Consider the following 144,179-nt stretch of genomic DNA (forward strand, 5'->3'; position numbering starts at 1 on the left):
GTGCTGGCAGATACATTTCAAGGGAATGAACTAGGAGTGTCTCTAACCTTGGGGAATTCTATCCTTAACAGAAAGTGAATCATGTAAATAGATGAATGTGTTGGGGGACAGTCTAAAGGATCAGGACATTGATTTAAAGAAGGTGGAGACAGGGTTTGAAGGAAAGGAAGTAGTAGAGGACAGATATTGGGAGCAGCCCAATTCTGAAGAAAATGAAGATTGAGAAAGGATGAGGAGGAAATATGATGGGGAAAAGGGATATACAGTAGAGTCCTACAGAAGAGAATGGATGAAGTGGAGGAGATGAGGCAGTTTAGCCAAGTGAAAAAAAAAAAGTTTCAGAGGTACATGGGTTTTCCAGATCTCTGAAGAGTTGTTACAGACAGAAGGGAATTTGTGTGGCCCCAGGGAGCAGATGTGAGTTTCGCAGGCAGAGGACACAGAGAAAAAGAGTTCAGATACAAACAGGAAGAAATTTCGAAGTCAGAGCTGTCTAGAAAGGGAACAAGCAATTTTGATAGGTAGTGAGATCCCCATCAGTGGAAAGTTGCAGTCAGAGGCTGCTGAAACCTCTTCCAGAGTGCCGCCCAGTGTTGGGACCTCCTTTGGATGGCTCAGATACTTGGGGCTAAGGGTTGTGAAGGGGATGGGAGAGGAGCAGGGTGGGGCTGGGTGGGGGATGGGCACGCCCCCTTGGGAAGCCCAAGCCCAGTCTGGCCTCCAAGTGGTCGGTGTGTCTGGCTAGGGCGTTGGGCTGGGCGGGGCCAGGCCGGAGGCCGGCAGGGAGGCGGGCGCGAGGGCGGGGAGCAGCACGGAAGCCCGGTCACATAAAGGAGCGGGCGGCACAACGGGGGCGGCTCTTTCCTGGGTGGGGTTTGTGAAGTCGTGGCCCGTTAGCAGGAAGCCGAGCAGTTGCCCCGAGGCTAGCGAGGGACCCAATCCGAGCCCCTGTCCCCGGAGTCCGAGTCCTGTGTACTGCGCGTTCTACGCTGCCCTACAGCTCCCAGCCAAACTTTGCCAACTCAGCCGTCTTTGCCGTCACCATGCCCAAGACGGTGAGTGCAGGGGGTGGGCGCTGCTGGCCCCAGAGGCTCTAGCTGACCCTTGTAGCCCCTTGATGATAGCTGGGGAGCGGGGGGGGGGGGGGGGGGCGGCGGTTGGCCAGCCACCCGCCCGCTCGGGATGCCGCGCCCTCAACCAAGGCCTGGGGTGGCGAGGGGAGGGAATGGAGACCTGGTATGTCGCGCCCTCGTGTGGGGGTGGGGGGGTGAGGTGGTCCCGGACTAGAAGCGTGGACTGGGCGGGGTTGGCCTGTTGTTTAGACTCCAGTTCCCTGCTTCTGGGATGAAATAGTAGGAAAGGCTTCCTGGGGGCCCAAGTTCTCCTTTTGTCCCTGACAGGCCATGGGAGTGGGGGAAAAAGACTGGTCCAGAGAACACGTCCCTCAGTCCAGGAATTGGACCTTCTGGGCGAGGCTGCCACTGTCGAGGAGGGGCCCTGGGAACTGAGAAGCAAGGAGGAGGGAGATGTTTAGGGTGGATCCCCACAATGGGACTCATCTTTCCCATAGACTCCCCCAGGCAGCCTCAGCTGTTTCCCACTAGTAGGGGAGGATAGAGTTGTGGAGGAACTCTTGGAGGCTGCTTGCTTTACGCAGTAGTCATAACACTTCACTAGGCACCAGTCTGAGGGCTGGAGGTCTGCCCTATTCCTAAGGGGAGAAAAAGACTGGGTTTCTTCCTCCTCCCCAAATCCCTGCCCTTCCCATTATTTAATGGCTCTCTATCCCTTCCTTTCCCCTCTGGACTGTTCTGTGTTGATTATTCCCTCCTGTGGGGTCACACCTTTCTAGAGTGGTGGTAGCTTCTAGGATCTGGTCTCCATCCCACTGGCTACTATGAGAAGAACTGAAGCCTCTTGCGAGTGGGGCCTAAGGGGGCCGGATGCCCAGGAGGGAGGGGCAGATGAGGAGTCTGCCTGAATAATGAGCCCTGCTTGCTTTTGTGCAAGTCATGACAAATGGCTGCTGGGGCCCTTCCCTTGCCCAGGAAGGCCTGTTGACCACCCTAGTTTGAGTCCCTTAGGCCAAGCAGCTTGTTGGGCTGGCCTAGGCTATGCAGTTCTCCTGGAACCCTCTTATTAGGACTGCCTGATCTTTGTAGAGCTGAGATAGTGACTAGTAGCCTTGAGAATGGCTGGGGGTCTCTGGATGAGAGGGGCTGGGGGGAGCATAGCTCTTTGGGTGTGTGCTGAGCTTTGGTTGCCATGTTGCTGTATTCCAGACTTACTGCCAAGTCATTCTTGCCCTTACTAAACCCTGTCCTTCAAAAACACTAAGTTTTCAACAAGTATGTGGTTCTGTTGGTGGCAGCAGGAATGGCACCAGGTGTTAGACCAGTGGGGTCAGATCAGACCTGGTTTCAGCAACCTCCTCAGTACTTGAGTTCTGGCTAAGAAAGTATTCAGAGCCAAGACTCAAACTATGAGACCATTTATTTATAAAATCACGGAGGTAGAAGAAGTAATTCATAGAAGACATGGGCTTAGGAAATAAGTTATAGAGGCAAAGGAAGGGCCCTTGGAGCTTAGAAGTGAGGAAGGTAAAGGTGATGCACCTGGGGGATGGGGAGGGGGAAGGCAAAGGCAAAGAAATGCAAAGGCAAAGGTGTGGGTGTGCTCCCCAGAGAGACAGCTACTGGGTCCTCCATCCCACATCCCATGGCGGCGGTGCGGGGGGGGGAGGGAGTTAATTGTAGAGATTTTAGGGGAGGTCTTAGGGGAAGATCTCAATAGAATATTCAGCAGTTTCCAGGTGTGTCCTTTCAGGATCTAGGTCTCCACTGATTGATTGGTCAGCACCAGGGCAGGTCCTGAGGTCAGCCTTGGCTGGTTTTATTGCTTTTCTGGGCCTGGAGCTGAAATACAACTGAGGCCTAGATGTTATCTCTAGGGAGGAAAGGTCAGGGGGTCCAAACCTAATGACCAGAATATATGCTAGGGGAGGAAAGGTCACCCTGGGGACGAGGTCCCACCCTACAGTTGTCTGTTGCTAGGCATCAAGGGCTTTTCACTCTGGTGATTTAATGTACCTAGCCCACCGTCCTTGCTCTGCTCATGTCTGTCTAATTGCCTACCACAGTTCTGCTATTTCTCTCTCTTAAATTGCTTGTGGTTTTATGACATCTGGATTTTTCACACTTGCCCTCCCCACCACACACAAAGTGAGAGAGAATGGTTTTGAAAAGAGAGGGAAAAATATACCATTGTCTCTGCCAAGACAGAAGATTATAAAGAACCTTCCAGGAGCTTCTCCTTAGGTTTATCTCTCTGTGGTTGACTCCTTGAATTCTTTTAAGGTGTGGCTTTGCCTAAATAGGTGGGTGGATCTCTGAGAATAGATTGTCCCCTTACCTCTCTTCTCTAGAGGCATTTCTCATTCTTTTTATAAAAATTATTTTTATTGATTTCAGAGAGGAAGGGACAGGGAGAGATAGAAACATCAGTGATGAGAGAGAAACATTGATCAGCTGTCTCCTGCACATCCCCTACTGGGGATCGAGCCTGCAACCCCAGCACGTGCCCTTGACCGGAATCAAACCTGGGACCCTTCAGTCTGCTCTATCCACTGAGCCAAACCAGCTAGGGCCATTTCTCATTTTTAATTCTACAATATCTTACATTGAAACACAACTTGATGGGTCTAGAAATTGTCTCAAAGTGGCCTTTAACCATTCCATCCTTAGTCAAAAGTGGCAAAGAAAATGGCATGGTTATCCTTTTCCTGGATGTGGAGAAGGATGAATAGGAGCTGTTTGAGGTCAAGCGTATGGTACTGAATGTACCTGAATACTGAAGGCATTTTTATGCAGATTGACTAAAACTTGAATCAGGTTAGAGGAGAGGGCTGAATTTTGATGGACTGGATGATTTGGATAATTTTCCATACTGTTTTGCTCAAGGAATGGTCAACTTCTAGGAGAAACAACTATATCATGCCTGTTAAGACCATAGACTCTTAACTTGAAAGGGATCTCAGCAACTATCTAATATCACGCTCTCTATCTCTCAACTAGTGAGGTTATTTAGGTCTACATGAAAGAACCTACCTTGGGGTCCAGGCTTTGTGATGCTGATCACATTGATCCTCTATTCTGACTCAATGATTAGGTTCTTGAAGTTGAGTCCCCTCTCTTTCCCAAAGAAAATTGCCACCTTTTTTCAGGCCTTCATGGTCCTCAGATAAAAGGAAGTGGATAATTTGGGCAAAGTAACCAATGTTGGCATTTGTGTGGTCTCCTGGTGAGAGTTGGGGGCACCATAAGGTTGCTCCTGTTTTCTCATTCCTCATCTCAATGTTGAGGTGTCCAGGGGCACACCCTAGTTCTCTGTGTACCAGCTAGTAGCTTTAATGTTAAACTGACAAGAACAGATACCTACACTTGATCTTAGCCAAAAGTCTGAGAAGTGATACTAGCGGCTTTAATGAAGGTAGAAAATTCCCCTGTTCTCAGCTCCTTCTTCACTAGTATACTTTAGGCTATTTCTGGAGTATGACAGATAGGGAAGGATGGTGGAAAAACCAATGCATTCATTCATATGAACCATATCTACAGTCTGACCAGAGTTGGTTTAACTTTTGCAGCCAATTGTCTCCTACAGTCAGTCCAGCCTCCCTTAAATCTGTTAAAACATGCCCCTCTGCACCCTCTCCCTGCCAATTCTTGGATTCTGCTTTTAATTGTCAGTTTCCTGGGTCTGCTTTACTAGCCAGAATGGAAAATTTAAAGTGCTTTCAACACTTTCTGGTGATGATAAGAAAGTTGCAAAAAAAAAAAACCCCAAACAAAACAAAAAACAAAACCAAAAACAAACAACCCTTTTTCCCCCTCTTTAACTGTTTTTATATCACCGTCTTTTTTTAAAAGAATATATTTTTATTAATTTGAGAGAGAAAAGGAGAGGGAAGGATAGAAACATCAATGGTGAGAGAGAATCATTGATCAGCTGCCTCCTGCACACCCCCTACTGGGGATCGAGCCCACAACCCCAGGCATGTGCCCTTGACCGGAATTGAACCCAGGACCCTTCAGTCCACAGGCCAATGCTCTATCCATTAAGCCAAAGCAGCTAGGGCTGTTTTTAGATCACAAAGTCTTTAGGATATTCTTGGATTCTCTAAAAAGAGTTTGTTTTGAATTTTCAAGGTGTTCTTGAATTTTTGGTTTTCTAGAGTGGAAAAGGTTCTTTACAACTGTCAAGTCCAATTCTCATTGTATAGATGGGTAAACTGAGACCTTCAGATAGGGAGGGGCTAAGCTAGAATGATGCAGCATGTCAGTAGCAAAGCCAAGACCAACTAATCTATACTCTCGTTAGGCTTGGAGAGGGGAAGATTGCTCTGGGAGTGGGTGGCAGAGGTGGTTTTTACCAGTAGTCTGTTAACTCTCCATTATTCTCTAGCCACCTATAACAATAGCTTGTTTTAAGAGAAAAATTCTTACTTTTCTCTCTCTTCCACTTCTTATTTAGAGGGTCAATCTTGGTAAAACTTCTTCAGTTTGCTGGTTTTTTAGCCCTAGCTAAATAGGTCAGGGTAAAGGTAATCAAGTGGTCATTGATAGGACCATCCATGTCAGCAGACATAAAGCCCAGCTCCTTAAAGTATTTGAAGGCTTCTGAGTCTGCATTCAGCTAAACTTTAACAGGGGCTGTGTGGACTGTTTATTCTCCTGCCATTCCTAGCATTGCTTGAGCCACTCGAGTGGCACTAAAGTGGTACTTGGTGAATACGAGGAAAAATCTCAGTCTTTTAACCCTTGAACTAGCCTTGCCTGCAGACTTTAGGGCTGGGCAACAGATCAGGAATGGAAGTTATGTGAGAGAAGGGTGACTTTTTGGATCCTGCACTATCCACTTCTTTGGTTTTCCAGTTTACTAGGCCCTTTGTGAAAGCATAAGTGATAGAGACAGAGCAGGGACCATCTTGGATATTTCCTTTAGGCTTCTTCTTGATTAGCCCTCTGGGCACAGAGGGGATGTTGGGGCAGGAGAGCTTTTATGGGACCCTTGAAGGCACCAAATAATCTATGCTCTTTCATGTTAGACTTGGAGAGGGGAAGATTGCTTTGTGAGTGGGTGACCATTAGTATGGTAACTTTCCATTATTCTCTAGCTGCCCAACAATAGCTTATTTTAATAGCTTGTTCTTTTTTTTTAAATCCTCATCCAAGGATATGCTTAGGGAGAGGGAGGGAGGGAAGGAGGGAGGGAGGGAGGGAGGGAGAGAGAGAGAGAGAGAGAGAGAGAGAGAGAGAGAGAGAGAGAATCAGTTGCCTTCTGTACATATCCGTGATCAGGATCGAACCCACAACCCTTTGGTGCACAGGATAATGCACAACCAACTGAGCCATTCCAGCTGGGCTTGTGGGTGTCCTTACTATTATCTCTCTTCATCTTCTCAGGAGACTTTACTGAATGTTGGAGCTGGAAGGAACATTTAGAGGTCATCTGGTCTATCTCCCTGACTCCAAATGCAATTTTCTCTGGATGAGATGAGATGACCGGCTACATATATTCTGATCTCTGTTCTAATAGTGTTTCTTGGCAACAGTGTGTTCAGATCCCTTTGTATTTTCCTGAGAGTCCCCCTCACTGGAATTTCTAGCCTCAAGGTCTCCAGAGGGGAGATCTAGTATACCAACACTACTAGGGTTGGGCATTTCATGACTAGAGTTACTGAAAATTGGCATCATAACTGGTTTAGAACAGTCTGTTTCTGATATTTCAAAGATAGAACTGAGTTTATCATTATGTCTTTCCCAACTCACAATCTTTTCTCCCTGCTACTCCACCCTACTGTTGTGCCCCCATAGGAAAAAACAGAATAAAGGGTGGTCTCTTTTGGGGAAATCTATTGGTCAAGTGAAGGGGGTGCTCTTGTCATGATTGACTGGATTTGCTGTTCATCCCTCCTCCCACTTCATGCTTGGTAGAGCTGAAAAATTTTAATTCCAGGTTTTTATTTGTGGTATGGAGCATTAGCTCAGGACTCCATTGATTTGGAAGGTGGGTATTAAGAAATGGCAAGAAACACTGATCTGATAATTTTTTTTTCACGTAAGAACTTCTTCCCTGTCTTCAGTAAACAGCTCCAAATAAGTGGTCCTTTACACAAGCCCCTGCTTTAGGCTCTCAGTCTCTCCAGCTTATCATGAGGGAACTGAACTAGTAATAGATATACTCCAGGGACCCTTTCAGTACTATGTGCTTCAGACATTCTTTCCTCAAAATTTGAGTGTCTTCTATGTACCAGGCAATGTATGCTGGCAATACATAGTTGAACAACACTTGCTAAAATATATGTTCTTATCCCCTTACACTTCCGGAATGCTGTTTCTTCCTGGTACTGAGTTCAGGATGGAGAGTTTCTAGCTAGGGAGTTGGTTTATTTCATTAGTAGTTCTGACAAGAACACTGAGAAACAAGAAAGAAACCAATGAGACAATACTATGAAGGCTATGGGTTGACTGAAGAGCCTCAGACAAATACTGAAAACTTAATGTGTTTCCCTCCCTTTCTTCTTACTGCCTGTAGGTAGCATAGATCCCTGGTAGTTCTGCTGACAGGTCAGGAAACTACTAAGTTATATTTCAAATTTCCTTTTAACCTCCTAAATGTGGTAGCTATATATATTGTTAGACATTAATAAGCTGGTGGGCATAAACTGACCTCCTGAGGTATCTACCACCAGTGAGCTGAGGTCTAGCTTTTCTGGGGTACAGCATTTCAAATGCATCTGTACTTAGGATGACCAAGAACTTTCTCACTGTTAAGCTTTCTTTTACTTTTTATTAAACTTATTGGGGTGACATTGTATGATAACATTATATAAGTTTCAAATATACATTTTTATAATACATGATATGTTTATTGCATTGTGTGCCCACCACCCACAGTCAAATATTCTGTCACCATATATTTGGACTCCTTTACCCTTTACTACCCCCCATCACCTTCCCTCTGGTAACCACCATACTGTTTTATGTGTTTATGGATTTCAGTTTTAAATCCCACATATGAGTGAAATCATATGGTTCTTAGCCTTAAGCTTCCTTTTAGCCATTGTTCTGGATGCTCTGGGTTTTCTCACAGGAGTATTTTGAACCACAGAGCAACTGAGCTGGTATTCAAAATTTTAGTTCAACCTTATGTTTTAGATGGGGACACCAAAGCCCAGAAAAGAGAAGTGATTTGATTGAACTGGTAATAGGGTTGGGACTAATATCCAACTTCTCTGGCACGTGGTATAGGGGAGGAACTTCGAATGTCTGACTTCTACATGGCACTCCCTGCAGGGTGCTTAATGTTTCTTCCTCTGTGCTGAGGGTAACTTGACCATAGTGGTATTATGGTCATGGGAAGAGAAGAACAAATTCTTCTGAGTGTGTAGAACTGACCTCAGGTTACTTTATATGGAAATGGTTCAGGCTCCAACTATGCTGTTGGGACTCTTCATAGCACTTGCCAGAAGGTAAGTGTTCTGCTTTGACTGTGAAGGGTGGTAGAAGGTGGATATGTGCACTGAAGGGAAATAAGGAGAAGAGACTAACCACATTTTCCTGCTTGAGATAGGGCATCACTGTCCTAAGAGTCTTTATAGTGTTCAGTTATTTATATTCCATATTCATATCTAGGGGGGCCACCCAGCTTGCTTGGGATCACATAAAATTGGTAATAGTTTGGGTAGGAGAGGTTGGCTTTCCTGATTCCCAAATCAGTGGTCTCTGACTAGATTTGCCTCTCTTGGAAGAATGATTCTTTTTACCCAGGGGACACAGACTTCCAGAGAATTGGCTCTGTGGCAATTATTTTAACAAGATGATTGCAATGGATTTCCCCTAAATAGCTTCTGCTGCAACAGGTTTTAGTCAGTGGGTGACTCAGTTCTTCTGGGGCCTCAGAATGACTTTTTTTTCTCTTCCTTCCTGCCCCTCACCCAAATTCCCTGCTTTTTCTCTACTATTTAAAATTTTGAGCTCTGACTTCTGTATTCTCATTCAGTACTCCAGCTTGAGCTGTTCTTGGGTTAGGAGGATTTTATGGTACTTTCCTTTCTATTTTGGTGACAATATTTGCTGCTGTAGCAACCATTTGAATACAGACTGCAGTCTCCTGGGTCAACCCTCACTAGTCACCTTTAGGTGTTATAGACTAAGCTTGGGGCAGGTAGCTAGCCAAAAAAGTTTTTTTCAAGCCTTTATAGAAAGGGAGCATAAAGTAGTGGTGAAAAGCACAAACTCTGGAACCAGAGTGCTTGGGCTCAAATCTAAGCTCTGACTAACTAGGTGTGTAGCCTTGAGCAAGTTACTTAACTTCTGTGCCTCATTTTCCTCAACTGTAAAGTGAAGATAATAGTACCTATCCCCGGCTCATTGCAAGGATTAAGTGAGGCAATTCATGTAAAGTGCTTAGAACTGTGCCTAGCATCTAATAAGTGCTATGCAAATGTTAGCTATGATAATTATTTATGAAACTGCTATATGCCCAACCCTTTTCTAGGTAGGATGGGTAAGAAAGAAGGCAGGCAGCTGCCTTCTCACCATTTATTGAGTGGTTACTAGGTACTATTTACTATAAGGAATATGGATAAATGAATGGAGGATACAATTGCTGCCTTTGCAGATCCCCTATTTAATAGGAGATTTAGGGCTCACTCACTTAAAAACAGTTTGAAAAATATATACACATTAAATGTCATTTTCTAGAGATTTTGGGAAGAAGGGGGTTTACTGGGACATGAACAGGACCTTGAACTATGTGTACACTTAGGGGCAGTGGCCATTCTGTGTGGGAGAGTGATGTGATTTTGCTATGTGGGCATAAACCAGGTGGTCCTAGGCCAGTGCTCTCATGAAAGTGAGTTTGTCTGAAATAAAGGAAGGCTTGAGATGCTGATTGTTTCAAGGGAACCACAGAGTACATGTGAGCATAGACCAGATTACTGGATCTGGGGTCAGGTGGAGCGAACAATCCTGTCTCAACTGGCAAATTTTCTAAAGAGTTTTGTTGGGGGATACTGTACCTTGGGTTTCCCAGAATTGGGTGAGTTAAATAAAACAAATTTTGTTATCTTTGTTGCCCCAGTAGGTATGTGAGACTACTTCATGTTTCCATGTGAGCTAAACCAAGGAATAGAGCTTAGTGATTATTCTCTAGGTCCACAGCTTAAAAACAGCTTTCAGTTCTCCTAATGTCTTTGCTATGATATAGATATTTGGGATAGGATAGAAATGAGGGGAGGATTTCTTAGTGTGTGATTGTGATAGGTTAAGAAGTATGGCATTTTCTGGCTAGGGCCTATCTACAGCATGTGGACATTAAACTTGGGTTACTTTCCAGGCACAGTTTGTTGGCTGTGCCTGATGACAGAATTAGATTTGATGCCCTTTTCAATGGACTTCTTGTGGCATAAGGTAAGTGTTGAGATAGCTTCTAGGCCACTGGTATGGTGACCTACCACTGTGCTTGCTTTGTAGTAATGTTTTGTCAGGTAGCTCCTGTGATTGGTGACTTTGAAGGTTGAAGTCTCTTTTCATCTCCAGTGACCTTTCTATTTTGTGGGAATTTGATATATAAGTTGTATGGCTAGGGCCGTGGTCGGCAAACTGTGGCTCACGAGCCACATGTGGCTCTTTGGCCCCTTGAGTGTGGCTCTTCCACAAAATACCACGGCCTGGGCGAGTCTATTTTGAAGAAGTGGCGTTAGAAGAAGTTTAAGTTTAAAAAATTTGGCTCTCAAAAGAAATTTCAATCGTTGTACTGTTGATATTTGGCTCTGTTGACTAATGAGTTTGCCAACCACTGGGCTAGGGTATCTATCAATCAGGGCCTAATGAAAGAAAAATTGAGATGTGGGCATTTGGTGATACAGACAAAGTATAATCCTGAGGAATCCTTTCCGGGATATATATTTGGGAGGTCACAAGGTCCAGGGCCTGGGAGGGGGAGCAAGGAATGCCTATTAGGCTTTGTCAGCATTTCCTTCTCCTTAGTCCTGACCTCCCTTAAATACCTGGGAAGGATTAAGGCTTGTTTTTCTCCAGTGAAGTGTGTTTAAATAAGATCCCTGACCTTACTATCATGGTCTAATTTCCCCAATCCCCCAATCCTTTTTCAGAAATCTCAGCCTGAAGTTTAGATGAAGTACAACCAGAGGTTTTTACCTGTTGTAATCTTTAACTGGGGTTGACTAATCTGTGGTATGGAGTTGGAGGGTGAGGGTCAAGGTAACAGCCAATGTGGGTGTCAGTAGTTAAGTTGTACAAATCTTTGCTATCTTCAAGGGTTTTAAGTGAGCTACATTCCTCTCCAGACGTCCTTGTAGATACTCTTGGGAGACTGACTAACTCATAGCAGTTTCCTTGCTGAGAATAAAAGTCACTTAACCTCTTTGCCTTTGATTTTTTTCTCTACATGAAAATATAAACAGTATCAGAAATATGTACCTATAGTAGAGTAAAGCCCCCTTCTCAAGGTGCTTTAATTCTCTTGGCACCTGGGCCATACATATGCTTGGTGAGAATTTGCCGTTTTGCTTCAGGGTTACAATGCACCTCCCTGTTGGTACTTGGAGAGCGGTTCCAGCAGGGCATGAAGTTGGCCTGGGAAAAATCTAGCCTAGTTACTTTTCTCTGTGCCATAGCCTGGGCCTATTCCTAAGGTTGGGAGTTTGTCTCCTGGCCTTAGGCCATTTGCCAGAGGAAACCAATGACTAAAGGCTTCCTCCCTGCTACGTCAGCTTCTGGAACCTTTCCTGATGATTCCTTACCAGTTAAGTATGCCTTATTTGGCTATTTTCTCCCCCCTCAAATACCCTTCACCATCTCAACTAGTCCTCTGTTCTCCTTTGGTACAGGAAATGCCTTCCTCAAGTTTATAAGGTGTCACTTGCAAACTCTCCTTGTTTAGGGCCTGTTTAGAGCAGGAGGTGAGATTCTGATGGGGCTGGGGGATGAGTGGGAGAAGAGAGAGTAAGATGGGTGAGCTCTGGAATGAGTGATTTCTTTATCCTGGTTTATTTTTAAAAATACATTTATATTGATTTCAGAGAGGAAGGGAGGGGAAGAGAGAGATAGAAACATCAATGATGAGAGAGAATCATTGATCTGGCTGTCTCCTGCACACCACCTACTACAACCCTGAACCTGGGAATCGAACTGTGACCTCCCAGTTCATAAGTCCATGTTCAACCACTGAGCCACACTGGCTGGGCTACCCCAATTTCTTATTTTCCTTGCCCTCTTGACCCTGCCTGGTCACTCCACTCTGGCTTCTTACCTAGATCTCTGATAGCCTAGAATAATCTTGCTTTGCTAGAAAAAGTTCAGAATGTGTGACAGGGCAGGATGGGGCAGAGACTCTTAGCAACTGAAACTATTCCTTTGGAGTAGGTAAAGCCTTTCAGTTGGTAAGTTCTTTGTGTGTGCCTTTTGTACACCTAGGCTTCTCACTTGGCTTTTCTGAGTGGGCTGGATCCAAAGTCCCTCTGCCTCCCATCCCTAGTCCTAAACTGTTTAGCCCTAGGTTGAAAGAGCCGAGTTTAAAAAATATATATATGTTTATTGATTTCATATTTATCTATATATAAAAGCACTAGAGGCCCAATGCATGAAGATTCGTGCAAGAATGGGCCTTCCTTCCCCTGGCTGCCAGCACCGCCTTCGCTCTGACCGGAGCTGCTTTCCCGCCTTCCCACGCTGCCCAGAGGCCCTGAGCGGCTGGGGCAGTGCAGAATGCCTGCGTCCTGCCCCCGGCCGCCTGCATATGCAAATGAACCCGCCCTCTTTGTTGGATTAATTTTCATATTCACTCCTGATGGGCTGGTGGGCATTGCGAAGGTATGGTCAATTTGCATCTTTCTCTTTTATTAGTGTAGATAGTATGCAAATCAACCGGATGGTGGAATGACCAGTTGCTATGACGTGCACTGACCACCAGGGGCCAGACGCACAATGCAGGAGCTGTCCCCAGCCTGCAGGCCCTGATCGCCCAATTGGGGCCTGCCGGCCAACCTCTTGGTCCCTTCCCCGGCCGGTAGGCTCCCATCACCCAATGGGGAATGGGGAACCAGGGATGAGTGGCAGCGGATGTGGGCGGCACCAGGCCAAGATGGGTGTGAGCGAGGGGGGGCCCAATTGCCCCTCCAGTCACCCCACACACAGAGGGTGACCGGCGTTCATGGAGGAGGGCAGGGCCAGCTGCTGGCAGCCGGGGAAGATTGGCCCTGATTGCAGGCCAGGCCTAGGGACCCTATCTGTGCACAAATTTCGTGCACTGGGCCTCTAGTATACACTGAGTGACCAGATTATTACGATCTCTGAACGCATAATAATCTGGCCACTCAGTGTGTGTGTGTGTATGTGTGTGTGTGTGTGTGTGTGTATATATATATATATATATATATATATATATATATATATATATACACATTAGAGGCCCAGTGCATGAATTGGTGCATGGGTGGGGTCTGGCCAGCCTGGCCAGGGGGAGGGGACATGGGTGGTTGGCCGGCCTGCCTGCTGGTCGAACTCCTGGTTGAGGGGACAATTTGCATATTAGCCTTTTATTATATTGGATATACACTGAGTGGCCAGATTATTATGTGTTCAGAGATCATAATCTGGCCACTCAGTGTGTGTGTGTGTGTGTGTGTGTGTGTGTGTGTGTGTGTGTATTTATTGATTTCAGAGAGAGGAAGGGAGAGGGAAACATCAATGATGAGGGAGAATCATTGACTGCCTCCTGAATTCCCCCCAGTGGGGATTGAGCCTGCAACCTGGGCATGCACCCTGACCAGGAATCGAACTAGAGACCTCTTGCTTCATAAGTTGATGCTCAACCACTGAGCAACACTGGCTGTGGTATCTTTATTGATTTTAGAGAGGAAGGGAGAGAGAGATAGAAACATTAATGATGAGAGAGAATCATTGATTGGCTGCCTCCTGCATACCCTCTACTGGGGATTAAGCCCGCAACCTAGGCACATGCCCCAACTGGGAATCAAATTGTGACCTCCTGGTTCATAGGTTGATGTTCAACTACTGAGCCACCATGGATGGGTTGAGCTTTTGACACAGTTTGGGGCACTTGTCTGGACTTTCAAAATGCTGTTTAGTTGAAATGTTATAATTAAAACAATAGTGGACCACTAAATCAGGATATCTGGTTTTTAGTCTCTGCCTGTGTGACCTTGGGCAAGTCACTTTTATGGGCCTTTGCTTTGCTTTCTTTAAAATCATTGGCCTTTTCTGACTTCCTGATTATTTGTGCCCAGTCTTTAAGGAGGTCATAAGGGGTTCTTGGAAAGGGTATAACAGAACAGAGCAGTGAACTTTTAGAGAATTTGCCCTCTTCTCTTTAGAATGGCATTGGGTGTGTGGTTCTCCCCTCTCCTCCCCAGCTATCAATGTGTGAGCATCCCTCTCTATTTCAGTGAGCTCTGCTTAGAGGTATTGGATCCACCTACTAATGAGCTCACAGTGGGAATCCTGGCTTGTAGAGGCAACTGTTGACTGAGTATTTTGGGTGGGGCCTTAGAGTCCAGCCAGCAAACCACAGTTGCTGGCTATTTTGGGTCATTGGTAACTCCAGGAAGAATAGAAGACCCTTGGGTTGGGTTGGTCACTGTTTTAGCAGGGAAGGGGGAGACCAAAAAACAAACCCAAACTGAATGCAAATGATATTTGACTTCCTCTACCTCCTTCCCCCACAACATTCCTCTCCTTAGCGCTATGAAATTGTTTTTGGCTGAGTCTTAAATTGCTAAGCTTCTCTTCTTCCTCTGTCTGAGTCACTGATGTCTATGTTGCTCTTGGATGGGGAGAGCTAGGTGATGTGGGCTTGGGTGGAGCGAAGGGGAGGGATTTCTAGTGAGGGAGATTGCCACATGCCTACTTCAGCCTTCAAATGATCCTATATTTTGTGAATATGACTTCTTTTTTAAAAAATATTTTTTATTGATGTCAGAGAGGAACGGAGAGGGAGAGAGATAAACACATCAATGATGAGAGAGTACCATTGATCAGCTGCCTCCTGCATTCCCCACACTGGGGATCAAGCCTGCCACCCGAGCATGTGTCCCAACTTGGAATCGAACCGTGATCTTCTGGTTCATAGGTCAACGCTCAACCACTGAACCACCACGCTGGCTGGGCTGAATATGACTTCTTTTGAAGTTAGACTTATAGATAAAAGGAGAGAAATTTCCGTGAGGGCCTGATGGTCTCATGGTGCATAAGCACATTCTTGGACATGGTGTACCCTTGGCTGGATCTGTTTTCACCCTTCTTCTTCCTCCTTAGTGACATTTTGTACAGTGCTTGCTTGTGAATCAAGAATCCCAGGCTGTCTCAGCCATCTAATGGTTGGCCAGAAACATGATCTTTATCTCCCCTGAGCCCCCTGGAAGGAGAGCCAAGATACAAGTCTTTTGGCACCTGTCTTCCTTTCTTAGGAAAAAGTTTCCAGGCCAGTATTTAGCGAGAGGGCTTATTTGGGTAGAGCTGGGTAATGTTTTTGAATGGAAGATTCTTCCCTAACATTGAGCTGGAACAGCTTTTGGGCCATGCAGGAGCTTGCTGCTTGGAACAACTACCTTGATGGCATTTCATTTCTAGGGACCTCACATGGGTTAAGGATTCCAGTTGTAGGTGGTAGACTAGAATGATTGTTATAGAGGGAGAGTAGGCAAGCAGGTAGAGGGGAGAATAGGGGAGATGGGAAGAGGAGTCAAATGGAAGAAGAATTCTTTATTTTTATATTTCACCCTTTTGTAAAACCCAACATGGCATATGACAAAATTTATCAAATAGAGTAACTCTTATATAAGCACATAGCAATTATTATTTTTTAAATATATTTTTATTGATTTCAGAGAAAAAGGGAGAGGGAGAGAGAGAAACATCAATGATGAGCGAAAATCATTGACTGGCTGCCTCCTGCACACCCCACACTGGGGACTGAGCCTGCAACCCGGGCTCAACCTGAGGAATTGAACCAGTGACCCCCTGGTTCATAGGTCAATGCTCAACCATTGTGCCACTGCAGCCGACGCAATTACTATTTATGTGTATTTCTTATCATAGCTCATAAATATACCTTAATTTTCCATGGTGCAATCATGGTGTGCATAAAAAAATCCTACCTCTTTATCCCTACTTAATATATCAATAAAAGCTTAGGTAGATGCTATTTAGTTTTCTAAATGAACATTTTAATGGCTTCACAAAATTCCATCCAATGGCTGTCATAATTTACAATTCCCCTTTAGGGGGGAATTTATATTACTCCCAGCATTTGCCAGTATTTATAACCCTGCAGTGAATGTGAAGAAGAGAAAATCTAAAACTCTTAGTATGGTATATAGGAAGAACCTTTTGATACCTGGCTTTAGCCTAGCTCCTTATTCAGACTCAGTTCCTACTTCTCCTCACATGTATGCTATGCTGTAGCTTTATGGGATCAAGTTTCCCCAAGTAAGCCATACCTCTTATACCTTTTGGCTCTAGCATATGCTTTTTCTTTCAGCTTGAAATATCAAGTATCTCTTCTTTATCTTCCCCACTCCATGTCACCTGCATTGGAAGCTTTCTTTAATACTCCCAGATAGTATTAGTTATACCATCATCTGTGTGACTGTTGTATTTTGTTAAATTTTTTAAAAATATATTTTTATTGATTTCAGAGAAATAGAAACATCATGATGAAAGAGAATCATTGATTGGCTGACTCCTGCATGCCCCACATTAGGGATTGAGCCCGCAACCCAGGCATGTGCCCTGACCAGGAATTGAACCTCGACTTCCTGGTTCATAGGTTGACACTCAACAACTGAGCCACGCTGGCCAAGCTGCCTGTGTATTTTGTAAGAATGTCTGTTATCGTACTTAACAAGTGGTATTGCAGCCATCTGGTCTCCCAGGATTTCTCCTTTAGTAAACTTTGGTATTTGTAAGTTTCTACTCCCACCTGCCCCCCACCTCCAGAAGGGATTGTTGTCCAGGTAGAAGTGGTTAGGGATGGGCAGACTTTTGAAGAGTATATAATCAGTGACAGATATGGAAAGAGAGAAGTAGCAGTAATATATATAAGGGATTCAACCGTGTTGGATGAGCACCTGGTAGGGTATACTAGGTACTAGCAATAGAGAAAATACATCTTGGAGAAGGGAAGGGTGCATTAGCATCTAGAGGGAGGAGAGGCCTGAGAGAGTCTTGCTGGCCTTGACCCACCAGAGCAAACTTCTTAAACCATTCAACATATCAGGTTTTCCATCTGTGAAATGAAAAGAGTAATAGCATCCTACTCCTTAGGATTATGGTAAAGATCAAGACATAATGCATCTGAAAGTGCTCCTTTAGGTGTGGGGCACAAGGGAGGAAGGGTAGGCCCAGGATACTCCAGAATTTTTTTTCCAGTTGGCCTCTTAAAGTTCTGTTTTATGTTTGTTTCCTATCAAGCCTCTGAGACCAGAATGCCAAATGCTATGGTTTCCTGGAGAAAGAATTCCTGTAGGTGCCTCACAGCGTGGTGCTTTTAGTGGGAAGTATTCAAGGAAGTCCCATCTCCTCACTCATCTGAGCAGCATGGCTCCAACTGGTCCCAGCACAGCCCGCCTCAAGAATGGCCACAAATACCTGGGGAGGGAGGTGCTCTCAGGTCTTTAGCATCAATTGAATGTTTCCTAACATCCCTTTTGGTGGAGGTGGAAGTATATCTAGAAATTGCAGTGAAACTGGGCACTTTGCAGGCCGTCTGGCCCTAAACCTACTAAGCACTGTAAGAAGGACATGTATCTGTGTCCAGGCCTGCCCATCCCACCTGTGTTGGGCAAACAGCTTATGGGGAACATCCGAGCCATATTCAAGGTCTTAGGATGAAGATTCTCCTTCATCAGAGGTGTTTTTTCTCCACATACTACCCATAGCTTCGTGCTGCTGTCCTACCCATTTGAAAATCTATAGTTCACACAAAGATTTTATCTTTTACTAGAGGCCCGGTGCATGAAATTCATGCATGGGGGGTGTCCCTCAGCCCAGCCTGCACCCTCTCCAATCTGGGACCCCTCGAGGGATGTCCGACTGCCCGCTTAGGCCCGATCCCGGTAGGATTGGGCCTAAACGGGCAGCCGGACATCCCTCTCACAATCCAGGACTGCTGGCTCCCAACTGCTTGCCTGCCTGCCTTCCTGATTGCCCCTAACCACTTCTGCCTGCCAGCTTGATCACCCCCTAAACACTCCCCTGCCACCCTGATTGATGCCTAACTGCTCCCCTGCCAGCCCGATTGCCCCTAACTGCCCTCCCCTGCAGGCCTGTGTTCACCCCTAACTGCCTTCCCCTGCAGGCCTGAGTCCCCCCGCAACTGCCCTTCCCTGCAGGCTCAGTTGCCCCCAACTTCCCTCCTCTGCCGGCCTGGTCACCCCTAACTGCCCTCCCCTGCAGGCTTGATTGACCCCAACTGCCCTCCCTTGCAGGCCTGATCCCTCCCAATTGCCCTCCCCTGCTGGCCATCTTGTGGCGGCCATCTTGTGTCCACATGGGGGCAGCCATCTTTGACCACATGGGGCAGCCATCTTGTGTGTTGGAGTGATGGTTAATTTGCATATTACTCTTTTATTAGATAGGATAGAGGCCTGTTGCACGGGTGGGGGCCAGCTGGTTTGCCCTGAAGGGTGTCCTGGATCAGAGTGGGGGTTCCCTTGGGGCGTGGGGTGTGGGGTGGCCTGGGCGAGGGGCCTGTGGTGGTTTGCATGCCAGCCCCGTCCCCCGGTGACCCAAGCAGAGGCCCTGGGATCTGGGATTTATTTATCTTCTGTAATTGAAACTTTGTAGCCTTGAGCGGAGGCCAGGGCTGGCCAGGAAGTTTGGCTTCCTCCATCACCGGGGAAACTCATGCCTCCTGCTCGCTCCGTGGCCGCAGCCATTTTTGTTGGGATTTATTTATCTTCTATAATTGAAACTTTGTAGTTTTGAGCTGAGGCCTGGGCTGGCCAGGGTGTGCAGGAAGCTTGGCTTCCTCCATTGCCGGGGAAACCCAAGCCTCCTGCTCGCTCTGTGGCCACAGCCATCTTGGTTGGGTTAATTTGCATACTCGCTCCTGATTGGCTGGTGGGTGTGGCTTGTGGGTATAGCAGAGATGCAGTCAATTTGCATATTACTCTTTTATTAGACATGATAAAGGAAACAAATTACCTGAATCTATGGAAGATCTGTTAGTGAACTATAAGACACAACCAGGGGAAGGGACTGGCTCAAGATCACTTAGTGAGTCAGGGGCAGAAGCAAGTCTGGGCTTCAAGACTCTCAAGTGTTTATGCTTTTCATTCTATGAGCCTAGCCCAGGGGTGGGCAAACTTTTTGACTCGAGGGCCACAATGGGTTCTTAAACTGGACCGGAGGGCCGGAACAAAAGCATGGATGGAGTGTTTGTGTGAACTAATATAAATTCAAAGTAAAGGAGCGGAGGGGAGAGCAAGAGAACCGGATAGAACAGCCGGATCCGGCCCGTAAGGCCGTAGTTTGCCCAAGGCTGGCCTAGCCCACTGAGAATGTAAGCTTCCTGAGAATAGGGATGATTTCTTACTACCCATTGTATCCTAACTACTTAGTACAGTGCCTGGTGTAGAAGAGGTGTTCAACAAATATTGGTTGAATAGATACATTAATAGATACTATTGCCAAGTTGGAATTGTCTTTAATAGATTCCTTTGGCTACGTCTTCTAGAAAGCCAAACAACAATTCTAGTGGCCCACTGGAAATTACCTAATGTGGACCCAGCTGGGCCCTGGCAGAATGGAGTTGAGTAGTGCCAAGGAATAGGGAGGAGTTATCTCTCTTATGCACCTTGGAAAGCCTGTTTACCTGTAAGTGTCCAGCTTGTTCACAGACAATTTCCAGTCCCTTTTCCCATGTCTTTACACAATACAGTAGTGTTGAAGCCAAGGAACAATATTGGAATCAAACATTTCAGTGGATTCTAATAGGCAGCTGTGCAAGCATTTCTATCTGCCTTTGTGAAGCAACCTAGAGTTTTGCCCTAGAGTGCATATTTGAAGCATTACCCAGTTTTCAATTTTTTTTGTATGTGCCTTGCTCATTGTGGCATGGCCAGGAGGTAGAGCTGCTTTGTGTAACCTAATCTTGAGAGTTCTGTGCTCCTGAGGTTTAGGGATTGAGTTGGCTACTGTGCTCAGGGATGGACAGGGCCAGGCACAGATCAGGGGAGGACAGCATGTAAGTCTTATAGATCTCAGGTTGGGGCACTCAGCAGCTGTGTTCTCCTGCAGTTGCTATTGCCACCATCACCCAGACTGCCTTAGGACCCAGAGCTGCACATTTTTGCAGATTTGGGCATGTTTTAGTCAAAGTAGGCTAATTTTGGGAGCAATAGGAGGTACTCTTCCTCCCACCCATTTCTGAGAGAGGGGAGTGGCCAACATTTGAGAGGTATAGGTTTCAGGCCCACTAGATGGGTTCTGTGCCCTAAAATAGCAAGGGCCTCTGAAGGTCATTTTGTCTGTATTTATTTTAATTTATTTAAAAATGTTTTATTTTTAAATTACAGTTGACATTCAGCATTATATGAGTTTCAGGTGTACAACATAGTGGTTAGACATTTATATAACTTAAGAAGTAAACTCCCTAGTACCCACCTGGCACCATACATAGTTATTAAAATTTTATTGACTACTAGAGGTCCGGTGCATGAAATTCGTGCACTGGGGTGGGGGGTCCCTCAGCCCAGCCTGCCCCCTCATAGTCCAGGAGCCCTCAGGGAATGTCCTACTGATGGCTTAGGCCCGCTGCCTAAGCTGCACTCTGGCCTCCCTCTGCGGGAGGTGACCGAGCTGATCAGGGGAAGGCATCACCCCCATCACCCCGCTGCTGCTGCCACTGCCAGCTACCGCAGCCGCCAAGGTGTTTTCATCAACATGGACTCCAGTCCCTTCACCACAAAAAAATGACAACTTTCTTTAGGCATTTTCAAGATGTGTCTTTTATAGGATATGACATTTCTTTCTTTCTTTTTTTTTTTTATCCTCACCTGAGGATATGTTTCCATTGATTTTTAGAGAGTGGGGAAGAGAGAGGAAAGACAGAGAGAAACATCAATGTGAAAGGGACACTTCGATTAGTTGCCTCCTGCATGAGCCCTGACCTGGGCCCTGGACAGGGAGGAGCCTGCAACCTAGGTACATGCCCTTGATCAGAATCGAACCTGGACTCTGCAGTCGTCAGGCCAAGGCTGTATCCACTGAGCCAAACCCGCTAGGGCAGGATATGACATTTCTTAGCCCCTCCAGCCGTGGACCTTCGTTTTTTCCTCCAGGAGTGAGGTGGAAAAACCCTAGATCACCTTGGATTCTTATTACCCAGGTTACCAAGAACACTGTGAGTGGTGGCGTACAGGGAGTTTAGCCAATGAGTCGTCATAAAAGGTGTTTCTTCTGCAGCTCACGCACAGAGGTTGCCCTGGTGTTGTGTCCGCTGGGGTGGGGGCATGCTCCAAGCTGCACCGTGGATGCTTGGAGCACGCCCCCAGCCCTGCTGTTGTGTCCGCTGGGGTGGGGGCATGCTCCGAGCCGTGCTGCAGACGTTCGGACCACACCCCCAGCCCTGGTATTGTGTCTCCGCTCCGGCCCACCCCCAGCCCCAGCCTCCCCGTGGCCGCTGGGATTGGGGGCGGCACGCGGTCCCCTCCCGCCCATCTGCATTCACAGCTCCTCCTGAGCCAGTCATGATGCAGCCTCCTCCTGAGCCGGTTGTGATGCCTTAAGGCGTCCTGGCTAATTTGCATATTACCTCTTTATATATATAGATACCATAGCTACTTGCCTAGATAATCAGTTGAATTCTCAGATGTGCCAGCCTCCCAGATAAATGCTCAATAAACATTGTTTCACACACAAAAAGGTGCTCAATAAACATGTTTTACACACAAAAAAGAATATTATTGACTATATTCCCTGTGATGGTCATCTTGTCTTTAAAGGATTTTTTTCCTGTTATTACAGTGCTGAGCTAGACACCATACAAGGAATGTTAGTAGGTAGTCTGTGCTGTTTGGTAGGGCAGACTTAAATACAGGCAGACTTTATTTTACAATTTTTGATTTGTAATTTTCTTTCATGGTGGAACAAATACATATTTGCTGTAAGAAATAAAACAGCACTGGAAAATATAAAATCCCTTGTCTTCTGCCTGTGACTCTATTCTCCAGGGAGAATCATCATTATTAACCAGTTATGTAAACTTTTTATTTTTAAATGAAATTGAATTTAAATTTCCCCCCATCATCATGTATCCCCTCTATGGTGAACTTCTTTTTTTATTTTTATTTTTTTATTGATTTCAGAGAGGAAGGGAGAAGGGGAGAGAGATGGAAACATCAGTGATGAGAGAGAATCATTGATCAGTTGCCTCCTGCATGCCCTCTATTGGAGATTGAGCCTACAATCCAGGCATGTGCCCTGACCAGGAATCGAACCTCAGCCTCCTGGTTCATAGACTGAGCCACACTGGCTGGATTGAACTTCTTTTTAAATGCATTTATATACATACTAGAGGCCCGGTGCATGGATTCGTGCACCGGTGTGGTCTCTCGGCCTGGCCTGTGGGGATCAGTGGACCTCTGTGCCACCACAGCCTGGCCTTACCTGCCAGCTTGTTGGGCTCCAGCCCGCTGTCCACGTTGATCCCACACAGCACAAAGTAGTGTGGGAAGTGGCAGGCGGCCAGGTAGGAGCTTGAGCCCATGCTGGGCTCAGCGCTGCTCTCGCTCATCCTAGCCCCATTGCGCCTGCTGGCCCTGCTGCACCTGCTGCTGCCAGGACACATGGGGGAGTGTCCCTGGGAGAGGCTTGTACCACCACAGCTACGCTCGCGGTGAGCCCAGCATCTGGTGCCTGTCTGTCAGCTGAACAGTGCTCCCGCTCTGGGAGCGCACTGACTACCATGGGCACTGACTACCATGGGGCAGCTCCTTCATTGAGTGTCTGCCCCCTGGTGGTCAGTGCATGTCATAGCTACCATCCAGTAATCTGGTCACTTAGGCTTTTATATATATAGAATATATATATATAGATAACTTTAAACACACATAAAAGACAAATCCATACTGTTCTGAAACTGTGGATTTTTTTCTACTGTGTGGTGGTCATCTTTTCATGTCAAATCATATTTTAATGTCTAAATGGAATAATAAGCAAATTATCAAATGCATGGAACACTTAATGAAAAGGGCCCATATTCTTCATCGAGTGGAAAATAAAGAAGATGTTATAGGTGCTTGCCTGCCTGAAAGAGAAGCCTTTCTGGAGAAGATGGGAGTCGTGACCCTTCTGTTGGGATAAAGCATGGTAGGATGAAAGCTGCCCCCTTTCTAAGCTCAGTAGGCCCCACATCTAGTGATTGCTTTTATTTCACTGTGCCTAAAATATCTTAGTGGAGTGATTGGCAGTAGGGTATACCACTTTTTTGTGCTTAACATGCCTTCCTCCCTCTTCTGTGGTTTTGCCAGTTTGGGGTAGTTTGATTCCAAACAGTACCTGACTGAGATCTCAAAAGATCTCTGGCTGTCATAGCTATCTGAGGTTAGAGAAAGAAGCTTTCCAGTCTTCCCCAAAGAAGAGTATTGGAGCTGTATTATATTCCATCCCCTACCATACTCACCAGGGATCTAGTCCAGGTGGCAGGAAAGTAGAATATTGCAAAACACTCAGCTATAGCTGAGCCATCCAGTCGAACAGTTGAGGAAGATAGAAACTTGTGATGTACAAATAACCGTACAATATAATATGAAGACAAAAATCTAGCCTAGTGGCTGCTCCTTAGACGCTTGATAGCTTGAGGATATTGATTGTGTTGAAAGAGCCAGGCCAGGCAAGGAGAAGCAGAATTACCAGTAATGCAGGCTCTCTTCTGCTCACTCATGGCATGCCCCACCCTTCTTTTGTCTTTTTAGTTCTCAGATTTTCACAGTGGGTGGAGCAGAGCTTTTGCTTGCCCAGCCTTTAATCCTGGAGCCTCCCACCATCAGAGATTGATCTTGAATCTGCCAGGCCTACTGGCCACTCGGGCATTATTGCCTTCCCCTTTAGACAAACAGGAAGCTTCAGGCAAACAGGTTTTGAGCAATTGGAGCTTTCTGAATCCTTGTGGGTCGGAGAGAGAAAGGCTCTGAGATCAGACCCCAAAAAGCAAAAGGGAAAGACATTCTTTTTTTTTTTAGAGAGAGAGGAATGAGAGAGAGAGAGAGAGAGAGAGAAGCTTGATGTGAGAGAGAAATATTGATGTGAGAGAAAAATACCAATTGGTTGCCTCTAGCATGCATTCTGACCGGGGATTGAACCCACAACCTGGTCATGTGCCCTGACTGGGAATTGAACCCGTGACCCTTTGGCACATGGGATGATGCTCCAACTAACTGAGCCACACTGTCCAGGTTGACATTCGTTTTGGAAAATAATTTTTATTTTCAATTACAGTTGGCATACAATATTATATTAGTTTTAGGATGTACACCCTAGTGCAGCCGTGGGCAAACTACGGCCTGCGGGCCGGATGCGGCCCGTTTGGCTGTTCTATCTGGCCCACGGAGCCGAAAGAGTGGAGGGTTCTCTTGCTCTCCCCTCCGCTCCTTCACCAGCAGCAGTGTTAACATGGCAACGTGGGGAAACACGGCCGCAGCTACTTCTGAGTGGGTGGATTTATATCCGCCCATTCAGTAGAAGGAACAACCTCTCAATCTTCCAGAGGCTCCTTGTAATGCCCGCGGACGCGTCCCCCGACATCACCCTGGCAATGTGTAGACACGTTATCGTTGTGATGTAGGGAGACACGCCCCTGGAGAGCGTAGTATCAGAGCATTAGCTAAAAAGGAGACCAACAACACTGTTCCCACTGAAGTTGATGTTTTAAAGACCAAAAACCTTTCAACCCAGTCTACATTGCCATCTACATCTACGTCCCGGGCATAATTTGGAAGTTGCACTAAAGAAAATGTTTAATTTACTGTTTACACATTTGTTCTTTTCTATTTGTTTTAGTTTTAAATTATTTTATTATATTTAAGTTTAATTTGAAAGGCTTTTGTACCTTTCCTTTGTTAGGCAATTTTATTTTGCCTTTGCCATCTTCAGTATAAGGTATGTTATTGTGCTATGATTCCTCCATTTTTTGAAGTTTCAAATTATAATAATTAGTGTTTACATTCTTCTTGTTAAAATGTTTGAAATGAATAAAACTATTGAAATAAATAAAAAAAAAGACTGTACCCTTTTATGTAATGATGTTTACTTTGAATTTATATTAGTTCACACAAACACTCCATCCATGCTTTTGTTCCGGCCCTCTGGTCCAGTTTAAGAACCCATTGTGGCCCTCGAGTCAAAAAGTTTGCCCACCCCTGCCCTAGTGAGTAGCCATTATGTTATTAAGTGATCATCCCAATAAATCTCATACCCATCTGACACCATACATAGTTATTAGAATATTGTTGACTATATTCCCTATGCTGTGACTTTACATCCCCATGACTATTCTGTAACAACTAATTTGTACTTTAAAAAAATGTGTGCTTTTTAAAAAATTGATTTCAGAGAAGAAGGGAGAGGGAGTGAGAGATAGAAACATCAATGATGAGAGAGAATCATCAATCCGCTGGGGATCGAGCTTGCAACCGGGTATGTGCCCTGACTGGAAATCGAACCATGACTTCCTGGTTCATGGGTCAAAGCTCAACCACTGAGCCACACCAGCTGGGCCAATTTGTACTTCTTAATCCCTTCACCTTTTTCACCCAGCCCCCAAACCCTCCTCCCATCTGGCTACCAATAGTCTGTTCTCTGTATCTATGAGTCTGTTTCTATTCTGTTCGTTCATTTATTTTTTTTTAGATTTAATTGTTGATAGATATGTATTTATTGCTATTTTATTATTCATAGTTTTAATCTTTTTTTGTCTTCTTAAAGAAGACCCTTTAACATTTCATGTAATACTGGTTATTGTCTGGGAAGCTCTTTATCTGTCCTTTGATTCTAAATGACAGCTTTGCTGGGTAGAGTAATCTTGATTGTAGGTCCATGCTTTACATCAGGCTACTTCAGAAGGCTTGTATCCAAAGTATCTCCAGATTTATTTTAGACCAGGTTTGTAAGAAGTTCTGTGTTTTAATGCTGATGGGCTCTGTGACATTAGAGAAGTCCCTTAACCTTTCTGAGCCTCCTATTCTTCATTGGTAAAGGAGGGATGATAATGCTGGCTTCAGAGTTGGTGAGAAACTTGGATGAGAGAGCATTGGAAAGCCCTCAAATGTTAGTTCTGTAGAAAATTAAACATATAGTATTCAGGTGCTCAGAGAAGCTTAAATCATGATTTAATAGCCTCTGTTGGTGAAGCCAGTAGAGTGTGTCAGTGGATGAAAGACTTACACCTCAACATTAAGGATAGATATGATTCTTAAAAAGAGTAAGACTTAGTTATCAGGAAAAGTTCACTTCTGTGTAATAGCTCATTTATAGACAACTAGGGGCCCAGTGCATGAATTCATATACCTTGAAAGGAACTGTGGGCTGTGAGGCTGCGGTGGGCACAGGGGTGGGTCTCAGCCCCATCCTCTGTGCCCCTGCCCATTCTGTCCCACTACGGCCCCTGGTCCCCTGTCTTCTGGCAGCCCCACTCCCACTCCCACACACTGACAGCACCACCCTGCCTACACCCGCTAATGGCACGGAGCGATTGGGGCTGGTGCCAGCAGTGGGTGTAAGTGGGGCCGGCACCGAAAGCGGATGTGCGAGGTGGCTGCTGCCCTGATTGCCATCAGGAGCAGGGGGAGGTGGAGAAGCCCTCAGGGGCAAGTGGGCCAGCACTGAGCAATAGGGACTGGCATCAGGCACTGGTAGCGGGTGGGAGCGGGGCCAGCGCTGGCAGCAGGTGCGAGCACCAGGTAGGACTGCAGCACACAGGAGCAAAGAATTTTCAATAAACACCAGAGGCTCACCCTGATGACAGCAACCAGAGCCCAGCCTTGGTCTGGCGCCCCTGCTCACCTGCTCCACCATCCCACCGTGGCTGATGCCCGCCTGCCATGTTCTGCGTGCACTCCCTGGTGGTCAGTGCACATCATTGCGATCAGTTGTTCGGCTGTTCTGCTATTTGGTTTGTTTGCATATTAGCCTTTTATTATATAGGATTTGAGATCAATTATGCATTGTTATATTAGCATCTTTCAACTATCTATAACAAAATTTTCTTTACTCTCAACTACCTGTGGACAGCCTGTTCTATGCCATGTGAGTCCAGGGAATGCAAATTTCCTTTGTATTCTCATAGTCCAAATAATACTTAATTAGTTATATAAATATTTCTAAATGTTTGCAAAATAAAGTGGGTATATTGCTACAGCTGAGTTATCAGTAAGTGATGCGGATAATTGACCTTAACCAGAAGGAAAATGATGAACTTTGGCCTCTGGAGCAAAGAAAGTGATGGCTTCTTTATACCCCCACTGATCATCCCTCTACGTGTAAACTCAGGCAGGGGTAACAAATTTATGAGACTGGGAGTGGGAGGGAGTCAACCCTTCAAAGAGTGGAGGCAGAAAAGCCCATGTATGAGATTGCTCTATATGGACTACTATTCCAGGGAGGCTTTGAACAGTTTTCTCTTCCCCTGACTCCACTGGGATTCAGCTTTTGTCAGGAAGAGCCAAGACTGAATAAATATTGAAAGAGCTATTAGATACCTCTCTGGACAAGTTCTTCTGTTGAACAGCCCAGAAAATGGGATGCTAAGGTTAGGAAGCTAGGATGGAGGTATAAGTTTAGGGGATGGCTTTCTGCTTTCCAAGTAGTTCTCTATTTAAAACAGCCCTGTTCGATGTGAATTGAAGGAATCACTTTGCAGGTTGGCTGACATTGCAATGATTTTCCATTGTTTCTAGCTTTTCTCACCCTATGTCAGGACAAAAAAAAAAAATCCCCCAAACAGATAATTCTCTACATTTGTGATATTCATTATAGTTGTCAAAGTCCTTTTACCCCTACTATTATGTCATTTGATATTAATTAACTCCAGTTGGCAGGTTAGGAATTACTATCCCCATTTTTTTATAATGGGGAAACTGAGACTCAAAGAAGTTAAGTGACTCTGCAAAAATTGCTCAGCTAATGAATAAGGGAGATGGGATTTGAGTGGGAAACAGAATACTTTGGTTTTAGACTCCGCATAAGGTGGGGTTTAGAAAGGAGACGTGTTGTTTCACAAAGGCCTGGACTTAAGGTCTAGACATGTTAGTCCAGGATTCTGAGGCTAGAAGGGATATTTCAGCTTTAAACATTTGTCCTTTCCCATGTTCCAATAGTTTCCCAACCTCCTTTTAGTTTTCTTCAAAAATATCATGAGTCAAGAATAAAGTTTAGGTAGAATTTTAGTAGTTGAGGCTGTGTGTCAATGTCACGTTTGTGTTCTGCCTGTTTGGGGCCTGGTATGACTCTTGTTTTGAAGCTGTCCCTTCTTGCTGGGGTCAGACCATTGCCTTCAAGGCTAGATGAGCTTTCCACCTGGTTGAGCCAATAACTTACTTGGCTTTGCCTTGCTCCTGGACACATAAATGTTGCTTGTTATGAAGTGAGAATTGTTTGGGGATTACTTAGACCTAGCTAATGTAGGGTCTTGTTTGTACCTTGGTGGGAGCATAGGCATTGGTCCAAACTTGTTGAGTGGAGGAGGTATTGGGGGATCATAGGAGAGCACTCTTCTATGTTGAAGAGCTAGAGTTTAGTCTGGGCTCTGTTGCTAGCTTTCCAGGGCAATATTGGCCAATCCCTTGCCACTTCTGTGACCATGGTCTGTTCTATAAGGAATTGGCTTGGCTAATCTCTGAGGGCCATTACTGTTCTGAGAGTCTGTGATTTATTCAGAAATGTTACATTACCCCAACAATGGAGGCTGGTCTGCCCCACCTTGGGTTAGGGGTGGTGGTATACATCTCACAAATGTTCTCATTCTGTGGGGAACTGGGCCAAATGGCAACTCTACCAGCTCTAAGAGATTGGGAGTTGTCAGCTATGTCTGGCTTTTGGAGGGGAGACAGAGCCTTGGAATGTTCAGGAGCATAACTGGGTGGAGGGATATGCAGGTGAGGGTGGCAAGAGTCAGTCCAGGCCTGACTTGGGTGAGGAGGGAAGAAGTGCTCTGGAAAGGCAGTTCTTAGGGAACCCACCAGAAATAGGCAATATGATGACATCATGAGATAGACAGTTTAAGTGTAGTTCCTGGCCAGATAGTCTCTGGTCATAAGTAGTTGCTAAGCCCTCAGGAATGTGACAAAGTCACATGGGAATTTGTCACTAGAGCAGCCAAAGGCTATGGAAGAAGGAAGGTCAGTTTTTCCTTGTCATCATCCTCTCTGTGTGGGGTGTGAGATCTTATAGTTGGGCCATAGAGATCAGATATGGCAAAGGGATAGACACAGTTCAGAATGGCCAATAAGCCTGGTCCTTTAGAAGAGGGAAAAGTCATAAAGCTTGCTTGATGTCAAAGGATTTGAAGCTGAATTTACTAGTGCTGATATATTTTGTTTCTTGTGCATTTGAAGCAATATTGGGAAAAGGAGGAAATTGGAACTTATGACTCTAGTGACCCTGTGGGCCAGAATGAAGGTCGAATTTAACTGTTAGAGCTGCCTTTCTTATAATAGGGGGATGAGTTTTGCATAGATGACAAGACTAGGAGCCTAGCTGTAATTTTGCTACTGTTATGAATCGTAATGTAAATATCTGTGTTTTCCGATGGTCTTAGGCGACCCTGCTAGCGGTTCTCAACCTGTGGGAACCAGGTTGAGAACCGCTAGCAGGGTCGCCTAAGACCATCGGAAAACACAGATATTTACATTACGATTCATTAACAGTAGCAAAATTACAGTTATGAAGTAGCAATGAAAATAATTTTATGGTTGGGGGTCACCACAACATGAGGAACTGTATTAAAGGGTCGCGGCATTAGAAAGGTTGAGAACCACTGCTTTAGAGCATAAATTCATTATCTGGGCATGTGCAGACCAGAGGTGGTGGTGGTGGGGAGAGATAGGACAGGATGGGAAGTGAGTAATGCTGTGGGCAACAAGGCATTCACTTAGTGGAAACATTACAGGAAGTTGGTAAGATCCCAAGGACCTAGTGATGGCATTCCTCAGCTCTATATGAAGTGCTGGGCTGGGATGCTGCTCTGTATTCAAGGCAAGGTGCTTGGGAAATGAAGACTGTTCTCTGCTTCCTGCTTCAGCTGGGTGGCCTTTGCACCTGACTAAGCCCAGCCCCTAGTGCTTCTATACTTTTCACAGTGCACCAAGCTCTCCCACAAGCCCTGGCACATAACACAGTGTGGTCTTTGATTATTTTTCCACTGTTTTATTGCCCCCCACTGTTTTATTTGTGGCACCCCAATTAGAGAATAAGCTCCTTTTATGGTAGGAAAAAAGACTTTGTTCCAAGTTCTCCCAGAGGCACAAGAACGTGCTTAGTGTGGAGAACCAGGCAGCACCAGGGGGACAACTTGGTTTCTTTATATATACATATATATATGTTTATTGACTTCAGAGAGGAAGGGAGAAGGAGAGAGAGAGAAACATCAATGATGAGAGAGAATCATGATCAGCTGCCTCCTGCACGCCCCACACTGGGGATTGAGCCTGCAACCCGGGCATGTGCCCTGATGGGGAATCGAACCATGACCTCTTGTTTCATAGGTTGATGCTCAACCACCGAGCCACGCCGGCACATCTTGGTTTCTTTCTCCCACCAGCCTCCAAAGGAAATTTTTATTTGGGGAGAAAGGTGACTTGGAATTTTAGGGTAGATTTGGCACACAATGCATTCTGTGGGATCCAATAATTACATCTTTTCACTACTAGATGGGGAACCCCTTGAAATAGGGGCTTGTTATAATCTCTGTATTCTCAGTGCCCAATGCCCTGCCCCACAGTGTGAAGGTGCTCAGTAGCTGCTGAATTGGTTTGAAGGCATTTTTCTCCTGTACCCTCCATTGAGTCAGACTAAATTTCCTAGAGGCCATCTATCTCCAGGGGAAAGAATCTAGAAGCTAATAGGGAGGAAAGGGCTGCATGTGAGCACTGGCCATCTGTGTCTTGTATCCAGAAGCCCATACCTCTTAAGTAGTAGTTGACTTTTAGGGTACACATACTTTCACATGTACATGTTTTTCTTTTCTTATTTTTTTCTACTAAAGGGGAAAGTATGAGGAGCAGCAGTCTGGTGTGGAAGGTTAGAAGGTGGGCATTCCTGAATTTTTTTTTTTCTTATCACTTCTTTGTAAGAGAAGTGCTAACTGGACCCTGAGGATCCTAGACCTAGTCCAGAGGAGAGAAAGGCTTGTGTGCAGTTTTGGCTATTAATGGCGGTCTTTAACCTTGGAGCTTTATGATTGGCATTAGTTTCATTCTCCACTCTCCCTACCGCTGAGTTTTGCATCTCCAACTTGATTTCCTTTTATTCTACAAACCCTTTTAAGGGGATAGAGAGGGAAACAAGCCACATCTGTCCATCCCTTTATTTCCTAAATCATTAATAGGCTAGATAGGATGGTTATCTTTTGATTTTTTTTTTTCTTCTTAGTGTGTGCCTCTTGCTCTTCAAGGCCAGAGGTTGGAGCCAGAGGCCTAGAGATCAGACCCTGGCCTGGGGCCTACTATTGAGGGGATCAGCTTGGCACAGGGCCTTCTGGTATGAGAAGGAGTCTTTGGAGAAGATGTCTAGTGGTCTAAGCTTTTCACTTACTTTTCCCACCAATGCCTTTACTTAGGTAGGGACAAGGCTACTGTGTATGATTGTCTGGGCCAGTTATCTGGCTAACTTTCAGGTAAGACCCTTGCTTCTATGGAAAGTAGAATGTCTGGATTTGAGGCCTTGCAGAGAGTGAGTAGAGTTACTAGCCTGCCAGCATTTGGTCTAGCAATTGGCAAACTTGCTTCCTAGACCTGTTTTTGTATGCGTTGTAAGAATAAGTTTCATATTTTTTCAAACGGGCTTAATTCACTTTATTTTTATTGTATAAGATTATGTGGTGGCCACAGCTGGAGTCCTCTGAAGAAACTGGTGTGGGTCTTCATAAGATGGTCAGTGAATTCCTGATAGGGAGACTAGGTGAGCATGGTCTTTTTCCAGAGGTTGGGATGAGAGCTGTAGGTCTTGGAGATGGCACCAAAAGTCTCCTTGGGGAAGTTGCCCAGGATGGCAGTGCAGCCCCCGGATGAGGTGTAGCAGTGGTCAATACCAGCCATCAGCAGCAGCTTCTTGGGCATGGAGGCTGAGATAATGTCAGTGCTCCGGGGGCTGGGATGAGGCACACTGGCATAGAACCACAGCAGCCAGTTACCTTGCAAAGGATGGTGTGAGGTTTGTGGATTTTTCCCCCCAAAATAGCCCTGCTGCACAAAGACAGGGACAATAGAGAGTGTGGCCAGGATGATGGCTCCAAGGATGGCAGTAACTACCTCCTTGGAGCACTTAACACCCAGATAGATGTGTCTATTATAGTCGCCCATGATAACAAATGCCTTGAACTGAGACCTCTGGCCAGTGTGGATTTATGCTGGTATAATTTCAGTGCTCCCAGGAAAAAAGTCAATGATCTCAGATTCTTTGATAAGCAGGGAGGGAGAAGAGATAAGTTTCCTCCAGAGACTTGATATTCATGTCTTTGATAAGGTGGCTCAGCTTAGTGATGGGGATCCACTCCTTGTTTTCTGCCTTGCCTCTGTGAGCTCCACATCCTTGGCCTGGCCCCACCTCTGCCCCAGATGCGGCTTCCGAATCCTCTATGGAAGCCACAGCAGGGCCTATCAGGCTTCTGGGCCCTCTAGCAGCATCAGTGTCATCTACCATTTGGTGTTTTCTTGGAACAGTCACATTTTATTTTTTTATTTTTTAAATATTTATTGTTGAAAGTATTAGAACAGTCAAAATTTAAAAAGCATTTTTTAAAGTAAATAAGAGGAATATGCAACATAGATCATATGTAGCACACAGAAACAGTTTAACCTCTGGTAGTCTTTATATTCCCAACTTATTGTATACCAATTTCTTATAAATTCATGACTCCTTTATAGTCACCTCTTTTCTGAGCCAGGCACATGTTAGGCCTTTGAATTCTAATTTATGATTGAGCTGCTTGTAGCCATTCCCTTCCATGTTGGTTATTAGCTAACCAAACCACTCTTTCTCCTCATGTACATTTGGAGTCCTAGTCACTGGGGATTAGAATTAGAATTGTATTCTTCTTGGAGTGGAAAGAACCTGATGGATGATGCTTTTCTCTAGCTCACTCTTCCTCAGTAAGATTAGCTTTCATCCCCTACAGCCCCAAATCTGATAAGTATGCAGCTGCTATTGATAGTAATTAGGGAGATTTGAAAACAAAAATACAACAGTCCAAAGCTGCATTCACCAGGGGATTCTGGAGCTGAGGCTAGCTCTTCTTGTTCCTTCCCCCACACTTCATCCCTGGATTTGCTGAACCTCCCAAAATCAAACCTGGCTTTTTGAGAAGGTCCCTCCTTTGTGTTCTTGTGAGACCATGCCTGAATAGAAGGAATCCTGGGTACTTTTGGAGCAAGATACTGAGACTGTTTGGAGTTGTGGTGGGTGATACTATACTATACCATAGTTCTAGTGATAAGCTTACCCAGACAGGGAGACATTCCCAGCTCAATATGTAGCCCTTACACCCAGTGTTGGGAAAGGGGGTATCTTAGATGTTGTGTGTTTGTGTGGGTACATGCCTTTTCGGGCACCTATGCCTATTAATGCCAAGTCTTTGGGAATACTGGAATCAAGAGAGTGTCATGCCAAGGCTGAATCACTCTCCTGGAAAGATAGGAATCTAAGAGGAGTTACATGAGATCTGCTCTGGAATGCCTTCTCTTCTTTTTGCAATGCCTACCCTGCCCCAAACATACCTAGGATAGTGGATGGCCACCTAACTTCAGGCTACTAGGTCTGGGAGACTCAACCATTGAGCTCTCTGACCTGGGGTAACCAGGACACAAGGGGGTAAACAGAACTCACCAGGGCTGTTCCTCCTCTTCCCTTCCCTAATGTCCACAAAACCCTGTCCCTCTGACCCCAACCGTGTAGAAGACTTGATGACTTGTTGAATATGCACAAATATTTCTGACCCTTAAGGACTGAAGCATTATTTGTGGATAGTCAGTGAGTAAGATTAGCTTAAATAGTTTTAAGGTGACAATTAATGGTGAGCATTCCAAATAGAGTTGCCTTAGGTTTTCCTGTGACTTTTTGGGGTGGGAATCTGGTCAGCATTGATCAGGATGACTTGAGAGAAAGGATAGTAGTAGCCATGAGATAAATGAAGTAGGCCTGTTATGTACAATTATTTTCAACCATTATTTATAGCTTAATGACCTTGGGTAAAGCATTTAACCTTTTTGAAGCTTAGTTTTCCATCTTTAAAATAGGGATAATAATGGTACTCACTTCTTTGGGATTTATGAGAGAGAAAAGAGCTCATGACTGTGAAAGTACACCTCAAAGGGTACCTGGCATATTGAATGAAGGTGCTTGATAAATTTCTCTTAATTTCTTTCATCATATTTTTCCCCTCTAAGTATTTTAAATCAAAGCACTTTAGGACCATAGTTAGGTTTTGCCTATAATTTGTAAGTGTGCTCCCTATATTGCACCAACTCTGTATGATTTTGTAATAGACGAGGAAACCGATATTCAAAACAGTGATACCAATGACTGGCTTAGTTTGTAATGAACCTCACTGTGCCTTCCGCAGCAGTTAATCGAGGAGAAATAGTCTGAGAATCTCTCTCTCTCTCTCTCTCTCTCTCTCTCTCTCTCTCTCTCTCTCTCTCTTGTTTTGTGAAGAGGAACCCCAGCTCTGGGGAGCCTTGAAAGTCCCAGGATGAGGGAATGGGGAAAAGGAAAAGAGGTATATGAGACCTGGGTTAGACAAAATGGTTATGGTGTGTGAAGAATAGAGGATGTGCAGAGGAGAAAATGATTAGAGGCACTTTTACTCAAGAGGGCAAAACAATTTGTAAAATCGTGCCCCTTTGAAGAAGCCAGGCAGCACTGGCTGAGATCCACCCCAAGCCTTGCTGTGTTAGTAGTTTTCACTTCCTCTTTGTGTGTGTGTGTGTGTGTGTGTGTGTGTGATGGGGTGTGGGTGCAGGGGAGCTCTCTTAGTCTGGTCACTCTTCTAGGTCTATCTGTAGGTAGACAGGTTTTCCATATGGACTGAAAATAGGTTGTGATAGACTTCCCTTGAAATCTGGAGAATGGTTCCTCCAAGCTTTGTGGGAACTAGGGTAGGGAGTGCTCATTAAGTTAAGCTGGTGCCTCAGTGGCTCTGTGTAAAACAACCAGCTTCTTACCTATATCTTGTATATTAGACCACCTTGTCACGTTTGGTCTTCAGGGGTTTCTGTCTCTGTCTGTGACACACCTCTTCCCCATATCTGATCTAGTGCCTAATACGATGGCAGAAATGTCTCAACTTTATTCTCTTCTGATAGACTCTGGGGAAAGGGCTAGGGAGCTGGGAAAGGAGGGTTTTTGCATACAGGCAGTCCTCGGGTTACGTCGGACTCAACGTACATCATTTCGAGGTTATGTCGCCATCTCCCATTTATTTATTTATAAAAAAATGTTCCATCATTTCAACGTATGTACATATGTGCTTTATGTTTTTTATTATTTATTTACCACAGGTAAAGGCCAGGAATTATTATCTTTCTTTTAAATTTTTTTTTTACTGTTTCACTTCATTACTGCTGTGTATGTGCTCCATGTGAGTGACGTAGGTGCTTAGGTAGGTGGGTTTCGACTTACGGTGAAAATCGTGTTACATCGCGCCGTAGGAAAGGATCTTCGATGTAACCTGAGGACCTACTGTATTGTATATTTCCCTATGGCATTTGGAGAGCATGCATTGTGTTTCTTGCCTCTGAGTCATTGTACATGCTATTTCTCTTCCCTGGACACCATGAGTTTCCCTTTCCCTTTAATACCTTTTTCTTGTATAAATCTTATTTATCCTTCAGGACAGGTCGGTTCTTCCTCTAGAAACTTTCTGTCTTTTTCATTATTGCCTGGGACCCCCTTTATGTTTCCAGTTTCCTTTGATTACCTCTATCATGGCCCTTGCTGTATGGAATGGTTAATTCCCCATTCATTTGTCTGCTTTTTGCTCGCTCCAAACAACAAATATTCTCACACACTTACTCGCTTTTACACAGGTGCATGTGTAAGGATTAGAATCACCTCAAGGCCTGTTTTATATTGGGTGTCTGATAACTTGGTGGTATATGAACCAGCATGTGTGTATATTTATATGTGACTGTGTCAGGGATGCAGGTACTTTCTAAAGCACATAAGGTAGATAAGAGGTGGTCCTATTTGCTTTTCTAGGCCTTACTAGAATTGTGTCAGCATTTCTGTTTAAGCAGCATGATTTTCAGGTAAAATTGTAGGGTTTGTTTTAGATTATGGAGCAATATATGTTGCCTGGGCCATTAGGGAGGCTGCTGAGATATGGTGTGCATCTTTCCTGCTGCTATTTGATACGTGTATGTGTTTGGGGGCGTGAGTGGTTTCATGAATGCTCTCCTCAGCATTAGGGGGTGCAAAAATTGTGTTTATGGTGGAAGGGAGAGGAAGAGAGAGATAGAAACATCAATGATGAGAGAGAATCATTGATCTACTGCCTCCTGCATGCTCCACATCAGGGACCGAGGCCGCAACCCCGGACATGTGCTCCGATGGAGAATTGAATTGTGACCTCCTGGTTCATAGGTCATTGCTCAGCCACTAAGCCATGCCGACCAGGCAATTTTTGCCAGTCTTAGTAAATTGGTAACTTAGCTTGTGGCTGGAAAGGCAAGATGTGGCTTCATCAACTCAAAATATGCAAATGTATTTTTTAGAGAAGTTATAGCAATCTACATAGGGACCAAAACTAATAAGCTGAGTATCATGTTCCTGTTCTCTTAGTGTTCTATCCCAGGACTTTTCCAAAACAATCATGGACCCACAGGGCTCACGGGCATTATTTGGGCTCTCTATACCTCTGTTTCTAGGAAAGATGATCATGACAAAAATGAAGACTGAATTAGTAGCTATAAATGGAAATACTTAGGATAGTTATAAGGCCACTCTTTCAGTCTTCAGCATGTCCACCAGAGGCAGTTGCTAATTGTCGGTATTTTGTTAAGGTCTATGTAATAAAGATTGTCATTGATGAGGCCAAGAGTTAGATTGGACTGCAAGATTAGGTGTGGGGGAGCAACAGGCTGAGTGGGACTGGAGTCATCCTGTTTCAGGGTGGTCAGCCAAGGTCCTCTATATAAGACTAGCCAAGTATCATGCTACATTGAAGGTCTGCACTTAGTGAGGCAGCACTGTGGAATGGCATCTGCCTTCTGACTTCTCACCATGGATGACTAAGGAGGCCCTCCCTGAATATTCATGAATGTTCAGCCACATTCAGATGAATGATCAGCTGCTTATAGTTTGGGAAGGGAAGACAAAGGGAAGTCAGAGAGTCAGCTCTTCAAAGAGGAGTGAAGGGAAACTGAACAATGAGTGGGCTCAGGCTGTGATACCACCTCACCATCCCTTCCTCTGATTTTTTTGGGGGAGCTATTCATATGGGATTGACGTCATTTTCTTTTGCCGAGTAGCCAAAGTCACTGTAGGCCCATTAAAACTGAAAATCATGCTGCTTTAACAGAAATGCTGACACTGGCATTTTAAAACTATGGTAGGAACCTTTTTTTTTAGTCCTCATCCAAGGATATTTTTTCCATTGATTTCCAGAGAGATTGGAAGGGAGAGAGCAGGGGGAAAGAGAAACATCAACATCAGAGAGACACATTAATTGGTTGTCTCCTACATGTGTTCCCACTGGGGCTGGGGAAACTGCAACCGAGGTACAGGTACGTGCCCTTGACTCTGGAATCAAACCTGTGACCCTTTGGTCTGCAGGCCAATGCACTAACCACTGAGAAACCAGCCAGGACCTGGGAACCTTTAAAAAAATAAGTTTATTGTATTTTTTGCATCTTCTGCTTCATTAATCAAGGAAGAGCATTGGCATGTTGTCTTCCAGTTTCCAAATGTCAGACAAGTTGCCAATTTGTGTTTTTCCAGAAAATTCATTTTTCCAGAAGTACTTTGGACCATCACCCTCTGTCTCTATGCATGGGTCCTCAGATTGTGAAAGGTGCTCCGAGTGTTAACTGGTTACCCTTCCTGTCCCTGTCTGTGAAACTGGGAGATTTACTGCAGATTATTCAGCCTAAAGAACTCCAGCCCCCTCCTCAGTCAACCAAAGCCTCCTTCAGAGAGGGGAAGTGTGGTAAATGACAATATCTTTCCCTAGGCAGTCATGTGTTCTTTGAGAACAGGATGTGGGGAGGGCTGGGCCCCAGTCACAGGGTATGGGGGCGGGTATGGGGAAAATGGGCTGGTGGTGTGGCCATGTGAATTGATACCTGCCTCCTTGGCTTTGAGAGGCATGAAGAGTCCCTGTATTTTCTAGTGTTCACTCATGTATACACCCAACCCACCCACGGCTTGTCTGTGTTCTTACCCTAAGAAAGAACTGTACGTACCTGTGAATGAGGCTCAGCTCCTCAGACTAGAGAAACTCAGTGCAAAGAGTGAGTGGGCCCAGTACCCAGTGTACCAGCATATGCCTTATGACTCCTGAAGCCATAGCCATTTTGACTAGGTTTTGTCCAGGAAGCTGGGCCCCAGTATAGAATGGGGTTACTTTGTTGCTCTTTCCTAGGGTCCTAGTCATTCCTCTCCCCACAAATGGCTTCCTAGCACACTGAGGTGATTTGCATGTTCAGTTTCCTTTTAGGCCCCATCCTCTTCTTCTCCCTGCCCCCGCTACTTCTTCTGGGGAACTTTGGAGATGTTCTGCCTGGGGTGGGGAAAAGAGGATGTAGCTGGCTTCCTGTGCAAGGGAGGGTGTGGCGCCTGTCTTCCTGCCTGTCTGCCCAGACACCATTTGCCCAGTAGTTGAGTAACTGCCTGAAGAGTTGAGTTCAGTCACCAGAGGCTGTGGGGCTCTCCAGGGCTTAGGGCTGGAGCTTTGCTTGTTTTGGTCTCTCTTCACAGTTCCCCACCTTGGGAATTTCCAAGCTCCTTTTTCCTGGAATCACAATGCTGAAAGGGCCTTTAGAAGCTGATTGGTACAACCATCTCAGATTACAAATGGGGAAACAGAGGCCCTATAAGGAATCAGTGGCAGAGTTAGATAAGTAGAATTCTGGAAATTTAGACTTGGAACTTTCCCCTTCCCCCAAGCTGATTTGCAAACTGTATTTGACAGAACTACCTCAGGAGCTGCAGCCCCTCCTTCAAATAGAACAGTTCTACTTTTATGTACTCCATGTTTTGAAGTGTCTTGCAAGTTGTTTTTTTTTTTTTTTTGGGGGGGGGGTTGTTTTTGTTTTTGTTATTTTGAGAGTGAAGAGGCAAGGAGTTGCTGGAAAAGTAACAAAATTTAAAACCACTGAGCAAGACAATAGTTGGGGACACTTTGAACTAGGTGACTAGGACCAAACCAGAACAAATTTATGGCCTACTGTTTCTTGGCTGGTTGTTCTCAGCTAATGCTATCGCTCCCTTCACCACAAAAAAGATTATTCCCACCCTGTGCTGCCTGATGTCCCATCTCAAGGAGAGACACTCTTATGGTACCCTGAAACAGAGCTAAAAGCCAGAGGCCACTAGATTTCTTGAATAAAATAAATAATAGGTAAGCCTTGGGAAGAACCCTCTTATAACCGTAATAAAGGAACCTGGAAAGGCAAACAACAGTGTACTGGTAGCTGGGGAGACCTGGATTCTAGTCTTGTCTCCTTTATACTTGAGCAATTTGCTGTTTACCTCATTGAGCCTCTATTTAACCTTTTTATAAAATGGTGCTTATCTCTGCCTTGCCTTCCATACAGAGTTGAATTTAGTGAGAGAACGCATGTGGACAAATACCTTTTAAATTACAAAGAATAGTGCACATGAGGCTAGGATTATTTTTGTATAACCACAAGCCAGAGGCTCTATAAGCATCTAAGTTGGATAATGAGGTTGCAGGAGAAAGGAACAAAAATTTATCAAACATCTAATACATGCTAAGTGCCAAGCTAGGTCCTTTCCTATAAGTAAAACTAAGGTTGTCTTCACAACAATCTGGTGAGGTAGGCATTGTTACTCCCATTTACTTTTAGGGAAACTGAGACTTAAAGAGATCTAGGTCATGAAGTGCTCCAGAACTTCCCTCCAGAACCCACAATCTCTGTCACATATTTGTTTTTTGTTTTGTTTTCAATCCTCACCCAATATATTTTTCCATTGATTTTTAGAGAGAGAGGGAAAGACAGAGAAATGTCGATGTGAGAGAAACACATTGATTGGTTGCCTCTTCCACAAGCCTCTGAAGAGTTGAATTCAGTCACCAGAGGCTGTGGGGCTCTCCGGGGTTTAGGGCCGGGGCTTTGCTTGTGTTGGTCTTTCTTCACAGTTCTCCACCATGGGAATTGTCAGGTTCCCTTTTCTTGGAATCGCAATGCTGAAAGGACCTTTAGAAGCTGAGGGGAGGAGCCTGCAACCGAGGTACATGCCCTTGACTGGAATTGAACCCGAGACCCTTCAATCAGCAGGCCGACGCTCTACCCTCTGAGCAAAACTGGCTAGGGCTCTGCCACATATTTGTGAAGAGACCTTAAGGATGTGCTATGGTTTCCATTGAGGCTTTCCAAACCATTCCTTTCCCCACTCCAGTCTCTCTCCTCTAGTGAGGATGTTGCCTTCACGTCCTGTTGCCTTCGTTTCAGGTCAGGGCTCTTTACCTCCAGCTTTCCTTGGTAGTACACCAGGCACACCAGGTGCCCTTGTTTTGCCTTTAGTTGATGGAGAATCCCTTTGGGTCAGCCACTTTTTCCTTGACAAGGGGGGTTTCCTAATCCCCTGGAGAACTGATACAGAGAGCCAGAGATTTCTTGCTAGTAAGACAGACCTAGCTCTTGGCCAAGGTCATGCAACTAGAAGATGGCAGTTGCTTCTCTTTATTGAGACTCAGTTTTTTCATTACAGTGTTTATCTCACATATGTCTCATATGCTGGTAAATATTTAATAATAAACTCTGGTGAAGCCATGGTTTACTGATTCCATGGTGTAAATACTCTCATCGTGGCCAATTTCAAGGTACCAATACATCTTTGAAGGAGGAGTTGTGAAGAGTTGCATGTGATCAGCTCCAGTGTGAGCTAGTTCTAGTGCATCATTATTAATCACATCTATCTTGGACTCCCACCATCATCCCCACTCCAACCTGCTCACATCTGTATGCAAATGCAGGACCCTCTCACCATGTCTCTTACCCAGGTTCCCAAAGCATCCAGGAAAGGGAAAGTGGCATTTAAAATCTGTTCTTTGCCTGAAAGCTTTTCTGTGAAAGAGTGAACGTGAAGTGTTTAATGGGCAGAAAACTCAAAATGGCTTTGGTTGGGGCCCTAAGTAGAACATTTTGATCAATATGTTTGGCTTCTGAGGTATCTATACTGGCTGTTTCCTCCAAATGTCTGATTCTTAACTACATGGGATGATATTGGAAGGCTTTGGACAGTGTCCTGAGGGTTTGACCATTCCTGAAAGCACTTAGCTTTCTGATTGGAATTCCGAAGTCTTCTCCTCCCTCTCTGCTTGCAGAGCCCGCTCCTAATCTCAAGGTCCCTGTAATGAGGATTTGTGGACCAGTAAATATTTTAGAGGACCAGACCTCTGGTCCTACCCCTTATCTCATCTCAGCAACATCTGTGCTAGGTGATGTTTCTTTAAGCTTCCCAGAGGATAAGAATCACCTGGGGCAAAACTACTAGTTCCCAAGCTTCTTTGGAAAACCTGTTTCAGTAAGTTTGGAGGGGGTTTAGGAATCTGGTTTTTTAAATTAGTGCTCCAAATGATTCTTAAGTTTGGGAAACAGTGCATTAGCACTGCACAACATTCTGCCAGGTTGGCATCATTATGCCTATTTTATAGGTGGGAAGGTCGAGAGGTTGTTATTGGTGAAGCTGGACCTCACACCCATGTTTTCAGAATACAAAGTTATGTTTCTCCTACAACAGAGACATTGTTTTAGTGTACAGTAATATCTGTGGTGGTGGGAGTGATGATGCTAGGTAGGGAGGGACAAAGATAATCCTTGCCCCACTTTACAAATAGGGGGACAATATTCCAGAGGGGTTTGGGGAAAGCAGAACTGATTGCATTCCTGAACTTTTGTTGAGATTGATTATGTTCAACTTTGGAGAGCTGTTTTTCCAGGCCCAGCAGCCCAGATGTCTCCATAGCTGCTCTCTACTTTCTGTGTTTCCCTTCCAACAAGAATTTCTTCAGCTATATGAATACCAGCCCAGAAGAGGCTGGTTGGTTCAGGGAGCTATATTCTGTGCCAGAGGTTCCCAAATCTGGCTGGATCTTAGAATTATCTGAGGCTCTTAACTTCTGGTGCCTGGGCCCTGCTTTTTTTCTTGATACCAGCTGAAGGAGACTGGAGGTTCTGGTGGGTTGTGTTGAGAGGGTGGGGACTTTTGTAGGATTGGAGAAAATGCAAGGCTGAGCCAAGAATAAGGAAAGAAGATAAGGCAGCTTTGAAAAAGGACTAAGTAGCCTAGGTGTTCCATTGTGTTATGCCTCCCCTCAGGGCTCTCCTTCTCAGGGGAAATTCCCATCCCTCTCAATTGAGGTCGGGGCAGGCTGGGAGAGGTCAATGGGGGAAAGAAGGGGTATATGTAATACTTTCAACAATAAAGAATTTAAAAAAATTATAAAAAGATTATCTAATAGAAAAAATACTGTAAAGGTATGTGTATGTGTATTTGATGTGCATGGTCTAAGCCAGTGGTCGGCAAACTGTGGCTCGCGAGCCACATACTGCTCGCGAGTCACGGTTTGCCGCTCTGTTGACTAATGAGTTTGCGGACCACTGGTCTAAGCAACTAGAATTCCAACTACATCTTAGAGTTTGCCCTCAAAGAGAATGAGTCCTTTATGCCAGAAGGGCTCTCTGGAGGTCTTCTTGGGCAGCCCTTAGCCCCCTCTGCAGTAGAACAAGTTTTTGCTTAAAATCATTCCTGAGAAGTAGGATATTTATAATAATATGGCTGAAAAATGAAGGGTTAGTAATCATCACATTCTACTTATGATGTGCCAAGTACCTTCATGTCTATTATTATTTTTAAATATATTTTTATTGATTTCAGAGAGGAAGGGAGAGGGAGAGAGAGATAGAAACATCAATGATGAGAGACTGGGGATCGAGCCCACAACCCAGGCATGTGCCCTTGACCAGAATCAAACCCAGGACCCTTCAGTCCACGGGACATTGCTCTATCTACTGAGCCAAACCCGATAGGGCCATGTCTATTATTTTTAACTTAAATTTTGTAATAACCCTATCATAAGGTATTCTTAGACCCATTTTATAGACCAGGAAACAGTGTTTCAGAAAGAAATTCAAAGAGGCTCCAAAGTCTCTTTCTACTATAACATGTTTTGCTCCTCAAAGAGCAGAGATCATTATTTCTGGGATGAGAGCTCCAATTTTGTGGGTTCCTCAGATACTGTGTTTGGCTGTTGGCTGACCAGCAAGGTTTGCAGGAAATTGGCCTTAGCCTAGTTTTGGGACTGAAAACAGAACTTCTTGACTTGGTCTGGAAGCCTCCCCCTGCCCCTGCATACTTGACTGATCATCGCTTCAGCAATTTTAACATTCAGGAACACAGGACAGGGTAGAAGTTCCATGAATAGTGGGTGGAACCCAAGCCGAGGTGTAGATCAACTCAAGTGTGCTTCAGAGCTGTGATGCTGGAGATTGCTGTAGCAGAGAGAATAGAGCCCTCTTCTGGTGCTCTAGGCAGAACTGGCATCTTCAGGCAGTTATAAATGGTCTGTTTCTAGTCTACAGATACTTCCTGTGAAACTTGCAAGCAGGAAGCTGAGTCAAGCAGGAAACTGAGACTGAAGCCCAGCTGGGTGTGGCCCCTGAGAGGTTTCACTCACTTGGGAGACTTACTTTAATGATAGGCCCTCTTCCCTTTTATTTCAGCAGCTTCAAATTTTTATGGGAATTGAAGAATCTGTTGTTCTTGGCTGCCTGCATATAAATCTGTTCCTCAAATTTCCTGCCTCTTTCCCTGCTGTGCCCCCTTTTCTCACCCTGGCCCCACCTTCCCTAACCTCCAACTTAAGTCTTAGCTATGCCTTGGACCTTTCCAATGAGTTGCTACCCAAGTTTTGGCAAAAGAAGCTGTCCTAGAAACAAGAGATCTTTGGGTTTCCTTCTATGTTGTTATAAAAGGTTTAGTCTCCCTAGAATAGATGGTAGTGAATATCTCAGAGCCTGATAGTTAGGCCTGCTTTTTGTTGAAGTCTGGATTTCCAAGCAGTGTTAGTTTAGAGTTTTTCATGGAAGCAAGCTGATCCAGACTTTTCCACATAGTCTTTCCAGATCAACAGTAGTTAGCCTGAAATGTCTACTGTTTTCTAAGTGCCAGGGTGATTCTATGGCTTATTAAATAAGCCAGTCCATCAAGAGCCAAGTTTTTCATCCCTGCTCTCACACTACCTAGGAGCTGTGTTACCTTAGGTTAGTGCCTCTTTCATTGGACCTCAGTTTCTTTTGTAGTATATTGCAGTTTGAATCAAATGATCTAGGAGAGATAACTTCAGATCAGACAGTTTGGGATTCAGGACTGTTTATTTTCTTGGAGAATAGGGATGAAATGTTCAGAAGGGTGTTATCCTGGAGGAGCCAGATGAGAGTCTAGGATGAGTGGATTAAAATCTTGAGGAAATGTAAATAGGAGGAATGGCTGTGCTATGGAGGTGGTGGGACAGCCCCTGTGCCTAGAAAGGAGATATGAGCTTGGTGAGGGGGTAGGGCTGTGGATGCTGTTTGCCCCTGGGGTATGGTTTAGCTGAGCTGATTTTGAAAGTAAGTCCTGGAGTTCAATACAAATGATGAGGAGCTAGTTTCCTCCCTGACCTTCATGTGTTGAAAGGAAGAGTGGGAACCTGCCTCTGTCTGAGATTTAGCAAAAGACTATGCGATTAAGGTTGGTTTAAGGGGGAAGATACGACTTGCTAAGGCAGTGGTCGGCAAACTGCGGCTCGCGAGCCACATGCGGCTCCCGAACCGCAGTTTGCCGCTCTGTTGACTAATGAGTTTGCTGACCACTGGGATAGGGGCTTAATCACAAGGAACAACAACAGCCTGTAATTATTAGAATCGAGAGTCTAGGTCAGTGGTCGGCAAACTCATTAGTCAACAGAACAGCAAAACGCGGCTCGCAAGCCGCATGTGGCTTGCGAGCCGCAGTTTGCTGACCACTGTGCTAAGGTAACCTCGCTGTTTCTGACTTTTACAGCTTTGGCCTCTGCCCTGAGCTCTCCTCCCACAATGACAAAGTAGTTATGATTTCATTTCTAAGAGGGAATAGTTATGTGTGTGATTACGCCTTTAAATATATGGTAATTGGAAGAGTAACACTCAGTCTCCAATATGCCTTTGTCTCCAAGTTGAAATGATTTTTGGAGAGATTTTGGAGGGCAGGACTGGGCTAAAGCAAGTGAAAGGGGGCCCTTGTCTCCCATGCCCTTTACAGCAGTTGGAGTGGTTGAAGATAATTGCTGACCCATTAAGGTATGGGTGTACATGGGTTGGGTGTGGCTCTCTTTTTTAGAAATGACTGGGAAAAGGCACAGGCCTAGGATGAGTTAACCCCAGGCAGATCTTGCTAATTGTAAGGGTCTGGAAATTGTTAGGAAGAGGTCAGAAAAGATAACTTTTGTACCAGGTACCACTTCCAAGTCAAAAGGAAGAGGCTGAATTGTTGGGAAGTGAGTGAGTCAGTGGAGGAGGAGGGGGAGGAGGAGAATGTTTCCTAGGCTAGAAATTCAAAGCAGTCCTTGTTTTCCCCCTTATGGAAAACAGCTGCTTGAAGCAGGGCAGTCATCCCAAGAGGCAAGACAGACCAGGCCCTGCCCTGATCCAGTTCTGGTAGCAGGAAATGGTGACTGCTGGAGTATAAATAATTGGGATAGGCAATTTGGATGACACTGTAGTGTCTACTCTCTGTCCAGTGAAGAGACTGAAGTTTTGGGATTGCCCTGGTAGGGCTTGTCCTGCTCTGCCCCCTCTCATCCACTTACCTTTGCTTTCTGTATACTAGCAGCTCCACTGAAAGATCAGAGCTGGTGGACCCTCAGGGAGAATGAGGAGGTGGCATATGGGGCGGGGGCGGGGCGGGGGCGGGTGTGAGGTCATTGAGCTCAGATCCAACTGGGCTGACTCAGAAGCTCTGCTTTAGAAAGGAGCCTTCCAAGCAGTGCTTCCCAGATGTGCCCAGGCTTCCTATGTTATAGTGTTTGGGCCTTCCTATGTTATAGCTGCCAAGGTGGTATCTGAAGGAAGCAGTGAAATCCACATGATCAGAGAGGTGGGTGGAGTCATGGAAGGAGCTCAGGAATGTTCAGAAGACCCATCTTCGTCTTTACTACTTGCTTGCTGAGTAAATGTGGCTTCAGTAATATTGAGACAGTGGGTAATAGGGCTTAGCATATAGTTGGTATTCATTAAGTATTCATTTCCATCCTTATGTCACCTGCCTCTATATACTTCAGTTTCCTCACCCATGATGACACCAGTAATGCCAATTCTCTCTGGCTCACAGGTCTGTGCTTCAGGCAGGTTACTTGTCATTGTTGAGCTCTCCCTCTCCTTTCTCCTCTGTCTTGCCCAAACTCTTCTCCAGGAAAGAGCCATCCTGATGTTCAGTGACATGGAGCAAGTGAGGGGAAACATTGCCCTGATCTTTTCACTGTGGCCTAGGTACTGCTCATTTGGGTGCTCCTAACTCTAGGGAAAAAAAGGGTCCATTATTTGAAGCTGTTTAGGCCCATGGACCAAAGTACCCCAGCTACTGCAGCCAAGGCAGCGGTAGCATCTGGCCTGATTATTTTTGTTTCTTAGGCCAGCAAACTGGGGACACAAGAGAGATGCCAGTTTGTTGAGAAATTTGGATGGTAAATCACTGAGATGGTCTTGTTAGTCTAGTGAAGGGCTTGGGGTGGGAAGTGTCTTTGTTCAATTGTTTGATAAATAACAGTGGATTTATTGTTCTTGGGCTGGGGGTGAGAGGGCTAAGTGTGTTTGAGAGGGTGACACCACCCACAACCACACCCAGACTTTTTTTTTGTTTGTTTCTTAAACCCTTAATGTTCTCCAGAGACAGTCTTTAACCTCAGTCTGTGGCTAGGTCTTCAGAGACAGGTTTAAGGCAGGGATTAAATTCTCTGCTGGGGACTATCTTGAAATGTTACCCCACCGAGTCCAGTCCCTCCACTCTTAACAAGCTAAAGGGCTGCTAAAAACTTCTGCTGATTTCAGAGGCTTTATTTTCAGGTTTTTGCCTCCCAACTCTCTTCTCCTTGAGATTGATTGCAGAGGCCAGACCCAAAAAGTTAGTAGGTACCCACTAGGGTGAGCATCTAGTGGGCCCTGTGTGGCCTGCAGCTTAGTCTAAGGGAGATTAGTCTAAGGGAGAATAAGGGATCTTCTTTGATCAAAACTTCTGCCCTATCACCTTCAGGCTCCAGTTATGTTATTACCCTCACTCCCCTTACCTCTGACATACAGAAAACCAGGGAGCACAGACCCATGACCCTGTTCTCATGACTCACATTTTCTTTTGAGTTAAGTGGTGGCAATAATAGAAGTCCCTTTATGTTTGCTTTTCTTTCTGTTTTTTTTTTTTTTTTTTCTTTTTTAATGTAAGATTATTTGTCTTCACAGTGAAATTCAGGAAACCTCAGGTTGCTCTCTCTGGAGGAGTAGCCACAGTGGAATGGCAAACACCCTGAGCAGGAATTCTGGGAAAGTAGATTTCAGTTTGGATTCAGCTGGACATCTTCAAATTTAGTTCTCTACTGAGAACTTTAGAAGAGCCCTTGTTCTGAGGGATGACATGTGGACAACACTAGTCTCTCTGACATGCTTATTCCTAACTTAGGCTGAGTTCTATTCTATCAATTGATTTATTTAAGAAACATTCTTTTTATTATTTATTTATTTATTTTTCAACTGGAGGCCTGGTGCATGAAAATTCATGCACTGGAGAGGGAGTCCCTCAGCCCGGCCTGCCCCCTCTCACAGTCTGGGAGCCCTCAGGGGCAGGAGGTGACCCGGTGATCAGAGGAAGGTGATGCCCCCATCACACCTCTGCTGCTGCCACTGCCGGCAGTGTAAGCCTCAGCCGGCCCTGGTTACCTGAGCCTCAGGCAGCCCTGGGTGGCTGGGCAGCTGCCATCCGAGGCTTGCCTGCACCTTGGGCCCACCCTGGGAGGCTGGGCAGCCGACATCTGAGGCTTGCCTGCACCTTGGGCCGGCTCTAGGAAGCTGGGTAGCCACCATCCAAGGCTTGCCTGTGCCTCGGGTCAGCCTGGGCAGCTGGGAGGCAGAGGGGACTGGTGGACTCTGGAGGCAGGTGCGCGGAGTGGCTGGACCTGCCTGGGGGCAGGCCCGGCAGTGCCGTGCACCTGCCGCCCTGGTGGGGCTGAGGGGACTGGGTGCTGCCATCTTGTATGTGGGTGCCGCCATATTTGAGGGTGTGGCAGTCAATTAGCATAGTCCCTCTTTATTAGATAGGTTTACAATTGACCTTCATTATTATATTAGTTTCAGCATAGTGGTTAGACATTAATATAACTTACAGATGAACCTCCCAATAAGTCTAGTACCCACCTGGCACCATACATACAATTATTATAATACAGTTATTACAATATTATTGACTTCATTTTTTAAAAAATTTATTGATGAAAGTATTACAAATGTCCTCTTTTTTCCCCATTGACCCTTTCAACCCTGTACCCGTTCGCCACCCCCAGGCTTTTACCACTCTATTTTCTGTGTCCATGGGTTATGCATATATGCATATAAGTTCTTTGGTTAATCTCTCCCCACCCACCCACCTCTGCCTTCTCTCTGAGATTCATTAGTCTGTTCTATGCTTCTATATCTCTTGATCTATTTGTTCATTGGTTTATTTTGTTCAATAGAGTCCACATATGAGTGAGATCATGTGATAGCTGTCTTTCTCTGACTGACTTATTTCACTTAACATAATACTGTCCAGGTCCCTCCATGCTGTCTCAAAGGATAAGAGAACCTTCTTTTTTTTAATAATAAATCTTTATTGTTCAGATTATTACAATTGTTCCTCTTTTTCCCCTCATAGCTCCCCTCCACCCGGTTCCCACCCCACCCTCTGCCCTTACCTGCCCCCCACTGTCCTCATCCATAGGTGTACGATATTTGTCCAGTCCCTTCCTGCACCACCCACACCCCTTTCCCCCCGAGAATTGTCAGTCCACTCCCTTTCTATGCCCCTGATTCTATTGTATTCACCAGTTTATTCTGTTCATCAGATTTTTTATTCCCTTGATTTTTAGATTCACTTGTTGATAGATAATGTATTTGTTGTTCATAATTTTTATCTTTACCTTTTTCTTCTTCTTCCTCTTCTTAAAGAATACCTTTCAGCATTTCATATAATACTGGTTTGGCGGTGATGAACTCCTTTAGCTTTTTCTTATCTGTGAAGCTCTTTATCTGACCTTCAATTCTGAATGATAGCTTTTCTGGGTAGAGTAATCTTGGTTGTAGGTTCTTGCTACTCATCACTTTGAATATTTCTTGCCACTCCCGTCTGGCCTGCATAGTTTCTGTTGAGAAATCAGCTGACAATCGCATGGGTGCTCCCTTGTAGGTAACTAACTGTTTTTCTCTTGCTGCTTTTAATATTCTCTCTTTGTCTTTTGCCCTTGGCATTTTAATTATGATGTGTCTTGGTGTGGTCATCTTTGGATTCCTTTTGTTTGGGGTTCTCTGCGCTTCCTGGACTTGTAAGTCTATTTCTTTCACCAGGTGGGGGAATTTTTCTGTCATTATTTCTTCAAATAGGTTTTCAGTATCTTGCTTTCTCTCTTTTTCTGGCACCCCCATAATTCGGATGTTGGTACGCTTGAGGTTGTCCCAGAGGCTCCTTACACTGTCTTCATATTTTTGCATTCTTTTTTCTTTTTGCTTTTCCAGTTGGGTATTTTTTGCTTCTTTGTATTTCAAATCTTTGACTTGATTCTTGTGATCCTCTAGTCTGCTGTTGGATCTCTGTATAATATTTTTTATTTCAGTCAGTGTATGCTTAATTTCTATTTGGTCCTTTTTCATATCCTCGAGGGTCTCGCTAAATTTATTGGCCTTTTCTAGAAAATTCTTGAAAAACCTTATAACCGTGGTTTTGAACTCTATATCCAGTCATTTGCTTTCCTCCATTTCTTTCATTTGTGACCTGTTTCTTTGTCTCCGCATTTTGGCTGCTTCCCTGAGTTGATAGAGTGGCTTTGTGGTGTCCTATAGGGCACAGTGGCTCAGTCTCCCCAGTTACCAGAGGTGGACACTCTAGGTGCACTCCTTTGTGGGCTGTGTGCACAGTCTTGTTGTAGTTAAGTCTTGATTGTTGTTGGTATCACTGGGAGGAATTGCCCTCCAGGCCAATTGGCTGTGAGGATCAGCTGTGTCTATGATGGGAGAACTTCTGTGCTGGAGACACCCTTATGGGGCAAGACTTGCTTCAATTGGGCTTTGGTGCTCGCTGAGTCTGCCCCCTGAGTGTGTCCCTTATGGATCTGAGGAGTTGTAATCTGGATGGTCCCACTCTGACCCCTGGGTACACTGGCTCTTGGATCTCCAAGAGATGCTAATTTAGCCTCTGCCTGACAAAAGCACCCAGCAGGAGCTATGGAGAGATCTGCAGATTTCTTTTCTTTGTTTGGGTTTTGGAGGTGCCCAGATGAGGCCCAGCTGTGAAGCAATGCAAACTGCTTCGGGACCTTGGGCCTTCTTTTGGATGTTCTGGGTCTCACTGACTCAGCTGCAGTTTGTTAGGTAAGTTAAGAATTCAAAAGAACAAGGCCATTCATATGCAAAAGTCTCTGGGCTCAGCTTGGATGGGGTGGAGTCTCAGGGTGGATCAATCTGCCATGGCTTCGTGGGGCGGAATCTCAGGGCAGAGCAAACAGCTATGGCTTCCTGTCAGCCCTGCCCTAAGAGGCCCCTGGGTCTCAGTGTCCTGCGGTAATCGCTGCAAGCACCTCTGAGAGAAAGCCACCCTCAAGTTTTGCCTGCTGCCAGACAGTCCAGTTTCTCCCCGTATGAGTCTGAGTCCCCAGAGTCTCACCTGGAACTGGAGTTCAGAGCAGTCAGGAGCTTTTGTCTCCCTCCCAATTGAGAAAGCCAGCTGTGTACTCAGTTGCCAGCCCTCTCCGCGCACACGCCTCCATACCTCTGTTTTCCACAGCTCCTGTGAGTGTCAGTGTGCTTTTCTCTTTCCTTCTAGTTGTAGAATTTCCACTCAGCCAGCCTTCCTGTAGTTCTGGATGATGTCCGTTTTGTCTTTTAGTTGTAGTTTTGAAATTGTTGTGCGAGGCAGCAGTTTAGGTGTTTACCTATGCCACCATCTTGGTTTCTTCCCCCGAGATCCTTCTTTTTTACAGCTGCATAGTATTCCATTGTGTAAATGTACTACAGCGTTTTTCTCCACTCATCTACAGGTGGGTACTTAGGCTCTTCCCAGATTTTAACTATTGCCAATTGTGCTGCTATGTACATAGAGGTGCATATATTCTTTCTGATTGGTGTTTTGGGTTTCTTTGTATATATTCCTAGAAGTGGGATTACTGGGTCAAGTGGAAGGTCCATGTTTAATTTTTTGAGCAAACTCCATACTGTTTTCCATAGTGGCTGTGCCAATCTGCATTCCCAACAACAGTGTACTAGGGTTCCCTTTTCTCCACATTCTCGCCATCACTTGTCCTTTGTTTATGGTAGCCATTCTGACAGGTGTGAGGTGATACCTCATTGTCATTTTAATTTGCATCTCTCTGATGGTTAGTGACTTTGAGCATTTTTTCATGTCTCTTGGCCATCTGTATGTCCACTTTGGAAACGTGTCTATTTAGGTCCTCTGCCCATTTTTTAATTGGATTGTCTTCCTTTGTTAAATTGTATGAGTTCCTTACATATTTTGGATAGTAACCGCTTATCAGATGTATCATTGGCAAATATGTTCTCCCATGCAGTGGGCTTTCTTATTGTTTTATTGATGGTTTCTTTTGCTTTGTAGAATCTTTTTATTTTGATTTAGTCCCATTTGTTTATTTTCTCCTTAGTTTCCCTTGCCCTAGGGAAGTATCAGCAACCATTGCTATGAGAGTTGTCTGAGATGGTTTCTTCTAGGATTTTTATGGTTTCACAACTTACATTTAAGTCTTTTATCCATCTTGAGTTTATTCTTGAGTGTGGTGCCATTGGTGTTCTAGTTTCATTTTTTTTCATGTACCTGTCTAATTTTCCCTACACCATCTTTGAAGAGACTTTATTCCTTTTGTTGTACTTTACATCCCCATGGCTATTTTGTAACTGCCAATTTGTACTTCTTAATCCCTTTTCTTTAACAAATATTTTTGTTCAATATTTGGGCATATAACCTAAGCCTTGAAGATGCTAAATTGACATAACTCCTTATTGACATGATATGCAAGAGACACTGGCTTATTTTCTTTGAAAAAAACCTTCCCAAAAGTGTTTATTAAAGGGAACTCCTAGGCTGTGGAATGTGGCCCTGGAGTCCCATCCCTTTCCTCAGTTTCTTCTCTTGGTGTTTTTTTCCAAGAAATCCTATTCAGATTTGGCCCCACTCTGCTCAGGACCTCCAGACTGCCTGGCCATTGCTAACAGGACTAAGGCCAAGCTTTCTAGTATAGCCTTTAAGGCCCTCCACCTACTTACCTTCCCAGTTTCTTGCCTACTCTTCATTCTGTCGGCCTCATTCACCCTGGAGTAAGCCTGTATGCCTGCTTCTAAGCAGGCTATTGCATCTCTGTCTCCTCTGGGGCATCACACATCTCTACCTAGGACATTTGGGTACTCTTACCCCCATTCCCACAATCTCCCTTTTTCAGAATCCATCTTATCCTTAGAGACCAGTGCAAATACCACTGAACTATGTTATTTTATTTCCACAAAAGTTTTTTTTTTTTCTGTTCTACTACAGCACTTCTCAGAATGTTTTTCTTTCATATAACAGTTTTCTGTTATTCAGTGTGTTGGGGTCAGGAATTGGTCCTACATCTCTACTCTAACCCATAGTTCCTTAAAAATAGTGTTCCATTAATACTGGGTAAACTGAAATTTATAGGAAGCTCTTTAACCTGGGGTCCTTGGGTCTCCATGGGATCCATGGATATAATATGAAGTGTGAAGTATATTAAGCTCTTATCAGATGTATCTGATTTGGAAGAAGGAAAATTACATATTGGTTTTCACTAACTTCTCACTGAAATGTAGCCCTTCTTTCAATTATGAATGTAGGCCAAAAAAAGTAGTAATGGCAATTTCTGTGACTTTGTCACCAATGGAAATCAAAGGTACTTTTATATCACAATTTAGTTATTGTAGATTTCTCAAAATATTATGCTCAACACAAAGTTGAAATTATAGCAGTAATAACTAATAAGGTCAAGTCCTAGGTAATTACTTAAAATTATAATAAAGGACATACTACGTTTTGATAACTATTTTAATATAATTGGCTTCTTTTTATCTACTTTATTTCATATATTTACAAATATTCTGAGAAGGTTTCCATAGAATTCACTATACTGCCCAGAACAGTCCATGTCACAAAAAGGTCAAGATGTAAAATGTTCCCACTTATGAATCTGTATGCTATGCTATATGTGTCTTTTATAGCCCCTTGCTTAGTACTGTTCACTTAGCCAACATCTTATGTGTTAACATAGCCTTGGGTATTGGAGTGGTAACTCTAAGTAAGACAGAAACCTTGAGGTGAGAATTAAGTCCAATGTACTAAAAGACTCACTGTCCCATTTCTGCTTTTTCCTATTCCCTCAGCCATTGGTGTTTGAGGTCTCTCCTGACCCAGCTCAATGGTGATTTGAGGCTAGATGTTGAGGCCAAATTTCAGCACATTGGACCTCATTCCCCCTACCTTATGAGGCCCTCTTCTAAGGAGGTCACTGGATTGGCAAGAAACCTAGGGTAACACTGAGCCTAGGTGGCTAACCTAGCCCATTGCCTCCCACTAGGGTACTTGCCTTACTTGTTCCTGCCTTCAGGGCCTTTCCTGTCCTATTGTCATTCCTGAAATAGATTTCCTCCCTGACTCCCTGGTGAGATTTATTTACAAAGTTGTTCCCCAGACCTGGTCCTCATTGAATTGTTTAGCTAGCAAAATGGCCGTCTGGCCTCCACTTCCCCCACTAACTGACCCCTGTGCTCAGGAAAGGCCTAGAGGTGTCAAGGACTGATAAGGCTTAATGTGTTACCCATTCCATGGGGATTTGCATATCTGACAATTCTACTTTTAGTCTCTAACCCCCCCAATAGTATAAATAGTAAGTCAGCAGCCTAGCAAATGGAGAAGATCGCCACCCCAAAAACAACCCTAACTAACACTTAGACATGATTCCAATCTTCTCTCTATGCATAGTTTTTACAAAATTGAGCTCATGCAATCTTGGTACTTACTCTTCCTCACTTAATATTACTGAGGTATTTACTCTGGGTATGAAATACTCTTCATAAACATTTTATATGATCATATGACAAGCTATCTTGTGGTTGTGCCATATAGATTACTTAAGTAAAATGTCCAACAATTTTTAAAAGATTTTTGATTTCTTTTAGTGGGAGACATTTTACATTTTTATGTAAGAGGTGTTTAGCATATTGGTTTAAATTTGAGGTTTGGACCTCAATCTAAATTCAAACCATGTCTTCCTCAATAGTAATATGACTTTAGACAAATATCTACTTCTTCATCCTCAATGTAGAGATGATACTCTCTACTACACAGGGTGATTGTTGATATTAAATTGGGTGGTGTATATGAAGTGCATAGTGACGAGTAAGTCTCCATACATGAAAGCTGCTACTTATTGTTGCTATTACTATTATTACAACCTGAAAACTACCAAGTTTTCAGCCAAAGGAACAAATCTGTACTGATGAAATTTCAGCTATCATTGACTTGGGCTAAGGGATCTATTCATAAAGGTGGAGGGTACTTTTGCTAGTGCCTATTGAAGGTGGAGTTTGGGGAGTAGATCTCCCCCTTGCAGGTTCTTGCCTCACAAAGTTTGAAGAATAAAATTTGTGGATTAAAAGGACTTGTTAGTAAAAGGGTGGAAATTTATTGGAAGCAAATACAGACTCCCATATAGGGAAAAGTTCCCAAGGGGGTAACCAACTAAGCCCCTTTTTCTAAGGTTTATAATTGCTGTAGTTGTCTCTTCATGCTCCCTTCTAATTGGACCCTTTCCCCATTTTATAACCCTGTGCTTTTCTAATTGGTCACTCTTTTGCAGAATATCAGCTGCAAAGTCCAAAACCCACGTGGTACCCTCCTCTTTCTCTCCCCCTTATCTTGCAGCATTCTTCTATCTCCTGTGAACATGTTTCCCTCTTTCCAGTATTTGTCAATATTTCTCTATTCTCTGTGAAAGTATGTCTTCCTTTCCCCTTATCCTGTGGCACTTTTCTATTCTCTGTGAATGTGTGCCTTTTGGTGGCTCCAAGCCCTCACCTTTGCATTCTTCCCCCATGGACTCTCTTTATTCCTAAGATTCTCTAAACCTGCTTATTTTGTCCCTAGAATTCCTTTCACTATGAAATCCTGCAAATGGCTGCCTCTTTTTGTTTTCCTTTTAAATCTGTGCCTCTCTCTGTTCCTTTTCTGTCTGCTGACTTGGCTTTGGTAGCACCTCTATAATACACCTACCTCTGCTGAGGCTTCTTTCCTGTCTTGCACCTAAGGAGACCAGTGAGACATAAATACAAGAAACATTAACAATGCAAGTTAGTATCAGTACCAAAATGGTCCTTGGATATCACCTAGTGTTTTTGACCGATCTCTATCCCCATTCCTGCCCTAGAACAGATGAGGGGAACTAAAGTCCAGGAAGGGCATAAGATATATCCAAGGTTATAGATTAAGTCAGTTGTAGTGCTAGGCTTGGAACACAGTGTTCTTTATCCTATCCTTAATTTCGTGTTGCAAAGACCAGTGCTTCAGATAATCTAGGCTGTAAATCAGAGGTGTAAAGAGGATGCTGCAAATGAGAGTAGGGGCTGGCTAGAGTAGGTGGGGAAGGCTTCCTGGAAGAAATACAGTCAGCACTTGCTTCCTCTTGATAGTAAGCTGTAAATTTGCCCCTTGGTAAGCATTGCTCTGTTGCTATGTTGTCTTTAGTAGTAAGCTGGTTGGAAGCAGGGACTGTGTTATTGTTTATTTCCTCAAATATTCTCCCTTCCTTGCCACCAATATCTAAATTGCTCAGGTTTTACCCACCTGGTGCTGCTCAATGGTTAAGTATTGACCCAGGAACCAAGAGGTCATTGATTCAATTTCCGGTCAGGGCATATGCTAGGGTTGTGAGCTCAATCCCCAGTAGGGGGCATGCAGGAGGCAGCCGATCAATGATGTTCCTCTCTCATCGATGTTTCTATCTTTCTATTCCTCTTCCTTCCTCTCTCTTTCTAAAAATCAATAAAAACATATTTCAAATAAAATACATTGCTCACCTAGTTCCCTTTTCTGTGGTTGAGCAGAGACACTTGTCCCAGGCTCTGTTGAGCACAGACCCAGACAACTAACTTGCCTCTTTTGATCCATCCTAGATTAATGTACGTGTGACCACCATGGATGCAGAACTGGAGTTTGCCATCCAGCCCAATACCACCGGCAAGCAGTTGTTTGACCAGGTAAGGGATGGATGGACCTGTTGCCCTTAAGTCTCTTTCACTTCTCTTAATTGCTCCCACTACAATGTCTGCTTCTTGGGAATTTCTTTTCCTACTCACTCCTCTAAGATGGGTTAAGACAAAGGCCCAGCCTTAATAACAAAGGAGACAAAGTTTAACTTTGCCAACCTGCACCTTGGATGGCTCCGATTAATTCTATTCTTGATCATGAACATGGCAGAATCGAGAAGCAAATGGGGTATTATTCTGTGCTAGATGCTCTCAAAATGAGGGAAGAGAGTTTGGGGGGGGATACTGGGTGAAAAGGGTGAAGGGATAAATTAGAAATTGGTAGTTACAAAATAGTTACAATGATGTAAAGTACAGCATAGGAAATATAGTCAATAATATTGTAGTAACTATCTGTGGTGCCAGGTAGGTAGATGGGAACTTGAAATATCAAGGGAACATTTTGTAAAGTATATGATTGTCTAACCACTATGTTGTACAACTGAAACTAATGCAAAATAATATCGAATGTAATCCACAATTGAAAAATGAAATTAAGAAAATAAATATGTTAGCACACTCTGAAGAATGTAAGTGACCTCTTCTCCATTTTAATGATGAGGCTAAGAAATTAAATAACTTAATTGCATCCAGCTGGTATCTAGCTGGGATTTAAACCCCACAGTCTTGTTGCTGCACCACATGGCTTCTGTCACATATTTATTATTGTTTCCTTGTACACAGAAACTAATTTATTATCACTGAGGTTGTATGCTCTATGTACATTTCCCTCAAAGGAATATTGGGACTTAAGACACTCTTGAAGATGATGAATGCAATAGGAGGGTGTTTCATCTCCTGTAGTTATGCCATGGAGATGATATTGATGTGGTTATTCCTGTTTCCAATCCAAGTGGTATCCCTTTGCTGCAAATAATCATTATCAGAAGGAATTTACTATATAATAGCCAGGTGGGGGCCACAGAATCTTTCAACATTCAAAGACTCTCCAAGGGCCAAGGGAATGTCTCATCTGTGACCAGACTTTCAAGAGTGAAAATGTAGTTCCCATTTCCAGTGGCTGGGATTCTTCTAGATTCCTTTTCCTCACCAGCCTCTGGTGAGGTGGAGGTCTCACATTGTCCAGGATGTTACCTTGATGCATTTTCCAAGCACTCTTGCTTTCCTTTCTCCTTTGCCCTCAGAGTCCCTCTATAGTCTGAGAACTTCTCTAGAGTTGGGAAGGGAAAGAAAAAAGACAAAATAGGTTATATTTAAATGAGATGATTCTGTTCCTATGAATACCTCTGAGTGGTGAGGGGAAAGACAAGGAGAGGAAGGTGATGGTAAGAGGCTGTTTCTATCAAGCTCTCCTTGTAAAAGGAAGGAAGGGATGGCTGGAAATCTGAGGAAAGCTTGGTTGGGCATGTCCCTCCGAGTCCCTGATGTCACATGGTAGACTGAAAAAATTGTTGTTTATGATGAATACAGATGAGAGATAATGTTTGTTCAGGGCTTACTGTATGCCAGGTACTGTGACAGACATTTTGTATACTATATCATTTGACTATCACAAAGCCCTTGAGTATAGAAATTAGTACTGGCCCCATTTTACAGATGAGGAAACAGAATCTTCATTTTCCTAGCTAAGCCTTGTGGAAATTATTGAACCTCTCCTGGTTGGTATTTTCATCCACCCCCCCCCCCCCCAAAAAAAAAGTTGGTCTAATACCTAACCAAAAGGCTTTCTTTGAGGTTATGAAAAGAGTATATTGTTTATATCTCACTTGTTAGCCAAAAACTTGTTATAGTGGTTTATGATGATACATAAAATTCAAAAGGATAAATTAGAAATAGGTGTGAATAACAATAAGGAAATACAAATAGGGAAGAGAGAGTGAGAGAAGAAGGGAGAGACACATTAATTTGTTGTTCTATTTATTTATGCATTCATTGGTTGATTCTTGTATGTGCCCTGACTGGGGATCAAACTTGCAACCTTGGTGTATCGGGATGATGCTCTAACCAGCTGAGCTAAACCAGCCAGGGTTAGCAGAGATGTAATAAATGATAACTCCCAAATGCCATGAAACTTCTTGTCTTGTTAATCACATAGATTTGGAGCTTGAAGATCCCCAGAGTATATAACTTTGAATTTAGCTGTAATTTGCTTCTTCTATGGAGTTTGTTTTGAACAGTGAAGGTCATCATTAATATTTAATTTGTAAAATTACAAACTAGTCAGAGGAACATTTAAACACACATTTACTACAATTAAAGTAATATGCTGACATTCATGTAGCTCACAAATGATTACAGTGCTAGTCTGGAATTACTGAATGCATTTTGATTATATTAAGGCTTTGCATTCTCCCCTTGTATGAAGTTTTTCTATTGGAGAGCTTTTAAAGGAACAATCTGGTGAAATTGAAAGGGTACTGGATAGGAAGTTAGAAATATTGGGCCCTAAGGCTGGCTCTACTGCTAGTTCTCCTGATACCTTACACAAACCTCTTCCTTCTTTGGGCCTCAGTTTACCCATCTGTACAATGTCTGACTGACCTCTCAAGTCTGGTTATCTTTCAAAAATTTATCTCCAGCATTTGTTTCTGCATTTCATATCTTTCCCATTTCTAACCCACTGTTTGGAGTTCATATGGCCCCTTTCTATAAAAAGGAGGGGAATGCCTCACTTGAGTATGATTAGCAGTTGGCATGTGTGTGGGGGAGGGGAAGCTACCTGGAATGTGGGATATTTCTTCCTGGACAGGCTTCTTAGTGTCTCTGGAACAAAAGGGAGAAAGTGTCCATACGCTAGAAGGCTGTTTGAACCTTTGCTTCAGAAAGCAAAATTATTCTGAGCAGCTGCTATAGAGGGGAGAGTATCAGTCAGTGTGGATTTTATGGTGCAGCTGGGAACCAGAGGCTTCTTCAGACTTTACCCAAACATCTTTCCAGAGCCCTGGTTTTATACCCTACCTCTCTCAAGCCATTGCCTGCCCTCAACACTGGAGGCTTTGTTCATTTGCATTGGAGGGGGATAGATGTGGAGGGTGAGAAAGGCATAATTTAGAGCCTAGGGCAGGAAAATCCTTAAACAAAAAAGTTTATTAATTTCAGAAAGCCACAAGACCAGAAATTCTTTGTTTAGTGTTGATTTGGTTTGTGTACTGTGGGTGTGGTTCTGAGGGAAGCCCAGCTGGTAAGGAGCCCTGGCCAGATTGATATGCTAGTTCTGAAAGCTACTACTTCCCAAAGAAAGCCTTTGAGATACTTGAATCTTTCATACTGGTTGAGGAAATGAAAGGCAGAAAGCCAAGAAGTTCATGACTTCCCATCTGGAAGATCAGTGATGTTTTGAGAAATATCACTTATTGAGCACCTACTATGAAGTAGCCCTGGCTAAGTGCATTAATTCTCACATGATCTTTCCTAAGATAAGTGAAGAACACACCCTATGCCATTTAGTCTGTAAGTTGTGATATGGAGTTCCAAAAATAAAGATATGACCACAATATTTAAGCTTTTCCTCACCGCACTAATCTGCTTAGGGTAAATGAGGCTGTTTGGCTTGGAGAACATTCAAGAGAAGATGTATTCTCTTGTTGGGGTCTCTGAAGAGCTCTTGTAGGAAGGAGGGGGGCAGACATTCTGTGAGATAAAAAGGAAACCCATAGGTAAAACTACAAGGAAACCCTGGCTGGTGTGGCTCAGTTGGTTGGAGTGTTGCCCCGTACTCCAAAATGTGGTTGGTTTGATTCCCTCAGGGTACATACCCAGGTTGCAGTCTCAGTTCCTGGTCAGGGCATGTGTGGGAGGCAACTGATTGATGTTTTCTCTTATTTATCAATTTATCTATCTATCTATCTATCTATCTATCTATCTATCTATCTATCTATCATCTCTTCCTTCCTCTCTCTAAAACCTATTTAAAAAATCTTCCAGGAAAAAGATTTGAATTCAGAGAAGGAATTGAGCATCTGACACTTTGGGGCCAAGACAAGTCTAGGCAGGAATCCACAGAAGTATGTGTTCACAGGCTATTGGGGGTATAATCTCTTCCCACTAAATTGATGATGTATAAGGGAGGAAGTTCATTCTGTCTGGCCTTTGAAACCTATCATTCAAGCAGGTCCACCCTATGGAACTGGGCCTAGGAGGAAGGAGTTGGACTCCTTGGGAGGGTTGACAAAAGCTCTGGGGCCATCCTGAAACCATGCAATTATTTAGCTCAGTGGTTGGCAAACCACGGCTCGCGACCTAGACCCTCGATTCCAGTAATTACAGGCTGTTGTTGTTCCTTGTGATTAATCCCCTATCCCAGTGGTCGGCAAACTCATTAGTCAACAGAGCGGCAAACCGCAGCTCGCGAGCCGCATGTGGCTCGCGAGCCGCAGTTTGCTGACCACTGATCTAGCTGATGACCAGAGAGGAAGCCAACTGGAGAGGAAGCACCTTGTTGGTACCAGCAATAATTAACAGGCAATTATGGGAAGCCATCGCTTGAGGAGGCCCAAGGACTGCTGGGAAATGGAGTTGAGGTTCATAGTTCCTCCACTTTACCTTTGTTTTTTCTTATGAGTGTGCTCACAGGTAAGGAGGGGAGAGAACATGTTTTACAATAGCATTCCGTCACTTACCTCCATGTCTAAAGCTTAGAGTTCTTCAGATGGTTCTTGATTACCTAGGTGACATTAGGGGGCAGTGCTACCACCATGAATTCCACTTTGAGAAACCTATGTTTGGCTCCTTCCCAGCCAGGGGCTCTAGCTCTACCACTAGTCTTTTTTTTTTAAAAGAATGCTATTGATATATATATATATATATATATATATATATATATATATATATATATTATTGGTTTCAGAGAGGAAGGAAAAGGGAGAGAGAGATAGAAACATTAATGATGAGAGAGAATTATTGATCTCACCTTCTGCACGTCCCCCTACCGGGGATCAAGCCTGCAACCTGGGCATGTGCCCTCACCGGGAATCAAACCATGACCTCCTGGTCATAGATTGATGCTCAACCATGGAGCCATACCAGCTGGGCCTCTAGTCTAACTTTACCTGCCCTGCCCCCTTCCCTCAAGATTGTAAGCTCTTGAAAAAAGTTGAAATCTCAGAGCATCCATTCATTCATCTATTCATTGACAGATTCAATACTGACTGAAAGTCACACAGGGGTCCTCAAACTTTTTAAACAGGGGGCCAGTTCACTGTCCCTCAGACCGTTGGAGTGCCGGACTATAGTTTAAAAAAAAAACCTGTGAACAAATTCCTATGCGCACTGCGGGCCTGGGACGAGTCGGTTGCTAAACAGGACAGGCAGCGGCACCCGGCGGGCTGGATAAATGTCCTTGGCAGGCTGCATGTGGCCCGCGGGCCGTAGTTTGAGGACCCCTGGTACTGTGTCTCAGGGAGGATCTCTAGACCCATCAAACACCATCTCTGCCCTTAAGGAAAGTAAATGCAACTCTGCCCCCTCTTAGAATGAAGGAAACATCTTTGAAGCTCAGGTTGTATATATAGAGATGGTGTATAGAGCATGGGATTTGGTGTTGGCCCTGGGTTCAAATTCTGTTCCTTATTTCAGTGATTTCAACCTTTTCATCTCATAGCACACATTAACTCATTACTAAAATTCTGCAGCACAGCAAAACAACAACAACCAAAAAAAACCAAAAAACAAAAACAAAAACAAAACAAAACAAACCACACACTATATTTTTTGCCAATCTGACAAAAATAGGTATAGTTTCTTGTTGTTTTGTTTTTAGATATATTTTTATTGATTTCAGGGAAGGAGAGAGAGAGGGATATAGAATGATGAGAGAGAATCATTGACCAGCTGCCTCCTGCATGACCCCTACTGGGGATTGAGCCCGAAACCCAGGCATGTGCCCTTGACCAGAATCGAACCCGGGATCCTTCAGTCCACAGGCCGATGCTCTATCCACTGAGCCAAACCAGCTAGGGCAAAAATAGGTATAGCTCTGATTCATTCACACAGGATGGCATTGTTGTGTTGGCTGTTGTCATTTTTTTAATTTGACAATCTAAGGGAAAAGTGGTCAGTGCCCCTGACCAAACAGTCAGGTTTGCATATTTAAAAATTTTTTGCAGCACACTGGTTGAAAATTGCTGCTCTATTTAGCTGTATGAACTTGGATGGCTCATTTAACCTCTTAGGAATTTACTTTCTTCAGTAAAATGGTAATCACACTAATCTCAGAGGTTTTTGTGGTTTTAATGTTGGTTATTCTTATTAAGGGCTAAATAAATAGGTGAAAATTGCCCTGGAAGTTCAGATAAGAGAGCCATGAAACCAGGTAGCTTTTATGTCTCAGTAAAGTCCTTAAGATTTGTGGACTCTGCATTGAAGGCAGCAGCCCTTTTTTTTCTTGCATTTTATTTTATAAAATAACGGATATCTATTATTGCAATTATAATGTCTCCATCTTTTATATGAGGAACTGAGGCTTAGAGAGGGGGAAAAAAAGGCCTGTTTAAGGTCAGATAGCTAGGAAGTAGTATAATGCCTTGAATCAAACTACATACCATTTTCAGTTTCCCAGTGTCTTTTGTCAGCTGTGTCCTCTGTGACCTCCCTTTTCTTTGCCTGTTCCCATTGTGAGGGGAGGAAAGTTTGGTTCCTAAACTTAGAACTCTAGCCGAGTGTGTTTTGTGCTATAGAACAGGTGGCCATTTGAGCACAGGCAGTGTGGAGTAGCATAAGTAGTAATGGCAGTAGCCCCTCCTGGAACTTCACAGTTGTGCATTGATTTGCTTTTAGGTGGGTGGCTGATGTAGCCGAGGCCAAGCCTGTAATGGGATCTCAATGGGCTTCAGGTGTTTGGGCATTGACACAGTTTTGCAAATAATTCCTCATACACTTTTCCTCTTGAAGCTTCAGCCTTGCTTTCTTACCCTGTTCTGGGCTTCTGAAGTGGCTGATTCTGTCACTAATTTGTTTAATCAGATAGATGCATTGGGTATATAGCAAGGAGGTGCTCTAGGCTTCAGAATTGACCTTATCTCCCCTTTCCTCCACATACCTCAGATATAGGCAGCCTTCACATAAGAAATAGAGGCAAAAGGGGATTCTTTCTTACATCCAAGTACTTCTGATAATTAGGGAAGATTTTCTCAGAGGCAAATCTCTCCCCCTCACTGGGTCCCAGTTTTCCAGTTTATGCTGCTTGAACCCTATAGTACACCAGAGTCTCTTTGAGGGATTTGTATTGTGGGGCTGAATATAATCCACAACCCATGTCTTACAAACTGAAACCCTACTCCCTATAGTATGTGTCAGAATCTAGGAGGTACACATTGCTGTGGGATGAATAGGATTTAGTATCTGGGAGCACCAATTTTACTTGTAGATGCTATCAATTTCATTTTTAAAACACTATTTAAGTAGTGTAAAATTTACAACAAATGATTAAGACTAAACCTGAGGCTTTAAAGAAATTTTGGCTTGCAGCCATCTACTTGTATCATCCCCTGCTTTGCTCCCTCCTTTTGGTCCCTGGGTATGTGCATCCTTTATTTTAATGCTGCTTAAGGCTTTATTGCATGGCATCTTTGAGAAATACTAGCTCAGGCCAGATGAGCTGGCAGTCTGGGGTCAAAGGGAGCCAAGAAAGAATTTTTTTTTTCCTCAGGGGTGGAGCCACTTCTCAGAGTAGAAGGGTAGGATCCTAGTTACAAATATTATTCCTGGAACCAGGATCTAGATATGCTCTCCCACTAGAAAATGAGGTTTCTCTTTCCTCTGGAGCTGACGTCTCACCTGAAAGCAAGCAAAGCTTGGCCTCATTTCTAAGTCTTGAGATTTCCTATAGCCTGCGGTTTAAGGGTCATCTATTTTATACTTTTGTTATTTTTTTAGCCTCAATTCTGATTTAAGACCATATTTCCTTCCCTTCCTCCCCCCACTACCCCCCGCACACACACACCTTACTACCTCACTTTGGGACTTTAGTAGGCTGAGAGACATTGCTCATCCCTTCAAGCACTGGAGCCTAAAGAAGTAGAGAATGTTTATACATCTCATTTCTCTGTGTTCATAGGAATCTCTAGACCCATAGGGAAGACGCTGCTTATAGAGATTAAAAGTTCTCTACTGATTCTGAAATCTATTTTTATAGCACTTAATTATTACTTTGTCCACCTTTCCTCAGAGATACTGCAGATCCTGGAACTATTTTGGCACCCATAACCTGCTTCTCATCACACTTTTACCCATCTCACTAGTGAAACAGACAACCTGGTGCAAAAAGAGGCTAAAGAGTTCACTCCTGGGACCTCTGGGACTGGTTGTGTAGTCTGTACCTGACGAACTCCCTTTTAATTCCAGGGTCTCTGAGCCTCTACAATGGGGCTATTGATACAGGCAAAGGCCAGTTGCTGCTCTACCAGCTCTGTTGAGTCTTCTTCCCCCTACCCCACACCTAGTATCCTGGCCCTATTTGTTGATCTTCAGCATCTTTGGTAGGTCTCTTTCTCTCCTGGGGCTGAATTGTCCCTTGGAACTTACTTCTCACTGATTGTATCTGGACACACTATTCTTCTGCAACCATGTGGAAAATAATTAGAATTGTTAATTGATCCCTATTATACCTAGGGTGAGATAAGAGGTGCTTTAAACAATCTTTCCTGTCCACACACTATCCCTCTATCCTCTGAAAAAAAAAAAGCCAATGTCACATTTCAACATGAACATTTTGTATTCTCCATCTAAAACCTGGTGGTAATTCTTACTGCTTATTGACTTAGACTCACCTTGCCATTGAATCCTGGAAGTCTTTTGATCTTGCCTTATACCCCTACCCCAACTTATCTTTTCTAAACATGCTCCTAGTTACACAAGTCAGCAAGAGGTAAGTGGGATTGCATTTCTTAGTCATTTATGAAAACCTAATTAATAGAATGATAAAGCTTAAGAGAAGAAAGAGCCCATTTAAGCAGCACAACTTATTGTAGATGGGGAAGCAGGATCGATTGGGAAGCTGAGGCTAGAGAAGGAAATGTGCTGCCTTGAGATCACACAGCAAAGTGGAGACAGAAGTGAGATTTTCAGGTTTTCTGACACCTGATTTAAGATATGAAAGGTAAGACCATCAACTTTCACTGCCCCAGTGAGCAGTGAAGGCTGATGACATGGGAATGTGGCTTCTCTCCAAAGTGGTTGTTGACTGAGCCTGGTGGGAAAACCGGAAACCATATCTATACATAGAGGTGATCAAATTTCATTATCTGGCTGGGATATATGGATTGAAAGAGAGACAACGTAGTTACTCACTTGAGAACCCTAGGGCTCTTAAGTTCCTGTGAGCCTTTGGTATTAAGAGAAAGCATAGTAGAGCCCAGCAGTGTTGGTCAATGGTTGAGTGTCGACCTATGAACCAGGAGGTCAAGGTTCCATTCCCTGTTGGAGCACATGCCCAGATTTCAGGCTTGATCCCCAGTAGGGGGCATGCAGGAGGCAGCTGATCAATGATTCTCTCTCATCATTGATATTTCTATATCTCTCCCCCTCTTCCTTCTTCTCTAAAATCAATAAAAACATATATTTTTTTTAAAAAAAGAGAAAGCATAGTAGAGTAGAATGGGTACAGGTTTTGGAGTCATACACATCAGGATTCTAGTCTAGGCTCTATGGTTTTAGAAAGATTGCCTCTCTAAACCTTAGCTTCCTCATTTATAAAATGGAGATAATAGGTTTTTCAGTGGCATATAATAGGTACTTAATACATATGAGCTACTTTTTCCTTGGGGCCTTTGACACTCTAGATTGTAAGCTCTGAGAGTGACTGGGGGACCTGGCTTTGGAGGCATAGTAGAAACTTTGTGGATACAGTGGAGGTGTATGTGTGTGTTTTGAGGGGAGATAGTGATCTATTCACGGGGAAGGACATCAGCAACACTGTGTCCTTGTTTCCTGTTTCTATCTCCAAGTAAGTTTCTTCATCTCACCCCTCTACCGCCTTCAACCTTCCCTCTGCCCTTGCAGAGAGAGAGAGAGATAGAGAGAGATAAAGGAGACTGCCTGATTCCAGCAAGACCTCATTAGGATGAGGCTAGGCTTCATTACCTTCACCCCCAGTGATAGGCATGCTGTGTGCAGCTGCCTGCCAGAACCATTAACATGCTAATATCAAGGACTTGAAAACATATCCCACCTGTCTTCTCCTGGCTGAATTCCCTTTCCTTCCTGCTGCTCAGCCAAGAGGCCCAGAACATCAGGGGGCTCCTCAGCTACTATACTGAGGTACTCACCCTGTTTCTACCCTCATTCCCACTGTGTGAGTGGTAATGTAAATCATGGCTGGGCTTTAATCAGGGCTGTAAAGAAGTATCTCAGCTCCCAGACACAGCACAGCTTTGAGTGTATAGATATCACAGTCCCTGCTTTGTCTGCTCAAGCATTCTTTCTTAGGGCATTGTAAATGGGACTTAGTCTGAAAGGTATGGGCATTATTCCTAGTTGCTAAGGATAAAAGAGCAACTCAGGGGAACAAGATGCAGGAGTTAAGCCAACAATTTCTACCTTCAGTTTTTAATCCATCATGGGAGTGGAAAGCTGCATGGCGTAATAGAGGGAGGGAAGTAACAGAAAGCACTAGATTTGAATAGGTTTGGAGTCAAACAGACCTGACTCTGCTACTGATTAACTGAACCTTTGCTTTTCTGAACTTTACTTCCACTATTTGTAAAATGGGCCTAATTATAATTATATCAGAGGGCTCTTGGGAAAATTAAAGGAGATAATATATGTAAAGTTATTGGGGTGTGGTAGTGCTTATAATAGATCCATTCCCTACCTCAGAAGTACTTTGGGCAAATAGATGCTAACCTCACTTATTGACTGTTGCTCAAGTGTATTTTCTTGCCAGACCCTGGGTACCTTATATTTTCTAAGGTTAGGGACCAAATGAGCTCCACTTTTGTGTCCTCTGTGTCTGGTACAGGCTAGGCATTCAATCGGTGGTTGTGTTTTCTCTTCCAGGTGGTGAAAACTATTGGCCTGAGGGAAGTTTGGTTCTTTGGTCTGCAATACCAGGACACTAAGGGTTTCTCCACTTGGCTGAAACTCAATAAGAAGGTAACTGCTTACCCCACTCTTGGGTTTGGAATTCATTCCTTTCCAGATCTTGCTCAGGGCGGGTAACATATGCTAGCTGGTAAATCCAGAACACCTAGGTCTGTTTTCCACTGGGAAGTCTGTTGACCAAAGGATCAGAATAAGGGCAGAAGATTCAGCCAATGTAACCTTGTTCTGTTTCCACTATAGTTTCTCATAGCAAGAATGGCCAGGGTCCAAGGAGGAAGGTATCTTTCTCTTCCTACTGGAAGCTCTGTCTTGAATTTTGACTTGTTTTTAGACCTTAATCATTAGTGGTTCTTCAGGAGGAGATTGGTATCTTTTTTGTTTTTGTTTTCAAAGTCAAGGGATTTAGGAATTTGTTAAAAAGAGAGTCATATACTCTTGAACTGGAATCTCAAAGGTCTCATTACCTATCTTGTCTCTTTTCCAACCTGTCAACTGATGCCTTAACTCCATATAGATGTTCTTTCTTCATTTTCTATCTCAATTGTTCTCCAAATGGGATGATCTGCTCTCTACCTCTAAGTAGCATCTCTGCAGGAACATGGTAATTCTTCAACTTAATATCCTCAAACAGTCTGCCTTTATCCTTGGGGGTCTCCATTCTGTCCTGTGACTTGTTTGTCTAATTGTATCTAGGAGATAGGTACCTCAACTTTTGGCTGGCAGTGTTTTGTTTTCCTAAAGAGTAGAGACTTTTGTTGGACAATTGTAGAACCCTTGGGAGCCAATTTCAGGCTTTAAAAGGCAACCTAATGTGTTCTCTTACCTAGCCAATTCCCAGGCCTTAGTCATGTATCCTGGTCTTTAGTTTGCTAATTTATGGAGTTGGGGGAGTCTTAAAAAAGGTGCTTTCTTAGGTATCCCCTTAGAATTTGCATGCAGTTGGATATATTGTCAGATGATGGTGGCTTTGGGGCTTATGACCATCTTTTTTAAAAATAATTCTTTATTGTTGAAAGTATTACATATGTCCCCTCTTTCCCCCATTGACCCCCTCCTGACCGCCCCATCCCCCCCTTGACCATCTTTATTTCAGGTACCAATCCCCATCAGAAAGCAATTGTGGACATGGGATTGTGTCCCCAATGAAAATAATGTGTCTCTTTTCTGAATTACCAGCAAAGTTTCCTTCTGGCTCTTTGGAATTACCCAAATTTATGGCCTTTCAGTGTCTTCTCCCCACCCTACAGCCACTCCAGTCTATTTTTTAAGAATCCATAACTTCTTGCTGCTCCCAGGTGACTGCCCAAGATGTGCGGAAGGAAAGCCCCCTGCTCTTCAAGTTCCGGGCCAAGTTCTACCCTGAGGATGTATCTGAAGAACTGATCCAGGATATCACACAGCGCCTGTTCTTCCTGCAAGTAAAGGAGGGCATTCTCAATGATGATATTTACTGCCCACCTGAGACTGCCGTGCTGCTGGCCTCCTATGCTGTCCAATCCAAGTATGGTGACTTCAATAAGGAAGTTCACAAGTCTGGTTACTTGGCAGGGGACAAGTTGCTTCCACAGAGGTAAGGTTGTGTCTGGCTATCTGCCCTGGCCAGAGGGCCTGTGGCCTAAGGCTATTACACAGGGGCTGTCAGATCTGTTCCTCCCAACTAGGGTCTGTCTGAAGACCATGACATTATGGTAGTCAGAGAGAGACATTTGCATATAGTACCATACTCTGTTGTTGTTTCTTAGGCTCTCAAAATAAAAAGCTCCCCCTACTCCGTTTTCCTGATTACAGAACTTCATTACCCTGGAAACTGGTTCTTTTATTGAGAACCAGAGATGGATTGATTTTCTATTGTCCCTGGTTCCATTTTTCTCAATCCTTTTCACTAATTTAAACCTCTTATATCAGGTTCATAGGGGGAGAGAGAGAGAACTATGCCAGACAGGGATATGGTAGCTCAAACAGTCCTTCAGTATTGATAACCAGTGTCCAGAGCTTTTTGCTTTCATAAACTTCAAAGTTGAATGATCTAAAAATTCATTATGTTTATTTTAGCATCACAACAATACACAAAATAAGTAAGGTAGGCATTATCCTTATTTCCTGATTAAGGAAACAGAGGTGCAAAGGTACTTGGTCTGACTTGCTCAATATCTCACAGCTCATTTGAGGCAGAGCTGGATCTGGAATCCTAGTCTCTTGATTTTTAAATCCTGGATTTTCCCCCCACTGTATTCAATGACCATTTTCATAGGCTTTTTTGGATTGGAAGGAAGACTCCACCTGTGTGCTCAGCGACTCCATGAGTCGCTGCCATGATGTCGGAGATGGTATGTTTGAAACAAACCTTGTTTATGATCTAGTAGATCTGAGAGGTTGAGCCTGTTAGTTTTTTTCAAAGCCATTTGGGCTCAATTCTCTGTTCTAAAGCCACGAGCTGTAATCTCATCCCTGAGCAATATTCTCACAAACACACTATTGATTCCACAAGGATCTAGAAGAGAGTGTGCATGCCTCTGTGCGGCCCATCCCTACTTTTAGCCCCACAAACCAGCACAGACTCTTGATACATTACTGCTCTGCTTGGGAACCACAGCACATTATTGGATTTTCTGTTAAAGATATGAAGGAAAGTGTTCCAATTGTTTTTTCTTGGTCGCTCATTCTCGTATCTTTTCTACCTCTCAGGCAGTTCCTTATGTCTAATTAATACCTCCTGCTGTAATTTCAGTCTGCTTCCAGTGTGACCTCAGTTCGCTGACTCTACAACCCCTTTGCATCAAACCCTTAGAGATAAGTGGGCTTTCCTTAACACCTGTAATTTGGGCTTTGTGCTTTAAACTACTCAATACCCATTTTCTTTCCAGGGTCCTGGAGCAACACAAGCTCAACAAGGACCAGTGGGAGGAACGGATTCAGGTGTGGCATGAGGAGCATCGGGGCATGCTCAGGTAAGCCTGACCTAGCAACTGTGAGCTTCCACTGCCCCTGCAGGGAGAATGGCTCTGGGGGCATAAGAGGCAGAGAACTGGGGGAACACTGGAGGATGTTGGGGAGAGAGAGGGGGGGGGGAGAGAGAGGGAGAGGGAGAGAGAGAGATTGAAAGAGAGAAATGCAGTATACAGGGTTATTTAGAAATAGAAGGCTAATCAGAACCAGTATAAAGCTATAGTATAAAGCTATATTATTTTGTGAATGATAGCAACTGATAGTCCAAGTAGTTTTGACCATAACGAAATGGAGGATCCCTTGGGGTCCTTAGGGAGCATGTGGGCCACCAGGGGCTCCTCCCCAAGAAAGAAACAGAATGAGCTCTTTCATGGCAAACCACTTGGAGGCTCTCTAGTTGAGGAACAAATTTTGTTGTTTTGCCATCAGCATTCCATCTGGGCTCTGCTAAGAACATGCCTGTAAAAGAGGCTTCTATGGCAGCTAACATGCTAGGAAATAGCAAGGTTCAGCCTACCCTTATTTCCCTTGGGAACTTCAGACCTCAGACTTCATGTTGTGCTCTGTTTACCATCATCTGCTTACCTTCCATCCCCTTTTGCATCCCTGTTGGCAAGATACTTGTCAGAAATGCAGAGCAGATAGGCTTTCTCTCTCCCTAGGCCTGATTCACAGGCTTCCCTCTGTAACCTCCCACTCTGTTGTTTAGGGAGGATGCTGTCCTGGAGTATCTGAAGATTGCCCAGGACCTGGAAATGTATGGTGTGAACTACTTCAGCATCAAAAACAAGAAAGGCTCAGAGCTGTGGCTGGGAGTGGATGCTCTGGGTCTCAACATCTATGAGCAGAATGACAGGTATATCTCACAAGTATCTTAGATTATTTGGGCCACTCTGGCATTTAGCAATTACCAGAGAGTAAGACTGTATCTCCTAGGTCCCACCTCGATAGTTCTTTTTCTACCTAGTTTAGACCAGCCCAAATAATTGCATAACCTCCCTCGGGACTTTAAATCTTGCATTGACTAGATTTGCACTATCTACTATGGCTACATGTGGCTACTGAGCATTTGAAATGTGGCTACTCTGAATTGAGATGTGCTGTAAGCATAAACTATACACCAGACTTTGAAAACTTAGTATTAAAAGCAGAATGTAAAATGTCTCATTAATATTTTTTGAAATATTGCTTTGCATTTGTAAATGATAGTATTTTTGATGTACTGAGTTAAATGAACTGTTATAACAGTTCATTTCACTGGTTTATTTTTACCTATTTTTAAGTGGCTACTAGAACATGTGGCTCTTATTATATTTCTGCTGGACAACACTGGCCTAGAACCTACTTTGTCAGGATTTATAATTAATCCAACCCTTGTATAATGAGTAAGTGCCTTTTGGCCTATAAACTCTCTCTCTACAACCTTATATCATTTGCTTATTTTTTTCTCCTTTGGTCTGCTCTTGGTGAGGATGCAGATCAATAGATTATTGTTCCATATAACTTCTGAATCTTGGATCTCATTTACTTTCTCCCCAACTTTTACAATCTGGATGGAAGAGTCCCAATTAAATAGGAGAGGAGGTTCTATTACAAGGTCCATGTCACACAAAACATATAATAAAACAAATCTGAGAGATTGGGACAAAGAGTAATATGTTGGTTGTAGTATTGGGAGGTCCTTTGTGCAGCCTCAATGCTGACAAACTGACCTGGTGGCATGTCATGACACTAGCTGAGCGGGCAATGAATCTACCTCTTGAAAGGAGAAGTTGGCAAGGCACCAACCCTCTATGTCCTTCTTGTTTTGCCCTTGTCCTGATGTTCCTGGTCTCCATTTCTACAGACTGACTCCCAAGATAGGCTTCCCTTGGAGTGAAATCAGGAACATCTCTTTCAATGACAAGAAATTTGTCATCAAGCCCATTGACAAAAAAGCTCCGGTAAGTAATTCCTCCAACTGGCCAAAACACGTACTTGCCAAGGGATAATGCTAGAAGTAATCATGTAATTATAGTTTCCTCTCCCTTTTCTGGTGTGTGTGTGTGTGTGTGTGTGTGTACAGGAGGCACAAAAGGAGGTTGGTGATGGAAAGGGATGTTGATGCCAAGAAATGGTTAGGAGGCATCCTGTGCCTTGTGCCACCCTGCTACCTATGTTTCTGGAGAAACATGGGTGAGGGAGAGCCACAGGCAGTCTAAGTGCTGCCTCTTAGACACTGTCTTCTAATGCCCTGGGACTCAGGGTGGAAACAAAGAGTATATCCTATCTTATCTTTTAAAGCCTCTAGGCCCCAGAAAGTGGAAACTGTTCATATATAGGTGGCAAAAGTGGGTTTACAGTTGTTCATATGAGAAATAATACAATAATTAATAAAAATTCAAGAATAAACTTTGTTTTGAGTACTCACAACTGTAAACCTACTTTTGCCCCACACTATACTTGATTTATCTTTAATTGTGGAGAAAGGACAGAGCCAGGAGAAGTACAGATCCAAAGATGATCCTCCAAACTTGCTTTTTGGTATAACTTTGCTGATGTCCTCTCAAGACTTCTCTCCAGCCCAGCTGGTGTGGCTCAGTGGTTGAGTGTTAACTCATGTACCAAAAGGTCACCAGTTCGGTTCCTGGTTAGGGCACATGCCCAGGTAGCTGGCTTGATCCCCAGTGAGGGGCATGCAGGAGGCAGCCAATTGATGTTAGTGTTTCTCTCTCATCGATGTTTCTCTCCCTCTCCCTACCTCGACCTTTCTGTCTCTCTAAAATCAATAAAGTCACATCTTAAAAAAAAGACTTCTCTCCAAAGCAACCCAAGAATAAAAAAGTGATTTAGGTCTAGTCATTTCTTTAATGTGCTTGCTAAACACGTCTTACACACTCAGTTGCCTGTGGCTAACAAGACTGGAAAGCTGGTGATTGGGAGTAGGGTAGGAAAACCATGCTGAGCCAGACACTCTCATGAAACCTCAACTATTCTTCTTCAGCCTTGAGGTCTCTGAACTCATCCTGCTAGACACTTTAAATACACTATATTGTCTCCTTAAACCCTCAGCAACACTATCTGGTAGATAGTAGCATACCCATTTTATAACTGACAAAATTGAGGTCAGAAAGATGGAATGATTTGCCTAAGATCACACATCCAAAAAGGGTAGAGCTGTAATTAATACATAGATCATTTGACCTCTAGAGCTTGTGCTCCTTTCTCTGCATACTAAGCTATGTTAGATGGTAGCAGTTTAGGTTCAGTGGCAAAGGACCTGGTGGTTAGCTCATCAGCTTGGTCCAGTGGTATTTGTGGTAACAAACACAAACTCACTGGATTTCTCTCTCTCTCTCTCTCTCTCTCTCTCTCTCTCTCTCTCTCTCTCTCTCTCTGTGCGTTTATTGCTGCTATGTACAACTTTCACCAGAAAAAGTAAGTAATAAAGCCAGCTGAGAGCCAGGGTTTATTTAAAAAACAATAACAACCAAAACAATTGATGTTTAGGAGATTAATGTATTCATGTATGTATTTACAACCTGTTATTCCAAAAAAATACTTAAGGGGTTAGGTCTAGAATATGCTTTTAGAAGATAACAGAAACAGTCCACCCACCCATACATACTACACTCATTGTGTATATTGCAGGGATTATTGGGCCTCAGAGAGAGACCCCTGATAACCAGAAGGATCCCTAATTAGAAGATAAAATCAATTCCTGACTTAGAACTAGATTGAGGGTATTTTAGGATGCAAAGTTTGAAAGAAATTGTGGTTAGTTCAAAGAGCACTGATTTCAGAGTCAAGCCTCGGTTGTAGTTCTGGGTCTGCCACTAAACTGCCCTTTGACCCTGGCAAGTAACGTCACCACTCTGATAACTAGCCTTACCATATATAATATAAAATTTAGTTAATTATCTTTCCAGTGCTTTTGGACTTAGAGAAGTTCACCTTTATCTATCCCTCCAAACTTTTTCTAAATTCTGGTTTCCCACTAGGACTTTGTCTTCTATGCTCCCCGGCTGCGGATTAATAAACGGATCTTGGCCTTGTGCATGGGGAACCATGAACTATACATGCGCCGTCGCAAGCCAGACACCATTGAGGTGCAGCAGATGAAGGCACAGGCCCGGGAGGAGAAGCACCAGAAGCAGATGGAGCGGTAAGTGATGTGATATGGAGTGGGACCAGGACCAGGGCAAAAAAACCTATCTAAGTTGACAAGTCTGCTAAAAGCAGGACAGACATGAAGCCATCCTGGAACTGGGGGAGGGCCGAGAGAGAGAAAGAGAGAGAGAGAGAGAGAACGAGAGTGACCTCTATTGTACAACGATGACACCCCCTCCAAGAAGCAGGCATCAGAAGCTTAGGATTTCAGAGGCTCATAGGAAGGAGGCTCATTTCATAGTCCACCATTATCTATGATCCTCATGCCATTGCTCTTCTAGGCAAACTCTGGGTTGTTTCAGGCTATCTTACCAGTAAAGTGACAATAGCAGAAGGCTCTACACACATTTAAACTTAGACTATATAGGGGTTTTTTTAGTGGAATTTGGTAGAGCCACCATCAGCATCAACTTGGGAACTTGTTAGAAAGGCAGAATCTGAGACTTTATCCCATACCTATTGATTCAGAATCTGCAACTTGAGATCCTACGTAATCATTTCTCCAATGAAGATATGAAAATGGCCAATAGGCAAATGAAAACATCTTTAGCCATTAGGGAATTGTAAATCAAAACCACAGTGAGGTACCACTTCATACTCACTAATATGGATATAATAAAAACAGAAGATAACAGCTGCTGGCAAGGAAGTAGAGAAATTGGAACTCATATACATTGCTGGTGGGAATGTAAAATGGTTCAGCTTCTGTGAAAAAAGAGTTTAGTGATTTCTCAATAAGTTAAACATAGAATTTTCATATACTCCCACAATTCCACTCCTATTCAAAAGAATAAAAAACAGGTTTTCAAACAACTACATGTACCCATGTTCATAGTAGTGTTATTTACACTAGCCATACGGTGAAAAGACCCCAAATGTCTATCAGTGTATGAATGGATAAATTATATATCCATAAAATGGAATATAATTGAGCCATAAAAAGGAATGAAGTACTGATTGAAACTAAATATAGATGAACCTCTAAAACATTATGCTAGGTAAAAGAAACCAGACACAAAAAGTCACATTTTTCACAGGGGAGTTTTACCAAACATTCAAGGAAGAACTAAAACCTATCCTCCTCAGACTATTCCAAAAAATTCAAGAGGAAGGAACACTTCCAAGCTCATTCTATGAAGCCAGCATCACCCTAATACCAAAACCAGATAAAGATAACACAATGAAAGAGAATTACAGGCCAATATCCCTCATGAACATAGATGCCAAAATCCTCAACAAAATTCTAGCAAATCGGATCCAGCAGTACATCAGAAAGATCATACACCATGACCAAGTAGGATTTATCCCAGGGATGCAAGGTACAATATCCACAAATCAATAAACATGATACACCACATAAACAAATTGAGAGATAAAAATCACATAGTCATATCAATTGACGCAGAAAAAGCATTTGACAAAATCCAACACCCTTTCTTGATAAAAACTCTTAGCAAGGTGGGAATAGAAGGATCATACCTCAACATAATAAGAGCCATATATGACAAACCCACAGCCAACATCACACTCAATGGGCAAAAACTAAAACCATTTCCCCTAAGAACAGGAACAAGACAAGGATGCCCACTCTCACCACTCCTGTTCGACATTGTACTGGAAGTACTAGCCATAGTGATCAGACAAGAAGAAGAAATAAAAGGCATCCAAATTGGAAAAGAAGAAGTAAAACTATCCTTATTCGCAGATGACATGATACTGTACATAGAAAACCCTAAAGACTACATCAAAAAATTATTAGACTTAATAAATGAATTCAGCAATGTAGCAGGATACAAAATTAACGCCAAGAAATCTATGGCATTTCTATACACCAATAATAAACTTACAGAAAGAGAGACTAAAAAAGCAATCTCATTTGCCATTGCACCAAAAAAATTAAGATACCTAGGAATAAACTTAACTAAGGAAGTAAAACACCTATACACGGAAAACTGCAGGACACTGAAAAAAGAGATAGAGGAAGATATAAACAGATGGAAGAACATACTGTGTTCATGGATTGGTAGAATCAACATCATCAAAATGTTCATACTACCCAAAGCAATCTATAGATTCAATGCACTCCCCATTAAAATACCAATGGCATATTTCACAGACATAGAATGAACTTTCCAAAAATTCATCTGGAATAAAAAAAGACCCCGAATAGCCACAGCAATCCTGAGAAAGAAGAACAAAGTAGGTGGGACCTCAATACCAAATATCAAGCTGTATTACAAAGCCACTGTTCTCAAAACAGCTTGGTACTGGCATAAGAACAGACATATAGATCAATGGAATAGAATAGAGAACCCAGAAATAGACCCAAGCCACTATGCTCAATTAATATTCGACAAAGGAGGCAAGAACATACAATGGAGTCAAGACAGTCTCTTCAATAAATGGTGTTGGGCCCTAACTGGTTTGGCTCAGTGGGTAGAGCGTCAGCCTGTGGACTGAAAGGTCCCAAGTTTGATTCCAGTCAAGGGCATGTACCTTGGTTGTGGGCACATCCCCAGTAGGAGGTGTGCAGGAGGCAGCTGATCGATGTTTTTCTCCCATCGATGTTTCTGACTCTCTATCCCTCTCCCTTCCTCTCTGTAAAAAATCAATAAAATATTAAAAAATAAAATAAAAAAATAAATGGTATTGGGAAAATTGGACAGATACATGCAAAAAAATGAAACTAGAACACCAACTTACACCATACACAAAAATAGACTCAAAATGATTAAAGGAATTAAACATAAGATGGGAAACCATAAAAATACTAGAGGAATCCACAGGCAGAGAAATCTCAGACATATGCCGAAGCAATTTCTTCACTGATACAGCTCCTAGGGCAATGGAAACTAAAGAGAAAATAAACAAATGGGACTAAATCAAAATAAAAAGCTTTTGTACAGCAAAATAAACAGTTTACAAAACAACAAGAAAGCCCACTGCATGGGAGAACATATTTGACAATGTTATCCCCTATAAGAGTTTAATCTCCAATATTTATAGGGAATTCATACAACTTAACAAAAGGAAGATAAGCAACCCAACCAAAAAATGGGCAACGGACCTAACTAGATACTTTTCTAAAGAATAGAGAAGGAAGGCCAAGAGACATATGAAAATATGCTGAAAGTCACTAATCATCAGAGAGATGCAAATCAAAACGACAATGTGGTCCCATCTCACACCTGTCAAAATAGCTATCATCAACAAATGACAAGTGCTGGCAAGTATGCAAAGAAAAAGGCACCCTCGTGCACTGCTGGTGGGAATGCAGACTGGTGCAGCCACTGTGGAGAACAGCATGGAGTTTCCTCAAAACACTAAAAATGGAACTGCCATTTGACCCAGTGATCCCACTTCTAGGAATATATCCCAAGAAATTAGAAACACCAATTAGAAAAGATATATGCACCCCTATGTTCATAGCAGCACAACTCACCATAGCTAAGATTTGGAAACTGCGTAAGTGCCCATCAGTAGATGAGTGGATTAAAAAACTGTGGTACATCTACACAATGGAATACTATGCTGCGGTAAAACAGAAGGAGTTCTTACCATTTGCAACAGCATGGATGGAACTGGAGAGCATTGTGCTAAGTGAAATAAGCCAGTCAGAGAAAGATAAATATCACATGATCTAACTCATTTATAGAATGTAATGAACAACATAAACTGATGAACAAAAACAGATCCAGAGACAGAGAAACATCGATCAGACTGTCAAACCTCAGAGGGAAGGTACGGGAGGATGGGCTAAGGGGGAGAGATCAACCAAAGGACTCGTATGCATGCATATAAGCCTAACCAATGTACACAGACAACAGAGGGTTGAGGAAATGAGTGGGGGTATGGGGGGTTATAGGGGGATAAGGACACATATGTAATAACTTAGTCAATAAAGAAATTTTTAAAAAGTCACATTTTGTATGATTCAATTCATATGAAATATCCAAAATAATTAAATCTACAGACAGAGAATATAGGTGGTGTTCAGGGTCTGGGGGAGGGGAAATGGGGAAAAACTACTTAATGGGTGTTGGTTTTTACTTTGGAGTGATGAAAATATTTTGGATCTAGATAGAGGTAGTAATTATACACCATTATAAAAGTACTAAATGACACTGAATTGTTTGCTTTAAAATGGTTCATTTTATTTTATGTTACTATCACCTTATTAAGTTATTTAAAAATTAAGATCATAGGTGTTTCCTATACATTTCATAAAGAAAGAGCTTGGAACTTCAGGAGGCTTCTAATCCAGTAGGCTGGAAAATGACACCACATATGAGAAGTTAAACACCAAGGTTAACATTTATTCTTTAAAAAATTGCTGATGCCCTAGCCAGGGGTGGGCAAACTTTTTGACTCGAGGGCCACAATGGGTTCTTAAACTGGACCAGAGGGCCGGAACAAAAGCATGGATGGAGTGTTTGCGTGAACTAATATAAATTCAAAGTAAAGGAGCGGAGGGGAGAGCAAGAGAACCCTCCGCTCTTTCGGCTCCGCGGGCCGGATAGAACAGCCGAACGGGCCGGATCCAGCCCACGGGCCGCAGTTTGCCCACGGCTGCCCTAGCCAGTTTGGCTCAGTGGATAGAGCCTCGGTCTGTAGACTGAAGGGTCCCAAGTTTGATTTCGGTCAAAGCCACATCCCCAGGTTGTGGGCTCGATCCCTAGTAGGGGGCATGCAGGAGGCAGCTGATCAATGATTCTGTCTCATCATTGATGTTTCTATCTCTCTCTCCCTCTCCTTTCCTCTCTGAAGTCAATAATATATATATTTAATTGCTGAGATTGGACACTGTTTACAGAGCTGGATCTGGCAGAAATCTGCCCTCACGGACATCACAATCTAGTAGGAGAAAGAGGAAAAATAGTATACATCTAATTGTTCAAAGTATAAATGCTGTGTCATTTGTTCACTTGATAAATATTTACTGAGCAGTGGGAAAAAATAGACAAAAATCCCTGCTTTCATGAATCTGTCATTCTAGTTGGAAGAAACAGAATAAGAAAATTATGCAGTATGGGGAATAGCAATATTGACCTTAAATAGACAGCTAGATATTTCTCCAGCAAAATCACTTTATTTGGGAAATACAAAGAATTGCAATTTAAGACATGCAGTTTAATGGTGAAGTACATGCAAGTCCAGAGAAACAAAGAGGAGGAACACTCTTTTTTGGAACGGCTGTTCTAAACAAAGAGTCCATTAGAGGAAACTGAAAGTTAGAAGAAGAATGACTTTTCATTGGCTGAGTTATGGCAGTCTCCCATTGGCTGAGCAGTTACTGGGCCAGGAGGAATCTTTTATTCTTCCCTCTGAGGTAGTAAAGTAGTATCACTTCCTGTATGAGATGCAAGGTATGTCTCTTCCTATTGGGGTCAATAGTATACAAGTATTTGAGAGTTCTCTCTAGCCTCCTTACTCCATTTTAAATGAGGTTTCTGTTTATTAATTTTCATAGTAAGAAGTGCTGTGGATAAAAATAATAGGGAGGAAGGATGGGATAAAGGATAACCCAAGTATTCTGAGGGCTCAGAGAAAGAAAAGAAATCTAGCCAAGGGAGAAAAAAGATGTCGTGGAACAGGGCTGGCACAAGAAAAGAAAATATTTATTCTAGATTTGCAACAAATTCTGGTGGAAAGGAATCTAGAGTTGGGCTTCAGAGAACTGGCAGGGTCAGACCTGAGGACTGATGCCCTAGCCACAGAGTTCAGCACACTTGAAGCACAGTATCCCAGAAATAGTATAAAGTAGAAACCTTATCTCCTTATAATTCCATGAGGTTGCCAAGGCAGAACTTAATAGGCCATTTTACATATAGGAGTACTGAGAACAAGTGCAAAGAAGTGACATGGCTAAGGTTAACCACTGGTTACCAACTAGTTAGTGGCAGAGCTGAAAGTCCAGGTTGGATCTCCTGAGCCTTGGACAAACTGATTGGGCCTTGAGTGCACTGGCCCATGTGGAGCTATGGTGTAAAGATAAGGATGTGGAGATAAAGAAGAGTCATCCAAACTCAGTGTGTTAAATGGAAGGGGACTGAGGGTCCAGGGCCTGGGAACCTTGGGGGTCCCAATGCATCCATGTGGCCTTGATATCCTATTTAATCCCTTCTTTCTCCTTTCCTAGTGCTCTGCTGGAAAATGAGAAGAAGAAGCGTGAGATGGCAGAAAAGGAGAAGGAGAAGATTGAACGAGAGAAGGAGGAACTGATGGAGAAGCTGAAGCAGATTGAGGAACAGACTAAGAAGGCTCAGCAAGGTGAGACTTGGTGTCACCTGGAGAGTGGGTTTTTCCAGAGCCTAACTCTATGAGCTGGAGACCCTTCTTCCTGAGCTGCAGACTCAGGCCACATAATCCATATATGGCTACAGAATGGATAAAGTATGGGATAGGAAAAGAGTGTCCAGAGCTTTTTGCCAGCTGTGCCCTAGTATGAAACATTTCTAAGAAAGAAGATAAGTGTCTCTTATCTCTGCACTCTTCACCTCCTTTCCCCCATTTTCTCTTCCAAGAACTGGAAGAACAGACCCGTAGGGCTCTGGAACTTGAACAGGAGCGGAAACGTGCCCAGAGTGAGGCTGAAAAACTGGCTAAAGAGCGTCAAGAAGCTGAAGAGGCCAAGCTGGCTCTGCTGCAGGCTTCTCGGGACCAGAAGAAGACTCAGGAACAACTGGTAAAACTACAAAATGGGCTGGGATTGAAGGACCTGAGTTTTCTTCCCTCTCTGACTACTGGCTCTTTCCAGCAGGGCCTCAAGCAAATAGTTCATTCAGAAGCAAGCTGAGAAGTCACTGGTGTGGACCAGAAACCTTTTCAAGCAGTCTTCCCTAACTAACCCTTACTTTTATTCTATTTTCTTAGCCCTTGGGGATCTAAGCTGATGAATTGACAAAGGAAAGAGAGGAAGAAATGAAGGGATTCCCACTTGACTACCTAATGTGTGTTACAACTTTCCCTTTTTCCTTATTTTTATTACTCCTCTTCCAAAAATCCCTATGGCATTAACCCATATTGGATATATGTCCAGATAAGGAAATTAGGGCTCATAGAGGTTTAAGAGACTTCCCAAAGGTCTCACAGTTGTGATTAACAATGAGAACCCTTTTTGGCCTCTCTGAAGGGTTTGCTCCCTAAAATCATATGTAATACTGTGTGGCTATACATTTTTCAGGGGGGGGGGGGAAGGTGAGAATCAATACTTTACTAATAATTTTCAGGGTTCTGTGACTTCTGTGACCCAAATTCCTTGATATATGTTGTCCACACTGCTATTTGCAGTAGGAATACAGGAAACTTAAGACCTACTTCTCAGGGGGAAGCTTTCTCTAGATTTGCTCAAGGTGTGAGGGTATGCATAAGCTTTTACCCCTTGTTCAGATCACCTTGTGATACTTGAGTGTCTTTCCTATACTTGACCTGGGAAGAATCTTAGTGGAGCCCTAAGCATTCTAGGATAACAAGAAAGGGTCTGTCACTACAGGCAGTGACACAATGATCTCTAATGCACTGTGGGCAATACTGAGAGGGGGAGGGCTGAGGGATGAGAAGGAATAGAGAGATGGAAAGGTGAGGAAGAGACAGATAGTATGCTATTTGTTTTCAGGGGGTCTATACTCTAGGTTGGGAACTCTGATTTATAATTAAATGGTTTGAAGTTATTAGGGTGCTATAGTAGATTGACAATAGGAGTGGTCTTCTGGGATTCCTGGAGAAGGAGTGGTAAAAAGAGCCTCCAGGACAGCAAGCAAGTCCAGGTGAAGCAGTAGGTTCCCCATTGATTCCCCAGGAGAACTGGGGTTGAAGGGACCTGGGTCCCGAGACACCAGAAAGCCGAGCTCTCACAAGCTTCCAATTTATCCATAGGCCTTGGAAATGGCAGAGTTGACAGCTCGGATCTCCCAGCTGGAGATGGCCCGACAGAAGAAAGAGAGTGAGGCTGTAGAATGGCAGCAGAAGGTAAGACAGAGTACCCAGAGCAAAGCATTGTGGGAAGGGGTACCACATGCATAGATTCCAGTTCCATAGATTCCTTAGGTTTGGGTTCCTTCCCATTTCAAGCCTTCCTTGACAGCAGGCATTATGGGAGAAGGAGCTCAAGGCTTTCTCAAATAACTTCCCAGAATTCTTCAATACTCTAGGCTAGACTAAATGTTACCATGTAGTTGGAAGCTGTGAGGATTAGGCAATTGTGGCATATTGTGTGCCAAGAGGTAAAGGGTAGTATATGACAGTGGTCGGCAAACTCATTAGTCAACAGAGCGGTTTGCCGACCACTGCTCTGGGGAAATTGGTACAATAGCTCGTGTTATATAGTTGAGGAAACTAAGGATCAAACAGACAAAATGACTTGGTCTACCTGATGCCTGCCTTCTGCTAGGCCATTCTAGGTATGCATAGGATGCTGTGAGTTAGCTTGTTCTGATTGCTTGTCCATCTCTCCCTCCATTATTGTACAGGCTCAGATGGTACAAGAAGACTTGGAGAAGACCCGCGCCGAGCTGAAGACTGCCATGAGTACTCCTCATGTGGCAGAGCCTGCCGAAAATGATCAGGATGAGCAGGATGAGAATGGGGCAGAGGCCAGTGCTGACCTGCGAGCTGACGCCATGGCCAAAGACCGCAGTGAGGAGGAACGAACCACTGAAGCAGAGAAGAATGAGCGTGTGCAGAAGCACCTGAAGGTATCTAGGCAGGGCCAAAGAGTCAAGGAGACTGTGCATTGATTTAGTAGCCCATGGTCTTCCCTAGATCTTCATGGCAGGGAGGGGTGGGGTAGGTGGAGCAGCCTGTCTCAAGGCTATATGGGAGCCTGAGCCTTTCTCAAGTAAGAGCTTCAATGAGAGGTACCTCTTATTTATTTGTTTGTTTATTTAATTATAATCCTCACCTGAGGAGTGAGGATATGTTTTCCATTGATTTCTAGAGAGAATGGAAGGGAAAGGGGTGGGGTTGTCTTGGCCAGTTGCTTAGTGGTTAGAGCAGGTTCGATTCCCAGTCAAGGGCATGTACCTGGGTTGCTGATTCAATCCTTGTCCCCGGTCAGGTGTGGGAGGCAATCAATTGATGTGACTCTCTCACATTGATGGTTCTCTCTGTCTATCCCTTTCCACTCTCTCTAAAAAAAAAAAAAATCAATGAAACAAATGTCCTCTGGTGAGGATAAAAAAAAAAAAAAAGAAGGAGGGGGGAGAGGGAGAGAAACATCAATTGGTTGTCTTCCACATGCACCCTGACTTGGGTTGGGGATTGAACCTGCAACCCAGGTACATACACTTGACGAAGCATCAAACCCATGACCTTCTAGTGCACAGGCCGAAGCTCTAACCACTGAGCAATGCCAGCCAGGGCCACCTCTTTATTTATTAATCAGAACCTGAGCTGCCTCTTGTTTTTTCTAATCCTCCACCTGTACTCTGTTGACCTCTTATATTTAAGAAGTACTTAACTGACACAATTTCTACCTGAATCTTTGGTACATGGTTCTACTCTCAGGGAATATTTGTCATTAGTTGCAATTGGTCCCCTAAGTTTGTGTGTGTTTTTTTCCTTTTTATTCTTGCACCACTGCAATCCTAACAGGGCTAGAAAAGACTCTCAAAAACCTGTGTGTGTGTGTGTAAAAAGCAGGGACAAGGAGGGAAGACAGGAGACAGGAGAGAGGGGGAGGGAGATAGAGGAAGGGAAGAGTGGGGAGAGAGGAGAGGGAAGAGGGAAAAACTGGTTAAATAAAGGGAGGTAAAATTAGAGGGAGCCATTAACCTCTCATTCCCATGCATCCTCATAGGCGCTCACTTCAGAGCTGGCCAATGCCCTTGATGAGTCCAAGAAGACAGCCAATGACATGATCCATGCTGAGAACATGCGACTGGGCCGAGACAAATACAAGACCCTGCGCCAGATCCGGCAGGGCAACACCAAGCAGCGCATAGATGAGTTTGAGTCCATGTAATGGGCACCTAGCCTCTAGGGACCCCTCCTCCCTTCTTCCTTGCCCCCAGACTCCTATACTCTCACCTAACTCACACTGTGCTGGAGCCACTAACTAGAGCAGCCCTGGAGTCATGCTAAGTGTTCACTGTAGCCATGGAACGAAACCTAGCCCTTCAGCCCTCACTTATTTCCCTGGGCAGAGAAATAGCTCACCTTGGTGCCAATGGGACCCTCCTTTCCCTCTCTGTCCCATTCAATCTATCTTGCTAAAACAGACCACTTCTGCAGCTCAGAGGCACTTCTCACTTGATTTGGGAAACTTCCCTACATTTACTGTTGTTCTCTAGGTGTCAATTGTTGAGTAGGTTGAAAACTACTAGTAGCTCCCACCACTCCCTTCCTCTTCAGGGTCCTGTGATTTAATGAATTGGAACATCACAGGGTTTTGGGAAGGAAGCAGGGCCCTGGCTATATGCTCTAGGATGTCAACTGTCCATTCCTTCTAGAGTTATTTAGGCTTTATAATGATTGGAGGCTATAAAGATGTTCAGTTATTCTATCTCCCAGATCGGGCCTGTTACAAACGCAGTCCCGATAAGCCTTGTCCTTGACTTCAGGGACTCAGTTTTTCCCCAGGTTGAGAAGGAGAAGACAGTGCCTTCAAGGGACTTTACTAACATCTTAGAAGGCTATTTGCCATTCAGTCCAGGCAAGGCTGGGTAGAAGATCCTTTACCCAAGGTCATATGGGAGCCTAGGCTTGTTTCAAGTTATCTCCATGGGCCCAAGTATCCCTTATTATTCTGGGTTCCTCCTCCCTTCTTGGGATTTGCTCCTCCTCATTCAAATCCCCTACTGCTAGAACAGTAGGGTAGTTACCCCAAAACTCACCCAGTCCTATCTAGGACTTGCCAGAGGGAGGAAATATTCACACCTGGCTTCCATATTTTCCCTGCCATGGGTCCCAGGCCACTTCTCTTATCAGGGCTACTTGGGCCACAGCTTCTGCTTCAGGACCATCCAGACCTTGGTATGGTGATCCCTGGATGTTGATGTCAGTTGGCTCAATTGGTGAGTGGATAGAAGAAGCTGAGTGTGGTAAGAGAAGTCCATGGCCTGGACCCCAGTTTACTTGACTCCATCATGTGCCTAATAGCCCCTTCCTGTCACCTACCTCCAAGCTGGTGACTGGGACTTGCCTATGTTTAACAAACCTCTAACCCAGATCTTGCTACCAGCTGTGCTGTCCCTTAGAGCTGTAAAACAGAGAACTATTGGGGGCTCTGGCCTGGTCCCTTTCACAGTCCTACCCCTGACTCTCAACCAGGAGTAGCCTCTTCCTTCTCTCTGTTGCATGAGTGTCCTTTTTTATTCTACCAGTATTATACATTCTAGTGGCATCTAACTCAATATTAATTTCTGCATGTCTTGCTAATGAATCCTTTGAAGGTCGGAGCAGAGTCGTTTTGGCCAAATTCCCTTACCACTCCCATACCTGGGAAGTATATACTATATTATAAAAGAATATTTTTTCAGAAACATTAATGTAAGGAGCTTTCAGTATTAGTGATATCACCTGTTACTGTAGGTCATACAATTCTTCTTAAAGTACTTGGCATTTGGTTTTATTGCTCCTTTTTTTCCTTCTTCCCAGAGTTTGGTCCACAAGGGGCATACTGTCCCTGCAGGCAGTGTCCCTAGCCCAGAGCACATGGCTTTGATTCCCCCCGCCCCCTTTTCCTTACCTCCGCCTGACCTTGGGGAGTTTTATGTGCATTGCTGTGAATTATGTTGACACTTTCTTGGTAATATGCCGTAGATTGGCTAAATTTAAACCTGGAATTATGGGGCAATCTAGCTGCCTTAAGATGAGTAACCCACCCCCAGAGAGGCTGGGGAGAAAAGTTAGATTTTGTATTCAGGTTTCTGGGTATGTATTTTTGAGGTTTTTAAAAATTGTTGTGTTTTTTTTTTTTTTTTTGGAGGGGTTTATGCTCAACCCATGTTCTATTTCATTGCCAATAAAATTTAGGAAGACTTCACTGTGACTTGATGTTTCTTTCTAACATGAGTGGGTGACTATAAGACACTTCACTGTAATTTTCACTCTGTAGACCACAATCCCTGGTCTCATTTCATTCTCACTTCAGTCCTATGGGGAATGGATATGACTATCCTCATTTTATACAGTAACGAATGGCCGTGAAGAAGTAGAATTACTGCCCAGGGGCACAGGACTGTCTGGCTTAATAGCCTATGTCCTTTTCACAGCTTCAGGCCAACTTTTCCTGTGTAGGTGGACCCTGCACATGGTCAATGTAATGTTCCTTGGGCTCGCTTAGTATTGAGGCTTTTGGGCTGTTTTGAGGGGTGGTTTGTATCTCTGAACTACTATTCTTGTGGTCAAGCCCTGTCCTGCCTCTTTGTCAGCAAGGCCTCTAGGCTTGCCGACCTCCTATTACATTTATTGAAGTGCCAATGAAGGTCAGATAAATTACCTTGAGGAAAAGGTGGTGTAGAGTGGGGTATAAAGTGAGGGTGGGTTGTTATGTATGTACAAAAGCTGCTAGGCAGTGTTTATGGTTTATAAAACATGTCAACTTTGTTGCCTATATATGGTTATCCTGATTTTGAAGGTGAGGAAATTGAGACTCAGATAAGCCTTCCAGGACATTTTGAACCTGGCACACTCTCTTCACCAGCCCTTTTTGATGGGCCAGTACTTGCAAGGAAAAGTGAATTACATATTCTTTAAGCCTAAATTCTTACAATAACCTTTTGAGGCAGAGGTTCCAAACTTGACTGCACACTAGAATCTTAAAGATTCTGAAGCCCAGATCATGTCCTCAGATCAAATTATAATCATGCTTCTGTATAGTATTCGATGGTTACAAGGTACAGAAAAACTTGGGACCCAATGCTCTGAACATAAGAGTATTTTATCCCATTTTACAGATGGAGAAATTGAGGCCCAATAAGATGAATTAACTTGTCCAAGGTTACAGAGATTAGAAATAGTAGAGTAAGGAGATGAACACGGGCAGTCTAGTTCATGAACCTGTGCTCTTAACCACTGTGCTATATTTTCTCCCTACCATTCCCAACAGAGGATGGGCATGCACTGGAATAGGATATACTTCAATTTTAAGATAGCAAATAGAATTCTAGGGCTCTAGAACATAAGTATAGGAGAGGGGATTAGGAATTTCTGCTATGATTATCCCAACTTTTGTTGTATTGTGGAATGAAGAAGCTTTAAGTCCCCTCCAACTTCAACGAGAGAATGTCTTTTGTATGCTTTGTATGTGGGGCTATATAGCTGTAATTGATTATTTTTTTTAAAGAGGAAGACAGAGGGACTTTCTGCTTCGAGGAAGATGGATGTGATAAGCAGGATAATGGCTCCACAAAGGTATCCATGTTCTAATTAATGAAACTTGTGAATACATTACTTTATGTGACAAAAGGGACTTGGGGATGTGATTACGGATTTTAAGATAGGGAGATGATGCTGGGTTATCCAAGTGGGCCCATTGGAATCACAGGGGTCCTTAAATGATGGGAGAGGGTCAGAATCAGGTTTGAAGATGCTATGCTGCTAGCTTTGAAGATGAAGGACAAGGACATAAGCCAAGAATGCAAGTAGCCTTTATAAACTGGGAAAAGCAAGGAAATAGATTCTCCCCTAGAATCTCCAGAAGGAACACAGTACTGCCAAAAATCTTTGTTTAAGCTAAATTTAAGCCTAATTTGGACTTCTATCTGCCCTCTAGGTAATAAATAAATTTGTGTTCTTTTAAGCCACTATAACATTGTTATCCACTTCTCAAAATTCTCCATTTTTGAAATGACAGTGTTATAAAGATGGAGAATAGGACAGGTTGCGAGTAGTTAAGGAAAGGGGGTGAAGTGTGAAAAGTAGGTGTGGCTATAAGAATAATCTGAGGGATCCTTGCGGTGATTTTCTTATCTTGACTGTGTCAGTGTCAATATCTTGGTTGTGATATTGGAGTATAGTTTTCAAGATGTTACCCTTTGGGGAAACTGAGTAAAAGGTACATGAGAGCTATTATTTACTATGAATTCATGTGAATCTATAATGATCTAAAAATAAAATATATTTAATTAAAAAGGGGGAGGTGCTCCTGGATATATATCCACGAGCAATGAGTGCTTCTGTGCACCAAAGGAAATAGCAGTACTATTTGCAGCAGTTCCAATCTGGGAACAAAAAAATACCTATCAACTAGAGAATGGACAAAACTACAGTATATTCATACAATGGTATATTGCTCAGCAATGGAAGTAAATGAACTACTGATGCATACAACAATGATATGGGTGAATCTCAAACACATTAGATTGTACAAAAAAGGGCAGACACAAAAGAGAACATTGTATAATTACAGTTATATGGAATTCTAGAGCAGACATGGTTGTCTGGAGCTGGGGTGGGAGGAATGGACTGGAAATGGGTACAGAACAACCTTCTGGGGTCTTGAAAATAGCCTTGGTTTGTGTGGGGATTACAGGATATAAACTTGTAAAAAACCATCCCATTGTATGTAAATTACAACTCAATAAGGAAAGAAAAAACAGGTGGCTCCCTCACTGCAAAAGTTTGAAAATATCTTGAACAATGGTTTTCAAATTTTTGTGTGTATCAGAATTACTGATTAAAACTTCTGGATTTTTTTTAGGCTCTAAAGTAACATTTATTTTTTCAAAGTAAACATGTGCATATATAGGAAACTGAAAAACACAAGCAAAAACAAAGCCATCCATAATCACAAGCTGTTTACAGTCTGACGGGTCCTTCTAAGTCCTGTGTATCTACACAGCTAAGCTTCCATTTTTATGTAATTAAGATGGTACAGTTATGTATCATGCTTTCTCACACATCATGAATATTTATCATTTCAAAGTCCCAAAGCTATGAGTATTTTGATAACCAAGAATACCCTACACCAGCCTTGGGCAAACTACGGCCCACAGGCCGGATCTGGCTGTTCTATCCAGTTCTCTTGCTCTCCCCTCCGCTCCTTTACTTTGAATTTATATTAGTTCACACAAACACTCCATCCATGCTTTTGTTCTGGCCCTCCGGTCCAGTTTAAGAACCCATTGTGGCCCTCGAGTCAAAAAGTTTGCCCACCCCTGCCCTACACCAACTCAATCTGGAAGAAAATGTAATTCTGCCTTACTTGGTGAAAAAAAATTCATAAAGGACAAAAATAGCAACAGACCTCTAGATAAAAGATATTCTTAAAGTTACAATTAAAATATTGTGTTCCCTTAATGTTTCATTAAAAATGAGACCCAAAGCAAGAGTACACAAAGTATAATGCATCTATAAGAAAATTATGATTTATAATTTAAAATATTAGCAGGGAAGGAAGTTTTGACTGAAGTACTTAACAACATATTCCTATAGCACAGCCTAAAGAGATGCATGCACATCAGTGGTTATCACCACAATGTGCATATGAACACATCCACACACACCCCTCACATGAACAAGTCCTGATGTCCATTTCTGAGATGGTTCAATAACTCCATGTCCAAGATGCCTCTTTTCTAACAATTATAACAAAAGGATATTTACAAATTGATTAATTCACTAGCTCTACTTTTTATCAGACATTGTCACCTTAGGACATCTAAAAAGCTCCAAAGTTGCAAAAAGAAAGCGAAGAACCTTGTCCACAGTAAACACAGGTACTTTACAAAAATATATATAGACCTATAGTTATAACCTAAAACTTTCTTCTAGGTATGGAAATATTAGCAAAGAGCCCTTCCCTTCACCCTTCTTCTTCTCCCTCCTCCACCACTTCAGTGACTAAATACAGAATACCTGGCTCCAAGAGGTGGCTTAACAAAGACACTCCCAGAAGACAGTCCTTCCTAAAAACTAATAAGAGTGCTTTTATAAAGGGACTACTGACCCGGTGCATGAAATTCGTGCATGGAGGGGGGCGGTTCCCTCAGCCCAGCCTGCACCCTCTCCAATCGGGGACCCCTTGGGGGATGTCAGACTGCCTGATTAGGCCTGATCCAGCAGTCAGACATCCCTCTTGCAATCTGGGACTGCTGATTCCTAACGGCTCACCTGCCTGCTACCTGATTGCCCCTAACTGCCTCTGCCTGGCTGCCTAATTGCCCCTAACCTCTCTGCCTGCCTGCCTGATCGCCCCTAACTGCCTCTGCCTGCCTGCCTAATTGCCCCTAACTGCCCACCCCTGCTGTCCTGATCTCGCCCCCAACTGCCTCTGCCTGCCTGATCACCCCTAACTTCCCTCCCCTGCCAGCCTGAGCTCACCCCCAACTGCCCTCCCCTGCAGGCCTGGTTGCCCCCAACTGTCCTCCCCTGCCGGCCTGATCTCACCCCCAATGGCCCTCTTCTGCTGGCCAATTTGGTTCTGATTGGTCGGTTTCTACGCCAGTCAGCGTCAATAGCTCCGCCTCCTAGGCAGCAACTAGCTCCTCACAGTTGACCCAGATTTGGTCTTGATTGGTCAGTTTCTATGCCAGTCAGCGCCTTTGGGCCTATCAACGGGGCCTGGTCAGAAAGGCAGGGCTGATCAGCAGCCCCGGTGGAGGCCTGGAGAGAGACGGAGGTGCGGAGGTGCGGCTGCTGGCCCAGCCTGGAGAGAGAGAAAGAGGCAAGTGCTGATCAACAGCCACACAGACTATGGATCAGACCCTGCTTCTCTCTTAAGGCCTCTCTCCGGGCCTGATTTGCAGCCCCATCAGCAGTCAGTGCTGGGTCGCCATGGCAACCCAGTGCTGACTGCAGGATTGACTTCCAGTTGGTCGAACCTCCAGTTGTGATGGACCCAGGGTTTTTATATATTAGGATTATTTTACTGCCTCTACTTTTAATATACTTTGGTCATTAAAAGACTTGTTTATCCTTGAATACATAGCAATACTAACTAATATGCACATATATAACAATGGTTAGATAATTTTAATTTCTCTAAAGACTCATGGGCACAGAACCCTTTTTTTCTGTACTTCCTTCCCTCCCCTTCCTTCCCTTGTGAACAGTCAGCATACTCTCCAAGACATCAAATTCAACAATTCCTTTCCTCAAATAGCACCATTCCTATGAATTAACAGAAAAAATACTTAAAGGGTGTCACTTTAACTCTTTTAACATGTTGTGCACTTTCAAACATCTAGAAAGACTATCCATCTCAAATAAGGATTTAAGTTTGATTAAACTGCACATGGAGGCTATAATCTGAAAGTGTCTTCTGAACAGGAAGGAACTTTCTAGCCTAGAACTCTTCCCTTTCTAATCTATATCAGCACAGTGGACAGTACAATAACCATCTGTAATGCTTAGAGGGTATTTTAACAATTTCACTTCTCATGTTTTCAGAACAGCCCTTCTTAAGAATTTAACACAAACTATACACCATGTATTTGTTCACTTACTACTTCTGTCATACACTGGCAACCTCTGTAACATCTAGAAAGACTAGATGTTGTAAAGTAGAACAGTTTGTCCTTTACATACAATATATACACAGTTAAGTAAAACACTGTGCACAGGCACAAGGGAAGATGGTTAATCTTGCCTAACTATAAACATACTGGTATAAAGCCCTTTGCACTTTCTTCTCCTTCCTCCCTGAACCAGTACAAATATAATAACGTGTACTGCTTAGAGACGTGGTTTGATCATCCCATTTCCAAAACATAGTATTTGAAATGAATTTTAACAAAAGGATATCTACAAAATGTATTATTTTACTACCTCTACTTTTAACATACTTTGTGCACTTCTAAACATCTAGAAAGACTAGATGTTTCAAATGACTTAAGTTTGTCTGCTATATACACAGTAGTGTTGAATGAACTACACACATGTAACAATGGTTATATCTGGAAGTGTCTTCCATACAGGAACAGTCTAGTCTGGAACCCTTCATTTTTCTCAATTCCTCCTGACCACCATCAACTCAATGGGTTGAATAGGCAGATGTGTCACTTAGATTTCACAATTTGATTTCCAAAGTCCTTTTCAGAAGATAGCCTTTTGATGAATTTTAACACAAAGTGTACAAAATGTGTCAGTTTACAAACTCGACTTTTGTCATACACTGGCAACCTCTTTAATATCTAGAGACTAGATATTATAAAATTAGGACCTATTTGTCCAGTATATTCACAATATATACAGTAAAAAATGAAATGCATGTAACATACAGGGTGGCAAAGGATAAGCTAAAATTTTCTATTACACACTAGCAAAACATCTTTTTGCAATGTCTTCCCTTCCACCTCCCTCAATCTAGCAGTGAACAACTGCATAGAGTACACTGTTCAGAGAGCTGGTTTAACAATTCCATTTCTAAAGACAATGTTTTCTATCAGGTTTTAAAAGCTATTTACAAGAAGCATTATTCTACTACTTCTACTTTTAAGTACATCAAGCACTTCTAAATGTCTAGAAAGACTAGATATTTTATATAAGAACTTGTCATACTAAATTGAAAATAATTATACATACTTCTATATATCTTTTCAGATATTCTAAACATATGTAAATATACACTCCACAATTTAAAAGCATGTTAAAAAAAGAACTTACTTGTCTACTATGTGCACAGCACTGTTAAAATTGCACATATTAACAATGGTTATAACCTGAGGTATCTTCTAAATATGACCATGTTGGCCTGAACCATTCCCTCTCACTCCCTTCTCTTCACCACCAATCCAGTGGACAAGTACAGGTGTGTGTAATATTTAGAGGTGGTTGAACAAATTCATATCCAAGTCATTTACACAAGACAAGCTTTCCTATGAATTTCAACACAAAGTGTACAAAATATAATAATTTTACTACTTTGTCATATACTGGCAACCTCTTTAACATCTAAAGACCAGCTATTGCAATTTTAGGACTTATTTGTCCATTATATACACAGCAAAACAAAATGCACATAACATAAAAATGGTTTTATCTGAAATTGTGCAAATATGAACACACTAGCATATTACCTTTGGCAATTCTTTCTCTCCCACCTCCTCCAAACTACTGAACAAGTATAGGCTATAATATATTGCTCACAGAGGTGGTTTAACAATTCCATTCCCAAAAAGATAGTATTTCCTATGAATTTTAGTAAGAAGATAGTGATATTTTACTACCTCTACATTTAACATACGTTGGGCACTTCTAAACATTAGATGGACTAGATCTTTGAAAAAAACGACTTAATTTGTCCACTATATATATAGCAGTTTTGAATAAACTGCACACATTTAACAGTTATAATCTGAAAGTATCTTCGAAATATGGACATTGTAGCCTAAGACCATCTTTCCCTTCTCCCCTCCTCCACCAACTATCCTATATAATAAAGAGGTAAAATGCAAATTGACCGTCTCGCCCTCGCACAAAATGGCCACCCCCATGTGGTCACAAGATGGCCACCACAAGATGGCCAGCAGGGGAGGGCAGTTGGGGGCGACCAGGCCTGCAGGGGAGGGCAGTTGGGGGCAACCGGGCCTGCAGGGGAGGGCAGTTAGGGGCCACCAGGCCAGCAGGGGAGGGCAGTTAGGGGTGACCAGGCCGGCAGGGGAGGGCAGTTGGGGGCAATTGGGCAGCAGGGAGCAGTTAGGCATCGATCAGGCTGGCAGGAGAGTGGTTAGGGGGTGATCAGGCTGGCAGGCAGAAGCGGTTAGGGGCAATCAGGCAGGCAGGCAGTTGAGTGGTTGGGAGCCAGCAGTCCCAGATTGTGAGAGGGATGTCCAACTGCTGGTTTAGGCCCAATCCCTGTCCGGCAGTCGGACATCCCCCGAGGGGTCCCAAATTGGAGAGAGTGAAGGCTGGGCTGAGCGACACTCCCCTTCCAATGCATGAATTTCATGCACCGGGCCTCTAGTGTAGGCTATAATGCTCAAATATTCAGAAGACAATCTTTCCTAGAAATTTTAACAGAAATGTACAAAATGCATTAGTTTACTAATTCTATTTTTGTCATACACTGGCAACCTCTTTAACATCTAGAAAGACTAGATGTTGTAAATTAGGACTCATTTGTTCATTATATACACTATATACACAGCTAAGTAAAACACAATGTATGAACATAAAGGACAATGGTTAATCTGCCTCATTTTGAAACACACTGGCATCCAGCTCTTTGCCTTTCCTTCTCCCTTGAACCAGTGCACAAATGTGTACTGTCAAAGAGTGGTTTGGCCATTCCCAAAATAACAGTATTTGAATTTTGACAAGATATTGACTAAAATGTCTTTTTTTACTACCTCTACTTTTTTTTTTTAAATATATTTCTTTATTGATTTCAGAGAGGAAGGGAGAGGGAGAGAGAGATAGAAACATCAATGATGAGAGAGAATCATTGATCGGCTGCCTCCTGCACATCCCCTACTGGGGATTGAGCCTGCAACCCAGGCATGTGCCCTTGGCTGGAATCGAACCCGGGACCCTTCAGTCCGCAGGCTGATGCTCTATCCACTGAGCCAAACCAGCTAGGGCAGTACTACCTCTACTTTTATGAGGCACTTCAGAACATATAGATAGATATTTTTAAAAAGTACTTAGCATTGTCAACTATTATACAATAGTGAGGAATAAAATGCACACATAAAACAATGGTTATAATATGAAAATGTCTTCTAAATATGACCTCTTTTCTTCCTCCTTAAGGTCTTCTCCTCCATGATCTCTAACCCACAGGGCAAATGTGGACATGTGTCATTCCTGATGTCAAATGCCCTTTCTAGAGGTAGTCTGACAATTCCATCTCAAAGTCATTTCCAGAGGACATTTCTTTTGATTTATTTTGTTTTAAATGGGCATTTGCAAGACGTGTGATTTCCTAACTCTACTTTATCATATGTCGGCAACCTCTTTACATCTAGAAGGTCTGGATGTAGCAGAGTTCTCCTTTGGAAGGTTAGGGGGAAAGTTGAGAGCAACTTTTTCATATTATATACACAGGCGCCTATAAAGGGCCAGTAAATCTTCTCAAAGGGTGGTGGACAGTTCCTATTAGCCAAATATGGCATGTGCTTCTGCCATTTCTCTTCGGAAACCAAGTTTTACAGTAGAATGAAGACCACCTGCCTGATGGCCTGGCTGTGGATGGGGCTCCGCTCACCTTCAGCCCATTAAGGCCTTTGTCCATCATGGTCAGGACGAGGTGAGGTCTACTCCAACTGGAACAGAGGAGTCACCCAGGCACCCATCCCCACCGCTTCAAGCCCTGAGGGTGGAAGCTGTGTCCATGCAGACCTGACTCTCAGACCCGACTCTCGGCCTGAGGCCCTCACGGCCTCCCTCTGCACATCCCAGCCCCTACCATTCTTCTCACCCTGCCACGCCCGCCTGTCGCTCAAGGCAGCCGTCCTTGTCCTGGGGCTTGTCGTGGTAGCTTGGCAGGGGATCCGCTTGGGCCCCAGAGGGTTAGGCCTGGAGACCCTGTGGTCCACAGAATACGCCTGGGGGAGGCCACCACCATCAGGTAGCAGAGATGGAGGTGGGGGTGGGGAGAGAGATTCACTGCTGCTTCCAAGACTGGGCCTGGCCAGTGGGCAACCGCAGGGAGGGCTCTGGGTCTGCAGGACCCCCCAATTTACCCACCGGCCGGGCAGGAGGGCTCTGGAGGAGCCCGGAGGAGCCCAGAGGAGAAGGCTGCACTCCACTTCTCACTCCACTCTCTGCCAAGACTGTGATTAAAACTTCTTAAAACAGATTACTGGGCTCCACCTCCAGAGCCTCTGATTCAGTTGGCTGAAGTAGATAGAGCCTGAGAATTTGCCTTTCTAACAAGTTCCCAGGGGCTACTGATGCTTCTGTTCCATTGACCACACTGGGAAAGCCACTGATCTAGAGTATAGAGTAGACCAACACTTTCCTGGTACAGATGGAGTCTCAGAGAAAGAAGGGACTTATCTAAGGTTACACAAGCAGTTGGGCAGATATGGGTCTTGCTTCCTGATTTTACTATGGGCCTTCTCTGCTATCCAGGAGTAGTGCTCCCTTATCTGCTTTCCTATATTCCTTAATTATGAGGACTTAACAGGAAGGACTAGAAAATATTCCTGGTTTTAATCCTTCCTCCTCATTTAATAGAGGGAGACATTGAGGCCCAAGAATCAAAGGCACTTGTCCACAGTCACAATGGCAGGACTTGACCATGAACTGTTTCCTACCCCTGCCTCAAACCAATACATGAGAGCCTTAATAAGAGAATGAAGACCCAAAGAAGTGACCAGAGCAGAAAGCTTTTTTATATTTTAGATAAAGAAACAATAAATTTGTGAAGAATTGACAAAGGGATTCAGCTAAGGGTAGTGAATGGTAAGGAAGTAACTAAAAAGATAAGGGTTAGTTTAACAAGGTTTGTTTATACAGATCTCCAGGTCCCAAATTCTCTGTCTCTGATGATAAGACTGTCTTCCTTCCCTCTGATACAAGGAGGGTACCTTTTACTTGGGAGTTTTATGACTTGCTTCAGGGAAGAAGACGGAGGAGATCAGAGTGAATTTTCTGCATCTGCCATTAAAAAAAATTCTTTCAGTTTAATATATCTAATATGCCATGGCGCCATATTTTGGGATAGCATGTCCTGAACCCCATCAATTCCAACAACTAATATTCTAGGACCAGCTTCAGTTTCACTTTTCTTCAGGAGTTTTCTGCCTGCCCTCCCCGCCTCCCTCCTGAACTATATTATCTGCTCCTCTCCTGACTCCAGTTCATGACTGATGTTACATTTAGTGGCCCTTGTTTACTGTCTGGAGTAATTTTCTTTCAGCATGGAGAACTTTCTTTAGTATTTCTTGAAAGACAAACCCATTTAGTATACATTTTCTAAGTTTTTATTTATAGGAGGATAACTTTATTTCACCTCTTTAAAATATTTTGTTTTTTTAGAGCAGTTGTAGCTTTATGACAAAATTGTCAGGAAGGTACAGATATTTCTAATATACCCCTGTCCCCATGCATGTATAACCTCTCTCATTATGAATATCACTCACCAGAATATTCTATTATTTACCAAGAATAAACATACAGTGACACATCATTATCACCCAAAGTACTTTGTTTACCCTGGGATACACTCCTAATGTTTTACATTCTATGATTTTAGACCAAAGTATAGCAGCATGTATCCATTCTTATCATATAGAGCATTTTTCACTGCCCTACAAATCTTCTATGGTTTGCCTATCAATTATTACCTTGTCTCGATCTTGGAAACCATTGATCATTTTATTGTTGCCATAGTTTTTCCTCTTCCAGAATGTCATATAGTTGAAATTATACAGTATGTAGCCTTTTCAGATTGGCTTCTTTCACTTAATAATATGCATTTAAAGTTTATTTGTGTTTTTTCATTGCTTGGTAACTCCTTTCTTTTTTTTTCAAATTCTCACCTGAGGATTTTTTTTCCCATTGATTTTTTTTTAGAGTGAGTGAAGAGGATGGAGGAGAAGGGGAGAGAGTGAGAAAGACATCAATGTGGGAGAAATACATCGATTGGTTGCCTCCTGCACGTGCCCCGACTGGGGCTGGGGATTGAGCCTGCAATGTGCCCTTGACCAGGAATTGAACCCACAACCCTTCGGCCAAACCGGCCAGGGCAGTAGCTCATTTCTTTTTAGTGCCAAATATTATTCCATTGTCTGGTTGTACCACAGTTTATTTATCCATTCACTTACTGAAGTACATCTTGGTTGCTTCTAAGACTTGGCAATTATGAATAAAACTGCTATAAACATCTGTGTGCAAGTTTTTGTGTAGAGATAGGTTTTCAACTCCTTCAGTAAATACCAAGGACTGTTATTGCTAAATCATATGGTAAGATTAGGTTTAATTTTATGAGACTGCCAAACTGTCTTTCAAAGTGGCTGGGCCACTTTGCATTTCTACCTGCAATGTATGAGAATTCCTGTTGCTTCGATTCCTTGCCAACGTTAATGTTTGACAGTTTTTCAAGATATTAGATTCTTGGTTAAGAGTTTAAAAAAATTTTTTAGCAGCACTTTGGATATGTCATCCTTAGTACCTTCTAGCCTCTATTGTTTCTGATGAGAGGTCAGCTGTTAACTGTATTAAGTTTCCCTTGTATGTGACAAGTAGATTTCACATTGCTGCTTTCAAGATTTTATCTTTCAGCATTTTTACAATGGTGTGTGTGTGTGTGTGCACATTTATCCTTCCTAGAGTTTGTTGAGATTGTTAGATGCATAGATTACTCCTTTATCATAAAAATTTGCAAATTTTTGTCATTATTTCTTTAAAGTCTTTTCTGGCTCTTTTCTCTCTCTCTTTTCTTTTTGGTACTCATTAAATGTAAGTGGTGGCTTAATGGTGTCTCACATTTTTCTGAGACTGATTATTTTTCTTCTTTATTTCTCACAGTTCTTTGGATTAAATAATATATATCAGTGTATTTATAAGTTTCTTACTCTTTTATTGACAGTTTACATTCAGTATTATGCACCTTTAATGAACTTTTATTTCAGTTATTCTTTAAAATTAAATTTATTTGGGTGACATTGGTTAATAAAATCATATAGGTTTCAAGTGTAAATGTATTGCATTTTTTTACATTTTTATTTTTTTAATTTAATAAATCTTTATTCAGATTATTACAATTGTTCCTCTTCCCCCCCCCCATAGCTCCCCTCCATCCGGTTCCCACCCCACCCTCTGCCCTTACCTGCCCCCCACTGTCCTCATCCATAGGTGTACGATTTTTGTCCAGTCTCTTCCCCCCCACCCCTTTCCCCCTGAGAATTGTCAGTCCACTCCCTTTCTATGCCCCTGATTCTATTATATTCACCAGTTTATTCTGTTAATCAGATTTTTTATTCCCTTGATTTTTAGATTAACTTGTTCATAGACATGTATTTGTTGTTCATGATTTTTATCTTTACCGTTTTCTTCTTCCTCTTCTTAAAGAATACCTTTCAGCATTTCATATAATACTGGTTTGGCGGTGATGAACTCCTTTAGCTTTTTCTTATCTGTGAAGCTCTTTATCTGACCTTCAATTCTGAATGATAGCTTTTCTGGGTAGAGTAATCTTGGTTGTAGGTTCTTGCTATTCATCACTTTGAATATTTCTTGCCACTCCCATCTGGCCTGCATAGTTTCTGTTGAGAAATCAGCTGACAATCATATGGGGGCTCCCTTGTAGGTAACTGTTTTTCTCTTGCTGCTTTTAATATTCTCTCTTTTTCTTTTGCTCTTGGCATTTTAATTATGATGTGTCTTGGTGTGGTCCTCTTTGGATTTTTTTTGTTTGGGGTTCTCTGCGCTTTCTGGACTTGTAAGTCTATTTCTTTCACCAGGTGGGGGAAGTTTTCTGTCATTATTTCTTCAAATAGGTTTTCAGTATCTTGCTCTCTCTCTTCTTCTGGCACCCCCATAATTCAGATGTTGGTACGCTTGAGGTTGTCCCAGAGGCTCCTTACACTATCTTCAAATTTTTGGATTCTTTTTTCTTTTTGCTTTTCCAGTTGAGTGTTTTTTGCTTCTTTGTATTTCAAATCTTTGACTTGATTCTTGCGGTCCTCTAGTCTGCTGTTCGATCTCTGTATATTATTTTTTATTTCAGTCAGTGTATGTTTAATTTCTAGTTGGTCCTTTTTCATATCCTCGAGGGTCTCACTAAATTTATCGGCCTTTTCTAGGAAATTCTTGAAAAACATTATAACCGTGGTTTTGAACTCTATATCCAATCATTTGCTTTCCTCCATTTCTTTCATTTGTGATCTGTTTCTTTGTCTCCACATTTTCGCTGATTCCCTGAGTTGGTGGAGTAGCTTTGTGTGGTAGGTGTTCTATAGGTCACAGTGGCTCAGCCTCCCCAGTTAACCTGAGGTGGACACTCTTGGTGCACCCCTTTGTGGACTGTGTGCTCAGCCTTGTTGTAGTTAAGTCTTGATTGTTGTTGGTATCACTGGGATGAATTGACCTCCAGGCCAATTGGCTGTGAGGATCAGCTGTGTCTATGCTGGGAGAACTTCTGTGCTGGAGACACCCTTATGGACAAGACTTGCAAAATTGCAAAAGCCTCTGTGCTCAGCTTAGATGGAGCGGAGTTTCAGGGCGGAGCCAACAGCCTTGGCTTCCTATCAGCCCTGCCCTATGAGGCCCCTGGGTCTCAGTGTCCCTCAGTAATTGCTGCAAGCCCCTCTGAGAGAAAGCCACCCTCAAGTTTTGCCCGCTGCCAGACAGTCCAGTTTCTCCCCGAATGAGTCTGGGTTCCCAGAAACTTGCCCGGAACTGGAGTTCAGCGCAGTTGGGAGCTTCTGTCTCCCTCCTGCTTTAGAAAGCCAGCTGTGCACTCAGCCGCCCGTGCATTCAGCCGCCCCTCCTCTCCGTGCGGGCATCTCCGTACCTCAGACTTTTGCAGCTCCTCTGAGTCTCAATGTGCTTTCCTCTTTCCTTCTAGTTGTAGTATTTCCACTCAGCCAGCTTTCCTGTGGTTCTGGATGGTGTCCGTTTTGTCTTTTAGTTGTAGTTTTGAAATTGTTGTGCGAGGCAGCAGTTTAGGTGTTTACCTATGCCGCCATCTTGGTTTCTCGCCAATATATTGCATGTTGTGATTACCACCCAAAGTCTAGTCTTCTCTTTCACCATATATTTGTTGCCCTTTTCCCTACTCTTTCTCCACCCGCCCCCTTTGCCCTCTGGTAACCATCCTTCTGTTTGTGTCTCTGTGTTTGTTTGCTCATTTGTTGATTTCTGTTTTATATCCCACATATGAGTAAATCATATAATTCTTGTCCTTTTCTATCTAACTTATTATGCTTAGCATGGTACTCTCCATGTTGTTGCAAAAGGCTGCATTTCATCCTTTTTTATGATTGAGGAGTATTCCATTGTATGTATGTATCACATCCTTTTCCAATCATTTATCAAAGTACACTTATGTTATTTCCATGTCTTGGTCACTCTGAATAATGCATCAATGAGCAAAGGGGTGTGTATATCTTTGTGAATAAATGTTTTCCATTTTTTTGGTAAATACCCAAAAGAAGGATTGCTGGTAATATGGTAGCACTATTCTTAATTTTTGAGGAACCTCCATATTGTTTTTCATAGTGGCTGTACCAATTCACATTCCCACCAACAGTGTATGAGGGTTTCCTTTTCTCCACATTCTCTCCAACACATGTTATTCCTTGATCTATCCATAATAGCCATTCTAACAAGTGTTCGGTGATATCTTATTGTGGCTTTTATTCACATTTCTCTTATACCTAGTTAAGTTAAGCATCTTTTCATAACCTGTTGGCTATTTGTATGTGTTCTTGGGAGAAGTGTCTATTCAAATCCTGTGCCCATTTTTAATAGGATTGGTTGTGCTTTGTAGTTGTATTAGTTCTTTATATATGTAATTTAGATATTAACTCCTTTTCAGGAGTGTAATTTTCCAATATCTTCTCCCATTCGGTTGGTTGCCTTTTTGTTTTGTTGATGGTTTCTTTTTCTGTTTGATATAGTCCCATTCATTTATTTTATGCTTTTACTCCCTTGCCTTTGGGGTCAAGTTCATCAAATCACTTGGAGACCAAGGTTCATAAATTTAGTATCCATATTTTATATGTATTTATACTAGAGGTCTGGTGCATGAAAATTCATGCACTGGAGGGGGGGTCCCTCAGCCCTGTGGTGCGGTGTTTCTTCCTTTTCCGCGTCCTGAGGAGGGGAGCTGGGGATTAAGAAATTAGAGAAAGAAAGAGACAAGAGACAGAAATAGATTCAAGCTGGGTGCCAGGTGGCTTCCTGTCCTCTGATAGAGAGATAGTCACACACACCTCAGACAACACAGCATATTTATTGGTTTCCAAAAGGGATTTTATGATCAAAAGGAGTTTCAGGTGTGCCCAAATCCTATTCATCAGGATCTGAGTAAGCTCCTTATTTTTGGTGGGTCAAGGTCCTTTTTGTTCCTCATTCCAAGTACATGGATAAGAAATCAGTACTGATAACAGGATTCTGCCAGTGCCCTTGGGCTCAGCTGATAAGAATTAAAAAAGTCTCCATGTGCCTTCCCAGACGGCTCTCTACACAGCCCAGCCTGCCCCCTCTCACAGTCTGGGAGCCCTCAGGGGTGGGAGTCGTCCCGGTGATCAGGGAAAGGCAATGCTCCATCACACCTCTGATGCTGCCACTGCCGGCAGCGCAAGCCTCAGCCAGCCCTGGTTACCTGAGCCTCGGACAGCCCTGGGTGGCTAGGCAGCTGCCATCTGAGGCTTGCCTGCACCTTGGGCCGGCCCTTGGTGGCTGGGTGGCTGAGGGGACTGGGGGACTCCGGAGGCATGCGTGCGGAGTGGCTGGGCCCACCTGGGGGTGGGCCCAGCCTTGCCACATGGCTGCCACCCCGGCGGGGCTGAGGGGACTGGGCTCCACCATTTTGTGGCTGTGGGTGCCACCATCTTTGAGGGCGGGGAAGTCAATTAGCATATTCCCTCCTTATTGGCTGTGGATGCTGCCATCTTTGCGACAGCATAAGGGTCAATTACCATATTCCCTCTTTATTAGATAGGATTATTTCAGATCTTATATATAAGTCTTTTATTCATTTTGAGCAAATTTTTGTGTATGGTGTCAAATAGAAATGTAGTTTTATACTTTTGCATGTGACTTTCCAATTTTCCCAACATTATTTATTGAATAACTAGAGGCCTGGTGCACTGATTCATGCACCGGTGGGGTCCCTGGGCCTGTCCTGCACCCTCTCACAACTCGAGATCCCTCGGGGGATGTCAGAGAGCTGTTTTTGGCCCTATCCCCATAGACCAGTGGTTGGCAATCTCATTAGTCAACAGAGCAGCAAACCGCGGCTCGCAAGCCGCATGTGGATCGTGAACCACAGTTTGCTGACCACTGCCATAGACTAAACCAAGGGACCCCACTGGTGCACAAATTTGTGCACCAGGCCTCTAGTATGCATATAAGATCTTTGGTTAATTTCTTCCCACCCTCCCCCCTCTCCCCTTCCTTCTGAGATTCATCAGTCTGTTCCATGTTTCCATGCCTGCAGTTTCCACTCCTGCATTGAGCATCTGCCCCCCCCACCGGTGGTCAGTGCGCATAATAGCTACCAGCTGGTCGGCCAGTCACTTAGGCTTTTATATATATAGATCTTTCTTTTCTACATTGTGTGTTTTTGGCTCCTTTGTTGAAAATTAGTTATCCATATACATGTGGGTTTCTTTCTGGGCTCTCAATTCTGTTCCATTGGTTTATGTGTCTGTTTTTCTTCCAACACCACACACTTTTGATTATTGTAGCTTTATAGTATTATTTGAACTTAGGGAGTGTGATAGCTCCAGCTTTCTTCTTTTTTCTCAGGATTGCTTTGGCTATTCAAGATCTTTTGTGGTTCCATACAAGTTTAATGATTTTTTTTTGTTTTGTATCTTTAATTAGTTAGGAATTATTGTTTCTTCAATTGTTTGGAATTATTGCTTCTTTAAAAATGCCATTTGGATTTTGGTGGGTATTTCATTAAATCTGTATATTGCTTGAGGTAATATGGCTATTTTAACTATGGTGATTCTTCTAATCCATGAACATGAAGTATCTTTTAATTTTTCACATCTTCAATTTCTTTCAACCTCTTACAGTTTTCAGTGCACAGGTCCTTCACATTCCTTGCTAAGTTTATTTCTAGGTATTTTATTCTTTTTCTTGAAATTGCAAATGAGATTGTTTTCTTTATTTTTTTCTGATATTTATTTGTTAGTATATAGGAGCACAATTGATTTTTGTACATTGGTGTTGTATCCTGCAACTTTACTATACCAGTATTTATTTTTTTTAGTATGCATATGTATTTTTATTGAATTTTCTAGAGGCCCAATGCACAGAATTTGTGCAGGGAGGGGGTATCCCTCAGCCTGGCCTGTGCCCTCTTGCATTCCAGGACCCCTTGCTCCTAACTGCCTGCCTGTTTGCTCCTTGCCACTTGGCTTGCTAATCATTAGCACTGCAGTGGAGGCAAGAGAGGCTCCCGCCACCACCACTGCCCTCACCAGCTGTGAGCCTGGCTTCTGGCTGGGCCACATTCCAACTGTGGGAGTGCACTGACCACCAAGGGGCATCTCCTGTGTTGAGCATCTGCCCCCTGGTGGTCATTGCCCATCATAGCAACTGGTCGAGTGGTCATTCTGGTTGTTCCACTCTTTGGTTGCTGGGCTTTTATTATATAGGATTGGGGTGACATTGGTTAATAAAATTATATATGTTTCAGGTGTATATCATCTGTATAATGAATTGTGTGTTCACTGCCCCAAATCATGTCTTCTTCCATCACCATTTATCCCATCTATTCCCTCTTCTATGTCCCCACCCCATTTCCCTTTGATAATCATCATACTGTTGTGTGTGTCCACGAGTATTTTTTTTCTTAATCCATACAGCTTTAGTTTATAATAGTTTTCTTAGTGGAGTCTTTGTGGTTTTCTATATACACAATCATGTCATCTAAAAATAGTGGCAATTTTACATCTTTATTCCTAAATAGAGGCCTGGTGCATGAAAACTGTGCACTCGGGGGCGGGGTTCCCCCTCAGCCTGGCCTGCACCCTCTTGCAGTCCAGGAGCCCTTGGGAGATGTCCGATTGAGTGAGCCTAAGCCAGCAGTCAGACACCCTTAGTGCTGCCATGGAGGCAGGAGAGGCTCCTGCCACTGCTGCTGTGCTCGCCAGCCATGAGTCTGGCATCTGACTAAGCAGCGCTCCCCCTGTGGGAGTGCACTGACCACCAGGGGTCAGCTCTTGAGTTTAGCATCTGACCCCTGGTGATCAGTGTGCATAATAGCAACCATTCATTCCGCCATTTGGTCGATTTACGTATTAGCCTTTTATTAATAGGACTAGTGGCCCAGTGCACAAAATTTGTGCACTGGGGGGTGTCCCTCAGCCAAGCATGCACCCTCTACAATCTGGGACCCCCTTAGGGGATGTCCGACTGCCTAAATCGGCAGTTGGACATCCCTCTCACAATCTGGGACTGCTGGCTCCTAACCACTCACCTACCTGCCTGCCAGATCACCCCTAACTGCCCTCCCCTGCCGGCCTGATCTTGCCCTCAACTGCCCTCCCCTGCCAGCTTGATCTTTCCCCAAATGGCCCTCCCCTACTTGCCTGATCTTATCTCTAACTGCTCTCCCCTGCCAGCCTGATCACCTCTAATTGCCTCTGCCTGCCTGATTGCCCCTAACTGCCCTCCCCTGCCAGCCTGATCTCGCCCCCAACTGCCCTCCCCTGCCACCCTGGTTGCCCCCAACTGCCCTCCCCTGCCGGCCTGATCTCACCCCCAACTGCCCTCCCCTGCCGCCCTGGTTGCTCCCAACTGCCCTCTCCTGCTGGCCTGATCTTGCCTCTAACTGCTCTCCTCTGCCAGCCTGATCACCCCTAACTGCCTCTGCCTGTCTATCGCCCCTAACTGCCCTCCCCTGCTGGCCTGATCTTGCCCCCAATGGCCGTCCCCTGCTGGCCTGATCTCGCCCCCAACTGCCCTCCCCTGCAGACCTGATCTCACCTCCAACTGCCCTCCCCTGCAGGTCTGATTTCTCCCCCAATGGCCCTCCCCTGCTGGCCTAATCTCGCCCCCAACTGCCCCCTCTGCCTCGGCCCCCACCACCATGGCTTTGTCCAGAAGGAAGTTGGATGTCCAGAAGATGGCCGGTTGACCCAGTCTAATTAGCATATTACCCTTTTATTAATATAGATAGATTATATAGGATAGGATTACTTAAATGCGGGGGGGGGGGGGGGAGAGCCTTTTCAGCAGGAGGAGATGCTCTTGGCAGACAAAAATACATAATTCCTATATCTGGACTGATAGCCAGCCATATGCACTATACTGCCAAACCAGTCATTAAAAAATTGAACCGCTTTCTTACACCTTACACCAAACAGCTGTTGCCCTTAAAACCCTTCCTCAGCCCCCACCTTAGGTTCTGCCTTTGCAGTTCATGCAGATTAGGTTCTGATTGGTCAGTTTCTATGCCAGTCAGCATCTCTGGGCCTGATCAGAGAGGCAGGGCTGACCAGCAGCCCCCGCAGAGGCCAGAGAGAAATGGAGGTGCAACTGCTGGCCAGGCCCGGAGAAAACGAGAGGCAAGGGCTGATCAACAGCTGCCATGGAGGCTACGGATCAGACCCTGCTTCTCTCTCTGGGCCTCTCTCTGGGCCTGATCCGCAGCCCCCTCAGCAGTCAGTGCTGGGTCACCGCACCATCTATCTCACCCTAGTCCCCAGCCCCAGGCCTTCACCACACTATTGTCTCTGTCCATGGGTTATGTATATTAGTATATGCATACAAGTTCTTTGGTTTATCTCTTCCCATCCACCCACACACACCTTCCCTCTGAGATTTGACATTCTGTTCCATGCTTCTATGTCTCTGGATCTATTTTGTTCATCAGTTTATTTTGTTCATTAGATTCCACATATGAGTGAGATCATGTGATACTTATCTTTCTCTGACTGGCTTATTTCACTCAGCATAATACTCTCCAGGTCCCTCTATGCTGTCTCAAAGGGTAAGAGATCCTTCTTTTGTACTGCAGCATAGTATTACATGGTATAAATGTACCACAGCTATTTTATCCACTCATATACTGATGGGCACTTGGACTGCTTCCAGATCTTAGCTATTGTAAATTGTGCTGCTATTAACATAGGGGTGTATACATTATTTCTGATTGGTGTTTTGGGTTTCCTACAATATATTCCTAGCAGTGGGATCACTGGGTCAATGGCAGTTCCGTATGTAATTTTTAAAAAGTTCTTTATTGTTTAAAGTATTACATATAGTATTACATATGTCTCCTTTTTCCCCCATTGACCTCTCCCTGGCCACCCCACCCCCCAGCACATGCCCTCACCCCCCTAGTGTCTGTATCCATTAGTTATGCTTATATGCATGCATACAAGTCCTTTGGTTGATCTCTTACTCTCCCTCCCTCACCCTCCCCTGCCTTCCCTCTGAAGTTTGACTGTCTTTTCGATGCTTCTCTGTCTCTGGATCTATTTTTGTTCATCAGTTTATTTTGTTCATTATATTCCACAAATGAGTGAGATCATGTGATATTTATCTTTCTCTGAATGGCTTATTTCGTTTAGCATAATGCTCTCCGTGTCCATCCATGCTGTTGTGAATGGTAAGAGTTCTTTCTTTTTTACAGCCGCATAGTATTCCATTGTGTAGATGTACCACAGTTTTTAATCCATTCATCTGCTGATGGGCACTTGCATAGTTTTAAGCATAGTGACTGTTTCCAAATCTTAGCTATTGTAAATTGTGCTGCTATAAACATAAGGGTGCATATGTCTTTTCTGATTGGTGTTTCTGGTTTCTTGGGATATATTCCTAGAAGTGGGATTCCTGGGTCAAATGGGAGTTCCATTTTTAATATTTTGAGGAAACTCCATACTGTTCTCCACAGTGGCTGCACCAGTCTGCATTCCCACCAGCAGTGCATGAAAGTTGCTTTTTCTCTGCATCCTCTCCAGCACTTGTTTGTCAATTTGTTGATGATAGCCATTCTGACAGGTGTGAGGTGATACCTCATTGTCATTTTAATTTGCATTTCCCTGATGATCAGTGACTTTGGGCATTTTTCATGTTTCTTGGCCATCTGTATGTCTACTTTGGATAAGTGTCTATATCTTTTGCCCATTTTTTAATTGGATTGTTTATTTTCATTTTGTTAAGTTGTATGAGTTTGTTATATATTTTGGATATTAACAATCAATCAGATGTAACATTGCCAAATATGTTCTCTCATGCAGCATGTTTCCTTTTCATTTTGTTGATAGTTTCTTTTGCTGTGCAGAAGCTTTTTATTTTGATGTAGTCCCATTTGTTTATTTTCTCCTAGGAGATGTATCCATAAATATATTGCTGCAAGATATTTTTGAGATTTTGCTACCTATGGTTTCTTCTAGGATTTTTATGGTTTCATGACTTACATTTAAGAATTTTATCCATTCTGAGTTTCCTCTTGTGTATGGTGTAAGTTGGTGGTCTAATTTCATTTTGGTGCATGTATCTGTCCAATTTTCTCAACCATTTATTGAAGAGACTCTCTTTTCTCCTTTGTATATTCTTTCCTCCTTTGTCAAAAATTAAATGGTTGTAATGTGTTGGGTTGATTTCTGGGGTCTCTGTTCTGTTCCATTGATCTGTATGTCTGTTTTGTGCCAGTATCAGGCTGTTTTAAGCATAGTGGCTTTGTAGTATAACTTGATATCTGATATTGTGATCCCTCCAAGTATGTTCTTCTTTCTCAAGATTGCTGTGGCTATTTGGGGTCTTTTATGATTCCATCTAAATGTTTGGACTGTTTGTTCTAGATCTATGAAAAATGCTGTTGGTATTTTAATAGGGATTGCATTGAATCTATAGATTGCTTTGAGTAGAATGGACATTGTAATGATGTCAATCCATGAACATGGTATATTCTTTTAGTTGTTTCTTTGAATGTTTGATAAAACTCCCCTGTGAAGCTGTCAGGACCAGGGCTTTTATTTTGCTGGGAATTTTTGTTTGTTTGTTTTTTGTTTTTATTACTGCTTCAATGTCATCAGTTTTTATTGGCCTATGCAAATTGTCTGGGATGCCATCACATAATGAGCAATCAGGATGGGGGTGGGGCTGTGGCAGAGAGCCCTCAGCATGTCTGTGCACGGAGAGGAAGGGATAGCAGATAGGCATTTAGGGGGATCAGACAAGGAGGGGAGTACAGATAGGTAGTTAAGGGGACCAGGCCAAGAGGGGAGAGCAGATAGGCAGTTAGGGGGATCAGGCCATAAGGGGAGAGCAGTTGGGGGATCAGGCCAGCAGGGGAGAGAAGTTAGGCAGTTAGGGGGATCAGGCCAGGAGGGGAGAGCAGTTAGGCAGTTAGGGCAATCAGGCCATGAGGGGAGAGCTGTTAGGGGGGATCAGGCTGGCAGGGGGGAGTGGTTAGGCAGTTAGGGGGATCAGGCTGGCAGGGGGGAGTGGTTAGGCAGTTAGGGCAATCAGGCCATGAGAGGAGAGCAGTTAGGCAATTAGGGGGATCCGACCATGAGGGGAGAGCAGTTAGGGGGATCAGGCCATGAGGGGAGAGCAGTTATGGGGATAAGGCTGGCAGGGGGGAGTGGTTAGGCAGTTAGGGGGATCAGGCCATGAGGGGAGAGCAGTTAGGGGGATCAGGCTGGCAGGGGTGAGCAGTTAGGGGCATCAGGTAGGCAAGCAGGTGAGCAGTTTGGAGCCAGTGGTTCCTGATTTCAAGAGGGATCCCAGATTGGAGAGGCTGCAGACTGGGCTGAGGGACACTGCCCCCACCCCGCCCCATGCATGAATTTCATACACCGGGCCTCTAGTGTATATATATATATATATATATATATATATATGTATATATATATATATATATATATATATATATATATATATATATATATATCTCCTATATAATAAAGAGCTAATATGCAAATGGTTGTCACACCATCACACCATAACGGCTCAGACACTCAACACTGGGGAGAAAGGAATGGGGACCAGTCAGGCACAAATGAGCTTGCAAGAGAGGAGTGGGGACCAGCAAGGCTGCAGCCTAGGAGAGGGACAAGCTGCCCGCCCTGCGGTCCTGGGCACCAGTGTCTGCTCCTGTAGCCTGGGAGAGAGACAAGCCACCTGCCCCTTGGTCCCGGGCGCCAGCGCCTGCGGCCCAGGTGAAGGCACCCGCCCATGGTCCCCTGCGACTGTGGCTGGCCCGAGTGAAGCCAGCCCAGGTCCTGGGTGCCTGTGGCCGGCCAGATAGAGGGAAGCCTGTGTCCCAGGTGCCTGCAACCGACCGGAGGAGGGAATCCTGGGTCCCAGGTATGAGGCAAGGCAGAGGTGGTTAGGGGCAATTAGGCCATCAGGGAAGCAGTTAGGGGCAATCAGGCCGGTAAGGGAGCAGTTAGGGTTGATCAGGCAGTCAGGCAGGCAAGTGGTTAGGAGCCAGCAATTTTGGATTGCGAGAGGCAGTTGGACATCCCCCAAGGGGTCCCGGATTGCAGAGAGTGCAGGCTGGGCTAAGGGACTCCCCCCCTTCGCCCTCCCCTCCCCCTTGGTGTACAAATTTTGTGCACCGGGCCTCTAGTATATATATGAATGCATATATTTTTATCAGGGTTATATCCTCTTGTTGGGTCAATCTTTTTAGTATTATATAGTGACAATTATTGTTTCTTCTGATGGCTTTCATTTTGAAGTCTATTTTGTCAGATATGAATATTACTACCCCATCTTTTTTTTTTTATGTCCATTTACATAGAAAATTTTTTTCTGTCCCTTCATTCTCATCCTGTGTGAGTCTTCTGTTCTGAGGTGAGTGCCTTGTAGACAGCATTGTACTGGTCATGTTTTATTATCCATTCAGCTACACTATGTCTTTTGATTGGAACATTTAATTCATTTATATTTAAGGTTATTATTGATAGATACTCAATTATTGCCATTTTTATGTTTCATGTGTATGTTTCACTCTATATTTTTTCATATTATTACAGCAGTCCCTTTAGCATTTATTGCAATGCTGTTTTTGTGGTGACCAACTCCTTTAGCAGTTTTTTGGGTAGGAAGCTCTTTATTTCACCATTTATTTTGAATAATAGCTTTGCTGGCTATAGTAGTCTTGACTTCAGATCCTTGCTTTTCATTACCTTTAATACTTCATGTCACTGCCTCTGGCCTATAGAACTTCTGATGAAAAATCAACTGACAGCCTTATGGGAGCTCCTTTGTAGGTAACAAACTGTTTTTCTCTTGCTGCCTTTAAGGTTTTCTCTTTGTGTTTTAATTTTTGGCATTTTAATTATGATATGTCTGGGCATGGACCTGTTTGGGTTCTTCTTGCTTGGGATTCTCTGTGCCTCCTGGACTTATGTGACTTTTTCCTTTACCATGTTAGGGAAGTTTTCTGCCATTATTTCTTCAAACAGGTTCTCTATCCCTTGCTACCTTCATCTTTTGGCACTCCTATGATGGGAATATTGTTAATTTTCATGTTGCCCCACACTTCTCTTAAGCTGTACTCCTGTTTTTAAATTATTTTTCCTTTTTGGTTCTCCGATTGAGTCAAATTTTTCTACTGTGTCTTCTAATTCACTGATCTGGTCCTCCGCTTCCCATAATCTGCTGTGTATTCCTTCCAATGTGTTCTTTTTATAAATATTAAATCTTTATTTTTGAAAGTATTACATATGTCCCCTTTTTTCCTTATTGATCTCTTCTAGCCTACCCCCACCCCATACCCCCAGCCTTCACCACCCTATTGTTTGTGTCCATGAGTTATGAATATGCATACAAGTTCTTTGGTTGATTTCTTTCCATCCACCCACCCTCCCCTGCCTTCCCTCTGAGATTCTGCAGTCTGTTCTATGCTTCTACATCTCTGGATCTATTTTGTTCATCAGTTTATTTTTTCATTTGATTCCACATATGACTGAGAGCATGTGATACTTGTCTTTCTCTAACTGGCTTATTTCGCTTAGCATAATACTCTCCTGGTCCTTCCATGCTGTCTTAAAGGGATCCTTCTTTTTTTACTGCTGCATAGTATTCCATGGTGTAAATGTACCACAGCTTTTTTATCCACTCATCTATTGATGGGCACTTGGGCTGTTTCCAGATCTTAGCTATTGTAAATTGTGCTGCTATGAACATAGGGGTCCATACATTCTTTATGAATTGTGTTTTGATTTTCTTAGGATATATTCCTAGAAGTGGGATCACAGGGTCAAATGGCAATTCCATATTTAATTTTTTGAGGAAATTCCATACTGTTTTCCATAAGGTGGCACCAGTCTGCATTCCAATGTTTTCTTTACTAGTGCTATGTCATTTTTCATTTCCTACTGGTGGTTTTTTTTACAGTTTCTGTATCTTTTCTCATGCTGTTGACCATCCTTATAATTATTATTCTGATCTCTATATATGATAAGTTTCTTATATCCATTTCATTTAGCTCTTCTTCTGGAGAATTCTCTTGTTCTTTCATTTTTTTTTTGTTTTGTTTTGTTAATCCTCACCTGAGGATATTTTAAAATTGATTTTTAGAGAGTGTGAAAAGGAAGGGGAGAGACACACAGAGAGAAACATCAATGTAAGAGAGACACATTGATTGGTTGCCTCCTGCACATGCCCCAAACATGTCTGAGGATAGAGCCTGCAACCAAGATACATGTCCTTTACTGGAATCAAACCCAGGACCCTTCAGTCCACAAGCTGACAGTCTATCCACTGAGCCAAACTGGCTAGGGCTTGGGCTTTTTTTTTTGTTCTCCCCATTTTGGTTGCCTGCTTGAGTTTGTGCCTATGTATTAGGCAGATCTGCTACAATTCCCAGTCTCTGGTACAGGACAATTTCAGACATTTGTGAGTGGCCCTGAGTACTGTTTGGAGCTCTCAGCAATCCAAAGCTTGTGGATCCCTCTGCTGTGGCTTTGGGAAAGGCCAAGATGTGCACCAAGGTCTGCTTTTCCTAGCCCCGGGTCCCAAATGAGATCAGGCAAAGACTAAAAACCTCCAGATATCCATCTCTACCTGTAGACTGATTGTTATTCTCAGAGTCCTAATGTGCCTCAGGCTGTAGTCCACAGCAAGGCACAGACTACACAGGGTGAGATGACTGATTTTCCAACAGGGTAGGACAATTGCTTCAGATCCTGTCAAAAGCTGCCTGGATGGTAATGGTCTGCCTGAGGAAGATAACCTGTGCAGTTTGAGGGGTATCTCAAGAAGGCAGCACAAAAACCTGGTCAGCTGCTTTCTGAGCTCTAACCCCAGAGCCCCCAACCCTAGATTCTCTTCACACAGTTCTAGTGCACTCTGCCCTCCCTGTGCCAGAGACCAAGGTGAGTGGATGCACATGAAATTTTGTATATTGGCACTTTAAAGGGTGTCTGCCTTTCCAGCCTTCTCTCCCTGGCAGACAGCAACCCCACTGCTTTTCACAACCAGATGTTATATGGACACCTTTCTTAGTTTTGGTGCTCTTGACTGGGGAGCCCAGCTTTGGGTATAGACTCCAGAGTTCTCAGTGAGAACCCCCCATAGTTGAGATATCCCTCTGGAATGTCTGCTGCTCTCTGTGGGAGCCCAGCCAGCCCTTTCGTGCCTCCATCCTTCCTACCAGTCTCTATGCTGTCTCCATTTTAAATCTTTGGTTATTAGGATTTAATCCATCTAGTCTTCAGTTGGTTATTCAGGATGGTTTTTCTGTATTTTAATTATACCAGTAATTTGAGTTCCATTCTGGGAGAATGTCAGTATAGCTTCCACTTAATCTGCCACCATTTTGAAACTCTTTTTCTAGTTCTTTAAGGTGAGCTGTTAGATTGTTCATTTGAGATATTTCTTGTTTCTTTGTTAAAAATTTTTTTCTTTATTTTTCAATTATAATTGACATTTAATAGTATATTACTTTCAAGTATACAGTATAGTGGTCACACATTTATATAACATACCAGAGGCCCAGTGATAGAAAATTCATGCACTTGGGGCGGGGGGGAGGGTCCCTCAGCCTGGCCTGCACCCTCTCACAATCTAGGACCCCTCGGGTAGGGTCCCTAGGCCTGGCTTGATCCAGGGCCTATCGGGGTTTTCCTTCCCCAGGCTGCAGGTAGCTGGTCCCATGCACACCGCTGCCACTGCTTGCCATCTGTGCAGCACTGCCCCCCCCTCCCCTGCCACTGGTGGCCTCCCTCTGCAGGCAACAGGCTGGGGTGCAATGGCTTGGCTGGCCTAGGCCTCCCTCTTTCTTTGCTAGGGGTTGGGGCCAGCCCTGTGAGGGGCTGTCTGCCTACCTGATCACCCCTAACCGCTGGTCTGCCTACCTGATCAACCCTAACCACTCTGCCTGCCTGCCTGATTACCCCTAACCGCTTGCTTGGGGGCAGGGTCAGCCCGGGGAGGGGCTGTCAGCCTACCTGATCACCCCTAAACACTGGTCTGCCTACCTTATCACCCCTAACTGCTGGTCTGCCTACCTGATCTCCCCTGACCACTTGCCTGCCTACCTGATCAACCCTAACCACTGGTCTGCCTACCTGATCACCCCTAACCACTCTGCCTGCCTGCCTCATTACCCCTATCTGTTTGCTTGGGGGTGGGGCCAGCCCAGCAAGGGGCCGTCTGCCTATCTGATCACCCCTAACCGCTGGTCTGCCTACCTGATCACCCCTAACCACTCTGCCTGCCTGCCTGATTGCCCCTATCCGCTTGCTTGGGGGTGGGGCCAGCACTGACTTCCTGTTGGTCAACCTCCAGTGTTACTGATTGTTACAACCCAGGGTTTTTATATATTAGGATAATGTGATCCCCTAATAAACATAGTACCCCCCGACACCTTACATAGTTATTACAATATTGGTTACTATATTTCCTATGTTGTATTTTACATATCCGTGATTATTTGGTAAGTGTTGGTTAGTATTTCTTAATAATTGTTTTTACTCAGCCCCCACACCCATTCCCCCTGGCCACCCTCTGTTCGTTATCTATAAATTTGTTTATGATTTTGTTATTTATCTTTCATATATAAATAAAACCATATGGTATTTATCTTTCTCTGTCTGACTTATTGCACTTAGCTTTATACTTTCTAGGCCCAACCATGTTGTTGCAAATGGTAAGATGTCATCTTTTTTTTATAGCCAAACTAGAGGCCCGGTGCATGAAATTCGTACATGAGGGGGGGTGTCCCTCAGCCCAGCCTGCACCCTCTCCAATCTGAAACCCCTCGAGGGATGTCCAACTGCCCGTTTAGGCACAACCCAGGACTGCTGGCTCCCAACTGCTTGCCTGCCTACCTTCCTGGTTACCCCTAACTGCTTCTGCCTGCCAGCCTGATCACTCCCTAACCACTCCCCTGCCAGCCTGTTTGCCCCTAACTGCCCTCCCCTGCAGGCCTGGTCACCCCTAACTGCCCTCCCCTGCAGGCCTGGTCCCCCCAACTGCTCTCCCCTGCAAGCCTGGGTTCCCCCCAACTGCCCTTCCCTGCAGGCCCAGTCGCCCCCAACTTCCCTCCTCTGCTGGCCTGGTCACCCCTAACTGTCCTCCCCTGCAGGCTTGATCACCCCCAACTGCCCTCCCTTGCAGGCCTGGTCCCTCCCAACTGCCCTCCCCTGCTGGCCATCTTGTGGCGGCCATCTTGTGTCCACATGGGGGCAGCCATCTTTGACCACATGGGGGCAGCCATCTTGTGTGTTAGAGTGATGGTCAATTTGCATATTATTCTTTAATTAGATAGGATAGAGGCCTGATGCATGGGTTTGCCCTGAAGGGTGTCCCAGATCAGGGGGCATGTGTTCTTTTTATAAATATTACATGTTCCCTTGGGGCATGGGGCAGCCTAGGTGAGGGGCCTGTGGTGGTTTGCAGGCTGGCCACGCCCCCTGGTGACCCAAGTGGAGGCCCTGGTATCTGGGATTTATTTATCTTCTATAATTGAAACTTTGCAGCCTTGAGTGGAGACCTGGGCTGGCCAGGGTGTGCGGAAAGCTTGGCTTCCTCCATTGTCAGAGAAACCCAAGCCTCCTGCTCTCTCCGTGGCCGCAGCCATCTTAATTGAGTTAATTTACATACTCGCTCCTGATTGGCTGGTGGGTGTGACTTGTGGGTGTAGCAGAGGTATGGTCAATTTGCATATTACTCTTTTATTAGATAGGATAATATTCCATTGTATATACACTGAGTGGCCAGATTATTATGATCTCTGAATGCATAATAATCTGGCCACTCTGTGTGTGTGTGTGTGTGTGTGTGTGTGTGTATGTGTGTATATATGTATATGTATATATATATATATATATATATATATATATATATATATATATATATATATATTAGAGGCCCAGTGCATGAATTTGTGCATGGGTGGGGTCCGGCCAGTCTGGCCAGGGTGAGGGGATATGGGCAGTTGGCCAGCCTGCCTGCTTGTCGAACTCCTGATTGAGGGGACAATTTGCATATTAGCCTTTTATTATATAGGATTATATGGTATATACACTGAGTGGCCAGATTATTATACATTTAGAGATCATAATAATCTGGCTACTCAGTGTATGTATCATATCTTCTCCATCCAATCATCTATTGATGTCTCTTGAGTCTTGTTTTCTGATCTATTCAACCACCTTATATATTTTTATTGGAGCATTTAATCCATTTACATTTAAAATAATTATTGATAAGTATATAGTTATTGCCATTTTATAATTATTACTTTACACATGATCACATTTCTTTAATTCTAGACTTAAAGTTAACTTTAACAATGGTTCCCAGCACCAGTTTACCAGAGAAGGCATGGGCATGGACCAAGCACACAAATGACAAGTATGCGTGTGCACAGGCCTTCATGCTGGGGCCCAATACCAGGTCCTCAGGGGGCACCAGAGACCCTTAAGTGCCTGAAGATCCACTAAGGGCTAGACTGGTATCTGACCTTTGCCCCCAATTACATATATAAATAGACATAAATTAAACACTACAAAATCTACACTTCATTCTAACAAAGCTCAAAGGTCAGCTAGGCTCCCTCAGCCCATTGGTCATGATTCCAGAACAAAAGGTGTCCGCCTTCTGTGGCCTCTAACCATGGCAGCACATGGAGGCAGTTTTATGTAAATTTACAGAGAGAAGTAGAGATGTGCCCGCACTGCTGACTTGGGAAGTGACACTGGTAAGAATGAACAAACCTTAAAAAGTTAAACACACCAACTGCCAGTGTGCAGGTCATAAGTTTCTAATTAGCTGTAGAAGATGTTTATAGAAAAAATATACTTTTAAGATAATAGCTGAAAAAGATCTAAAGGGATAAAAATATAAAGTTTACAAAATATATTTTAAGCCAAAATGTTTCCCCAAACATATAAAGCTTAATTTTTAAAAATTCACCTATTTAAAGTTAAAAGAGGCTGATGCAGCTGTTGGCCCACATCCTCCACGGAGCTGTGTCGGGACTCAGTAGATGAGAGCCCAGGGCTCGTGGCATCTGAAGCAGGCCTGGGCAACCAACCTGCAGGAAACTGCCCAGTCCCTGGGGGAAGGAGGGAGGGCGAGCAGTGGGCGGACTGGGTGCTGTTCCTGGACTTCCCTGTAATCACGACAAAGCAGGGCTGACACCATGATCAGATGGCGCTCTGGGGGTGTTTGTGGCCTGACAAGGGCAAGGCAGACAGGTCTTCACCAAGATCTCCACCACATGGTCCAGCTCGCCCAGGACCCCCTTGCAGCTGGAGCCAGGGGTAGGGTGTCCACGGAGGCCAAGGTCTCAAACCCGCCTCCAGGGACTGACTTGCTGTCCACCATGCTTATCAGCATGGAGTCCAAGTTGTGGTAGGGACTGTCAATGTCCGCAAATAACCCTTCCACTGAGCTGGAGGCTTTACTCACTAGTGTTTCAAATATTTGATCAGCAACTTCTGAAAGCTTCCCCTATTTCCTTGAGGGCTGTCCACTTCCCAAACACAGCTCTGCACGCTCCTCGGAGCCTGCACACATGGGGCAATGGACAGTTTGGAGATCAGGTCTGGTTTAGGGCCACTGACTGAATCAGGAGAAGGGAACTCCCCCTGCTGCTCCCATGCTGTTTGACACAGGATCTTGGTGGAAAAGAGGCGGATCAGAGGCACCCGCCCCTCACTCTGGGACAGATGCCAGCACCTGCCAAGTCCCATCCTGGGTCATCATTTCTTCTTGAATCTGCTGGACAGTGTTGGTTATGAGGACCGAGGGGCAGAGAGTGGGTTCAGCCAGCATGTGGCACAGCTGCAGCTTGTCCAGGGACATATCCAGGAGCCACTGCTGCTGCAGGCTGTAGGAGGGCGTGGCCAGGGCACCCTCGGTGTCCTAGCTGTGGGAACACTTTCTCTTTAACCCTCAGGCAAACATCATTTTATTCCTCCTCCTCCTCCTTCTCTTCCTCTTCCTTATCAAGAAGTCACTTTTTAAAAAAATTTTTTTTTTAAATATATTTTATTGATTTTTTACAGATTGGAAGGAGGAGTGATAGATAGTCAGAAACATCGATGAGAGAGAAACATCGATCAGCTGCCTCTTGCACACCTCCTACTGGGGATGTGCCCGCAACCAAGTTACATGCCCTTGACCGGAATCGAACCTGGGACCCTTCAGTCTGCAGGCTGACGCTCTTCCACTGAGCCAAACCGGTTTTGGCAAGAAGTCACTTTTTAAAAATATATTTTTATTGATTTCAGAGAGGGAGAGGGAGAGATAGAAACATCAATGATGAGAGAGAATCATTGATAGGCTGCCTCCTGCATGTCCCCTACTGGGGATTGAACCCCCAACCCAGGCATGTGCCCTTCACTGGAATCAAACCTGGGACCCTTAAGTCTGCAGGCTGACACTCTATCCACTGAGCCAAACCAACCAGGGCAAGAAGTCACTTTAACATTTCTTGTAACACTGGTATGGTGGTAATGAACTTAAATGTAACACTGGTATGGTGGTAATGAACTTAAATGCTTTATCTTGTATGGTAAGGTTTTTTATCTCTCCTTTGTTTCTGAATGATAGCCTTGCTTTTAGGGAATTCTCTGAGCTTCCTGGACTTGTGTGTCTATATTCTCTTAAAAAATATTTTTTATTGATTTCAGAGAGGAAGAGAGAGGGAGAGAGACACAGAAACATCAATGATGAGAAAGACTCATTGATAAACTGCCTCCTGCACTCCCCACACTGGGGATCAGAGCCCACAACTCCAGGTTATGCTCCCACTAGAATTAAACCATGACCTCCTGGTTCAAAGGTCAATGCTCAACCATGGAGCCATGGCCGGCCAGGCTTCTATGTGTATTTTCTTTGCCAGGTTAGGGAAGTTTCCAGTCATTATTTCTTCAAATACGTTTTCAACATCTTGCCTCTCTCTTCTCTTTCTGGTACCCCTATGATGCTAATAGTGTTATGATTGAGGACTCAGAGGTCCCTTAAACTATCCTCATTTTTTAAAAAAATATTTTTTCTCTTCAGATTGTGTGTTTTACACTACCTTGTCTTTCAAATAGCTGACTTGATTCTCTGCTTCATCTAATCTACTGTTGATTCTATCTAATGTATTCTTCATTTCAGTTCGTCTATTCTTCAGTTCTGACTGGTTCTTTTTAATGGTTTCTATGCCCTTTTTTATGTTTACTAGCTCTTTGTTGAAATTCTTCCTGAGTTAATCTATTATTCCAGTAAGGTCTTTGCACATCCTTTTAACCAGTGTTTTGAACTCTGCATCTGGTAGATTGCTTGCCTTCATTTTCTTTTGTTCTTTTTCTGAAGTTTGTCCTATTCTTTCAATTAGGACATGTTTCTTTGTCTCCTAATTTGGCTGCCTCCCTGTATTTGTTTCTATATATTAGATAGATCTGCTATATCTCCCACCCTTGGTAGAGCAGTCTTAATTAGTAGGTGTCCTATGGTGCCCAGTGGTGCAGTCTCCCTGGTCATCAAAGCTGGGTGTTCCAGTGGTATCTGTGGGTTGCGTTTGCCTTACTGTTGTAGTTGAGCCTTGATTACTTTTGGCACATCAGAGAGTAAAATTGACCCTCAGGCTGACTGCCTGTGAGAACTAAGGGTGAATACAGTGGACAAGCTGTTGTGTGGGGGCTAATGCAATGGAGTGGGATTTGCAAGATCAGGGCTCTGGTGTCATCTGAGTCCACCCTATGGGTATGTCATTTTTGGAGCTAATTGAGTGGTCCTCTGGTATGGTTTGAAGCCAATCACTGGGTGTGTTGGTTCTGAGGCCTCTTGGCAGGGTCTCTAGAGAAGGTCTAGGTCAGCCCCTGCCTGAACTTGCCCTGGTGCCACCTGGTGAGAATTACAAATAATCAGCTGTTGGTAGCTGCCTGTGCTAGATTTGGGGGTGCTTGGGTGAGGCTATGCTCTGAATGGAGGCTGGCTGCCACTAGTGCCAACTGGGGGCTGCTAAGCATGTGGTACAGGGAACACTGAGGCCAGCTGCTATTATATGGGGTTTGAAAAATTTTCACAGACTTTATGGAAATCCACAGCATGGGCTGAGTCCAGCTACTTGTGAGTAGCAGCTGTTGTGTGTGAGCTGGCTAGGAGTAGTTCTCAGGAAATAATCTAAGTGGGGCAAGTTTAATGATTCACACTCTTCTGACACTGCCAGCTCTGTTGGGGGAGGGCACAACAGAGGAACAAAATGGCTGACAGAGCTTCCCCTCTAACCCTCTCCATGAAACCAGACAGTTTTCTTCTTTCCCATATGTCACTGGTGTTACTCAAGCTCAGTGTTGGAATGCAGAGTGAGTGCATTCATCAATGAGTAAGTCTGAGCACAGGCCTTTTAATAGGAATGCCTGGGATTCCAGCAGCCCTCTGTCTCACCTGGATGGACTTCCCATTTTCACAAATGTTGTGGGCAATCACCTTTCCAGCAGTGGTGGTCTATGCTGAGGAGCATGGTGTGGAGCTGGGAACATTTACTCCTTAGGGGAGACCTTGAGGCAAGATATACCTCCTGATTCTTAACTACCTCATGGATGTATGGGACTAACCTGTTTTGCATGTCTACCCCTCCGATTAGTCTTTTAAAAAAATTAATTTATTGGGGTGACATGGGTCGACATGATCATATAGGTTGCAGGTGTGGGTTTCTGAGTTACAAGATCTATATATTCCACCATGTGCCCACCACCCAAAGTCAAATTTTCTCTTGTCATCATATATTAGACCTCCTTCTCCCCCCACCTCTACCTCTGTCAAACACCACACTGCTGTTTGTGTTAACAAGTTTCAGCTCTATATCCCAGATATGAGTGAAATCATATGGTTCTTAGCTTTTTCTGACTTATTTCACTTAGCATAATATTCTCAAGATCCATCTATGTTGTTGCAAATGGCACTATTTCATCCTTTCTTATAGCCGAGTGGTATTCCATGGTGTATATGTACCACATCTTCTTTATCCAGTCCTCTATCACAGGATAATTTAATTGTTTCCAATTCTTGGCCACCATGAATAATGATGCATATATCTTGGCAGATAGATGTTTTTGAGTTTTTCGGGTATATATCCAGGAGAGGGATTGCTGGTTAGTATGGTTGCTCTATTCTTAATTTTTTGAGGAATCACCAGACTGCTTTCCACAGTGGTTGTACCAGTCTACATTCCCAGCAGCAGTGAATGAGGGTTTCCTTTTTTCCACAACCTCTCCAAAACTCGTTATTGCTTGTCTTGTTGATAATGGCCATTCTAACAGGTATAAGGTGGTATCTTATTGTAGTTTTGATTTGTATTTCCCTAATTGCTAGTGAGGTTGAACATCTTTCCATATATCTATTGGTTGTTCATATCTTCTTGGGACAGGTATATTTTCAGGTCTGCCCACTTTTTGATTGGGTTGTTTGTTAGGTGTTGATTTTTATGAGTTCTTTATATATTTTGGAAATTAAACCTTTGTCAGAGCTACTGTTTGCAAATATCCCCATCTGGAGGCTGTCTGTTTGCTTTGTTGTTCATTTCTTTTGCTGTGCAGAAGCTTTTTAGTTTGAGATAGTCCTATTCATTTATTTTTGCCTTTACTTCTCTTGCCTTTGGGGTCAAGTTCATAAAATGTTCTCTACGAGGAAGGTCCATAAATTTGGTGCCTTTTTTTTTTATGTAACTTATTGTTTCTGGTCTTATAGGTAAATCTTTGATCCATTTTGAATTAATTTTTGTACATGGGGACAAACTGTAATCCAGTTTCAAATGACTTCCCAGTTTTCCCAGCAAAGAGGAAAGAAACTATCTTTACTCCATTGTGTGTTTCTGGCCCCTTTGTTGAAAATTATCTGTCCATATACATATGGTTTTATGGCTGGGCTTTCTATTCTGTTCCATTGATCTGTGTGTCTGTTTCTCTGCCAATACCATGCTGTATTTATTATCGTAGCTCTGTAGTATAATTTGAAGTCAGGTAGCATGATACCTCCAGCTTCGTTCTTTTTTCTCAGGATTACTTTGGTTACTCAGGGTCTTTTGTGGTTCCATACAAATCTGATGATTTCTCATTTGACTTATTTAAAAAAAAAAAAAGACACTGGGATTGCATTAAATTTATATATTGCTTTGGGTAATATGACCATTTGAACTATGTTGATTCTTCCAATCCATGAGCACAGGATATTTTTCCATTTTGTTATGTCTTTTTCAATCTCTTATAATAATGCTTTATAATTTTCAGTACATAGTTCTTTCACATTGTTAAGTTCATTCCTAGGTATTATATTCTTTTGGTTGCAATTGCAAAAGGAATTGTTTTTTTTCTTCATTTCTTTTTCTGAAGTTTTGTTGTTAGTATACAGAAAGGCAATGTGTTTTTTTTCACATTGATTTTGAATCCTGAAACTTGACTGTATTTGTTATTGTTTCTAATAGTTTTTATTTACTTATTTATTTTGTGGAGTCTGTAGGGTGTTCTATATATGGAATAATGTCATCTGCAAAAAAGTACAGTTTTACTTCTTCCTTCCCTATTTGGATGCTCTTTCCCCTCCTCTTGCCTTATTTCTCTGTATAGGATTTCCAACATTATGTTGAATAATAGTGGTGTGAGTGGACATCCTTGTCTTATTTATAATCTCAGAAGAAAAGCTTTCAGTTTTTCAACATTGAGTATGATATTATCTGAGGGTTTATCATAGATGGCCTTTATTATGCTTCCTTCTAATTCTATTTTATTGACTATTTTATTCATAAATGGATATTGTATCATATCAAATGCTTTTCTATATTTACTGATAAGATTTATGATTTTTATTCTTTCTTTTGTTAATATGGTTATTACGTTGATCAATTTCTGTATGTTAAACCATCCTTGTGTCCCTGGAATGAACCCCACTTGATTGTGATGTATTATATTTTGGATGTACTGTTGTATTCGATTTGCTCGTATTTTCTGCAGGATTTTTGCTTCTGTTTTCATCAGAGATATTGGTCTGTAGTTTTCTTTTCTTTTTTAAATTATTTATTGTTGAAAGTATTACATATGTCTCTTTTTTCCCCCATTGATCTCGCCAAGCCTACTCCTGCCTCCCAACACAGGCCCTCACCTCCCTATTGTTGGTGTCCATTCGTTATGCTTATATGCATGCATACAAGTCTTTTGGTTGATCTCTTGCCTGACCCCCTCCCCTGCCTTCCCTCTGAGGTTTAACGGTCTGTTCGATGATTCTATGTCTCTAAATCTATTTCTGTTCATCAGTTTATATTGTTCTTTATATTCCACAAATGAAATCATGTGATACTTATCTTTCTCCAACTGACTTATTTTGTTTAGCATACTGCTCTCCAGGTCCATCCATGCTGTTGCAAATAATAAGAGTTGTTTCTTTTTTATAGCAGCACTAGAGGCCTGGTGCATGAAATTCGTGCACGGAGGCGGGGGTGGTCCCTTAGCCCAGCCTGCACCCTCTCCAATCCAGGACACCTTGGGGGATGTCCAACTGCAGGTTTAGGGCCTAAACCTGCAGTTGGACATCCCTCTCGCAATCTGGGACCGCTGGCTCTAATCACTCACCTGGCTGCCTGCCTGATCGCCCCTAACCACCTCTGCCTGCTGGCCCGATGCTCCTAACTGCTCCCCTGCTGGCCTGATTGCCCCAGCCATCTCTGTCTGCCAGCCTGATCACCCCTAACCGCCTCTGTCTGCCAGCCTGATTGCCCCCTAACTGCTCTCACCTGCAGGCCTGATTGCCCCCTAACTGCTCCCCCTGCTGGCCTGATCACTCCCTGACTGCTCCCCCCTGCTAGCCTGATTGCCCCCTAACTGCTCCTCCCTGCCAGCCTGATCGCTCCTAACTGCCTCTGACTCGGCCCCTGCCACCGTGGCTTTGTCCAGAAGGATGTCTGGAAGATGTCCTGTCTAATTAGCATATTACCCTTTTATTAGTATAGGTAGTATTTTATTCTGTAGGCATTCCACAGTTTTTAATCCACTCATCTGCTGATGGGCACTTAGACTGTTTCCAAATCTTAGCTATTATAAATTGTGCTGCTATGAACATAGAGGTGCATATATTCTTTCTGATTGGTGTTTCTGATTTCTTGGGATATATTCCTAGAAGTGGGATTACTGGGTCAAATTGTAGTTCCATTTTTAGTTTTTTGAGGAAACTCTATACTGTTTTCCACAATGGCTGCACCAGTCTGCATTCCTACAAGCAGTGTACAAGAGTTCCTTTTTCTCTACATCCTCACCAGCACTTGTCTTTTGTTGATTTGTTGATGATAACCATTCTGACAGGTGTGAGATGGTACCTTATTGCCATTTTGATATAGACTTATGCAGGTTATTAATTTTTTCTTGAGTAAGCTTGGTAGTTTTGTTTCTTAAGGAATTGTTCCATTTTATTTAAGGGCACAAAGTTGTTCATAATATTCTTTTAAAAGTTAATTAATTATTGAGGTTACATTAGTTATTGACATTATATGTTTCAGGTTTACAATATTTTAATTTGTTATCTATATACACCAGCAATTTTCAACCAGTGTTTCAGAGCACACTGCTGTGCCACAGTAATTTTTAAATCATGCAATACCTGACTATTTAGTCAGGGGCACTGACCTCTTTTCCCTTAGATTGTCAAATTTTAAAAAATGCAACAGCCAATATAGTAATAGCTGTCTGGTGTGAATGAACCAAAATTACATGTGTGGGTGTGTTGTTTTTTTGTCATATTGGCAAAAAAATATATATTTTTTGGTGTGCAGCAGAATTTTAGTAATTAGTTTATGTGTGTCATGAGATGAAAAAGGGTGAAAATTACTGGTACACACTACAGCAAAAGTCTTGTTTCTATCAACATAAAATTGACTCATTTTACCCATTTTTCTCTTCCCCCACCTGCCTTCCCCTCTGGCAACCATCAATCTGTTGTCTATATGAGTGAGTTTTTGCTTTGTTTCATTTGTTTATTTTTTAACTAGAGGCCCAGTGTATAAAATTCCCTCAGCCTGGCCTGCACCCTCTCCAACCCGGGACCTCTTGGGGGATGTCTGACTGCTGGTTTAGGGCCTAAACCAGCAATTGGACATCCCTCTCACAATCTGGGACCACTGGCTCCTAACTGCTCACCTGCCTGCTGGCCTAATCCCCCTAACTGCTCTCCCCTGCCAGCCTGATCACCCCTAACCACCTATGCCTCCGCCCCGCCACCATGGCTTTGTCCAGAAGGATGTCCAGAAGAGGTCCAGTCTAATTAGCATATTACCCTTTTATTAGTATAGATCAGTGGTCGGCAAACTCATTAGTCAACAGAGTGGCAAACGGCGGCTTGCGAGCCACATGTGGCTTGCGAGCCGCAGTTTGCCGACCACTGGTATAAATAATCTGTATGAGTGAAGTCATTCAGTTTTTTGTCTTTTTCTTTGCACCTATTTCAATTAGGATAATAGCTTCAAGTTCCATCGATGTTGTGGCAAATAACAATATTTCATATTTTTAATGTCTGAATAGTATTTCATTATATGGAATCTGTAGTGCTATCCTCTCCCTCTTTTTCAATTTTAATATTGGTAAATTGTGTTATCTCTTTTTTTTCTGTGAAACTTACTATAAGTTCATCAAAGATATTGATGTATTTGTTTTCATTGATTTTATCTATCTTTTGAATATTATTGATTTCTACACTTATGTTTATGATTTTATTGCTTTTGCTTGTTTATTATTTACAGTTGAACCTTGAGCAACACAGGCGTTAAGGGTCAAACCCAGTATAGTTAACAATTCTCTATGACTAGAATCAGCCCTCTGCAGCCAATCCACTGATTCCCAAGAGTGGATTGAAAATACAGTTGACCCTTGCATTTCTTTCTTTTTTAAGGTGGAAATATATATTATTGATTTGATATTATTTTTCTAATAATTCCACTTAGTGGTAAAAAAAAATACCCTCTAAACACAGGTTTTGCAATATTCCACAACTTTATGTTGTGTTTTTCTTTTATTTCTTTTTTATTATCATGTATTGGTTTTGGATGTGCAGTTTAGTGGTTAGACCAGTGGTCAGCAAACTCATTAGTCAACAGAGCCAAATATCAACAGTACAACGATTGAAATTTCTTTTGAGAGCCAAATTTTTTAAACTTAAACTATATAGGTAGGTACATTGTTATTAACTTAATTAGGGTACTCCTAAGCTGGCTTTTGCTAAAAACGTCCTCAATCTGATTGAGGCACGTTTGCTGAGGTCAACCCCTTCCAACTCTCCCATCCACACTCGTCTTGTATACTTGTTTCGTCTATCTCCTTTCGTTCATCCTCTCTTTATTTCCAAACCATCTTAACATAATTTTCTCAATCCTCAACACTACATCTTCTTTCACTTCACAACGTTCCCTAAAATTAACTTAATAAACTTTACTTAAAGCTTTAAGTCTTAGTTAAGCTATAGGTACGTTGAATAAAACTTGATATCATACTTAATAACGATGTTATTTATTGATAAAATTAAATTCCTTACAATTTACCTTACAATATCCATAAAATTAAATCATGACAATGACTGACAAACACAAATGTGAACAATGGCCTTGCATCTCCTTGGAAAGTTTGGGTAAGTCAGGTTTGTATGTTGTTATTTTTAATTTTAGGCACGATGCCAGGTTCTCATCAATAAGACGACTTCTCAATTTACTTTTTTTAAAAATTTCTTTATTGATTAAGGTATCACATATTTGTGCTCATCCCCCCATTCCCCTCCCGAACCCTTTCCCACACATGCCCCCACCTCAATTTACTCTTGATAAGGTTCATGCTTGAAAATGATTGTTCCCATAAATATGTAGACCCAAATAAGGAAAGAACAGCAAACGCTAGTTTTTTCAGTTTATTATATGAGTCAGGAATACTATTCCAGGTGTTAAAAAATCAACATATCTTCCTTCTCCAGGTCTTTCAAAGCAGACCACTTGTGCTGTGAACTAAGTTCACATTTGTTTTTCTCCAATATTTCTATATCAGCACAAAGACGCTCAAATTTCGAGCTCCACAATTCTTTGTTTATTAAATCCAGCAATTGCATTTCAAAGTTGCCAATGTCAATATTAAAGGGAGAAAAATTTAATTCTGTTACAGTAGCATTAAGAGGTTTTTTTTTAACAAAGGCAAACGTCGCTTTGCTGTTTCTGAATTCCTGAAACCTGTTGGGAAAAGCTTCCCTTATATTTAAAAGCGTTGTTTTGAAATAGCAAATGTCAATATCAGAATTATTTTCTTAGCGATGTTTCAACAGGCTTGGAAAGTGAATCGAAGTTTCTCTTTCAAAATCTTGAGCAAAAAGAGATAATTTGTTTTCGAATGGAATAACTTCTTCTAACATTGAAAAAATTTGTGTTTCCTTTCCCCTGTAGTTTACAATTAAGCTGATTTAGATGAGACGTAATGTCTACCATGAAATAAAATTTTTGGATCCACTGATCGTTTGTTAGTTCTGGATAGTGAACACCCTTCTCAAGGAGAAATGCTTTAATTTCTGTTAATAAGGAAGCGAAATGTTTCAAAACATTTCCTCTTGATAACCAACTTACCTTGTTATGCAGCAGAAGATCTGCGTATTCACTCTCCATTTCAAATAAAAATTCTTTAATTTGGCGATGATTAAGAGCTTTAGCTATAATGGAGTTGATAATGTTAATCACCAATTCCATAACTTTGCAAATTTCTTCTGGAAATGTCTGTGCACAAAGCGCTTCTTGATGAATGATGCAATGGTAAGTATCTCGTGATTAATTTTTTCTTTCAAAATAGCAACAAACCCGTTTCTTATGCCGATCATACTTTTTGCCCCGTCTGTTGAAATTGAGACAATTTTATCGAGTGGAATATGATGTTTTTCAATGCACTCAATTACAGCATTTGCTATATCCTCTCCACGTGTTTGACCTTTGAGTGGCAATAATCCAAAAAGTTCTTCTTTAAGACCTGTAGATGAAATAAATCGTACAAAAAGTGAAACTTGCGCTGTATTATTTATGTCACAAGACTCGTCAACTGCTATTGATAAAGCTGAAACCAATTTAAGATCTTCGACTTGCTGGTCGGTTATATTCGAAGACATTTTGACTGTTTTATCTTTCACTATTTTAGCAGACAATAGTAACTCTTTAATTTTTTTTTAGAATATCTGCTTTGTTCTTAAAATCCCAAAATAGCTCTTTGGATGCATTTATAAAAAACTTTTTATGTATTCACCATCTGTATATGGTTTTCCTCTCTTAGCAATCTCTTGACTAACCACAAAACTTGCAATATTAACATTGTTGGAAGATTGCATCCAGTAATTAAATACAGAACTTGATTTTTCTTGACTCTTCTGAAGTTCCTCAACTGCTTTATTCCTTGCATCACCGACAGGATATTTAGTACTAAATGACACGTGTTTAGTTGTAAAGTGTCTCTCCAAATTTGATTTCTTGTTATGCGCAAATTTTTCCTGACAAATAGGACAGGTCGGAAGGCCATTTACATTTTGAATAAACGCGAAAGTCTCAGTCCATTCAACTTTAAATTCACGGTTTTCGTCTTCCGTTTTTCTTTGCTTCTTCTTTGTAGCCATGTCAAACAGGGCACCTAAAAAAAAGTTTCATTTTATAATAATAAAGCCACCAACACAAAATAATTACAATTCTTTTTTTAATATATTTTATTGATTTTTTACAGAGAGGAATGGAGAAGAATAGAGTTAGAAACACTGATGGGAGAGAAACATCGATCAGCTGCCTCCTGCACACCTCCCACTGGGTATGTGCTTACAACCAAGGTACATGCCCTTGACCGAAATCGAACCCGGGACCCTTCAGTCCGGAGGCTGACGCTCTATCCACTGAGCCAAACTGGTTACGGCACAATTCTTAAATTGATGACAAAAATACCTGTAGGATTTGCAGCTGGTTGGAAAAATACAGGTAACTTTATGCTTCAAGTAGGTACTTTTGTCACCCACGCGCGATTTGCGAATGCGACTAGCACTAACCACTGCACAATGAGACTGCTGACTGACTGGCTCACTCAACTTGTGCATGAATCGTGCACACCTCCCCCGCCTGCACCACATCTCCCGTCGCCTGACCGACCCACACCACCACTTCTTCTAACGCCACTTCTTCAAAATAGACTCGCCCAGGCCGAAAACCGACTTCTGCACATGGGCCATGAAGTTTCAATTGCACTGTAAGTGCGTGCCCACACATGGTATTTTGTGGAAGAGCCACACTCAAGGGGCCAAAGAGCCACATGTGGCTCGCGAGCCGTGGTTTGCCGACCACTGGGTTAGACAATCATATATTTGATGGCAAAGGTTAAAAACAAAGAATCTTAAAAGGTGCATGAGAAAGACAGTAACCTACAACCAAGCTCGTAGAAGGCTGCCAGCTGATTTCTCAACAGAAACACTTCAGCCAAGAAGGGATTGGCATGAAGTATTCAAAGTTATGGAAACAAGGACCTAATTCAAGACTACTCTATCCATCAAAGCTGTCATTTAAAATTAAAGGAGAAATAGAAACTCTGAGACAAAAAAAAAGAAGGAAAAAAGAAAGGTGAAGGAGTTCATTACCACCAAACCAGTATTGCAAGAAATGTTAAAGAGCTTTCTTTAAGAAGAAGAAATAAATAGGTGGATAGGAACATAGGTATAAAGAATACAATGGCAATAAATAAGTACCTATCAATAATAACTTTAAATGCTTTAAACAAAAGACAGGATAGCTGAATGAATAAGGAAACATGACCCATATATATGCTGAATACAAGAGACCCACCTCAGAACAAATGATGCACACAGACTGAAAGTAATGGGATGGAAAAAAATATTCAATGCAAGTGGAAATGACAGAAAAAGCTGGGGTAGCAATACATATATCAGACAAAATAGACTTCAAAACAGAGGCCATAACAAGAAACTAAGAATAACATTATTTAAGAATAACATTATATATATATATATATCCCAACATAGGATCATCTAAATATATAAAGAAAATTTTGGTGGATATTAAGGGAGAGATTAACAGCAACATATTCATACTTGGCGATTTTAACACCCCTGTTGATATCAGTGAATAGATCTTCTACCAGGGGTCCTCAAACTTTTTAAACAGGGGGCCAGTTCACTGTCCCTCAGACCGTTGGAGGGCTGGACTATAGTTTAAGAAAAAAACTACGAACAAATTCCTATGCGCACTGCGGGCCCTGGACGAGTTGGCTGCTAAGCAGGACAGGCAGCGGCACCTGGCGGGCCGGATAAATGTCCTCGGCGGGCCGCATGTGGCCCGCAGGCCGTAGTTTGAGGACGCCTGTCTAGACAAAAAATCAACAAGGCAACAATGACCTTAACACACTGGACCAGATGAATTTAATTGGTATTTGCATTACATTTAATCCCAAATCAGCAGAATATATTCTTTTCATGTGTACATGGAACATTCTCTAAGATAAACCACATGCTAAGACACAAGATAAGCCTTAATAAATTCAAGAAGTTTGAAAGCATATCAAGCATCTTCTCTGACCACAATGCTATAAACTGGAAATCAATTATAAGAAAAATAAACCAAGAACACTCAAACACATGGAGACTACATCACATGTTATTAAATAATGAATAAGTTAACAACGAGATCAAGAAAGAAGTCAAAAGATGCCTTGAAACAAATGAAAATTACAGCAAAAGCAGACCTGAGAGGGAAATGCATAGCATTAGAGGCCTATCTCAAGAAACAAGAAAACTCTCAAATAAACAATCTAACCTTACACCTTAAAAAAAAGAAAAAAGAAAAACAAACAAAGCCCAGAGTAAGTAGAAGGAAAGAAATAATAAAGATAAAAACAGAGCCCTACCTGGTTTGTCTCAGTGGATAGAGCTTTGGCCTGTGGACTGAAGGGTCCCAGGTTCGATTCTGGTCAAGGGCACATGCCTGGGTTGCGGGCTTGGTCCCCAGTGTGGGGCATGCAGGAGGCAGCTGATCAATGATTCTCTCTCATCATTGATGTTTCTCTCTCTTCCTCTCCCTTCCTCTCTGAAATGAATAAAAAGACATTTTTTAAAAAGGATAACAGCATAAATAAGTGACATAGAGACTAAGAAAATGATACAAAAGATCAGGTTCTTTGAAAAGATAAACAAAATTGACCAACCTTTAACCAGATTCATTAAGAAAAAATGATAGAAGACCCAAATAAATAAAATCAGAGAAGTAACAACTGATACCACAGAAATACAAAAGATTGTAAGAAAATATAAACAACTATATATCAATAAATTGGAAAACTGGACAAAATGGGTAAATTTCTAGAAACATCCTATCTTCCAAGACTGAATCAAGAGAAATAAGAAAATCTGAATAGACCAACTGCAACTAATTAAATAGAAGCAGTAATCAAAACTGTTCTGGACCTGATGGCTACACAGGCAAAATTTTATTAAACATTTAAAGAATAACTACCACCTATCCTTTTCAAACTATTCCTAAAAATTCAAGAGGAGGGAGGACTTTCGATCTCATTAGGCCAGGCAAGCATTATCCCAATTCCAAAACCAGATAAAGACGCTACAAAGGAAGAAAATTACAGGCCAATATTTCTGATGAACATACATGCCAAAATCTTCAATAAAACAGTAGCAAACTGCGTCCAGCAATACATTAAAAGGTCACACACCATAATCAAGTGGGATTTATTCTGGGGATGCAAGGTCAGTACGATATTTATAAACAAGTAAATATGATACACCACATAAACAAAATGAAGGATAAAAATCATATGATCATATCAATAGATACAGAAAAGACTTTTAATAATATCCAGCACCCATTTATGATAAAAACTTTCAGTAAAGTGGGAATAGAGGGATCATACCTCAACATAATAAAGACCATTTATGACAAACCCACAGCCAACATCATAATCAATGGGCAAAAACTAAAAGCATTTTCCTTAAGAGCAGGAACAAGACAGGGATCTGCTTTCACCACTTTTACTTTTTTATTTTATTTTGAAATATGTATTTTTATTGAATTCAGAGAGGAAGGGAGAGAGAGAGAGAGAGAGTTAGGAACATCAATGATGAGAGAGAATCATTGATTGGCTCCTGTATGCCCCCCATGAGGGATCGAGCCCCACAACCTGGGCATGTGCCCTTGACTGTAATCGAACCCAGAACCCTTCAGTCCACAGGCCAATGCTCTATCCACTGAGCCAAAGTGACTAGAGCTGCTTTCTCCACTTTCATTTGACATAGTACTGGAAATTCTAGCCACAGCAATCAGACAAGATGAAAAAATGAAAGGCATCCAAATCAGAAAGGAGGAATTAAAATTAATTATTTGTAGATTACATGATACTGTGTATTGAAAGCCCTAAAGACTCCACCACAAATTTTACTAGAACTGATAAAGGAATTCAGTAAAATAGCAGGATACAAAATTAATATTCAGAAATCAGTGGTATTTTTATACACTAATAATGAACTATCAGAAAGAGAAATTAAGAAAACAATCCCATTTAGAAGTGCAACAATAAAATAAGGTACCTAGGAATAAATTTAACCAAAATATCAAGTTCTTTGAAAAGATAAACAAAATTGACCAACCTTTAACCAGACTTATTAAGAAAAAAGATAGAATAAATAAAATCAGAGGAGTAACAACTGACACCACATAAATACAAAATATTGTAAGAAAATATAAACAACTATATGTCAACAAAAGATCACATAATATATGAGATTGCAGAGGTGTTCTCTCTTTTCCGCGTCCAGCACGGAAAAGGAACAGGTCCGGTTCCTCAGTGGAGGAGCTGGGGATTAAGAAATAAAAGAAAGAAAGAGACCAGATAGAAAGATAGAAACAAAACTGGGAGCCAGGTGGGACGCCATCCTCTCTGATGGAGAGGCAGCGACCCCGAAGCCCACGCAGCACATTTATTTTATACCCCCAAATACCAGGAAGTATCACCAAAACTTAGGATCAAAGGAGCTTATTTGCATTCTTGAGTAGGCCCTAGTATTCCTGGTGCTTGCCTGGATTTACATATCAAAGCCCGCTCCCCGGCACCTGGACAAAGGTAAAAAGTCAGTACTGATAACGCCCCCCACCTTCTTGGGGAGGGCGTAACCGAGACACGACTCTGCCAGTAGCCTGGGGCTCAGCTGACAACAATTTAAAGAAATGCCCATGTGCCTTCCCAGACAGCCCTCTACATGAGATAAAAGACCTACACTTGGAAAATTATAGGATACTAAAGAAAGAAATTGAGAAGGATAAAAATAAGTGGAAGCATAAACTGTGTTCATAGATAGGAAGAATTGACACCATTAAAATGTCCATATTACCCAAAGCAATCTATAGATTCAATACAATTCCTATTAAAATACCAATGGCATACCTCAAAGAACTAGAACAAGTGTTTCAAAAATTTTTATGGTACCACAAAAGACCCTGAATAGCATCAGCAATGTTGAGAAAGAAGAACAGAGTCAGAGGTATCACACTACCACACATTAAACTCTACTACAAGGCCATAGTAATAAAAACATCATGGTACTGGCAAAGGAACACACTGACAGATCAATGGGACAGAATAGAGAGCCCAGAAATAAACCCACACCTTTTTGGTCAATTAATGTTTGAGAAAGGAGGCAAGAGCATATAATGGGGTAAAGATAGTCTCTTCAATAAAAGGTGTGGTAAAATTGGACAGATTCATGCAAAAAAATGAATCTAGACCACCAGCTTACACAATACACAATTATAAACTCAAATGGATTAAAGACTAAATGGAAGTCATGAAACCATAAAATTCCTAGAAGAAAACTTAGGCATTAAAGTCTCAGACATTTCTTGAAGTAGTGTTGTTGTTTTTTTTAATTGATTAAGGTATTATAGGATACTAAATTATTGGATACTAAATTTGTGTCCTTTTGCTTCCCCCCCTTGCTCATGCCCTTGATCAGATACTCAAACCTCAGAGGGAAGGTAGGGGAGGGTGGGGGTAAAGGGGAGAGATCAACCAAAGGACTTGTATGCATACATATAAGCCTAACCAATGGACACAGACACCAGGGGGTAAGGGCATGAAGTACTGTTTTTGGTGATATATCTCCTTGGGCAAGAAAAACAAATGAAAAACAAAAACCAACAAAACACACACACACACACACACACACACACACACACACACAAATGAGACTATATCAAACTAAAAAGACTTTGCACAGCAATAGAAACCATCAGTGAAATGAAACATACTGAGTGGAAGAATATATTCACCAAAGATATATCTGATAAAGGTTTAATATCCAAAAAAAATATAAAGAACTTATGCAACTGAACACGAAGAAAATGAGCAATCCAAGTAAAAACTGGGCAAAAGACCTTATTCAAAGAGGACATAAGATAGCCAATAGACACATGAAAAGATGCTCAATGTCACCAATCATCAGAGGGATGCAAATTAAATCCACAAGGAGATATCACCTCACACCTATCAGAATAGTTATCAATAAATCAACTAACTAGTAATAGCAAGGATGTGGAGAAAAGAGAACCCTCATGCACTGTGGTTGGGAATGCAGATTAGTGCAGCCACTGTGGAAAACAGTATGGAATTCCTAAAAAAAAAATAAAAATGGAACTGCCTGTTGACCCAGAGATTCCACTTCTGGGAATATATCTGAAGAATTTCAAAATATGAATTTGAAAGAATATATACACCCCTATGTTTATTGTAGCATTATTTACAATTGCCAAGATCTGGAAACAGATCAAGTGCCTATCAGTAGATGAGTTGATAAAAAAGCAGTGGCACATTTACACAATGGAATACTACTCAGCTGTAAAATAAAGAAGGAAATCGTACCTTTTGTGACAGGATGGATGGACTGGGAAATTATTATGCTAAGTGAAATAAACCAGTCAGAAAAACACAAATGCCATATGATCTCACTTACATGTGGAATCTAATGAATAAAATAGTTTAACAAGCAAAATAGAAACTGAAAAATAGATACATAGAACAGACTGACAGCTTCAGAGCGGAGATGGCTTGGGGGCCCAATGAGAAAAAGATGAAAAACTTAAGCAAAAAAAAATTATCCTATCTAATAAAAGACTAATATGCAAATTAACCATCACTTCGCTACACCCACAAGCCACGCCCAAAAGCCAATCAGGAGCAAATATGCAAATAGACCCAACCAAGATGGCTAGGGCCACAGAGAGCAGGAGGGAGGCTTGGGTTTCCCCAGCAATGGAGGAAGCCAAGCTTTCCGCCTGCCCTTGCCAGCCTAGGCCTCCACTCAAGGCTACAAAGTTTCAATGATAGAAGATACATAAAACCAAACAGAAATGGCCGCAGCCAAGGAGCTGGAAAGAGCAGGAGGCTAGGGTTGCCCCCAGTGATGGAGGAAGCCAAGCTTTTTACACACCCTGGCCGGCCCATGCCTCAGCTTAAGGCTACAAAGTTTCAATTATAGAAGATAGAGAGAAACCAAGATGGTGGCATAGGTAAACACCTAAACTGCTGCCTTGCACAACAATTTCAAAACTACAACTAAAAGACAGAGCGGACACCATCCAGAACCACAGGAAAGCTGGCTGAGTGAAAATTCTACAACTAGAAGGAAAGAGAAAAGCTCACAGAGAATTGGAGGTATGGCAAAGGGTCTTTGTGCGCGCAGAGAGGAAGGGCGGCTGAGAGCCTGGCTGACTTTCTCTGGCGGAAGGGGGAAGGAAGCCCCCGACCGCACTGAACCCCAGTTCTGACTGCACTGAACCCCAGTTCCGGGCGAGCCCCTGGGGACCCACGCTCTTGTGGGGGAAATCTGGACTCTCGGGCAGAGACTTGGGAGCCGGGAAGGCAGAGGTCTGAAGGCACACACGTGCGCGCAAGGGCAAGGCTGACGGGAAGCCAAGACTGAGACTCCACCCCATCCAAGCTAAGCACAGAGGCTATTGCAATTTGGCAAGTCTAATCCTATAAGGCTGTCTCCAGCACCGAACTTCTCCCAGCATAGACACAGCTGATCCTTACAGCCAACTGGCCTGGAGGTCAATTCCTCCCAGTGATACCAACAACAATAAAGACTTAATTACAACAAGGCTGTACACACAGTACACAAAGGGGTGCACCAAGAGTGTCCACCTCAGGTTAACTGGGGAGGCCGACCCACTGGGCCATATTGGAAACCTAGCACACAAATCTACCTTACCAACTCAGGGAAGCAGTGAAAATGCGGCATCAAAGAATCAGATCACAAACGAAAGAAATGGAGGAAAACAAACGACTGGATATAGAATTCAAAACCACAGTTATAAGGCTTTTTAAGAATATCCTAGAAAAGGCCGATAAATATAACGAGACCCTCGAAAATATGAAAAAGGACCAACTAGAAATTAAACATACACTGACTGAAATAAAAAATATTATACAGAGACCCAAAAACAGACAAGAGGAACACAAAAATCAAGTCAAAGAATTGAATTACAAAGAAGCAAAAAACACTCAACCGAAAAAGCAAAAAGCAAAAAAAAAAAAAATCCAAAAAGTTGAAGATAATGTAAGAAGACTCTGGGACAACTTCAAGCGTACCAACATCAGAATTATGGGGGTGCCAGAAGAAGAGAGAGAGCAAGATACTGAAAACCTATTTGAAGAAATAATGACAGAAAACTTCCCCCACCTGGTGAAAGAAATAGACTTACAAGTCCAGGAAGCACACAGAACCCCAAACAAAAGGAATCCAAAGAGGACCACACCAAGACACATCATAATTAAAATGCCAAGAGCAAAAGACAAAGAGAGAATATTAAAAGCAGCAAGAGAAAAACAGTTAGTTACCTACAAGGGAGCACCCATCCGACTGTCAGCTGACTTCTCAACAGAAACTATGCAGGCCAGACGGGAGTGGCAAGAAATTTTCAATGTGATGAATAGCAAGAACCTACAACCAAGATTACTCTATCCAGCAAAGCTATCATTCAGAATTGAAGGGCAGATAAAGAGTTTCACAGACAAGAAAAAGCTAAAGGAGTTCATCACCACCAAACCAGTATTATATGAAATGCTGAAAGGTATTCTTAAAGAAGAGGAAGAAGAAAAAAGTAAAGATAAAAATTATGAACAACAAATACATATCTATCAACAAGTGAACCTAAAAATGAAGTGAATTAAAAACCTGAGGGACAGAATAATCTGGTGAATATAATAGAATCAGGGGCATAGAAAGGGAGTGGACTGATAATTCTCAGGGGGAAAGGGGTATGGGAGGTTCATGAAGAGACTGGACAAAAATCATACACCTATGGATGAGGACAGTGTGGGGGAGGTAAGGGAAGAAGGTGGGGTGGGAAATGGGTGAAGGGGAGCTATGGGGGGAAAAAGGAGAAATAATTGTAATAATGTGAATAAAGATTTATTTAAAAAATAAAATAAAATAAATAAAAAATAAAAAAAACCTGAAAAAAAATTATAGAAGATACATAAATCAAAAAAAAATGGCTGCCGCCACAGAGCAAGCAGAAGGCTTGGCTCTGCTCCAGGCTACAAAGTTTCCAGATACCAGGGCCTCCGCTTGGGTCGCCAGGGGGCGTGGCCGTCCTAAAACCACCACAGTCCCCTCTCCCAGGCCACCCCACACCCCAAGGGAACTCCCACCCTGATCTGGGACACCCTTCAGGGCAAACCAGCTGGCCCCCACCCGTGCACCAGGCCTCTATCTTATCTAATAAAGAGTAATATGCATATTGGCCATCACTCCACACACAAGATGGCTGCCCCCATTGGTCAAAGATCCTACCCCCATGTGGACACAAGATGGCCACCACAAGATGGCCAGCAAGGGAGGGCAGTGGGAAGGACCAGGCCTGCAAGGGAGGGCAGTTGTGGGCGATCAGGCCAGCAGGAGAGGGCAGTTGGGAGGGACCAGGCCTGCAAGGGAGGGCAGTTGTGGGCTATCAGGCCAGCAGAGGAGGGCAGTTAGGGGTGACCAAGCCGGCAGAGGAGGGAAGTTGGGGGCGACCAGGCCTGCAGGGAAAGGCAGTTGGGGGGGACCCAGGCCTGCAGGGGAGGGCAGTTAGGGGTGACCAGGCCTGCAGGGGAGGGCAGTTGGGGGGGACCCAGGCCTGCAGGGGAGGGCAGTTAAGGGTGACCAGGCCTGCAGGGGAGGGAAGTTAGGGGCAAACAGGCTGGCAGGGGAGCAGTTAGGCATCAATCAGGCTGGCAGGGGAGTGGTTAGGGGGTGATCAGGCTGGCAGGCAGAAGCAGTTAGGGGCAATCAAGAAGGCAGGCAGGTGAGCAGTTGGGAGCCAGCAGTCCTGGATTGTGAGAGGGATGTCCGACTGCCCATTTAGGCCCGATCCCACTGGGATTGGGCCTAAATGGGCAGTTAGACATCCCTCGAGGGGTCCAAGATTGGAGAGGGTGCAGGCTGGGCTGAGGGTGACCCCCCCCTCGTGCACAAATTTCGTGCACCAGGCCTCTAGTAGATATATATCACATAGAAATAGACAACGGTATGATGATAGCTAGAGGGAAATGAAGGTGGGTAGATGTGGAAGAGGGCAAAGGGGGCATAAATGGGGATGGAAAGATACTTTACTTTGAGTGATGGCCACATGATGCAGTGTTCAGATGATATTTTGTTGATTTGTACACTTGAAGCCTGTATGGTTTGTTAACCAATGTCATCCCAGTAAACTTAATAAAAATGAAGAAGTTGTGCATCTATACAATGGAATATGACTCAGCTATAAAAACGAATGAAATCTTACCATCTTCAACAACATGGATGGGCCTAGAGCAGTGGTTCTCAACCTATTTCTAATGCCGCAACCCTTTAATACAGTTCCTCATGTTGTGGTGATCCCCAACCATAAAATTATTTTCGTTGCTACTTCATAATTGTAATTTTGCTACTGTTATGAATTGTAATGTAAATATCTGAGTTTTCTGATGGTCTTAGACTCTACAGCAGCGGTTCTCAACCTGTGGGTCGCCCGCTGCTGTAGAGCATAACAACATCGGAAAACACAGATATTTACATTACGACTCATTAACAGTAGCAAAATTACAGTTATGAAGTAGCAACAAAAATAATTTTATGGTTGGGGGTCACCACAACATGAGGAACTGTATTAAAGGGTTGCGGCATTACAAAGGTTGAGAACCACTGGCCTAGAGGGTATTATGCTAGTTGAAATAAGTCAGACAGAGAAGGACAAACGCCAAATAATTTCACTTATATGTGGAATCTGAAAAACAAAATAAGCAAGCAGAACAGAAACAGACTCACAGATACAGAGAACATTTTGACAATTGCTTGATTGGGTAGGCGGTATGGGGTGGGTGAGAATGGTGAAGAGGTTTAAAAGTACAAATTGATAGTTACAGAATAGTCACAGTGATGTTAAGTATAGCATAGGGAATATCATCAATAATATTGCAATAACTATGTATGGTCTCAGAGTGGTACTAGATTTATCAGGTGATCACTTAGTTATATATAAACTAGAGGCCTGGTGTACAAATTCATGCATGCATGGGCTCTGGCTGCCCACCACGATGGGGGCTGGGCTGGTGGAGGGAAGGGGCCGTGGGTGGTTGGCTGGCTGGCCCTACCCCTGATCGGTTTGGCGGCACAATTGGGGGTGGGGCCAGCTGGGGGGAGGAGCCATGGGCGGTTGGCTGGCAGCAGGGAGAAGCCAGGGGTGGTTGGCTGGCCAGCCCCTCCCCCGATTAGGGTGGGGGGGCCAGTAGGAGGCTGGGCTGGCCGGGGGAGGGTCCTCGAGAGGTTGGGGGGGTTGATTGGGGCCCTGATCAGGCTGGTTGGCCACCACAGTGTGCATCATAGTCACCGGTTGTTCTGGTCACTTGGCTTTTATATATATATAGATGTCTAATCTTGGGGTTGTACAACTGTATCTAATATAATAGTATATAACTACTGTAATTTAAAAAAATTAAAAATATATAATTGCATCTAGTGATAGAGCAGCCATTTATGATGCCAGTTTCTATAGTGACCACTGCCCATTTAGGCTGGCAAGTCATACAGCTCTGCATGTCAATTTCAGCTCTTGTACTTACTGGCAGGCAGGCTGGAGGGCAGTGGGAAGGACCTGGAGGGCAGTGGGAAGGACCAGATCACTCTGTGATCTTAGATAGATCATTTCATCACACAGAACCTCCATTTCTTCTTCTGTGTCATGAGACCAATAATAATCCTAACCAATAAACTACCCACTATATTGTAGGTGTCCAAAAGGCATCATTATTTTTCATCTTTGCCCCATTCCCCTTCCCAAAAAACCACAGGATGGTGAAGTTCAATTTGTTTCTAGATGTAGCCGAAAGAGAAAAATAAAACTAGCTAGTGTTCTGAAGCAGGGGTTAGACATCTTTTTCTGAAATCTAGGAAATTTTTATTAAATGAGAAACTGAGAGGTTAAGAAATTTGTCTCAAAGTCACCCAGCATGTTTATGGTCTCTTAGCAGAACTATAAACTGGATCTCCTGCTACTTCCTTCTGTCAAGACTGAAGGCCATTAAAGGCCCACACTTTCCCATTCCCTCTCACACCTGAGTTCTCAAAGTGTGTGAACTCCCTTCACCTTCAATAAGAATTCCAGATTTGCTGAAGCTTATGCAGGCTGTTGGGAGCTAGAGGGCTGAGGATGATGTTCCTCCATCCTTTGGGTGGTTTCAATAAAACTTCAAATCTGAAACCACCATTAAAGTTTACTCCATCTTCCCAAGACAGGGACCTAGAGAATGGGATGAAGGGATATGAGGAAGACTATTGGGACAGGGGTGGAAGGAGGGACTGAGAGGATGGAGAGAGGTGATTGGCTTTTATAGTTCTCCACACAAGACTGCAGAAGTTGCTGTCAGTTAGGGAATAAGGAATTTTAACCAAAAAAATGAAAGGAGAGAGAGAAATGGAAGGAAGGAAGGAAGGAAGGAAGGAAGGAAGGAAGGAAGGAAGGAAGGAAGGAAGGGAGGGAGGGAGGGAGGGAGGGAGGGAGGGAGGGAGGGAGGGAGAGAGGGAGGAAGGAAGGAAGGAAGGAAGGAAGGAAGGAAGGAAGGAAGGAAGGAAAAAAGGAAGGAAGGAAAGGAGGGAGGAGGGAAGGAAGGAGGGAACCTGTTAAGTTGATTGCAAATAGAAGCTGGTTATGATACAGTGTTACACTGCTAGCAACCAAAGAGAGCTGTGATCTTCAGTGTGGAAAGGATTGTCAAAAGTCAGACTGTTCTCCTGTTGGGAGATAAGATTTAAGCCAGTCAAACCAGCCAGGGAAGAATGGCTTCTGATTACGAAGGCTTTGATTGTTTCTTTTTATCTCCTCCCCTTAATCCACTGCAATGATAGAAAACCCTGAGCTATCAGTAAATTCTTCCTTAAGTATGGCTTAAATACTTCTCGCTGCAGGAGCAATTTATTTCTATCCCAATTAAAACCTATGTTTGAACAAGTTGAAAACCAGTGTGACCTCTTTACATCCCACGATATTCTTCACAATCCAGTAAAATTAGTATCATTATGCTATATAATAGCTGTGGAAACTGAGGCCTGCAGAGATTAGGGTCCTACCTTGTCAGAAATGGCATCAGGGTCAAGACTGGTGCTCTTTTTCTCTTCTTTCCTCTACTCTCTAGTCAGTTATGGATTATTTGCCCATGAGAAAATGTGGTAGATGCTGCCAAGACAGGATGTTAAATCTTTCCTTGTGGGATGATATTTTGCCACTCCTAAAACCTAGAAAAATAAATCTCTCCCTCTTGGGTTGAGAGGTCATATCTTCCTTAAAATAGCATTCCGTCTTCTGATACCCCTCAAGTCCTAAAACATAGCTTCAACATATTAAATCCCACTTGTTATAATATTGATGATGATAATAGCTGATATAATGCATTAGATACCTACTTAGATTAGCACATGTAACCATCTCTTCAATCCAGTGAAGTCATATCATTACTATTTTCATTTTACTGTTAAGGATGCTGAGGAACAGAAGGGTCAAGTAGCTGGTGAGGTGTAGGACAACAGGACTGGCCTTGGTGTCAAATTCTTGTGGAAAAGGCCAAGGAAGGGCAATCCTATATAATAAAAGTCTAATATGCTAAGTGTCTGGTCGACCTGTCAGCCATTCAACCAATCAAAGCATAATATGCTAATGATATGCTAAAGCTGCTCAACTGCTTACTATGACATGCACTGACCACCAGGGGGCAGACACTATGACAGGTAGGTTAGCTTGCTGCTGGAATCTGGCTGATCGGGACTGAGATGGGCCAGACAAGCCCTGGACCCCTCCCGTGGTCCTTCCCTGGCTAGCCAACCTCCCGCATCTCTCCCCAGTCCTGATTGTGCACCAGTGGGGTCCCTCAACCTGGCCTCTGCCCTCTCGCAATCTGGGATCCCTCGGTGGATATTGGAGAGCTGGTTTTGGCCTGATCCCGCAGGCCAGGCCAAGGGACCCCACTGGTGCACGAATTTGTGCACTGGGGCCTCTAGTAATATTATAATAGCTATGTACGGTGACAGATGGTTACTAGACTTATTATATTGATCACATTATAAGGTATATAAATGAATCACTAGGTTGCACACATGAAACTAATACAATATTGTATGTTAACCATTTTAAATATAAATTTATCCTGGCCGGAGTGGTTCAGTTGGTTGAACCCCTGTGCACTGAAGGGTTGGCTGTTCAATTCCCAGTCAGTGCACATACCTAGGTTGTAGGTTTGATTTCCGGTCAGGGAGTGTGCAAAAGACAACCAATCAATGTATGCTTATTCCAAAAAATATAAAAGTAAGAATTATTGAGTACCAATGCTTAAACACAATCACTATTTATATGTTGTTGAATTACCTGATCACTGTGTATATATTGTTGAATTCCCTGTCCAGAATTTTCTTTTTTACACATAGGTCTTTGTTTTGTAGGTCAATCTTACCTTTCCTTACTCCAAAAATCCCATGATGCAATAAA

At 43.1% G+C, this 144,179-nt stretch overlaps 1 protein-coding gene and 1 pseudogene across 2 annotated transcripts; one reads left to right on the forward strand and one right to left on the reverse strand.

Moving 5' to 3' along the window:
- The first annotated feature begins 586 nt into the window (after positions 1 to 586).
- MSN (moesin) lies at positions 587 to 87,146 on the forward strand. Its single transcript, XM_080652982.1, has 14 exons — positions 587 to 634; positions 901 to 1,055; positions 56,939 to 57,022; positions 68,024 to 68,119; positions 69,364 to 69,638; positions 70,933 to 71,016; positions 71,724 to 71,870; positions 72,861 to 72,957; positions 74,995 to 75,158; positions 81,303 to 81,433; positions 81,688 to 81,848; positions 83,039 to 83,131; positions 83,632 to 83,856; positions 84,960 to 87,146. The coding sequence occupies exons 1-14, from the start codon at positions 610 to 612 to the stop codon at positions 85,122 to 85,124; spliced, it is 1,902 nt and encodes a 633-aa protein (XP_080509108.1). The 5' UTR covers positions 587 to 609; the 3' UTR covers positions 85,125 to 87,146.
- Positions 87,147 to 118,348: 31,202 nt separating this feature from the next.
- Positions 118,349 to 121,604, reverse strand: LOC308240113 (cell division cycle-associated protein 4-like; annotated as a pseudogene). The gene is made up of 2 exons: positions 121,571 to 121,604; positions 118,349 to 119,043 (listed from the first exon to the last, which is right to left on the reverse strand). The product of its transcript is annotated as a cell division cycle-associated protein 4-like (transcript).
- Between the last annotated feature and the right edge of the window lie 22,575 nt (positions 121,605 to 144,179).

This window comes from Plecotus auritus (genome assembly GCF_963455305.1).
Source record: "Plecotus auritus genome assembly, chromosome: X".
NCBI lineage: Eukaryota > Metazoa > Chordata > Mammalia > Chiroptera > Vespertilionidae > Plecotus > Plecotus auritus.

What these genes read in the sequence shown, in the direction of transcription:
- MSN (XM_080652982.1), top strand. Translation starts at nt 610, where the DNA reads ATGGCTCAGATACTTGGGGCTAAGG. An exon ending in GGCTGAAACTCAATAAGAAG is followed by an intron (nt 68,120 to 69,363) that starts GTAACTGCTTAC and finishes TGCTGCTCCCAG; the next exon opens with GTGACTGCCCAAGATGTGCG. An exon ending in CTGTAGAATGGCAGCAGAAG is followed by an intron (nt 83,132 to 83,631) that starts GTAAGACAGAGT and finishes ATTATTGTACAG; the next exon opens with GCTCAGATGGTACAAGAAGA.